Here is a 144,179-nt window from a genome sequence, read left to right as displayed (position 1 = left end):
GACATTGAACAGAGGTATAAAAACAAAAACATGAAAGAAAAGTTTTAAAATTACAGATAAAATGATATAGAAATAAATACAGAAAAAGGTCTAACACAGTAATGTCTCTGAAGAAGAAAAACCAAGCAATAGATTGAACTGATGCTTAACATTATTTAAAAAAAAAAAAAAAAAAATTCTGGGCCAGAATATTGAATTGTAAAGACTTAAATGTAAATGTTAAAAGACCCACAGTGAATGTGGAGAGAATCAACCCAAAACAATACATTCTGATACACATCCTAAAAACAACTACTAAACTTCAAAGACAGACAAAATTACCCTCTAAATCTTTGGGTAAAATGATGAGGTCACTTTTTGGTAAATTTAAAAATAATCTAAAAAATACACTTCAAAGAGTTTCAGAATCTCCTGCCATACCCTTCAACCCAAATTAAAGAAGTGAGACAAGCATTTGCAAGAACTGAATTTAGTGTTCAATCAAAAATTGAATCAACCCTGAAACCTGAAAAGAAAATCAATTTCAATGCTGATTTTATGTTGTAAGTAAGTCAGCATTGGTCTTGGAGTTTCTAGATCTTTGCTGGAATCCTATCTTACGCAAGTTACATAACCTCTCTGAAGCTGAACTTCAGTTTTCATATCTTTAAAATAGGAGTGATGATACTTCAAAAGATGAATGTGAAAATTAAATTAAATTATACATTGAAAATGTCTGGCACTTTGCAAATATTCACAAAAATGAATTTTTAAAAATTTTAATAAATTTTTATAGAGTTTCTTAGGGCTCTTATTTAGAAAATATATAGTTCTTTAAAAAACATAGTCATAACATGTTTTACCATAAAATGATTTGCTGTAGTTCTTTTAAAATTATTTGTAATAAAATGAAGATGGCATCTCCCATTGTTGTCCAGGCTGGTCTCAAACTCCTGGGCTCAAGCAATCCCCTTGCTTCAGCCTCCCAAAGTGCTGGGGTTACAGGTGTGAGCCACCATGCCGGCCTGCTGTAGCTCTTAATATTATAAAACAACAAGAAAATGGAAGCTTTTATCATGTTTCTTTTATTTATTTTGTTAATTATCATGAAGATTTCTGCAGTAAGAAATGTTGTCATGAAAGTGTTTATTTTTTATTTTAATATTTCCTTTTATCAGTAAGTCATTTCCTTGCTTTTAACAACTCCTACTGCAGCCTTGTTGCAAGTTAGAAATGTAAATTCACTTGACCATGGTTTTCTTCTTTTTCCTTGAGAACTTTAATGGATTCCCAATATATCACAATATCTAACATGAGCTCAATATCTTACAAATCAAATGTTCAGAATGATTAGATTTTATGGCCTAGCTTTATAATACCACTTGAAATTTATATTTGACAAGAATGTTGCTTTTGATGCTGTGGCTTTACCTGAAGATTTTCAATGGCTTTCTGCTAAAGTGGGGTCATCCATTTTGTCTCAGAAAAAAAAATATAGAATGAGTTTCCTTTCATTCGCTTAGTTTCTTTTCTCAATAGCATTTTGTATCTGTATCTTTTCATACATAATTTATAGTTTGAAAATTTTCTTTGAAACAGGCTTTTTGAAGCACCCAGAAAATGATCTTAACCTTTCTGACATTTATGCCTTCTGCAAATAGGAAAAGGGATATAAATTCAGGCATTTTTCTCTTGGCAAGTAAACATAGAATGACTATTTGTTTTGAAAAGATAAGTTAAACAGGCCCCAGGAGAACTAGCAGTGTAGTTTAGTTTCTTCCACCAAACATCTATGTGTTTATTTCCAGAAAAATAGAGAGAAGGAGCATATTTTGACTGTTAAGTAAAATACCCTGCAACCTGCAGTGGAGCATCACTGTAGAAATCTCAGTCCAGCTCCTCTATGGCCACTATGCTCATGACTATGGTCAGAGGTAAATGAGAAAATAAAAGGCATATAGTACTTTTATGTTCAACATGCATATTTCAGTCTGTGTCCTTGGGAAGGGGACTAGACAGGAGATTATTGTATAGGATGCTCATCAGAAGGTGCTCACAGGATGAACACAGGTGGAACGAAAAGGAAAGAAGCAGGATCAGGCAGAGGCAGGGCTCAAGTAGTGACACCGTCACCTCTGCAAGCCTGAGAGAAGCTTTGAAGATGGATGACCTTATGGAGCTTCCCCAAGGAGGGGTAAGGCCTTTATGGATCTTTGCCAGTGGGTGTAGCCTTGGGTGAGGAAGCTCTCAGCTGTTGAGCTAATCCCTGAAGGGGCTAACAGTTGAGGACTGACTTCTAGCAACTAGGGTGGGAAACCTTGTTTTCCTGAGGAAGATCTAGGTAGTACATCACAGTACTAGAAAAGAAGGGAATTTCATTTTGAGAAATACAGACTCATGAGAAATCATCAGAATGGTTTTCTATTTAATTCAACACAATTCAATTTTAATGACTGTGTTCTGTGCATTATGCTGGGACACCCTGATTATTCTGAAGTGACTATCTCTTCTCCCTGTCTTTAGATAACCAATGACTTGTTGGGGTTGAGTAAGGAATCAATAACTACACTGTAAAGCAGACTATGCTACATGGCATAAAGACGTAGACGTGATCTCAGAAGGTTACAGAGTAGGGGCCCTTAGGGAAGGCTTTAGGATGTGGGAGGCATTTGCAATGGACCTTAAGGAGTTAAATACAATAAAACAAAGAGATAAAGGACTTCCAGGCAGAGGGGACATAGCTGGGTTTCTGGTAGGATCTTAGTAACTGCTCATTGATGAGGACTTCAGAAATCCTTTAAAAAAGTAGACAATGAATGATTTTATTATAGAATCTATGGTCATAGCCATGGAGTTGGAGAGGAATTTTTCTGTTCTTAGAAATATATCATTAGCAAAGTTTGAAAGAAGCACCTGTCCCCACACCACAAATTATTTATCAAGAGTCCATCTCTTCATCTTTCAGAAAGGATGAAACACTATCCTAAATGTTCAAAACAGCAGGAGTTTCTGTACAGTATAGATTTACTACAATATGAGTAAATAAACATAGAGTGTATATGTAAACTTGTATCTCCATATGGAGGCAACTGCACCAATATGTATTAGAACCCAAAGAAGAAAAGAATCTATTTTCTCCTGTGGATCTGTTTCTCCCATTCCTAACAGAGCCGCAGGCATCAAGGTAGATATCTTTAATAACCCACTTGCTGTGCTCAGAGCAGCAAATTTACCGTTGCCTCCAGCTCTCCTCCCTCTGCCTACCCTTGCCTCTGTGGTGCAAGGAAATCACACCTATGACCACATTTATCTGCAGGACAATTGCTCTCAGACAGTAGCCTTCACATAGTTGGCTCTATATGACTATAAGTCACATAGTTGGCTCTATGGGACTATAAGTCCCTCCCTGGCAATTTCTTATTATGTTTACTGTGCTATTTATTCTCCAATTATTTCTTTTGCACAGTATTTCCTCCTGGCCAGATTATAAATTCCTTTATAGACAAAATATCGCTTTGAATCTCCCACAGCACCATCATAGTGCCGTGCCTCAACAGGTTTGGAAAAAATAGCTGATGATTCTGATTGACTGGGCACCTACTACCAAGCCAATGGAACATTGCTAGAAATTGCCATAAGTAAGCATACTACAATGGCAAATTTAAGCTGTCAGGATGCAATTCATATTAGGACTCATGTTGCTACACCCTACACCCTTGGTGGTCACTACCATATTTTAGATGACATGCTGTCCTCGGAGTTTAGGCCTACCCTGAAAATGATTGGGAAAGTCTAGAGCCATTTAGGTTGCTGATGTTTTCCTGGGGGTAAGGATGCTTGAGGTGGCAAGAGTGTGTTCTAAGAAGACTTTCTTAAGTTGTGTTTATGGAACTTTTCTCACTTTCCCCAGATAAATCTTTAGTACAATCTAAAGTAATGGTAAGTTAACTGTTGAGTTTGACTGACTTTGGGGGTGAGAAGTATTAAGTCCTTCAGTGTGGACACAGGAGAGAATCACTGACTAGGCCGGTGTGATATTTTTCAGAAGAGTTACTTTGTCTCTACACCTGGTAATAAACCATGAAGTTGTTTCTGTTCATATTCTTTAGTCTTATTCCCTGTGAAACCACAAAGATGTATCCTGTTCTACCTTGAGGGAGAGAACTAGACTTCAATGTACATACTCTGTACCAACCTCACACTTGGCTTCCTTTCATTTTATTGATCTTTATTTTCATATCTCCAGTTTCCTCAACTTATTTAAAAATGTCTTCTTATATCAGTTGGCTCAGAACCATTTCTAATGAAGTTAAATAGAAAAATTAGAGGAGAAGGAAAGGATGGCAGAATAAAAGATGGCTCTCGAAATAGAGTAAAAAAAGCTGTTAGGTTTACCCTGAAATTGACCAACGACTTTAGATTGTTACATGTTCCTCTTTCAAAATAAACATCACTTCCAAAAGTATCAAAGGTTTAAGTTTTAGAGAAATGGCAGAGCTTTTTCTTGCAGTCATTGCCTTTTTTCCATATTTAATCAGAAAATAAGCAACAAATTTGTTAAGTGCCTGTTTTATAGCTGCCTGTATAAAGAAGAAGGAAGAGGGGAAGAAAAGGGGAAAGGAAAGAAAGAAGAAAAGAAGAAAGGAAGGAAGAAAAGAGGAGAGTAGAGCAGAGGGAAAAAGAGAGAGAAAGGAAGAAAGAAAGAAAGAAAGAAAACGCAAGAATGACATCTGTGAGCCCAGTAGATTTCTCCTGATTTAATTTCCACAACTCCTCTGCACATTAAAGATTTAATCAGTGATTCATTAACAGGGAGGATATCAGCATTAGAAGGGTGTGTGTGTGTGTGTGTGTGTGTGTGTGTGTGCGTGCGCGTGTGTTTCAGATTCTTCATTACACCATCCATTCAAGAATGCGTTGTGACTTTATGATATTAAGATTTACCATCTTAGTAGAATTTGCTGAAAGAATCCTGTTGCTTCCCACAAGAGTATTGGGACTTAACAGTTGAGCACCTTTGGTGCCCATGAAGTCAAATCACTCAGTAATAACTTAGAGTAAATGATGTTATTTTTTATGTGTGAAAATCTTATATACTTTGGGTTGCAACTGTTGCTGGAATTGATTTCAGGGATGCCTGTCAGAAGTAAATGCAAAATGTCTTTTTCTAAGGAAATCCCTGAAATCTTACCAGTCGGTGAGAATTTGTGTTCTCAGTTGTAGGATTCTTGGACCATAAAGATAAAGTGAAACCCCAGTCAAAATAAAGATAAGCCCATAGATATAAATTATTGCCCAGATTTTCTCTGTTCCCAGGCATATTTGTTCCCAAGGCATATAAGCCTTAGTAGGGGTAAAGATGGGAACAGTTCTAACTCCCACCTCCTTCAGGCTGAGGCCTGGCTGTTCATCCTCTTGGTGCCATTAGACCTAAACCCCTTTGGTTCCCAGGACTGTAGCACCTCAGAAAGTCGGCTTCCATCACTCCCCTGATTTTCACTTTCCTTTTCTTTTCCTTTTGCTTTTCCATTTGACCTATGAGAATTCTTTTTACTTTTCTTAATGATGACTTAGGATTTTAAAGTCTTTTTTATCCCGCAGGATTTCTAAGTGCTGAAGGAGTAGAAGGATTTTTAAATAATCAAAAACATCGTATGTCTGGAAATCTTCCAGTGACACTGTTAAATTATTTCTTTCTGTATCAGGGGGTCAGCAAAATGTGACTGTAGAGCTGGGACTGCCTCTATGCACAGAGCATCTTGGAGCAGCTTTTGCTTCTTAATCAGAAATGACCCATTCCAGGGATTGTAACTCTGCCTTTCCTCCCGATGACTGGGTCTATATACTGACCTTGTAGTATTAAAGAAAGGTGTGTTGGCTTCTCTTCAATACTTCTAGAAAATACCGTGATGTAAGCATCAGTTATCATTTTACCAAGCCACTATAAATTAGACTGAACCTATCTTTTGCATGTATTATCCAAATGCATGCATTTGGAATTTTAAAAAAATTAAAAATATTTGCTTGACTTTTAACCATCCACTTACTAGTTATCTAAATTTAGTTTTAATATAGCAAAATGTATACTGCTAAAAAAATATGGAGATTATGTAACGAAATGTGAGATAAAGTTGCCTCTATTCGATGACAGGTAGAATGAGACTGAAATGTCTGGAGAATTCTAAATACCTGAGTGTTGATGGAAAAGCTAATCAGAGCCTCCTGAAAATAATAGACCAAGTCAACAGCTTTAGAAACCATTGCTTTATTTAAAAAAGAAATCAATAATTTTAAAAGTACACAAATAAAAATGGTATTTCTTTAAATTTGCACTAAATTTCCATTAGTCTTTCTTGCTTACTTTAGCTTGATCAAGAGCGAGAGCCAGCCAAACCTAATGAAAAACCATCTCTTCATTTAAAATGTTAAATATTTGAATATTAGCACCTAGAATAAAATGGCATGAGCAGCAATTTAAACCACTATATAAACTGAATTTCCAGGTGGTTAGAAGAGCTGTCTGCTCGTGTCTTGGCTGAAGAAATGGTAGCCTCTCAACAGTCTCACGCTGACTCAGGGACAGGTCTAATGAGAGCCAGGCTTATGAAATCCTTCACCACTTGTCTTGATTTTCTGTTTTTCTTTTTTATCAGCAAGTAATATTCTTTCTCCAACTTTCAATCATTACATTCTGTTATTAGAGGCTATTTAAATTTGTTGCCTTGATGTATGCATCCCAACAGAGTGATATTCTTGCATAATGGGCTGTTGTGATGAATACTGGGTAGTAGAACATAAAATGATGTCATTAAAACATAACATATTGATGCTTTGTCAGCAAGGTTTACCCGGTCGTACTTGAATGAACCATCTTCTGAATTATTTTTAAAGGTGTGAACACATAGCTTAAACTTTTTGATGACTTCACAGAACCATTCAACATATAGAAATCAATATAATTAGTATTTGCCCAGAACATTCATGACTACAGCCAATAACCTTTTCCTTAGACAGCCTGCACATTTTAGCATAACATCACAAACCATTAAAGCATTTAACGCTAAGCTGCCACTAAGTGTCTACTATGGATTAGGCATTACCTAAAATCCTTATAAAATCCTCAAGATTCTTATTATTACCCACAATTTACAGGTGAGAAAATGGAGGTCAGATCGTTCAAGCAATTCACTCAATAAAGTACAGCGATTAAGTGTCAGAGCCATGACTTTCTCCAGGGATGTTTGATTCCAAGAAGTTTTTCATGCTGTTATCCTGCTTGCACGTGACCCTGGGATGAACTAAGGCAGTAACTAAATGATACTCACACTTGGTTTATAGATAAGGAATTTCAGTTGTATCCCCAGTAATGCATCAAAACTAGTGTGATTGTAATTTCCTAATTAAAATTTAATTTTCTCTAATGGAGATCCTGAGGAAGGAGCATTGGAAGAAGCAGGAATTATTTGGCTTCATGCTCAGGGAACCTCTCCTGTTTCTCACAGTAGTGTGGGTTTGGCTTATCCTAGCTCCCCCTCTCCCCAGCAGAGAGACAGTTTAGCTCAACAAACATTGAGTGAGGCCGGGCGCGGTGGCTCACGCCTGTAATCCCAGCACTTTGGAAGGCCGAGGCGGGCGGATCACAAGGTCAGGAGATCGAGACCATGGTGAAACCCCGTCTCTACTAAAAATAGAAAAAATAAGCCGGGCACAGTGGCGGGCGCCTGTAGTCCCAGCTACTCGGGAGGCTGAGGCCGGAGAATGGCGTGAACCCGGGAGGCGGAGCTTGCAGTGAGCCGAGATTGCGCCACTGCACTCCAGCCTGGGCGACAGAGCGAGACTCCGTCTCAAAAAAAAAAAAAAAAAAAAAAAAAAAACATTGAGTGAATAGGAACTTCCCAAGTAACCTACACCAGTGTTAAGTCTGGAAACAAAGACAAATAAGGTTCATTTTCTGACCCTGAGGAATGGCCAATTTAATCTCTTCTACTTTTATTGTCTTTCCCACTCCAACCAGATGAAGTTGGGAGACACATTACTTACACACACTTCTACTGGAATCTGAGAATTGCAGGTTGCATGTTCCAGGCCCTCCCTGTCAAGAATGGGCTACTGGTCTGGTTCACAGTCTCTAGGTGAGATGGTCATAGGGTAAGTACTTCTCGCGCTGTGCAAATACTTTCCACCGTTGTTGTGTTGATCAGGAGAATCAGGGCTGTCCTTTGCTGCCAGAAGCAAAGGGCTTGTTCCTTGTCCTTGAATGTCTCCTTTGTCTAAGTTACTTTAGTTTCTACTACACTTAGATTTTTAATTTGTTGGTTATCCATTTTAATAAACTGCCTACTTATTACTGGCAATGACAATTTGGGGTTAAATTATTATTATTATTATTATTATTATTATTTTTATTATTTTAGACGGAATCTAACTCCGTCGCCCAGGCTGAAGTGCCGTGACGCGATCTCGGTTCACTGCAAGTTTCGCCTCCCGAGTTCACGCCATTCTCCTGCCTCAGCCTCCCGAGTAGCTGGGACTACAGGTGCCCGACACCATGCCCAGCTAATTTTTTGTATTTTTATTGGAGACGGGGTTTCACCGTGTTAGCCAGGATGGTCTGGATATCCTGACCTCGTGATCCGCCCGCCTCGGCCTCCCAAAGTGCTGGGATTACAGGCGTGAGCCACTGTGCCGGGCCCAAATAATTTTTTTTTAATATCCTTATTTCAGGCTATACGGGAGCAATAGCACTCTTATAGCACCTTTCCAAGGTTTTCTTTCTCTGTTGATGGTGATGTTCTCTTTGTTAAAAGAACAAAAATCATGATTTCCATCATTATTTGTTTTTATTATTCTTGTTTTGGAAATAACTGTTTACAAAAAGTGGAATCACAATGAGAAATTTTATCTGGTTTCCTAAGAAACATGGAAATTAAAACTGCGAAAACCAGTTGACACTGTAGAAACTCGAATTTACCGACTCTGATAGGAAACTCTGAGCAGCTCCATTTCTTTTGAATACCTACCCTAAATGGACGACATGTGGGTCCTGAACATTGGACATACATCACCTACGGTCGTCCTCACCTCATCATTGCTTGAATGAGAGGAAGGATAAGAGGTTAGCTGACACGTCCACTATCACACAGCTTTGTAGGTGATAGAGCTGGAATGTGAACCCAGGGCTCTGATATCAGGGTGCCCCCCTTGTAGCACTGTGATACATACACTCTTCCAACACCTGACATGAATAATTCTAACCACTGTCCAAACACTCTACGAAGCAACTGAAACCCAAAGAAAAGGATCGCATGCCTATATTCTAAGTCAGTGGTCTTCAAAATTGTGTATTCTATACTCCCTAAAATAAGTTTGAAAAATTATATCTTATTGCATATTTTTAGGTTGGCATATAAAATTCTTCATCTTAAATTTAAATATCTATGATTGTGCAGTTTCTTGAGTATTATAAATATTGATGATTTTAAATGAAATTTTCACATTACCACTTAAATGTATGCACCGGATTTAATTACCATGGTAATTGGATATCCATCATCATCCATTTAAAATATATGTGACTAAGTTCTTTAGTGTTTGGAAGTTTTACACTGTAACTTTTTCTCTTTGACTTTATATTACCATTCTATGTATCCCACAGAATTCTACCCTTATAAGATAGTAATCTGCTTGAAGGTCTTTTTCTTAAGTTTTTAATTCTTATGGGCACATAATAAAGGTATATATTTATGGGGCATATGAGGTATTTTGCTTCAGGCATACATAATTTAATAATAACATCAGGGTCAATGGGGTACCCATCACCTTCTTTGTGTTATAGGTATTCCAGTTACACCTTTTTAGTTATTTTTAAATGTACAATACATTTTTTTTTACTGTAGTCACCCCATTGTGCTCTCAAGTATAAATGAATGAGAACATGTGAAGATTGTCTTTTTGTGCCTGATTTATTTAACTTAATATACTTAACATAATGACCAGTTCCATTCATGTTCTTGCAAATGACAGAATCTCATTTTTTTTATGGCTACATAGAACTCCATTGTGTATCAATACCAAATTTTCTTTATCTGTTCATCTGTTGATGGACACTTAGGTTGCTTCCAAATCTTGGCTATTGTGAATAGTGCTGTAATAAACATGGGAGTGAAGAAATCTCTTCAATATACTGATTTCCTTTCTTTTGGGTATTTATCTAGCAGAGAATTCCTGGATCTCATAGTAGTTCTACTTTTAGCTTTTTTAGAAACCTCCAAACTCTTCTTTATAGCCATTGTACTAATTTACATTGCCACCTACAGTGTATGCCACCTACAGTGTATTCCTTTTCCGCCCACATCTTCAGCAATGTTTGTTATTGCCCGTCTTCTGGATAAAAGTCATTTTAACTGGAGTAATACAATATCTCCTTGTAGTTTCGATTTGCATTTCCCAAATAATCAGTGATGTTGAGCACCAAACATATGCCTGTTTGCCATTTTTATTTCTGCTTTTGAGAAGGGTCTATTCAGATCTTTTACCTATTTTCTAATCAGATTATTACATTTTTTCTTATTGAGTTGATTGAGCTCCTCATGTATTCTAGTTATTAATCTCTTCTCAGATGAATATTTTGAAAAAAAATTCTCCCATTTTGTAGGTTGTCCCTTCACTTTGTTGATTGCTTCCTTTACTGTGCAGAAGCTTTTTAACTTAATGTGATCGCATTTGTCCAGTTTTGCTTTGGTTGCCTGTGTCTGTAGGGTTATTATTCAAGAAATCTTTGCCCAGACCAATGTTCTGGAAAATTTTCCCAACGTTTTCTTTTATGTAATAGTAGTTTCATAGTTTGAAAACTTGGATTTCAGTCCTTAATCCATTTTTATTTAATTTTTCTATGGGGAGAGATAGAGGTCTAGTTTCACTCTTCTGCCTCAGGATATTCAGTTTATCTAGCATCATTTATTGAGGAGACTGTTCTTCCCTCAATGTATGTTATTTGTGCCTTTGTCAGAAATGAGTTTATCATAGATGTATGGATTTATTTCTGAGTTATCTATTCTGTTCCACTGGTCTATATGTCTGTTTTCATTCAAGTACCATGCTGTTTTGCTTACTATAGCTCTGTAGCATAATTTGAAGTCAGGTAATATGATTCTTACAGTTTTTTTCTCAGGATAGCTTCAGCTATTCAGGGTCTTTTGTGGTTCTATATACATTTTAAGATTTTTGTTTCTATTTCTGTGAAGGATATCATTGGTATTTTGATAGGGATTTCACTGACTCTGTAGATTGCACTGAGTAGTATGCACATTTTAACAATATTGATTCTTCCAATTTGTGAATATGGAATACCTTTCCATTTTTGTGTCCTCTTCCATTTCTTGCATCAATGTTTTATAGTTTTCATTGTAGAGACCTTTCACTTCTTTGGTTAATCTTATTCCTAGGTGTATTATTTTACTTGTAGCTATTGTGAATGTATTACTTTCTTGACTTCTTTTTCAGATTTTTTATTGTTGCCACATGGAAATGCTACTGATTTTTGTATATTGATTCTGTATCCTGGATCTTTACTAAATTTATCAGTTCTAATATTTTTTTGATGAAGTCTTTAAATTTTTCCAATTATAAGATCATATCATCTGCAAATAAGAATAATTTTACTTCTTTCTTTCCAATTTAGATACCCTTAATTTCTTTTTCTTAAATGACTGCTGTATCTAGAACTTCTAGTACTATACTGAATAACAACAATTAAAGTGGATATCCTTGTCTTGTTTCAGACGTTAGAGGAAAGGCTTTCAGTTTTCCCCATTCAGTATACTAGCTGTGTGTCTGTTGTATATGGCTTTTATTGTGTTGAGATATGTTCCTTCTATACCCAACTGATATATGTTTTTTCTATGCCCAGTTTTTTGAGGATTTCTGTCATAAAGGGATGTTGAGTTTCATCAAATGCATTTTAAGCATCAATTGAAGTGATTACATAGTTTTTGTCTTTCATTTTGTTGATTTGATGTATCAAATTGATTGATTTGCATATGTTGAGTCAACATTGCGTCCTGGGATAAATCCCACTTGGTCATAATGAATGATCTTTTTAATGTCTTCCTGAATTCAGTTTGCTAGTATTTTGCTGAGGATTTTTGCCTCAGGGATATTGGCCTGTAGTTTTATTTTTTTGATGTGTCTTTGTCTGGTTTTGGTATGAGGGTGATACCAGCCTCATAAAATAAGTTTAGAAGTATTCCTTCCTCCTCCATTTTTGGAATCGTTTGAGTAGAACAAATACTAGTTCTCTTTTAAATGTTTGGTAAAATTCAGCAAGGAAACCATCAGGTAGTGGGCTTTTCTTTGCTGGGAGATTTTTATTACGGTTTTGATCTCATTACTCTATATTGGTCTGTTCAGGTTTCAGGTTCCTTCGTGGTTCAATCTTGGTAGGTTGTATGTGTTTAAAATTTATCTATTTCTTTTAGATTTTCCAATTTATTGACATATACATGCTCACAGTAGCCACTAATAATCCTCTGAATTTCTGAGATATCAATTGTAATGTCTCTTTTTTGTCTCTGATTTTTTCGACTTGGGTCTTCTCTCTTTTTTTCTTAGTAAGGAATAAGGTTTGTTGATTTTATTTATCTTTAAAAAAACAACTTTTGTTTCATTGATATTTTGTATCATTTTCTTAATTTCAATTTCATTTATTTCTGCTCTGATCTTTATTATTTCTTCTACGAATTTTGGGTTTGGTTTGCTTTTGCTTTTCTGGTTCTTTAAGATGCATCATTAGGTTCTTTACCTGAGGTTTTTCTGCTTTTTTGATGTCGGTGCTTATTGCTATAAACTTTCCTTTGAATAATGTCTTCACTGTGTCCCACAGGTTTTAATATGTTGTGTTTTAATTTTCATTTGTTCCAAAAAATTTTTAAACTTTCTTCTTAATTTCTTCACTAACCCATTTGTCATTTAGGAGAATATTGTTTAATTTCATATGTTTGTATAGTTTTCAAAATTCCTCCTGTCATTGTTTTCTAGCTTATTCCATTATGGTCAGAGAAGATACTTAACATGATTTCATTTTCTTGAAATTTGTTTGTTTGTTTGTTTGTTTGAGAGGGAGTCTCGCTTTGTCGCCCAGGCTGGAGTGCAGGGGCGCCATCTCCGCTCACTGCAAGCTCCACCTCCCGGGTTCCCGCCTTTCTCCTACCTCAGCCTCCAGAGTAGCTGGAACTACCGGCGCCCGCCACCATGCCGGGATAGTTTTTTTTCGTATTTTTAGTAGAGATGGGTTTCACCGTGTTAGCCAGGATGGTCTCAATCTCCTAATCTTGTGATCCGCCCACCTCAGTCTCCCAAAGTGTTGGGATTACAGGCGTGAGCCACGGCACGCGGCCTCTTGAATTTTTTTAAGACTGTTTTTGTGGCCAAACATATGGTCTATCCTTGAGAATAATCTATGAGCTGAGGAGAGGAATGCACATTCTGCAGCCATCAGAAAAAAATGTCCTGTAAATATTTAGTAGGTTCATTTGTTCTATAGTGCAGATTAAATTCAAAGTTTCTTTGCTGATTTTCTGTCTTGATCATTTGTCCAATGCTGAAAGTGGGATGTTGAAGTCCCCAGCTTTTGTCATATTGAGTTCTATCTTTCTCTTGGGCTTTAATAATATTTGCCTTATATAATCTTAGTGCTTCAGTGTCAGGTACACATATATTTAAAATTGTTATATCCTCCTGCTAAATTGGCTCCTTCATCATTATACAGTGACCTTCTTTGTCTCTTTTTATAGTTTTTAACTTGAAATCTATTTTGTCTGATATATATTTATAGCCACTCCTGCTCTTTTTTTGGTTTACATTTGCATTGAATATCTGTTTCCATCCTTTTATTTTCAGTCTCTGTGTGTCTTTGTAAGTCAAGTGTGTTTCTTGTAGGGAAAAGAACACTGGGCCTTGTTTTTTTCTCCATTCGGCCACTCTATATCTTTTGATTGGACAGCTTACTCCATTTACAGTCAATGTTATTATTGATAAGTAAGGAGTTACTCCTACCATTTGTTATTTGTTTTCTGGTTGTTTTGTGTTCTTCTTTTCCTTCCTTCTTTCCTTCTTGTCTTCCTGTCTGTGAAGGTAATTTTCTCTGGTTGCATTTTAATTTCTTTCTTCTTATATTTTGTGTATCTGTTGTAGGTGTTTTGATTTGAAGTTACCATGAGACTTGCAAATAACATCTTAGAATTATTTTAAACTTGTAACAACTTAATACTGATTGCAAAAGCAAACAAGCAAAGAGAGAACTAATAACTTTTTAACTTTTTACCCCTAACTTTTTAACTTTTTATTGTTTCTCTTTATAGCTGATGATAGTATGTATCGACAAGTGTTGTAGCTATTATTTTTGATAGGTTCATCATTTTGTCTTTCTACTCAAGATATGAGTAGTTTACATACCACAAATACAGTATCATAATACTCTGTGACTTAAGTGTGTTTGTCTGTGTATTTACTATTACAAGTGAATTTTGTACCTTCAGATGATTTCTTACTGCTTGTTAATGTCCTTTTTTTCCAGAATGAAGAAATTCCTTTAGTATTTCTTCTTGTAGGATGGTTCTGGTACTGAGGAAATCCCTCAGCTTTTATTTGTCTGAGAAAGTCTTTATTTCTCCATCATGTTTTAAGGATATTTTTGCTGAATATGCTGTTCTAGGGTAAAAGTGGGTTCTTTTGTGTTTTTTATTTGTTTGTTTTTTGTTTCCCTTAGCTCTTTGAATATGTAAGATTTCTGGCCTGTAAGATTTCCACTGAAAATTCTGCTGCCAGATGTATTGGAGTTCTTTTGTATGTTATTTTGTTTCTTTTGTCTTGCTGCTTTTAGGATCCTTTCTTTATCCTGACCTTTGGGAGTTTGATTATTAAATGCCATAAGGCAGGTTAAATCTGCTTGGTGTTCTATAATCTTCTTATTCTTGAACATTGTTATCTTTCTCTAAGTCTGGGAAGTTCTCTGTTATTATCCCTTTGAATAAACTTTCTACCCTGAGCAGTGTCTCAACCTCCGTTTTAAGGCCAGTAACTCTTAGATTTGTCTTTTTGAAGCTATTTTCAAGATTTTGTACATGTGTTTCATTCTGTTTTATTCTTTTTTATTTTGTCTTCTCTGACGTGTATTTTCAAATAGCCTGTCTTCAAGCTCACAATTCATTCTTCTGCTTGATCTATTCTGTTGTTTAGAGGCTCTGATGCATTCTTCAGTATGTCAATTGAATTTTTCAGCTCCAGAATTTCTGATGAAATTTCAAAAATTATTTTAATAACTTTGTTAAATTTATCTGATAGGATTCGAATTCCTTCTCTGTATTGTCTTGTATTTTGCTTAACTTCCACAAAACAGCTATTTTGAATTCTCTTTCTTAAAGGTCACCTATCTCTGTCACTCTGGGATTGGTCACTGCTGCCTTATTTAATTTGTTTGATGAGGTCATGTTTTTCTGGGTAGTCTTGATTCTTATGGATGTAAGTGAATGTCTGGACATGGAATAATTAGGTATAGTGTAGTCTTTGCAGTCTGGGCTTTTTTGTAACTGCCCTTCTTGGTAAGGCTTTCCAAGTATCTGAAGAAAATTAAGTGCTGTGATCTAAAGCTTTGGCCAGTGCAGCTGTATCTGCATTAGCGAGCACCACAAGCCCAGTAACACTATGGCTCTTACAGACTCACAGAGGTACCAGCTTGGTGGTCTTGGATAAGATCTGGAAGAATTCTCTGGATTACCAGGCAGAGATTCTTGTTCTCTTCTCTTACTTCTTTCACCGCCCACCCCCGTACTCCTTCTCCCGCAAAACAAAACAAAAGTCTGTTTCTCCATACTGAACTACCTGGAGCAGGGGGATGGGTGACATAAGCACCCCTGTGTCCTCCACCACTGGGACTATCCTGGGCCAGACCCAAAGCCAGCACAGTACTGGGTCTTGCCCAAGGCCTGTGATGACTAATGCCTGGCTACCACCAATGTTCACTCAAGGCCCAAGGGCTCAGCAGGTGGTGAATTCAGCCAAGCTTGTGCTCTTCCCTTCATAGTAGCAAGCTCCCTACCTGGCCCAGGGTGGGCCCAGAGATGCTGTCCAGGAGCCACAGCCTGGGGACACAGAACTTGGGTATCTACTTAGTACTCTATTCTACTGTGGCTGATGTGGCACCCAAGACACAAGACAAAGTCTTTCCCACTCCTCTTTCTTCTTTCCTCAAACATAAGGAGTCTCTCCCAGTGGCCATCACCATGCCAGGCTGGTGAGTACTGCCTGGACACCACCAATGTTCATGCAAGGGCTATGGACTCTTCAGTCAGTTGGCAGTGAATGCTACCAGGCTAGGACTCTCCTTTCAGGGCAGTAGGCTCTCCTATGGCCCAGGGCAGGTATAATATTTTTATCCAAGAACCAAGGCCTGGAATCGGGGACCCCAGGAGCCTGCTTAGTGCTTTACTCCACTGTGGCTGAGCTAGTACCCAAGCTGCAACACAAAGTCCCCTTTGCTCTTCCCTGTCTTTTTCCTAGAGTATAGGGAGTCTGTCCCATGGCTATCACAGTTGGGAATGTGCTGGTTCACACTTGAAGCTGGCATGGCCCTGGGTCTCACTTAAGGCCCATAGTGAGTACTGCCTGGTACTGATTATATTTATTCAAGACCCAAGGGCACTTTAGTCAGCAGGTAATGAATCTTTACAGGACTGGGTCTTTCCCTTCAAAGTAGTGAGTTCCTCTGACCCAAGGTGTGTCTAGAAATGTAGCCCAGGAGATAGGACCTGGAATGAGGGCCTCAGGACTCTTCCTGGTGCCCTATCCTATGGCTCAGCTGCTTTCCAACCCTTTCAAGACAGAGTCCTCTTTACTCTCCCCTCTCCTCTCCCCAGAGCAGAAGGAAGGAGTCTTTCCCAAAGCTGTGTGCTGTGCTGGCTGGGGTTGGGAGCAGGGTGATATAAGCATTCCCTTGGCTGCCCCAGCTGGTGTCTCACTAGACTGTGTGTCCCCCATATCCACTGGCTCCACCCTGGCACAGTACCAAGAATTGCAGTCCTTGTGCCCTAGACTGCCTTTCAAGTCTATTCAGAACCCCAGTGCACTGTAGCCCATGGTGGTAGGGCTTGCTGGAACTTAGGTTATGACCACTGGGATAGTCAATTCTCCTCTAGCTAGAGCTGGTCTAAATGCTCCCTCCATGGGTGCTGGCTGAATTCTGTCCCATGTTGCTTTCTGGTCTCACAGGAAAGCATTAAGTTCCAATGCAGAGTCCCCCAGTCGCTGCACTCTGTCTCCCCCAAGCACACAGATTCCCTCTGTATGCCATGGGGTCACTGCCAGAGGATGGGAGAGAGGTATCACTGGCAATGCAAGACTGTCTTTCCTACCCTTTTCAGTGTTTCTTTCACTGATATGAAGCTAAAACCAGGTACTCTGATTATTCACCTAATTTTTGGTTCTCATAAAGGTGTTTTCTTGCATGGATAATTGTTCAATTTGGTGTTCTTACAGGGGAAATAATTGCTGAAGGGTTCTATTTGGCCATTTTGCTCTGCCTCCTCTGCAGTCTTTTTTGGTTACCCTGTCATTCTTATCTGTTTATATATATATAAAAACAGATATATATATATATATATATAATTTCATTTTCTTTTTCCGGTGACCATACATAATGAAAAATTAAATTTACTCCATATTAACATTGCCATTATTTTATTATTAATATTAGTGATAATAGTAGAGTGAGTTTAGTATATAATAGTAGCAATTGGTGCTTTTTAAAACTAGCTTATATATCTGTGGATAAAAATTATTTATTGGTGTACCAAGACATGCTTCAGAATCAATTCTGGAAACTGTTTGGGAAAAAAAAAAAAAAACTTCTACACTGGTCCCAAGCTATTTTTCTTGCATGAATACATATGTGGAGAAGTGCACAGAATGTTATTATTACAGTGTCACTCAGTTTGTGAGCTCCTGGGTTATATGCCAAATAAATCCTATGGTGATTACCAATTATTTTAAAATGGTTGTCTCATTTGATGAGTCAATTAGATTTTCCTTTTATTTTCTGAAGGGAAAGAAATGGAATTCATGTCACACAAAAAGGATTTGTTACTAGTCATTAGTAATTCACTCCCTGAGCCTTGCATCTATACCAAAAGGGTTATACCAAGTCCTGTCAAATCATCACTAATTATGCCTCTTTTTGACTTAGAGGCACCTGTTTAAACTGACTTTTTCCAAAAATAGCTGGAAAATAAACAATATTAACCCCTGTCTTAGTCTGCTCAAGCTGTTAGAAATTATCATAGACTGTGTGACTTAAAAAACGGACATTTATTTTTCACAGTACTAGAGGCTGGAAGCCCAGGATCAAGGGGCTGAAGATTTGGTTCTTGGCAAGGTCTCTCTTCCTTGCTTGCAGACAGCTCTTTTTATGTGTCCGCATATGGTGGAAAAAGAGAGAAAGCTCTCTCTCTTCCTCTTCTTATAAGCCACTGATCTTGGATCTCATCTAATCCTTATTATCTCCCTAGGACTCACCCGTCTCCAAACACCATCACATTGGTGGGCAGGGCTTCAATATATGAATTTGGAGAAGGCCACCAATCTCCAGTCCATAATTACCTCAATATATAATATATTTTTATTTACTTTAAAGATACAGAAACATTGTGGCTCCAGTTTATTCAGTTAAAAAAGGTCCACCTGTCCAGAAAATCTGATTTGTCAAACAAATCAAATGAATCCTACCTACTTTCTCTCGAAAAGCCTAACTCATTTTAATTTAAATTAATATGTTGATATGTATTCTTGTGACAATTAAATCACTTCAAAATTTGAATTCCAAGATAAACAGATGATCAGTGGATATAAAGATAGCTGGATCCCAGAGCTTTGCAAGGAGTTTGCCTCCTAGACATGAGAGCTGGTGGAACCTTCGGTACTGCCCTTCAGTACTGCTCATGCACAGTCTCTTTGCTTGCCCTCACAGCCTCCACATTACAGCCAAGTGGTCTCTATCAAAGAGGTAATGTTATTAAATAAGACTCTCATCTCTCATTCTTTAATATACACTTATCTGAAATGAAAACATTCCAAAAAGAGTTAAAATGATGCATTTTAAAAGTTAAGCTTTCCTTTCATCGGAAAGGTGTATCTTAGAAAAAGTCATCAGAGTTAAGGTACTTAACTAAAGTTTCTATGGAGCTAATATTCTGGGTTGTTCCCTGGTACCCAGAGGATTTTATGGCCCGGGGACAGTATACCATGTTAAGTCCAGGGTGACAAATGTGACTCTTTTGTAAGAAAGAAAGGGGGAACTGTGCAAGAGAAGGTGGAAAAGGTGAGTGGCCTCTTACGTTGACTCTAGGCAGATGCAATTTAGGAAAGAATACCTATTCAAATTGAAGATACGAAAATTGGTTCTTTGCCCACAAAATTTGTAAAAAGTGTATGTGTACCTCCAAGGGCAAATGTAAACCAGTTGATAATTGTTGTTCAAGGCAAATTCTTGCACAAGGTAAAAAAAAAAAAAAAAAAAAATTAAGTGCAATTTATCAGAGGAGAACATTTGTAGAATATTGAGATGAATTTTAAAACTTTTGAAATTGACAAAAGGTCTTGCAATTTCACGACATCCTGGAATGGCTTATATTAGATTGTGAAAGATTTCCCACAATAGGCCTACATGCATGAGTGCCTGCACTTACTAGAAACTAAGATGCAGACACCACAAGTTATAATGCTCTAAGATACGCCCTTCCTTAGACTTGTTTTAAATTCATTTGAACATCATGAAAACAACAGAAATTTGTTAAAATCAATCACATAACTGTGCAGCTTTCTTTTTGAGGATACTGTAGTGAGAAACAAATTGTTACTGATCTGTAAATAATTCAACCTATCCCTGTTTCTTTGTGCAAATTTATTTATCAAATTCCACTCTTATAAATATAGCTGGAGGTCTGGAAATCCTCATCAGCATAAAGTAATGAGAAAAAAAAAGTTGAGTTATTAAACTGTTCTCAATTCCCTAACATGTCTTGTCTAACCTATGAGGGTGGATTTAAAAATATGCTTTGTGGAGATTTATACGAATAAAGTCACATTTGCATAGTATTACTGGCCTCTTCTATCTCTCCATTATCATAAGGAATGCTTTAAAAATTCATTTCTTCCCAATTGACATATTCATACTAATAGGTGCCAAAGTGCTTTCTTTACTAAATTAACATTAAACTTGCTTGGGGAAAGAGTTACACACCAAAAAATAATTTTGTTCACTAGAGTCAAATTGCATTAAACTTATGCACAAACACTTCAAATAGAATGTGGAACACAGTATACTATTTCAAGGACACAGAATTTTGATAGCTCAATTCATTTAACAACTATTTATTGTGCATTTGTACTAAGACACTGCTTTGTACGTGCCACATGTGTTCGAATTCAGAAGGACTTTTGAGACAATAATCTTCTCCCAAAGACAAGATTCCTCCTAATATACCTAAGAGACAAATATATCATCTTCATTTAGATACTGTGGATGTGGAGCATGCTCTGCCTCACAAAGCAGTCTGCTCAGGTGTAGAATCTCTGAATGATTTCTAATCTATAATTTTCGCTTGCAACAATGTGTTTAGAATTGATGATTTCTTCCACATGTGATCCCACCAGTGAAAAATATGGTAACGTAATTAGTACGTAAGAAAATTTAAAATGACATTTATTTCCTCTCTCTCTGTATCTCCTATTTCTTTCCCAACCTATATAATTTATTTTGTGTTCCTATAACTTGGTTGAAATTGTAAGAAAGTCAACAGCGATTTCCTGACTACCACACATTTGATGTCATATTTCTGACAACTCTGTACCAGTACCTTTCCTTAAATTCCAACTTTCTTCATATGAGTCCACACACTACCTATTTTAATCCAATAAGCTATCATCACTATACAAATAAGGGCCAGAAGTTAAAAAAAATTTAAGTCTATAACTCCATCATAAAATGATAAATAACCCAATTTAAAAATGGGTAAACAATCTGAATAGAAATTTCTCAAAAAAAGGTATACAAATTGTCAATAAACACATGAAAAAATGTTTACCTCATTAGTTATCAGGGAAATGCAAATCAAAACTACAATATAATACCACTCCCTAGTTCCCACTAGGGTGGCATAACAAGGATTTTCAAGGATGTGGAGAAATTTATTTATTGTTGGTAGAAATATAAATAAGTAAATTAATTAAATAAATAAGCATTTATTTAATGTTGGGGGAATAAATGGATTCTTAATTTATCGTTGGTGGGAATGTAAAGTGGTTCAGTCACTTTGGAAACAGTTTAGCAATTTTTCAGAAGTTTAAACATTGAGTTAGCATATGACATAGCAATTTCACTCCTATGTACATACGTGAGAGAAATGAAGGCATTTGTCCACACTAAAACCTGCGCAGGCATTTTTATAGCTGCATTATTCATAATAGCCAAAAAGTGGCAACAACTCAAATAAAAGTCTATGGATTGTTGAATAGATAGATAAAATGCAATATGTGCACTCATTGGAATATTATTCTGCAATAAAAAGGAATGAAACCCATGAAACATTATGCTAATTGAAAGGAGCCAGTCACTAAAGATCACATTGTATGATTCTATTTATGTGAAAATTCTAGACTAGGCAAATTTATGCAAATAGAAAGTAGATTAGTATTTACCTAGGTCTAGGCTGAGAGTGGTCAGTGACTGCTAATGGCTATATATGGTTTTATTTTGGGATGCTAAAAAGTTTTAAAACTGCGTGGAGCAATTCAATTAATATACTAAAAGCCATTGAATTGTATACTTTACATGGGTGAATGATGTGGTATGTGAGTTATATTCCAGTAAAGCCCTAAAAGTTTCTGAATTGTAAAACACATTCAGAAAATACAATTCCATTCTTTCCTAGTACTTGTATTATCTCAAAAACAGTTGGAAAGAGTTGCTTTAAAATATATGAAATTCATTTATAATCAATATACTTATTGAATGTAAATTATTCTGTTGAAAATCTATAAATAATTTTTTCCTAAAACAAATAAAAAAACCTTTTGGTCAACCTCCTCCCCATCACTCCTGTACTTTCCACAGCCATACTTCTTAGACTTTCTTTTCATCTATATAAATTACTTCAAAAACTTATTTGCTTAGTCCAGATGTGGTGGGTCTGTAGTACCAGCTACTCAGAAGGCTGAGGTGGGAGGGTCCCCTGGGTCCAGAGGTTGAAGGTTACAGCAAGCTGTAATCATACCACTGCACTCCAACCTGGGCTGCTGTAAAATGAGACCCTGCCTCTAAAAAAAAAAGAAAAGAAAAGAAAGGAAACAAACAAAAAACCCTTAGTCGCTTGAAACAGTAAACATTAATTGCCTTATCATGTCTGTGTGTCAGGAATTAAAGAGCTGCTAAACTGGATAATTCTGGTTCAAGATCTCTCCCAAATGTGTAGTCAAGCCAGGGATGAAATAATCTGAAGACTTGACCGGGACTGGCAGATTCAAGTCCAAGATAACTCACCTACATTCCTGGCAAATTGGTGGTAGTTGTGTGTTGGCTTCACTATGGGGATGCTTGAGTGTCCTCGTGACACGGCAGTTGGCTTCCCTCAGGGCATGAGATTCATGAGAATGATATCTTTTGTGAGTTCAAGGCCTTTTTATGAGCTTCTTTACATCTTTATATCTTTTTTTTTTTCTTTTTTTTTTTTTGAGACATAGTCTTACTTGTTGCCCAGGTTGGAGTGCTGTGGCACGATCTTGGCTCACTACAACCTCCACCTCCCAAGTTCAAGCGATTCTCCTGCCTCAGCCTCCTGAGTAGCTAGGACTACAAATGTACACAGCCACACCTGGCTAATTTTTTTTGTAGTTTTAGTACAGATGGTGTTTCACCATGTTGGTCAGGCTGGTCTCTAACTCCTGACATCAAATGATCTGCCCACCTCGGCCTCCCAAAGTGCTGGGATTACAGGCGTGAGCCACCGCGCCCGGTCCCACATCTTTATATCTCCTTGTTGGTCATGGCCTCACACAATTTATAGTTTCAAAGATTGAAGCATTTTAATTTGAAACAAAGGAGAAATCTCCATACAACTTTTAACGCACCTAGCTTAACATAACTAAGGTGAAAATCCCGTGGGTACAACAGAACTTCCTGAACCTTCTTTTGGTCACATAAAGCCTTCGTACCTTGTCCTCTCCCTCTCCTCTCCCTTCACAGTAATATTTCTAAACTTGTTTCTAGATCATCCTGTTTTGTGCAGTTTGATTTTTGGAAATATGTTCAGTCTTACAAATAACTTGTTTAAATTTAGATTATTGGTTGGAGCTTAATCCTGCAATTTTTCAAAAATCATGTTGAATCCGGATTCTTGCCTGTAGTGAGGGAAATGTGTTGTCCATTATTGACCTTATGACCTTATATATGCAGAATAAACGTGTGCCTGCCTACATGGTATAACTTCAGAGAAGTCCAGTCTAAAGGATAATCCTAAAATCCTCATAAAGTGAAACTCCTTTAGAGGCCCTGTCCCTGCAATTCCCATCCTGCTTTTCGGCTCTGAACTTTCTCTGTTAATAGTTGAAGTTGCCTGAAAAGTTACACACAAAGCTTTTCATTTCACCTCTAGTTGATCCCCTGGGTTAGTTGTCACGAATCAACATGTGAAGCTTTTGTTCCACATTAAATGAATAGACAATCATGTTTTGATTAGAGCTTAGGACACTTAAAAAGGCATGGGATTTAAAATGATGCTGAGGCCAAGGTAAACCACTAAACATAAGGCATTAAGAGTCAGGGGATGAAAGAGCATTTTGTCAAGAAGAATGGAGGACCAAGGGAGGGCTGCTGGGGTGGAGAGGGTCCTGGGAACTGTAGGTCACTGACCTTACAAGCATACAAGCAGATGGCCTTCCATTATGGTTTGAGCCCTCCTGGCTCCCCTGATTTTACACTATTGGGGTGGCTTTGCATTGACATCACATCATCACCCACCTCCTTTCAACAACAAGGCTAGTGAACAGTCTGGCTTGTGACTCTGGCTACTGTAGAACAGACCAACTCCAACTAACTCGTGTAGCCTCAGAATCCATTCTTAGACCTTGTAATCAAGTAGCTACTCAGCCAACTGACCACATCAGAGCCCTTATATGGCTGGTAGAAGGCCAAAAAGCACTCAAGATGAGTTGAACGAGAAACCAGGATGTTGGCCCACACATAACTCTTAATGGTTTGCTTCTGTGCTCTTTTAGATTTTTATTAGATTGTTGTGGAACTGCAGTGATGGGAAATTCAGAATATATTTGTTCTAGGCAATTGCTTATCATTTTGTATACTGTAATTTAGAAACAGAAGGAGTTGCCATTTTTCAGGAAGAAAGAAATTAAGTGTCAAAAGTTGGTGGTTTTCTCCATATGCAGTAATGCTTTCTTTTCCCCATCTTTGTTCAGGAAATATAACCTATTATGATTTGAGCACACTATAATTCATATCGGTTTCCATTCTCACAACAGACTCCAAGAAAATACCTTCAATTATTTCTGGAAAACATTGAGCTTTGAAAAGAGGTGATGATAATCTATTGTTCCTGCAGCAGCTAGTAGCTCTTGAATGGCCTCCATCACCAACAGATATGGCAGGTTTAAATCAGCAGCATAAGCCTGTCTCAGTCGAAGTACTGTCGAATATAAAATCTATGGCAGAGGGGAACCATGGCAGTCCCGGAAGGATGTTTATTCCAGGGCCACAGGCTGATAATAAATAAACTGTCAAAAAGTCTATTCACATTATATCCACAGGCATTCTACCATTTTGAGCACCCTCAGATACACCCGGGAAGACTTCTTTTTAATACACATTCCAGGGTTCTATCTTAGCCGAATTTTATTATTTTTATTTTTAGTTGACATGTAATAATCATACATATTTCCGGGACACAGAGTGATATTTTGATATGTGTATATAATGTGTAATGACCAAATCAGGGTAATTAGCATATCTATCACCTCAAACATTTGTCATTTCTTTATGTTGTGAACATTCAAAATCCTCCCTTCTAGCTTTTTGAATATATACAACAAATTATAGTCAACCATATTGACCCTACATTGCTGCAGGCTGCAGAAAACCAAGACTCATTCTTCCTATCTATTAATAGCTATAATTCTGTGTCCATTAACCAATCACTCTTCATCCTTGCCCTGCTCCCAGGCTCTATCTACTAACTACAATTCTACTCTCTACTTCCATGAGCTCTAACATTTTTTAGCTCCTACATATGAATGAGAACATGCAGTATTTGTCTTTCTGTACCTGACCTATTTTACTTATTCATGTGGCCATAAATGACAGATTTTTTTTTTTACATAACTAAATAGCATTCCCTGGTATATATATATACACACACACATTTTCTTTATCCACTAGTGTGTTGATGGACATTTAGGTTGATTCCATATCTTAGAAATTTGTGAGAAATCATAGCAGAATTTCTAAAATAAAAAATAATAAATAAAAATTTCTCAGTGGCATAACTAGGTTTCCAAGTCGGTGGAGTCACTGGAGAGTAGTCTATGAAGGTGGTGGAATTTGAGCTAAATTTTAAGCAATGGGAAGGATTTTGATATGGAAATGAAAGATGAATATATTGTGGGTAGAAAGGATGACAAGACCCAAACCACAGAGATGGATAAATGTAGAACATGGGGAGATAGCAATATCGCTGCCTGCTAGATAGGAGGGTGGCCAGGTCAAAAATAAGGTTGATGTTGGAAATCTGCCTGAGGAAGAACTTGAGTGAGACTAAGGAGTTGGGGTTAGGCTACTGTAAAGTATTATGTGTTTTAGAGCAGTAAGAGACTTAGAGAATTTCATCTGTCGCCCTAAAATGATTGTATTGAAGTGAGAGCCCTTATGTAGGAGACTATTGTGATAAGCCTGGAGCAAGAGAGTCAGTTGGAAGACCATGACCAAGGTCATGGTTGCGGGGAGGGTGAGCAAGGCTTTACTACTAACAGATATATTCTAGTCTCTTTACTGCAAAGTTTAGGTCGTTAATTTATCTGTGGAAAAGTAATTGGACATAGCTGTATGGATGGCACAAGGAACTGGAGACTCCATCTGGGCCGGTGCTGCCCCAGGAAAGCCCATCCTCCTGACCTCCTTAGCTCAAAGTCACCTCCCCAGAGAAACACAGCCCCTTAATCCAAAGAACTAGGGATTTCCACCTCCCTCCAATTCACAAGCATGTGGTTTTATCTTAGCGCTAATCTCCATGCTGGTACTTTCATGTTGTAGGGTTTATTTGCTTAGTGCTATTTCTCTCTAACAGAACATAAGATCGAAAGTAATTGGACATCTTTATTGTCTTGTCCAAGATTTCATTTCAGTGCTTACATCAGAGCCTGGTGCATAATACATGTTCAATAAATGTTGGTTAAATAAATGGATAAAAGTTTTATAATCTATTTTTCCACAACTTTTAAGCATTTCTTATCTTTGTATACTTCTTGCCCATACAGTGCTAAGAGACTAAGTAATGAATACATGAGTGGAAGGTTAAGTTTTAGAGATTATCTTTCTCTCATGCTGAATACAATGGCCTGTGCTTTATAGACTGAACAGAGGGATTAAAATCCTGCCTCAGATTCCACAAAGAAATTAAAATTTCTACCCCCAATAATACTTGTCAAAAATTATCCTTCTCACTAACTATTCAAAAAACTGGTTGTACGATCTTGGATAAGCCATTTCTTCTCTTTAAGTTCTGGCTACTTTAATGACGGAAATGCAGTTTTTGTCCTGGATCTTGACTTTTCCTCCTGAGTTTAGTCTCTCTCACTCTATCACAAGCCCTTTGTCATTTCCTGTTGGACAGGATAAGCTCTCTGCAGGGCTGGAGAGGGCAGAGAGCCAAGGTGCGGTGAGAGGCAAGGTGGACACGTGAGTCCCAGCACAGCTGTTCCCAGTCACAGCCTCCTGGTGGACACCTAAGAAAACTTCCACTTTGCATGTTTTGAGGAGTGTAGTTTGGAGGCTTTGAATGAAACCTAGTCATTCCCCGAACAGAATTCTAGCCTATTTTGTTTGATCTCTTCTTTTTTTGTTTGTTTTTTACCTCCCTGCCGTTCATTTATATAGTACTGGATATTCGTGGGATTCTTTTTCCCACTTTAAAATTATAATAATATTGTGTCCCCTCCTGATAGACTCTAATTCTTACAAAGGAAAATACCAAAGGATGGTTCCTTTAAAATATGTTAAAGAATTGACCTGTGAGCTACGTTCTTCCAAAGTTTTTTGAAAGCAACAAATTTTGTTTCAGTTGGCAGAAAGAATTCTTAGAACATTCAAGGAATTTATAAAAACTAGCTATTCTATTCAAAAGACCTGTTAGCCACTTACACATGACCTGTTGTCTCTCTTATCAATGTGTTTTATAGTCAATACAGAGCTCAATAAAGGGAAAGATAAAGCAATCAGTCACCAGAACATATCATAAAGAAAGCAAAGTTGTGAAGACATCACAGTAAGATTCTAGAGCTTCTATTGAAAGTGTGACATAGTCACCTCCCACATAGTTTTTGAAAAAAAATTCTCTAATCTCTATATTATTTCCAATTTTAAGCTACTGGGGGTCAGGGGCTGTATATTTAAGGAAACAGAGAAGGGAAATGTGTCTAATGATGTTTATTTTCAATTATCATGGTATACTCTGTGACTAAATGAGCTTTGATTTATTTTTGCTTTGTGACAGTCGGGAGATGCTCATATAGCCTCTCTTTTCATAGGAAAAAAATGGTTTTCCAAGGTCATTATTTGCACAATGTACTAAGAGGATGTTTAAGAAAAATAATAGGGAGAAATGCTGGAACATTCCTCTAGATATTGCTACACTGAATTCCTAAGCAGAAATTTATATTCTCTTTTTGCGGACTATGAAACTCTCCAAAATCTATGGAAAGCAATCTCAGAACACAACAGGAGATCTAAATAAATTAGTTTTTTTATTATAGATAGTAGAAATTCTCTCTCCTCTCGTGTGCAGATGGTAACTAATGGGTTTGGTTTATTACGCTCTATCATAGTTTTTCAGTGGGATGTAAAGTCAGGGTTCATAAGATGTCTCCTCTGGCAAATCTCATTTCCAGACTTTCCTAATTTTCTCTTAAATTAAGAAAAAAGGAAGTTTGCTTCTGATATGTTTTCACAACTTTAAATAGCTTCTTTCAGGGCTGTTTACCAAGTAAGGACTACACAAGGTTAGACTGAAGCTTCAAAGTGCTTGACAAAAACTGTCTTTGTTCCCTTTCAGGAAACACCTCTAAGGAGGCAAAACTCACGACTGGGGTATTCTAATACCTGGGCATAAAAACTACCAAAGACCTAAAGTTACTCTAAAATGCTTATACTAACCAGATAATGGCAAACAACGGCAATTCCAACTGGAGCAAGTGTTTAGTAATTCTGCAGCTGCGAATGCATGACACATTCATGCATTTGCAGCTGTAGAAAAGGAGGTTTCTTTTAAAATTCCTGATGAAGCCCTCCAAAGCTGCATCTTACACTGAGAATGCACTAAGAAGCAACTTCACCTCAGTTTTAAATCCTACGTATCTCCCTATATTTAAAGGAATGATAATTTGTATATACCCCTAATGATCTCTTGCTGAGAAAGTAATTACCCTCATTTAAGAGTATGTATCAATGAATAATGATGAGATTGCTTTCAATTAAATGAATGCTGATACAGTAACGCTCCCATATGCGCATATATATTTGGTAAGATGATGTTTTTTGACAATCAATAGTTTCAAAGGCAATAATTTGTCTGCTCATGGTAACTCTCAATGTAGGCAGCTCAGTACTAATAGCCTTTTTGTCCTAATTGGTTTTTTAAATGTAATAGGATGACAGATATCTCACATGTAAAAGCATAGTAACCTTTTCCCTATGTTACTGGCAAGTACCCTTATGTCTGCTTTTTCCATAAGTGGCTTTTGCACTACCTCCCAGCCTACCACAGGATTAAAATGAGACTCAATTGCCCAGCAAGTCAGCAACTGCTAAATTGCCTTAGCATTGATGTTTCAGCAGGTAAAATTCTGTAGGTGTGCTGTTATTTTTTGGAAACCTGTATCTCTCAGGATGGGAAAGTTTCAATATAATTTTAGAGGCTTTGACTCAGAGAACAGGCAGAGAGAGACACAAAAGAAAATGTTTTCATGTAAAACAATTACCAAGCAATAACAAAAAAATGAAATCCTGTGCCACAGACAAACCTCTGTAAGAAACTGGTATCTGTTACACTTGACTTTACACCTAACTTGGAAAGGATTATAAGGAATTGTCAGAGGAGCATCAATGTGGGAATGGGGCAGAATGATTTGAGCCTAAAGGGTTGCAAAGCAGGTAATATTGAGAAAATTTGGAGCAGACTTCTGCAGACATGTGACTCTAATATAGAAAGAGTACTGTGCCAGGAAGGAAAAGGCCCCTCACCACGGTTTAGTTACTTTACATAAATAAGTAATGTACTGTTATGCAGCCTCTCCGAACCCCTGGTTTATCTTTATTAGTTGGATTGTGTGTGTGTGCATGTTTCTATGTCCACCACGCTCTGAGATGGAAGGAGTAAGGGAAGTGTATTGAATAGAGTAAGAAACACAGACTAAACTGAAAAGACAATGGTTTAATGGCCAGTGAGATGCCTCAGGATGTTTGCTGGGATGATTTTAGACTCTTGACTTTCTGGAAAAGGAAAAGGCTTTGGAAAAGGCTGAATGATGTTCATGAAGTGGGCCACGAGGCGTCAGCCAGGTAACCATCCAGGCCCTGACCCTTGGTGCTTGACTTGGGGAGGAATATGGACGTGGTCATATTGCGATGATGGTTCGGGGTGAAGTTATGAAGAAAAAGGTGAGAGGCTGCTTAGTGAAGCCACACTGACTCCAACCTCTACACACATTGCCCTGTCCTGTGTTCATGATTGCTATGGGATGGAAAATTAGGCACTACATTAAGATTCCCTTGGTGACAATTTGGGAGCTGTTTTGGAGTGACAATTAGCAGGATGGTGCCATGCCATGAAGTGGAGAGACAGGTGAGAGGCCTCACCGGGAGATCATCTGCGGGTAGGGATGTTACCAAATCTCATTTGGTAATTTAATGCAGCCAGTCAGAGAGAGGCAGATATCCAGGGTAAGTGGAAAGAGGGTGAAGACTTGAAAGCCTCAGAAGACCCCAAGCGAAAGGTATTGTGCTGAGTGCTATCCACTCAAGATAACGCGAGAGTTTGGAATCATGATAAACTCTCAGAGTAACAGTTGAAGACCACGGATTGCATGAAAATGCTGAGGCTAGCTCTCTTTTCTGTCATTTGTCTGAAAACTGCTCGAGATGACTCATGGTGTCGTATTGCTCTTTATGACCACTATCGTGTCCAGTGGCCTGGCAGAGTCAGTCTTCAGCACATACGTGAGGCTGAGAGAATGAGAGGGGAGCTGGTGGTGGGTTCCTGGGAATGATCACCACTGGCGAAGGCAGGCAGAGGAGCTGTGTAAAAGGAGCTCACAGGCTGTGGACTGGTGGCGGGATAGGCACAAAAGCAGAAAAGCGGGCACCTGGAAGGAAAAGAAGCTCCCAGGGGCACATGCTGAGAGGATGGGAAAAGATGCTAGTTATAAAGCAACTACGAGTTTGGTTATCTGGAGCCTCCCTGGTGAGAGCAATATAGGTAGGATGTGGAATCATCCTGAGAGTCATGTGGAAATGGAGGAGAAAACCAGGGAGCAAACCCAGTGGGAAGGCTGAGTTTCAGGGACTTGCCTGGGAGAATTTGTCCACATCAGTAAACTCCAGTGGAAAAGTCAAAGGAGAGAAGAGAGAAACTTGTGATCTCCAGGGATGGTAGCTGCAGTCAGCTCCTGTGAAAGGCCTCTCCTCACAGAGGAATCTATTTATTCATAGAGGTCACGAAATAAGAATAAACACAATATGTCACATCACAGAAATAGAGTAATGCTAATGTACATATAATACACTTAAATACTATTATTATATGACTATTTCACAAAAAAATGTTGTTTTGTACAAACTATGGTACATCCAGACAAAGGAATATTATTTAGCTACAAAAGAAAATGTGCTATCAAACCATGAAAATATATAGAGCACTTTTAAGTGCATTTTGCTAAGTGAAAAAAATCTGAAAAAGCAGCATGCTGTGTCACTTCAACTTTAAGATATTCTTTAAAATGTAAAGCTACAGCAACAGTAAAAAGGTCAGTGTTGCCAGTGGTTCATGGCACTGGTGGGCTCAGGGGAGGGATAAATAGGTAGAGCCCAGGGGATTTTTAGGGCAATGAAACTGTTCTGTATGGGACTTGTATGGGACTGTCATGGTGGGTACATGGCATTGCAACGTTTGTCAAAACCTACACAATGCGCAACACGGAGAGTGAACCACAACATGAACTATGGTATGGACTCCATTAATAATCATGTATTGATACTGGTTCATCAATTGCAACAAATGTACTACACTAGCGCAAGATGTTAATAATAGGGAAACCCTGTGTGTGGGTGGGGGAGAGTATATAGGAATTCTCTATACTTTCTGCATCATTGTTCTGTAAATCTAAAACTTCTCTAAAATATAAACTCTATTAAGATATTTTTTAAAACAGCTATTTTGTATAAATATAGATTTAAACAGCCATTTTGAAAATGATATAAAAATAAGAGTTGAATAGCACTTAGGATCTTTTAAAGCAATTTTTAATTGAGATTTTGTGTATGCTAATGTATTAATAAAGGGGAAATTAAAAATGGCATGCTTTTAAATTCGATTGCTTTTTAAATATTACATAATTTACTCCAGTAAAAACTTTACTCCAATAAAAATCTTTATTTTTTTTTAGTTTTGTAATGTATATTTGTTTATTTTTGTGTTATTAATATTTTAATCATTTCCTTCTGAAGAAGAGTAATAAAATCTTGCTTTGCCTATGAAAAAACATATTAGTTCACAGATTTAGGAGCTGACACTAGCTATTTCACCCTTGGCTCATGAGATGAGATTTCATTTTAATCCTCTTAAGTAAATGAGCTCTGATAAACAGATATGCTTTGTAAGATGTGTGCAGAACCCTTAAATTGAAGGATCACTTTACATGAAAATTCATAAAGTGCTACAAACTGGAACCAGTATTTCGTCTAATTCAATACCATCATCAAAGTGTCTGCCAATGAATAAACACTTATATAAAGGATGTGTTTGTATGGCCAACTTTTATCTCTGATAAGAGGGAGAGTTAAACTCAGCATCCACTCAGAAACCATGTTGTACATCTCTGTCATTCTTTCATGACAACTAGTAAAAGAAAGGAATGACCAGTCCAGGCAAATAACCCAAAATATGTGTTATATTCCAGTGGAGAGAAACTTATTCTAAAATTCAGGTATTCTCATGGTGCCGTACTTCGTAAATAGTGAGGAAAAAGACAGTACATCATGATTAATCCAATGCAGAACAGTAAGGAGTGTTTATGAATCAACACGCCAATCACTGCCCAGAAATTACATGATGGTGGGAGAAAACAGTGAAATTCAATCATGATATCACAGCAGTGTCAGTGCGTGGGACAGCCTCATCAGCTCCTTCTGGCGTTTCACCATCTTCAACTCAGGAAAAGCCACTGTCTCCCATGAGAGATCAGGCCAAGGGCCCCTTTCTGTCATCTGCTGTTCATTTGGCAGCTGCTGGGTGTGCCTTCTGAGGACCCATCACGCAGCCTCTGATTTTATGAGGTGTGCTTACATTTGGCTCTGAAGCTTGCTGCTGCACAAGCTGATTTAATTCCTTCAGTTTCTTTCTCTGGCACAGAAAGAATTAAAAAAGACATAATTATATTCATTTAAGAAACTCCTTTTCTTATTTTAAATGTGGGCACAACACTATACTTCTCAGAGAAGTGGAGAAATAGAAATAGAAATGACCTATTTGTGTTTGTTTGTAAATCGCCCAATTTTAATGAAAACATATGCAATAAAGTTGCTTGTGTCATCAGTGCGTGGTTTGTGGCTAGAAGTGGAAACCTCCTGGGCTCTGTCTTGGATACCTTCAGCATCTCACTCTAACTGGAGAAAACCTACCCACGTGGTTCCTATAAAGCATGCTCTGAATGGAACTTCCCTCTGGGGTGTCTTAAACTAGCTCAGCCCACGACTTGCCAGACTCTCCCCTTTAAATCTTCCAACTTGAGCTGCGGCTGATTTGGGGTGGAACTACAGACGAAAACAGATATATACTTGGGGTGACCTTTTGTCAAGATCTCAAGGCAAGCTGAGTTCAGAAACTCACACACCCTTTTCACATTAAGAAAATTAACTTGGCAGAGGTATATGAAGCATCTCACAAATCCAGGAAGACAGAATTGACGTTTTTAATGAATCACAGTCTGTGAATCAGCAGTCGACTGTGGCTACCTGTCAGCTCCAAATAACAGAATTCTAATTTTGTAGCAGCTGGAGACGCAATTTCAAAGTTTTCTTCCAATTACAGAATGCCCAGAGCTCTCAGGACGGAGTCACCTTTGGTGTCACACACTTACAATATTTGTAGTTCAAGTTAAAACAGGGCCAGTGGTCAACAGCCCTTCAGATCCCCCAAAGCAAAGCAAACAATGCCGTGCTGCATTTATGCCGCTATAGATGAAGACACGCATTGCATAAACCAGAAATCGCTAGACTGCAGTGTAAATGCACTAAAATGTATGTTGGTCCTGATCAAAGCCACTGTTGATTAATTGGATATACCAATGTTTCCCAGCCTACAAAACCAGTGGCAATCTTGCTTTGCCTGGTGGAGATGATGGGGAGAAGTGGACACTGTATCATAGCAGAAAGAGCACCTCCTTGACTTAACCATGGCACAGCTTTTGCCGTGTGCTCTATACTATGGCTCTCGGGGTAGTGTGATTGTTTTCTGTGCTTTACTTCTATCACACTTTGGGTACCTCAAGAGGGGTTACTGACCTAGTAACTGTTATAAATAGTATTTATTGAGTGCAAGTATTTAACAAATGTATCTCATTTGACCCTCAATGTGTTACCCTATTTTGCAACTGCAGCAATGGAGACTTAAAGAGGTTAAGTGACTTGCTCAAAGTAACATGGATCAGGTTATTAAACTTTAGCTTGCATCAGAGACCCCAGAAGGGCTTATTAAAATTCAGATTGCTGGGCCCCACCTCCAGAGTTTAATTCAGAGATCTGGGCTGGGGCCAGAGAATTTGCATTTTTAACAAGTTCCCCTGTAAGGCTGATTCTGGACCAGGATCACAGTTTGAGAACCCCTGGCCTAGATGATTAGGGGCAGACATGGTCCTCTATCCTGCATCTGGGTGACTCTGAGGCCCATGCTTGTTCCAGAGCCCCAGACTCACCCACGGTCTCCATCTCTCTTGCGCAGCCTGAGCGCCCATTACATGAGAGGCTTTCAAGAAATGTGAATTGACCTTCTGTCCCCACCTGTCTCCCCATCTGCAACATCCCCTGTTCTTTTTCGCATTTACTCCTTCAAGTGTCAAGTTTCAAATGTCACTTCCTCAGAAAGGCCTTTAATAAAATAATGTATAAGCGAGCATTCACTCAAGTTTATCTGTGAAATGTAAGTCTTCCTCCTCAAACCCCAATGCCCACGAGTCTCTCGTCTTCCCTGTTCTTCTCTGAACAGAATCATGTCCCCGCATGTAGCAGAGTACTTGGCACTTAGGAGGTACTCAGAAAATTAATCCATGAGTTGAATGACAGAAACTGAGAGATCTGGTCCTAGTTTTGATATCTGTGAGTTGTGTGGAATTGAGTCAATGCCTTGATGTTCCCAAATCCTAAATCTCTCACTTAAAACATAGATAACATTGTATGAGGACGATTTTTAACAAGCTCATGAAGTGAAAGTGATGCTTTAGAAATGATCTCAGCTCCCAAACTGATGAGAGCTTACAGTTGACACTCAGTAGTTGCTGGTTGAATTGAATTCGATTTGGCTCATTTAGATAGAGTGATTTTACTCTATCCAAGAAACTGAACTTTAACAGTTATTCATTTGGGGACATCAAACATCTCTGTTGTTGGTTATGTCTTAGGGGGCTTAGAAGTGGTTCCACCACTTTCTGATATCCTTTTCATCGCAAAGAGTAAAACAATGCCAGTCACCTTTAAATGTGTTAGAGCTACATGTCACGTGCCTTAAACAATGATGTGATAGGACTTTATTTGCCAACTGAATTCCTTCTCATAAAGCTCTGTTGTGGGTTGAAATGGGACATTAGAGTGTCTTTCTAAGGCTTCCCACACCTATTAGCAATATGTGTAAGCAAGTAGCCTATTTATAAAAATCATCTTCTGAAAAATCCACGCAAATAGAGCAGAAGCAGATAGAGAACAGAAAGATTAATTAAAATACAGTGGAGCTCTCTTTTTAACAGGAAATGAACCATTTCCTATTTTTAGTTTACAAACACCCACTCTAAATAGCTAGCATATGTCAAATTACACACGTGTCAATGTACACAATTACCAACAATTCATTTTAAGTTCCTCCATATTTATAACCTATGCCATTGCTCATGTTATATTTTACCTACACAGAATGACACAGTTGAAAGCAGAGAAATTTGTGATTCTCCCTTGGCAGAGTTTAAGCAACCCTCAATCTTAATGTTCTCCACTAAACAACTAGCTCAAATGGTGGAAACTCCATTTCTGTAAACATTTTTCCTAATGGGGTGATGGTGTTTACACAACTCAGGGCAGAATCTTTCAACTTTGTCTTTTCAGGACAAACCCATGCTTGGACAACAGCAGGTGGGCTCTGGATAGCACACACCTCAATGCTGCCAAAGGGGAAAGAAGGTTTGTGTTTCCTATCTGAGAATGTGGCCTTAGAGATGATGCTGGTGGAAAAGTCCTTTTTCTGGCTTTTCTTTTCTCTTAGAAGCCAAACCTCACAGGTGTGATCACAGGGCAAGGAAATAAGCAGGCTCAGGCTAATGTGAATCCAGGCACCTGTTCAATACTTTGGCCCTGGAGAAAAGAAATACTGAGAGATATATTCACAGACTACGCATGGTATGCTCTTCTCAAGTTTCTGATTTACAAAGTTAGCTGTCAGGAGATTGAGCAGAGAGTGACTGATTGCAAGCTGTGATGACTGCCATATCTCTATGTATTAGAACATGGGTAACTCCTCAACAATAAGTTGTTGTTGTTGGTTCTCAATCAAAGAAGAAATGTAGCTAATGTATTTGAAGAAAGATCATCTTGAAAGAGCAGTGTTCAAAAATCCATTTCAATCCATAAAGATAACAAAGTATTGAATTTCTGAATCACCCATGGCTGAGTAGCTTTAACTAACTTTGCAGATGTTGTGAACGAGCTCTCCAAGCATCTGGGAACTGAGCTGTACCTTCCGTTTTCTGGAGGAATAGGGAAACCAGGCAGGTTAATGCCTTTCCTGACGTCCCAGAGGAGGTCAGTGCCTGAGCCATGATTTACAGCTTGACTTCCTAATTTAGGGGAAATTCTTACAAAATCAGGCCATTCTTATGATATGGAAACCTTGGAGAACGTCAGGAACAGGTGTCCCGCAAGGCAACGAAGAGAACTTGAAGTTAATTCCAGGCTCATTAGTGATATTCTCAGTAAAGAAGGACGCTGAGCTTAGCTTTTCACTGTTGCTGATGCAGAAAAGGAGTGGAAATGCACACAGTGCCTGCCAACTGTTTCTTGCTGACTCAGGAAGTTCTTAGTTCAACCACTTTCAGTTGCCTTCCTTCAGATCCCCTGTGTTTTGAAACAAGACCTTCAGTGACACTGCTTACACCCAGGAGCAATTTGAGTGCTATCAAATATTCCATCTACTGACAATGAAGGATGGGGCATCCACACTAGCCCTTCAGTCCCTTTGTCAATATTAGTGCCTCCCACTGCAGGAGGCAGCAATTTCATAGAAGGGGGCCATGGACTCTATTGGCAAGCACCCATTGGCCAGAGAGTGCCAGTGCACGGGCCCCATTTGGAGCTGGTGTGGGGAGCAACATGCTGCCGTGGAAAGAGTCACAGACCAAGGAGGGGAGCCAGGCCTCAGGCTCCTGCCAGATGGCCATGCACAGAGAGGCCTGTCGTTGGTGTCTGAGTTCCTAGTTCAGTGTGCCCTCCTTTCTGTTGTCCTCGCTAACCTCTTCTCTCCTGTTTTCTCCTCCTCATACTCCTTCCTCTCTTCACATTCACTTTCTATGTCCCTTTCCACCCTGCCTTTAAGGCCACATTTCCCTGGTGCCCCTTTTCTAAGCTAACCTCATCCTGGCTCCCATATGAGCATGCCGCTGGGTGCTTCAGGGTATCCACATGTACTTTTCTCCGACATAGTGCTCTCAAACAGAAACTTGCCTGTAAGATCGAAAATAAATATGAACACACATGCTATGGAGAGAAAAAAGCTTTGAATATGTTTTTTAAGAAATCTTAGTCAAATACAATTTATCAGATTTTATTTGGCAAGGAACAATTCACAAATCAGACAGAACTCAGAACTGGGAGAAGTTCCTAGAGCTCTGCCCAGCAGCAGAAGCAGTGACCTTTTATAGGCTGCACACAGAAACAAAGCAAAGAAATCACCTGGTTGGCTATAGCTAGATATTTGCCTCTTTTGTGAATGGTGGGATGAATTTGCTGCCTGTGACTGGCTGAAATCTGGCTGCTTGTTCCAAAAAATATACCACTAAGTTAGGTTTCTGTTAGCTTATGTCCTAAGTTAGGTCATAGTTTGTTAAGTAGGAACTCAAAGTATGAAGATAGTCTCAGGCTAATGGCCTCCTGCTTGTTTTTCTTTAAAAAAAATATATAACATATATCTAGGTGTTATCAGTGTTCATCTCTGGATATTTATTCTCCTTTTTATATAATTTTCTTTAACATTCAATTAAAAATTTTAAAAAAGCAATGTACTCAGCCATTTCCTTGAAAAATCACAAGGTCAGGAAATCGAGACCACCCTGGCTAACATGGTGAAACCTCGTCTCTACTAAAAATACAAACAAATTAGCTGGGCGTGGTAGCAGGCACCTGTAGTCTCTGCTACTTGGGAGGCTGAGGCAGGAGAATGGTGTGAACCTGAGAGGTGGAACTTGCAGTAAGCTGAGATTGCACCACTGCACTCTAGCCTGGGCAACAGACTGAGACTCTGTCTCAAAAAACAACCAAACAAAAAATTACAGAAAGTAAACACCTAACTCTTTCTGAAATTATTTTTACCAAAGTTTTTTGTTTCTTCAGCAAAAAAAGTAACATTTTATTTGAAGGCATTTTCCATGTAAAGATTTTTGCTAAAATGCAGTCTCCATCATTCCAATTATTGCTTGGTAAACACTAAAAAGAAATATGTATATTGGGTAAATTTCAATTAAACCTAGTATTTAGTTTAGTAAATACTAAGTGTGCCTGAGACATACGTGTTTTATTAAAACAGAGACACTGCATACTGTATTATGTGGAGATTTGAGATAAATAGTCAGTGAGTTATTTTCCCCTGCCTTTTACTGTGCAAATTTGAAAATACAGAAAAAAAAAAAAAAGAAGTCTATGAAAATGACCGTATACCAGCTACCCAGAAAATTCTAACTTACATTTTTCTTTATGACATATCTGTAAATTTATATATACCTCTATTTATCCATCAGTCCATCCTTTTAAAAAAATAGTACTAATTTTGAGCTGTAACACCCTTTCAGAGAGAAGTGAAACCTTAAGAAGCTAGCAAAATGCTTTGGCCAATATGCATACCAAGCAGGATAAGTTGTCTAGAAAATACTACTTGAACCTTTATTTATTTTATTTTTTTTTTTTTTGAAATGGAGTCTCGCTCTGTCACCCAGGCTAGAGTGCAGTGGCATGATCTCAGCTCACTGCAACTTTTGCCTCCTGGGTTCAAGTGATTTTCCTGCCACAGCCTCCTGAGTAGCTGAGATTACAGGTGTCCACCACCACACTTGGCTAATTTTTGTGTTTTTAGTAGAGACAGGGTTTCACCATGTTAGCCAGGATGGTCTTGATCTCCTGACCTTGTGATCCGCCCACCTCGGCCTCCCAAAGTGCTGGGATTAGAGGCGTGAGCCCGGTCTACTTGAACATTTTAATTCTATCTTTCCACTGTTGAATTTGATTTTAACTGCCCAGTTTTTAATATCTCTTTTTCTCTTTGCTCTAATGTGTTTTGTTTGTCCTATTCATCTTGTAATAAACACTCTCCTTTCTTTGAACAAAAGGAAATGATTTATGAAAATATATAATTTGTATAAATTATATTTTCACTTTGCTTTCTCTGATTAAAAATAAGTGGTTTCTGACAAAATACAGTTTTAATTAATATTAGTAGATAATATTTTATATGTAATTTAAGAAAAAAAAATCTTTTTATTAAAACATAGTCATTGCTATCTCCTTAGTACACATCGAGCATTTGCAATCTTTTTATGTATACCAGAACCCTTTATGAAATTATATGCTTGAATTCTACGTAAGAACATGAGAATTTTAGGCCCAGCTTTTCCTCTTGTCTCTATCTAACCCATTCTCCATTCATTCATTCATTCTTCTTCTTCTTTTTATGAGATGGAGTTTCACCCTTGTTGCCCAGGCTGCAGTGCAGTGGTGTGATCTCAGCTCACTGCAAACTCCACCTACAGGGTTCAAGCGATTCTCCTGCCTCAGCCTCCCAAGTAGCGGGGATTACAGGCATGTGCCACCACACCTGGCTAATTTTTCTATTTTCAGTAGAGACAGGGTGTCGCCATGTTAGTCAGGCTGGTCTCGAACTCCTGACCTCAGGTGATCCACCCACCTTGGCCTCCCAAAGTGCTAGGATTACGGGCGTGAGCCACCAGCATTCTTCTTAAAAGTGGTTTGTATTATATCATTTTCAGCTTAAAACTCTCATCAGCATCCTCTCATAGCAATTAGAATAAAATCCTAATCCCTTATCATATCCACAGGTCCTCTGAGATCAGACTATGTTCTCTGCAGCCCGGCCTGGGTACTAGTCCTTTGCTCACTACACTTCACCTCACACTCTCCCTTGGTTTCAACAAACCAAATTTCAAAGACTCAAGTTTCAAAACTCAAATCTTGGTCCAGTCACAGGATTTTGCACACACTGTTTGCACTGTCTGAATAATTATGTGCTTGACTTCTTCACGTCATTTACTTAAATATTAACTCCTAGGTGAGAATTTTTCTCATCATCTCCCCCAAAGCACTTCTCTATGCCTTTTGTTGCCTTCATAATATAGCCTTTGTGATAACTTGCATCTATTTTAATTATCTCTTTACTTATTTTTGTATGTTTCCCCTGTGAAAAGGCAAAGCTTCTATTTGTTTTGTTTATTACAGTAATCCGCACATTTAGAAGGATGTTTGGCACATACTGGCACACAGGGAATATTTGTTGGATAAATAAGTTGCAATAGTCATTCGCTTTTGGATTTGAGTTGTGCAGCTACTTTAAAACACTTGGTGTATGTGTGTTGTTTTCCCAGATATCTCCAAATGCTAGTTTTCATCCAAGTGGTTTGTTTTACAAAGTTCACATAGATAATCCTTGAAAATGCAGATTCCTTGAAATTTTGAAATAGCAGTCTTAAGGAGAGATTCTTGAGTCTGAATTTTTAACAAACTTCCCAAGTAATTCTTATGTGCAGGCAGTTTGTTGACTACAACCTCTTACAAATTCTTACTATGCGATTTTGAAAAATAAATAATAAGTGATCAATTGCTAGCACCATTTCTGGAAGAAAAGTCAGCACTTTGGACGCATTGAGATCTAACTATGCCTACCAAGTAATTTTTGCCCTGAATGTAGAAAATGGAAGGAGCTACACAGAAAGTGTGCTTTCATGTTATCTACCTTGCCCATGATGACTCAACTCACTCCAAGTCCTCAGTGAAGTTAAGATGAGTTGGAATCTTTATATTTTAATCCCTTTCAATTCAGAAATAATACTGCTGGTGAAAAGAGAAAAACTCGCTCCTGCAAGAACTAGTGTTATGTAATAAGTGTAGTCGGTTGTATTATGTAAGAGCTAATTTTTTTTTATTTTCCACATAGTCAAAAGGATGTCATGATCCTCATTCTCCAAAAATTGTTCTCATGCATTAGAAATAATTTAAAGGTTAGAGTATTTGCATTCTGAATACAATTGCTTGATTTTGTATGCAGATGAGTGTAACATAATAATAGCACACAATAAAATATAGTATATATTTTATACACAATGCATATTAAATGTATATTGGGTTGTACTAAAATCTGTTTCTACCCACAGAATACTTCTGATACCAAATGAGTGGGAATTTTGGGGTTTGGAGTGCAGTGGCATAATCTTGGCTCACTAAAATCTCCGTCTCCCGGGTTCAAGCCATTCTTGTGCCTCAATCTTCTGAGTAGCTGGGATTACAGGCACCCACCACCATGCCCAGCTAGTTTTTCTACTTTTTTTAGAGGCAGGGTTTCACCATATTGGCCAGGCTGGTCTCGAACTCCTGGCCTCAAGTGATCCACCTGCTTTGGCCTTTCAAAGTGCTGGAATTACTGGTGTGAGCCACTGCACCCAGCACAGTGGGTTTCCCTCCTCACCCCACTCACACCAACAACCAATTCACAAACTGTCTGGACACCAACTGTTGTTCTATAATTTAATTCAATTCTGACACCACCTGGAGTTAGCACCAGAACCTAGAAAGCCAGAGCTGAGTCCTACAAGGCTGCCCCCACTTCAGATGCCTGTTGCAAGCCCCAGACCAAGATCAGATCAGCTGGACTGATCGACCAGCTGTAAACTCAGGCGGTTCCCACAATTCCCTCCTCAGTTTTAATAATTAGCCATGATAGCTCACAGAACTCAGGAAAACACTTTATATATATTGGCATATTGGAAAGGATGTTATGAAGGATACTGCTGAACAGTTGGATGAAGAGTTTCATACAGTGAGTTCTGGAGTGTCTGTCTTGTGGTTAAGGTGCATCACCCTCTCGGCATGGTGGCAGCATTAACTTGCCCAGTAGCTCTCTGTCATCATGAAGGGGCTTTTATGGAGATTTCATCACCTATGTATGGTTTATTATTAACTCAATCTCCATCCTCTCTCCCCTACCCAGAGTTTGGGGAGAGTGGGGCTGAAAGTTCTAGGTTTCTAACCAAGGTTTGGTCTTTCTAGTAACCAGCTTTCATTCTAAAGCTATCCGGAAGCCCACCAAGAGTCACCTCATTATAACAAAGGATGCTCCTATCACCCAGGAAATTCCAAGGGGTTTAGGAGCTCTGTGTACGATTCCCCTGTCACTCCCATTGCTTAGGAGATTACAGGGTCTCTTTGTCAGGAAATGGGGACAAAGATTAAATAAATATTTATTCTTATGCCACAGGTTGGCAGAAGACCACTCTAGATCCCAAAGGGAAGTAATTCTGGATTAAGAATTAACAATTAGGCCGGGGCAGTGGCTCACGCCTGTAATCTCAGCACTTTGGGAGGCCAAGGCGGGCGGATCACGAGGTGAGGAGTTTGAGACCAGTCTAGCCAACATAGTGAAACCCCGTCTCTACTAAAAATACAAAATAGCTGGGTATGATGTTGTGCTCCTGTAATCCCAGCTGCTCGGAAGGCTGAGAATCATGTGAACCCGGGAGGCGGAGGTTGCAGTGAGCCGAGATGGCGCCATTGCACCCCAGTTGGGGCAACAGTGTGAGACTCTGTGTCAAAAAATAAATAAATAAATAACAAAAAACCATTAACTCTAGACGAATCCTTAGGGCTAATTCTTGTCAGTCTAATTCTCTCATTTTACAGACGAGGAACTGAGACTAAGGATCATGTCGTGATTTTCCAAGGAAATGCCACAGAGAATTGGCCACATGCCTGTAAGGAGGGAAGCACAGGCTTCAATACCCAAGCCAGGTGCAGTCCATGCGCGCTGATACGGAGGCTTCAGGGTTTAAAGGGAGACTTCACATTTTAATTTGTCTAGCTGAGCTCCGGGCTGGCAAGTTGGCATTTCAGTTTAACCCAAGGCCTTCTTGTTTCTGAAGCCGTAATATTGCTAGACTTTTTTTCTGAATGCTGTATAAATTGTTTTCTTTGGCTCTATCTCAAACCCAGTAGTTGGAAAAAAATGTTTTCCCACTCATTTAATTAAAAAGGTCCAGAACATGTACCCAAAGAGATTGGATTTCATCTTAGGTTAAAATCTCACTGAATGCTGCTTGCCTTTTTGAACACGTGAGTAACTTAGCTCTTTATTAAACAGAAACAATTATATCAACTCCTTTCTTCTACTTCCCCATCCACTCCCTTTCACCTGACCTTAAAATAATTTTATGTATAATAGCCCAAAAAGATCTGCGTTTAAAGGAAAGCAACAAAACAAAACTTCACAAATTAAACAGTGTGATAGTGGTGAGAATGTAAAATAATTGCAGCAATATTATGGTTATTATCATTCTGACTTACTAAGTACCCAAGTGCTTACTTGGTGTGCTGGGAACATCCACCATGTCCCCCACACATGAGATCATCAATGACAGTTTGAGTCATAAAGTGTGGTTTTATTTTCCAGCCTGTTTGAGGATGTGAATATATAATTCCAGTGCAAACATTCTCAACCTCATACCTGTTTATTTTAGGAAATAGCATGACAGGCTACAACTCAGAGTTAATTGCAACAAACAAATGACAGATTGTTCAAAAGTAGGATACATGCCAGAAATACAGATGACTAGGTCTTATGTGTCTCTATGTTAGATTTTCTATAGCCTTTGATTTTGCCTTCACCCTTTAATGATTTCTTTCACAGATCACCAGATGCGGCTCTTACAGCTTTTAGTGAGAAGACAAAGTATATCTCAGCAGTGGAGGCTGTGAAGTTAGACACATCTGGGCTTCGATCGCAACTTCATCAAGCCTCGGTTTTCACCCCAAGCAAGTTATTTAATTTATCTAAATCTCAATTTCCTAATCTGTAAAACAATATTATGCAGCTTGTAAATTGCTATTAGGATTAACTAAAATAAAATATGGAAAGGACTTATCTTTGAACCTTGCAGGGAATAAGCCTCAATAAAATTATAATATTTCGAAAGTCTCTGAGGCAGTGACTTTTCTTGTTGTAACAACATCTGATGTCAAAGAACAAGTGGGTTTGTAATTATATCAGATTCTCCTGGTCAAAGCAGTCAGTCATCAAAGCATTTATATTTCCATTAGGTGAAATCCACTGAGAAATGACTTTACAAGTCAGATTATCACCAACTATAGAAATTTCTAAAATAATAAGCAAAATTTTCTTGTGACTTCAAAGAACTTATTTGACAAATAGCTAAGTTTTATCCTTTCATTGAAAACAGGCTTACCAAGCATTTTGGTGTTACAGGACATTTTACGGTTTCAAAATAGGCATTGTATTTGGGCATTTTGCTAGGTCATTGAGCAGTAAACATTATCCATAATTTTCTGAGACAATAGTCAAAATTTGGCTCACTCTGGGTGCTCTTTTCCAGACATCTTGGCAAACCTGAACTTTCTCTAGAGATCCTGGTTGGAGGGAAACATGAAAATGGCATTACTTCTATTGTAAAGGGCAATTGCTCTCCAGGCTTTTTTGTGTGTGTAATGGAGACACAGTCAATATGAATAAGGGAAAATTGGTAAGGCAAACTTGGTGGTTAATTGCCAGTGGTATTCTGTAATGACAGTCTTAGGTTTGAATTTGTTTGTGAAAGTAGAGGCAGAGCATGTTGTTGGAGAAAGAAGGTGGAAAATACTTGGTTCAGAAAGCAAAACCTTAGCCTTAGGGGGCTTTCAGGTGGCCTGGGCTAGAAATGTGTGTAAACAACTCAAAGAGGTTCCAGGATGCCTGCCACAGTAGTTCCAGGACGCCTGTCCCAGCGGCTGGCCCTGCTTCACTCCCACCTGCTCTTCTTCTCTCAGGTCAGATACCATCCCTTGGAGGCTTTTCCAGAATACCCGCCCCACTCCTCATAGCTGTGTGTTTGGTTACTCTCATAACTTGTTATTAACACTCCATTACTGTTGCACTTAATTGCATTTACTGTAGTAACTTGTTGACCTGTTGGCCTCTCTGCCCAGACTGTAAGGCAATGAAGAGTAAGAGCATGTACTTGGCATATTTTATGTTCATTAGAGGTAGAAGGGAGCGAGCTGAGGGCAACGACAGGAGACAGGGAAGGAATAGAGGAAAATAAGAAAACAGGGAGGTCTCAGGTAAGTGATGACTGATTTCCATGAAAGGCCAAACCTCCTGGTTTCCATTATGCAAGTCTCTGTATGAGTGAGACAGAGGCAGAGATGTGGAAAAAGAAGTGTCACACTTTCAGGTCACCTCTAATTGATCAGATGATTTCTTTCCCGCTAGTGTCAAAATAAGAAATGTTTTTCAGATCAAGATAATTTTTTCAAAGACAGCATGTATAATTTCACATTTTAAAAAAGTGTTACTATATCTATTCATTGCTAACACATAGAGGTCTGTCTGTATTTAATGAATCTTCTATTCTCCCCTGCCTCATTCAATGGGTAGCTGTCCTGGTTTGTTTTTTATTTGCTATGCTCATTTAAGGAGATTAAAATACTTCAGCATAAATACCCACTGGCTGTAAATATCTTGAAGCTTCTGTACTTGACTCAGGGAATGTCTGAAATTTATTTGTAAATGGGAGCTATGGAAGATCATATCAAGGGGCCTCCAAGCTACCAGAAAGGCTGCCTTCCCTCTGAAATGAGAACTGGAGGTCCAGTCACCAGGATAGAAGCCACCGCAAGGTCCTGGGTGTGGGGTGGCACTTCTAGAAAATTTGACAAGTTTCATCACATGGGGCCATTAGGATTTTCCCGTTTTATTGCCCTTGACATATGTCACTCACAGTTGTCCCCTCCCCCAACTGCAGGACAATTGACCTGGCTCCACCTGCCTCCCATCTTACTGGCCCATATCTCACTACAGATCTCCATGCAAATGGGATACTTTCTGCCTTTGCAGTAGTTGAAATTCTTGTCTGTTATTTAGAGAGACTGCACTTTTCACGTTGAACTTCTAATGCCTCCTGACATTCTGTTCTTCCTTCAAGGTACAGATCAAATGCCCTTTCATGGAGCCTTCTGACTCCCCAGTCTGGAATTTGGCCCCATTTTCTGCAGAATGGTTGTTACTCCCATTGGTTGTGTTGGCTCACAGGCCAGACGTCTCATGAGGGAGAGCAGGTGTACCCCAAGCTGGGTTTATCCAATCTCTGAACAGGTCTAGGTTGTTTGAAAAGTCCCACAACTTGCTTGTGCTTGCTCATCACACTTACCTGACTTAAATGAAAATAATGAATTTTCTCTTGTGCTCCAATAAAATATGTTTGTATCTTCAGGGAAAGCAGTAATTTTTTTTCCATTTATTGGTATTCATTGTAAAAGTACAATTGCCATGATAATATTACATAAAATTTAGAAAATAAGGAATAGAGAAATTACCCATAATACCTTCACCCAAACATAATACTTGCTGTCTTTTTTCTTGCAGTCATTCTCTAAATGTTCTTTTCCATGGTTATGTACATGGTGCACACACCATGCTGGGGTCTGCATTCCTTTCCTTTTTTGTTTTTCAACACAGTATAATATGCAGTAGTTAATCATTTTTGAAATAATGAAACATGTTTTTAAAATAAGGCTTTTTTATATGATATATTTTTACTGGTTCCTTAAAGTTGAGTGGAGTAGTATAACAATAAGATGTTTCTCCCATTGGATCCTGGCCAATGGAAATAAATCTGGCATGTCAGGCCATCGTAGGGTTTAGGAGGAGCAGGTGCAGCGGGCCAACTGCTGGCCAATGCTTGCCCGGCTGCCCTACTTCTGGTTCTGAAAGGGCCACTGCTGCTTTCTAGGTCCCTAATCGATCTCTCGCACGGAGTCTTCTCAATTTTTCTTTTTCAACACTAGCATCAGGAAGATCGTATTTGGATAGCTTTTTTTCCTCCTACATCTTACTCTGAAACTTTCAAAAACACATATCAATGTCAAAAGATTTTACAGTGAGTGCCATCACCTGATTCCTTCACTAACATCTCACTTCACCAGGTTTATCATACCTCTCTTCGTGCTTGCGAGCCTGTGATGGTATTTCTCATGAAGGTGAGTTTCCCCAGGATCTCAGACTTGGTTTTCTGCCTGGATCCTTCCAGGATCCATTCCAGCATGACTTGGGCCCTCAGGCTAGGCCATGAGGACAGTGTTGGAACGTAAAACACTTCTACTTCCTTTGATATATGTTGCCAAATTAGTTCTTCCAAAAAAGTATGCATCATTTGTAATGCCACCAACAACCTATGAGTGCTATATTAATTCCACTGAGTGGTATCTTTAAGTTTGGAGGAGGAATTTAAATTGACAACATTCTTAGAGCGCTTACTGCACTCTGACTTGTTATATAGCTCTTTGTGCACATATTTCATTTTTCTTTAAACCCTTGCATCCCTTGAGGCAGAAGCACATTAGCTGATAATCATTGTCTTCAACAGCCCCAAGCACAGAGCTTTGCACATACAAGGTGCTTCATAAATGTGTGCTGGAAAATAAAATAATAATCTGTATATATAACTTTTGATAGGTAAGTAAATTAGCAAGGAAACAACTACTTTCAAGCTATTTAGAAGAATTAAAGCAAGGGGAAGGACCTTATGTTGCATAGTTAGCTAAATTATATTGCCCGTGGTTTTGATTTCTTCTGCATTGAAAGGCCTACTGACTGTTCAGGTTTGCTTTATGTGCATGACAAGACTAAATAGGCACATTAACAATGAACTTCACAAGTAAGTCTGGGATTCTGTATATTCATGTTTGTCTTGGGGGTATCAAGAAGATGATTCTGTACCTATCACAATGACTAGAACCTCTTTACAGACACACTGTCACCTTGACAAAAGTGCTTTTAACAAAAATCTGGAATGAACATTTAAAAATACAGTTGTCTGGACTGGGCATGGTGGCTCACGCCTGTAATCCCAGCACTTTGAGAGGCTGAGGCGGATGGATCACTTGAGGTCAGGAGTTCAAGACCAGTCTGGCCAACATGGTGAAAACCCATCTCTACTGAAAATACAAAAACTAGCCGGGCATGGTGGCATGCACTTTTAATCCTAGCTACTTGGGAGGCTGAGGCAGGAGAATCGCTAGAACCTGGGAGGCAGAGGTTACAGTGTGCTGAGATTGAACCACTGCACTCCAGCTTGGGAGACAGAGTGAGACTCTATCTCAAAATAAAATAAAATAAAATAAAATAAAAATACAGCTGTCAGGACAAAATCTTCAGGCAACTTGATTCTGGTTAGCAAGAGCACCACACAAAAGGCTACTGTGGGGTAGCCTTTGCAGTGAGATATTTGACCATTTTTCTGGTAATAATAAGTTCAGTGTTTAGAAAACCTGTCCAAAGTCACTTCACATCTGCAGCTCAAGCGTGTTGCTTTCTCACGATGCCCTCTACTCATCCTTTGCCATGGTCACTGCCTGCATCTTCTTTCACCAAATTGCTCCATCTCTGTTATTTTACATTGTATATACCAGTCACTGAATATGATTATCTAGACTCTTCTAGATCCCTGGCTTCCTTTGTCCACAGTAGCAGATGCTAGGCTAGACTTTGGGGACACAGCGGCAGGGTTCTGCCCTCACTGCCTACCAGCCACCAAGAGGTTTGCCTGCCACACTGGGCTAATGGTGCCACCTTATGGCCGACATGGGCGAGGCCTTGTGCTTTTGCATTACTGCTCAATTTTGCCTTCCACCCTGGCTTCCTTTTACCTGCTTTTCTTCCCTTATCACCTCAATACATTATATCTTCCTGATTTCCTTTTCTCTTCTATCCAGCCTCTTCCCAAACACCAAGCTGCTTGCATTGTCAATATCCTTACTTCCTTGTCTGTCCACCACATCTTCCCTGAAATTCCCCAATCTTGGATTTACCTAATCGTTGATTTTCTCCCCCGTTACCACCCTGGGCTTCTGAATGCTGCTGGAGGAGCACACGATGGCCATGACTGTAGGAACTCAGCAGGGCTCCTGGCTGAGCTCCACATTCTTTGCACGAGCTTCCCTGTGTCTCCACCAGCCAAGTCTTCTGCAATTGCTACTGTCTCACTACTTTCAGAAGATGACCTTGTCCTTACTCACAGAGAAACATGAAGCCATTAGGCATGAATTCCTGTTTCTCAATCTCCTGTCCTTCACATGGACAAAATCAGCTATATTTGCATCTTTCCGTATCTTTTTCTTGATTCAGATTTGACTCATCTACTGTTCCTAACCTTGATGAAGTCCCTTCTAACATCTTTTATTTTCTGTATCCTCCCCATGTATCCTATAATGTGGTCTTTTCTTTCATCATAAAGAGAGTTCCTTGCCTCAACCTGGACATCTCTCTGGCTACCCCTCTTTCTCTTACCTGTCACTTTCTTTTTAAAATTAAATTCATTTTTAGTGCTTTAAAATTTTTTCATAAAACATTTCACACACGCTACAAGGTTTAAGAATGATGTAATAAGCAGCCATATACTCAGAACTAGCCTAGAGGAACAGAAGAACACAGTGCACCTGAAGCTGCATATTCTCCAGCCATGTCTTTCCCTGTCCCCATCTGAGAATCAACACCATCCTGAATTTTGTGCTTAAAATTTCCCTTTAGTATAAGAAGATCATGTTCATGGCCTAGGGTTTCATTTCAATCTCTCAGTCTCTGTTGTGTAGGCCAATGAGTTTTAGTCCATCTGGACACCCTAAAGACGATCATACTCATCCATTATATCTTTGACTTTATGCTTATTGGACTAGGGGAGTAGGTAGCAGCAAGGTTTATGGAGGTCTTAGCCAGAAACATGCAGGATATAAAGCCTACAATGACTTAGGGCTGGCTCCATTATAATATTTTGGACATTTAGTGGTTCATGTTTAAAAGAATACCTCTACCCAAGTAAAGAGAAATACTATGTCTCACACCTCCAGCTTCAAAGAAGGAAGCACAACTCCTAATAGGCTCCATTGGCATACATGCCATACCTAGGACTATTTCTCCAGACCATGCATCAAGTGCTATGAAAGGCTGCCAGATTTACATGGGACCCATTATAGGAGAGCTCTCTATAATGCACCTAGGCTATGCAAGAGGCTCTGCTGCTTGGGCTGTAGGACCTGGAAACCTGAGATGCTAGAGGTATAGGTGATAGGAAAAGATGGTTGTGGGGTTTATGGCAGACCCCAAAAGGAAAATAGAGACAAACCTCCTTGGACTTGGTAACATAGCCGTGTCATTTGCATCTGCAATTCAACAACTTTTGAAACACAACTACAGGCATGCCACTGGGCTCTGGTGATCATGGATTATCAAGTGACCATACAACCAGAAATGTCCATCATGAGCTTGATCTGACACTAGTCAGAAAGTCAGGTGAGCCAACTGCACTCTGTCATAAGGACAGAGTGCACAAGCCCCCAGTGTGGTGCCATCCCACAAAGAGATGAAAAGCTATTTGGTAGCAAATAGACTACAGTGAACCCCACTCACTCTTCTTGTTAAAGGTACTCAAATGTGTCATTTTTAATAAGTTTCTCCATACATACCTTTATTTGTTGCTGAAAATTAAAATAGCACATAATAATTTTCTTTTATTGCAATTCAAATTTTTGAAAACCATAAAATTTAGTTATCAAATTTTTATGCTTTAGTCAAACTACCCAATGTTTCCTTTATAATCTTTCCCCTACAAGTTAACTTGCCTCAAATTCTTTATATTGGGTATAAAGAGCTCAGCACTCCTTGCACAAGCTTCCCTGTGTCCCCACCAGCCATGTCCTCTACAATTACTACTGTCTCATTACTCTTTATGTTCCGTATATTTCATCTCAGTGACTTCAGGTTTCTAAAACACATGGAAATACTTAAGATCTATTGGTGCTTCTTTGGGTCAAATAAAAGAGTAGAACTAAAGTATATTAGAGTCATTCAAATACATTCACACTACACTGATTCCTTTAGCTTCCTTACTTACAAAGAAGGAAAGAAGAAGACAAGAAAAACAAAAGACAAAGCAGAACTCATCATGGGTTATCAAAATTATTGGTATACAGTTTACTCTAGCATGGAGTAGCTTTCTCAACCTGCTGCATAAAATCACCGGTAAAAGAGAAAAGTACAAGAATAAGGTTTATAGCTGAATCAGCTCTGTGTCATAATTCCCCATTCTAGCATTCCCAGAAGGATCCTGTCTACAATAAACGCAATAACTACAGCTACATTTGAATGGTTCATTTCTTGATTCATTCTGAACTCCTTTGAGCCCAGTGTCTCTTAATTCTCTTTCAAGCCAAAAAAAAAAAAAAAAAAAAAAAAAAAAAAAAAAAAAAAAAAACTGTTGAGTAAAAGGTATCTCAGTTTTACCATCCTTTAGTTCCTCACAAATAAAATGTCCTTACTCCTCCCCTCTTGTAAGGCAAGCCATCTCTGATCTCCTGAAGATCTTTGGTCTTCGGTCCTGTTGCTGGGGTAGACCTTCTGGTAATGGGGAAAAGAATTTGATACTAGGGTTGAGAATCAGTTTACTAAGATTCGTTATTAATGTTTCTGAGCAGATGGGATGAGAGGCCTCTGGATTTCCTGGGACTTTTCTTCAGTGGGCATCGGAGAAACCTCTGGGATCAAGGTTGAGTTAAGCTTTTACAATGGCTCCGTTGACGGTGTGGTCAAAGCTCTAAGTTCCTCCAGGATATTTGGGTCCTGAAAGAAAGATTTGCTGGACTCTCACATGGCAACAAGGTAGCCTGAAAACAACTCCATATCCCAGAACAAGCCTGAAAACCCAAACTCCAACAAATGGTGGTGAAAGAGCCAGCTCTACACCCATTCTTGAATGGGCAACAATTCGTTTTTGACAAGAATAGGTACCTATTTTGGGTATGTGTTTTCATTTCCTGTCCACAGGACCTCAGCCAGTCCCACTATCTGAGTGTCAAGTACTAAAGCAGATGCTGGGAATACTAAAACTAACAGATAGGATAGAGTTCTTTCTCCTGGATAGTTATGGCAGACACTGGCTTGCTGCTTAATTCTTCCGTTTCCTTTTCCTAGGCAGAAAGGAGGACCCCGTTTCCAGCTTTCCATGATGTCTGGCTAGCACCTGTTAAGAGATTTGGTCAACGAAATCTGGACAGAAGGATGTCAAGTCTTGTCCATAGGCACAGCTGTGAGGCCCTCATAGCCTCTCTTTCCTCTCTGTGGAAGTTAGGCAGCCCATGTATCTAAAATGGCAGCATCATGAAGCAGAGGGAAGCTGAGTTTTTAAGTCACCACTTGGACTCAAGCTGTTGTGGAGAACCACAGACCTTCATTGTGTCAAACCATTAAAATTTGGAAGTTACCTACTGCAGCCACCATCAATTATGTGAAGAGTATGATGTTCGGTCTCGTAAGGGAAAGCAGATATGCAGGGAACAGTGTACTGTCGTGTAGCAGGTGCTGTGACAGAAATATGCCCAGGGATATGGGAGCCAAAAGGTAGGACATGTGGGTTACTCTGCGAGTAGGAAGAGAAACAGGAATATCTTTGCTGAGGAGGCACTGTTGATTTGAGACTTAAAAGATGAGAAGGCGGGTGTTTTCCAGGTGGACAGCAGCAATGGGGATGACACGCTGGCTGAGGACAGGGTGCATGTGAAGTCTGCAGGCCTCACTGCTGGTGTGTAAATGAAACTGAGCAGTCTGGAAACTGGAGCTAAGTGGTAAGTGAGACTGGGTTTGGAGATGATGGAGACAAGGACCTGACCGTCAGATCATCTATGCCTAAAAATCTGGTAACAGTCAATGGCGAGACGGTGAAGAGTTTGAAGAGATGTATGATAACATTTGAACTTTAGAAAAATCACTCATTGTTGAAGTGTAAGGTAGAGTGAAATTACTTTGGATCTAGGGAGACCAATGTGAAAGAATGTGGAATCGTCCAGTCAGCAGATGTTCAGAGCTTGAATGAAGTCAGTGGCAGTGGGGCGGAGAGGAGAGGGGGGAGCAGAGTCTGCAGAACATGAGGACTGGGTAGATAGGAAAGAGTTTAGAATAATTCTTGGGCCCCAGGCTTGGGTGAGTAGGTATGTGGAGATTTAAATTAAAAATGTATAATGGAAAAAAAAAAAACCAATTCGTAATAGCCCCAAGGAATTAAAGTACACTTAGAAATAAATATACAGAACCCAAAAAAGAAAACAAATTACAAAGAGCCAAAAGAAGACTTGAACAAATAAACAGATCATACTGCTGAGTGGAAACCAACTTTATCGTAAAGATAGTACTCTCTCTAAATCAATTTACAAGATTATTGCAGATCTAATAGAAATACAGCAGGACAAGAAATTTTAAAACTATCTTAAGTTTAATTTGTAACACAAATTAGGAAAATGTCAAAAAATAAAAAAGAGGATTTACACTCCTATATATTAAAAGCCATCATAATATTATTTTAATTGAAATTCCATCGTGCTGGTAAAATAGTTGGCACCAAGATTAATGCAATAGGATAAAATATACCAAAATACACTCTAGCATTTAGAAGAATTGAGTGTGTAATTAAGATGGTGTTTCACACAAAATAGTTCTTAAACAATAGCTATTTGAAAACTAAATACATATAATTAATTCCTAATTTAATTTTAAATTTCAGGTGGAGTAAAAATTTTTTAAAAATTAACATAGCCTTGAAGACACAGTTAAGAAAGTTCTTTTGTTGAATAAGAAAAAATGCAAAATTGTAAAATGTTATTTACTGGAAACTTTAAAACCAGTTTTTTAAATTAAAATAAAAGCCCATCAATTATATGTAAAGGAAACAACAAACAAAAGGAGCATTTACCACACACGTCAAGGAAATTTTAGTCTCAATATGTATAAAATCTCCCATCAATCAATAGGAAAAAATAAACACTACAAATAAGAACAACTATAAAAAAAAAAAAAAGAGAGAAAATTCACCAAAGAAGAAATTAAATAGCCGATAAGCATGAAAAAAGTAGTATCATTGATGGAGAACACAAACTAAACAAAAAAATAAATGATGATGGATTCAGGAGGTGGTGAACATGTGGAGAAGTAGTCACTCTCATAGACTTGGGTAGAATGTAAGCTTTCTATGGGCCAATTCAGCAATTGTCCTTTCTATGGGCCAATTTCCTCCCTAGATGTGCCTGTCTTTCAGGCTCTGCCTTAGAGTGCGTTTCTCAGCCTGTGGGATTGCTGCCTTGCAGGCTGTAACCCTTTATAAGAAATAAAGTCTCCTTTCTAAATGTATAGATCTCATGATTTTCCAGTTGACACAGAAAGTCTGTCTGAAAGCCTGAAATATTTAGTATCTGGCCCTTTATAGAAAAAGTATGTCAATCCCTGCCCTATGCAGACAAAAATCCAGAAAGCCTACAAATAATATCTAAAATACAAGGAATTATCTCTGGTATAGAAAATTTAAAATGATTTTTGTTTTTCTTTATTATGGTTCTCATATTCTGCAAGAGAATATTTTCAAATTAATGAATTTTTAAATTAACAAATAAAAATCATACATATTTATTGTGTACAACTTCATGTTAAAAATATGTATATATATGTGGAATAGCTAAATTGAGCTAATTAACATGCATTACCTCATGTATTTATCCTTTTTTACACTATATCAGCATTAGCAATTTATTGTATGTTTGTAAAAAGGACAGACATACTTTAAAATATAAGTAATCATTTTCACTGGAGAGAGAAATTTATGGTTAGTCTGCATGTTTTTTTTTTTTTTTACCTTTTTTCTGTATAGTTTTTGTATCTTTAATATGATGACTATATGTTACTTACATAATCAGAAAATACTTTTACATGTATTTCAATCAGAGTCCCGAAATTTCTAATTTTTATCTTTTTGATTTCTTGGGTCATCTTTGTATTACATTTAACATCCTTTTACTTTTTCCAAATATAGGACAAAACTTGCTGAGAGACTTTGACAATCAGAGTTTTTAATGTTATCTACTTTGAAGGTTAAGTCAATTCACAAATTATAGCAGCCATCTGGTCTTAGTTATCTGTAGTTAAATCATGATATTTCAAAAGAAATAAATCCAGATATGCAAAATATACAAAAAGAAAGACCAGTGGTCACTTTCCTTGTTTGCTGTGTTTTGCTCTTTTGGATCTGGATAAATTTACTCAAGTACTTTCAAACTCTCTGGAAAATGCCTATTCCTGTATAACACACTCCTATTTCATAGATTATCAAATTTTAGAATTATTTGAAAAGCGTCCTGTGTGATCTCACAAAGCTTTCCAATCATGATTTCACAATTTAGCAAAAAGTAGCTCAAAACCAAAAATGCCAGCCCATCTTGAACATAGATGTGAAAGATAGCCTTCCATGAATGACTAGATAATTGATTTCATCAATACTTTAAAAGTTAGATAGTTTTGGAGACAGAGAACCAAACAAAACCCAAGGAACCACAGGAAGACGGAATGTCCACACCAAGGACATCTGTCCTCTCTCCAGTCACTGTCTCTGGTGCAGAGCTTGCTGTGTGGCTCTGTCTCTCAAAAGGGCTGCGAGCCACAGCCTGGGCCATCCCCCTCCCCTGGTTATACCCAGCTCAGCCATATGCACTGCCATGCCCACCACTGGAGACCTCTTTCTGAGGCCTTCCCTAGACTTCAGAATTTGCATGGGTGGGTTTCATGGATGAATGACTAGCTTACATTCCTGTTGTCTCTGGAACAGGCTTCTCCTATACTAAAGTTCAAATGTCCCTTCCAGCTCATGTTTTCCCAGACAGAAACCAGCATGAATGCTTGCTCAGGAGGCAGGCTCACCTGCACCACCAGAAGGCCATCATGACAGGCACATTTTTATCTACCTTTGCCTTGTTCCCTTGTAGTTCTTTGGTAGGGATATACCATAGGACCTTAATTTCTAAACTATATTGATTTAGACCCTACTCTTCAGGAAAAAAAAAAGTAAGAAACATATGCACAGCTAATGTTTATATCAACTGAAATGTATTTACTGGAGATCAAGGAGATCAGATGAATGTGATTTTGGTGTCAAATTTCCTCCAGTTTAAATCAGAGAGTGGTACCAGTAGATGCTGGGCATGGATTTCAGCCACCATCAAGCAGTTTCTTCAGCACATCTGGCCTGGCATTTCTAATGCCACTGACATTTCTATCTCATCACTGCTATTTTCTTCTATGACCTAGTAATAGGCCAAGGACCAAGGATTCTTGGGGTCTAATTGGTCTTTAAATTGCTAGTCATTCTCTCCGGGACAGCAGGAAGAGTGTGCCCAGTTGGCAGTCTTTAAGGAATCCTGGAGTGAGGAGGCCAGTTTTCATTCTCCAGGACTGGCATCCTGCCGTGCCAGGCCTCCTCCTGCTTCTTAGTCCCAGAGCGCTGCACTCCAAAGGCCTCCCTGCTGGTTCTTGAACAAACTCTGAGGGCCTCTCAGCCCACAGATGAGGCCAGAGGGAGCAGGCTGAAAAGAAAGAAACCCAGGCTCAGGCCATTCCCCCAACCCCACATCTGAAAGTGGAGAATACATCACGAGAACCCTCCCATTCCAAGCCTCTGGGCCAGTGAGAAAGTCCTGGCCTTGCTCAGTGCCCAGCTACTTTCTGCCTTCTTAAATCTTGGAGGGGAAGAGCTGTTCTCAACTCTCTGTGGCAATCTGGACCTCATCTGTTTGTCTGGAAGACAGGAGTGCTCTACATTGACAATTCTGAAGGAGACTATTTCAAAGGCAAAAGAAATGCAAAATACAAAGGGCTTAATTCCTTGCATACATACATTCCCTCACTTATAAATCATCTTATGAATGCATTGAAAGCATGAGTCATAAAGGGAGAGATGCATGATCAAAGAGTTCATCCCTGCATTTCAAAATGAGGTCACCTCGAATTCTGTGTGAAGGTGAACGGGGGTACTGGCAAGCTCAGTTAATAATTATTCAGATTCTAGTCATTAATCCTGTATGTCTTTGTCTTGCTGGATAGAGATAAACAAAAGAGTAAGAATTTCCAGATCAAAAGAGTGTTCTCAGCGGGACTATTAATACTTTTCATTATACAAGCCATTCATTTAATGAAACTATTTTCAATTTCTTAAACTGAAATACATACAATGCAATCTGAAGTATGACTTGTTTTTTACCTACTGATGTAGGATGAGTTTGCAAAGCAAAATGTAGCAATTTGTTTTATGAAATCAGAGATCAAACAGGCTTCTAAGGTTGCAGGATGATAGAGGAGTTTATCAACAATTCTATTTTTCTAACTCTTTCCTAGGTGTTTTGATATCCTTTTTGTCACCAGTCTGCTCTTATTTCTCAAACTTGCTTGAAATATTTGATTTTCACATGCCACTGCAGTAGCCTTCACTGGGAGAAAAAGAGAGAGAGGGAGAGAAGAGAAAAAGAGGATGAGAAGGAGGAGGAGGTGGGGAGGAAAGGATGGGAGGGATGCCTGAAATCTTTTTAAAGAGAATGACTATTCTTTTCAATGCTACCCCTACCCTGTTAAGTGCAGGGTAATGTCCAAAAATAATAGGAATAGAAAAGACATTCTACATTCGATCTATAAACAGATCTAACACAATCTCAGCTACCTCTAACTTACAGGTGATCTAAAAACAATATTTTAAATTGGTACCTTAGAAATACTGTGAAAAATAAAAATTTCTTTATCTTTGGGAGTGGATGAAATCTTGGCCTGCCTGCCTGCCTGCCCTCTCTTCCTCCCTCCCTCCCTCCCTCCCTCCCTTCCTCCTTTTTTTCCTTCCTTCCTCCATGTTCTCTACCCTTTGTTTTCTGATTATAGTGCAATGTATTAGAGAAAATCCTCACCTCTCTAAATATCCACTCTTCTATCAGTGAAATTGGACTGAATCCTGATTCCCCAGAACTGGGGTGGACCTGGGGTGTACTCAGACATTACTACAGGACCATGATGATTGCTTTTCCTTGTTATATCAAATATTTTTTCCATCACCTATAATCTTGCCCATATTCAATATTTTGGCCAGTCGTGGTGGCTCACATCTATAGTCCTAGCACTTTGGGAGGCCGAGGTAGGTAGATCACCTGAGATCAGGAGCTTGAGAACACCCTGGCAAACATGGTGAGACCTCGCCTCTACTAAAAATACAAAAATTAGCCAGACATGGTGGCACATGCCTGTAATCCCACCTACTCGGGAGACTGAGGTACAGGAATCGCTTGAACCCAGGAGGCGGAGGTTGCAGTGAGCCAAGATCGTGCCACTGAACTCCAGCCTGGGTCTCAGAGAGAGACTCTGTTTCAAAACATGAATCTATATGAATAAACATTTCATTGAACTGAATCCCTGCACAAATAAGTAAATTAGAAATTATTAGTTCCTAAAATTTGATTGTCAATATTCAAGGCACCTTCTTAAAAAAAATTCTCTATAGATCCAAATAAAAATTAAACAGTTATTTCTGGTCACTCTTTCTTTTTTTTTTTGTCATTATTGTTTATATGACCTTATAATGTTACAAAGAATCATTATTATTTGTAAATACGTCCTTTACTATAAGATCTAGTGGAAATAAGAAAAACTCTATATATTAAACTCCTACAATTTTCTCTGAAATCTGTGAAGAACATAAAAGAAATATGATTAATATCTAATGTCTCATAGTCTAAATATCTTAGAAGTCTAGAAATGCTCTATTATGAGACGGCAACTAAAAAATATTACCTCTGATGTCTCTTATCAAAGTAAAATCCTTTTCAGTATAGGTTTTTTGAGAATTGATGTGTTTTAACTATTTTGAAATGCTTATTTTGTTGTTTAAAGCATATTAGTTCTTTCAAAATAGAAATGAAATATAGGAAGTATTTACCAAACCTTTCAATTAAATACAAAGGAGCTCTCTTTTTGAAAACATTTCTTGTCAAGTTATATATTTTTATAACTAATGAATTCTTAGACTAAGATTTTCAAAAAAAAAAAATAGTTATGCGTCTTTTGATGAGTTTAATACCATCATGGAGAAAAGTCTTTCTTACTATTTGGAAAAAAAAAATTCTAAGATGGTAAAATAGCATGTTTTAATTTTTTTTCTTTAACAAAGGCCACAAACTTGTAGATTATTGTTAACATTTTATTTCTAAAAGATATAGTATGTACAGTCATATTACATATGTTTAGACTTTTAATTTAAAGAAGAGTTATTAAGGTGCTTCTTTTTTTTTTTTTAATAACAAATCCACTGTGAGTCCATACAACGTTTTCTTGCTGTTTTCATTTAATCACAGATGCAGTGCACATTAACATTTCCCAGTAAGTACTGACTTAGTAGATTTCCTCCCAGATACAGGTGTGTAGTCAATTTTGTGGAAGAAAGCCTCTGCTAACTCAAAGAGCCAAGTAAGAGCACCTTTCAACCAAGGCGAGGGGCTTTTAATGAATTCATTCCTAGAACTGCTGTCTCTGCTGCCCTCTACTGCCTGGGGGATCCCTGCCCTGTTGGAATCAATTGAATTGTCACACCTCAGAGGGGAACCTATATGGCCTAAAGGGCATCTTGGTCAGAGCTCCGCCTGTCAGCCTAAAATGAGACTTCTAGAGAAAACAGCTTTTAACCATTCAAAAGTATATATTTAGAACGACTTTAGGGCACAGAGATGTTAAACGTTTAGATGGGTCATGTGTACACTTTTGAAGCCCCTCCCCAACTGCACCACAGGCAGGATTAAAAATACCCTGAGCTCCTATTGTGTTTCTGGGTGCTGTGCTGGGAGACTGTGCTGCTCAAGGAAATTAAATTTTGAAAGTTTGACAGCTATAAGGCTAGCTGGAAAAATTTCAGACTGTGCTTTAATAAAACAACAATGGGAATCTCTGGGACCATAGAGAAAGTCATCTTGACTACAGGAAAACTGGGGATGTGCTGAGGGCCCTGGGCCTGGCCTGGGGCTGGTTCTGGAGGAGGGTGTGATGGATGAGCACCTCCAGGAACTGGCAGAGCCCCACAGACGGCACAGCATGGGGCCTGTTCAGACACTGGAGTGTTTACCCTGCAAGTCAGGGTAAGACAGAGATAAGAGAGAGAAGGATGGATTGGAGCCACATTGCATTTTGTCATTCTGAGCCTAACTTAGTGAAAAATGATAGGACACCTAGTTTGCTCTGCAGAAAAGACAGAATAAAATAAGATAGAATGGAGTAAATAAAACTAATACCTGAACCCCTTCGATGGGTCAGACACTATGCAAGGCATCTCACATAGAGCATTTATTTTATCCTCACAAAAATCCAGTGACATAGGAACATATTTTATTAACAAGAATTCTGAGGCTCAGATTCAATATCATATCTGGGGCAGAGACTGCTAACTACCTGTTCCCATATTTATCCTCAGCCTTTTCTCTCTGGTCACCTCTATGGCAGAGCCTTCAGAATCTAAAAATTCTCTGCCTCAGCCTCCCTTGCAGGGTAGAAGTGTCCCAGTGACATAATTCTAGCTGGTGAACTATCAGTCTGTTGGGAAGCTTTTTGTAAAGTTTAGAATGCTTATTAAAAGACAATGAAGCCCGGGTCCCCGGCACTGCCTGCACTCTGTGTTCCTACTGGCAGCGTGGAGGTAGCCATACCAGCTGGGAAAACCTTGGCATGCCACAGTAGTCCCTGACTGCACTGCCAGAAAGGTTGTCCCTGAGGTCATGGAGCAGAAGTAGCCACACACCAAACTAAGATGTTGAACCTCAGAGACTTGAGTCCATCTAAGGGAGGAGGAAGAAAGACTCACTGAGTCCTATGTTATGACACTTGCTCACCCAGCCCCCTCTTCACCACAGCAGGCTTCTTGCTGAACCAGTATGTCAAGTGCCAGAGCTGATGATGAGCCAAGGGTGTCCACAGGCAGACAGTGCCTGAAGCCAACACGTGCTGCTCTGTTGCAGTCATGCTGTGGTCCCCCTCACCACAACATCACTCCCTAGCCACCTGAAGAGCAGGCAGGCCTCCCATATGCATACCTTTGGCAGACAACATGTGGGGCCATAGGGGTGTCACCCGGGGAGGCTGATATAGAAGGGCATAGCTTTCAAATCACAGGTGACATCATCTGAACCTTGGGCATATTTAAGGTCTATGTGGCTTTTCTATCGCTATCTGTAGATAATAGTCTTCTTTATTCTGTCTCAACACATAAATATCCCCTTTGTCCTATATCTGATGTGTTTTTATGGGTTACTAATTTATAATCTATACATCTTACAATCTTCCTATGATTCACAAGCCATTTGCTTAAAATCTATACTTAATACAACTTATGAGTTACATCATCCATTTTCCTTTCTTGTTGTCTATCAAAAAATTGAATATACTCAAATAACACAGCACACATGCTTTATAGATACCACCAAAGAAGACACATTTCCATTAACCACGTAGCCAGAAGCCTAAAGAGCAAATAAAAACCTGTAAGGATGGGGTGGCAAGACAGAGACTGTATCTTCATGGAAGCACCGCAGTTGAGCCAGAGCCAGGAACTGCCCTCCCCATCACTTCTTGCAATGTGCAGAGCTGAAGCACCTATTGAGTAAACCATTATTCATGGAAATTTCTTTCATGTGCACCCACATGCCTCCTGACTAGATTCCTTGTCACCATTCATTCAACAATAATTTCTTGAGGACCAGTTGTATACCACACGCTTACTTTAGGAACTAGTGATATAAGAGTAAAAGTAATCTCTGTTGCTGTGAGATTTACTTTCTAGTGAAAAGAGAAAGAATATTTCTTAAAATATTAACTTTTGAATTTCTGCATGTAGCCATGATGAGGTAACTAGAAGCTTAAATTTGCCCTGCTCCTGTAGTCAACTAGAAAACTCAAGATTCTTGCTGAAGGCAGGCAAGGTGATAAGATATGGAGGGTGGGGAATGAAGAATTTGATTTTATATTGAGGTCGGGGAGTTTTCTAAACTGACTCAGCCGGATTCTTGCTAAAACCGGGCCAAGTAGGCCACGAACAGAGTCCAAGGTCAGAGTTTTGAGGACTTAAAGAAATTTCACTAAAGCTAGGTCAAGGAGAACATCTTTGTCAACTCCCAGGGAAAGAATAACTACAGGATGACATAAGTTGAAAAATCACCAGAGCCTGCACGGGGGCTGGAAGGTGCAGTTCCAGGTAACAAGAGAGGACTCCGTTGAACAGCCAGAGCATTCAACAGAGACCCCAGCAGGGTCTTAGCAGTAAGCATCAACTAGCGCTAGACGAATCTGTTCCAAACTCACCCAAACAAAGTTAAAATCAATTTTTAAAAATGTCAATCTATTTGGCATGTAAATAACTGCCTATGAGAACAAATTGCAACACTCATTAAAGGAAAACAATATAATCTTGACACTTAACAATTTAATATTTATAATATTCAGCAACCAAATATTAGTATATATGCAAAGATGTAGAAAAATGTGACTCATTATTATCATCTGAAAAAAATGTGAATAGACATTGTTTAGAAATGTCTAGAAATGACAGAAATGATGAAATTTGCAGATAGTTTAAAACAGTCATTATAAATTGTTCAAGCATTTAAATGAAACACAAGCACAATGAGAAGAGAAATAAAAAATATAAAAAGAATCAGATGGATCTTTTAAAGCTAAAAATTTTAATGTCTGAATGTAAAAATTTATTAAATGGGTTGAACAAGATATTTGATACAATGTTTGGTAAATTTATAGGCAATGATACATTTTTTTTCAGTGAAAACATTCTTTATTAGTAAGCAGACATTTCAAACTTTTTGATTACATACATCATGCAAAATGACTGACCTCACACATGGTTATCTAGCTGTTGATTGTGACATCTTTTTTGAGATGATTATAAATTTAAGAAGAATGACTGCAGCAGTAAAAATAATTCTTGAAAATGACTCTCGATGAAGCAAAACACTACATAGCACACATGAAATACTGTTCATCCCTCCTGGATGTTTAATTCTCTCCTAATGTAAATCTCTATTTTGGAAGACTATTATATACAAAAATGGCAGTTGTTTTTGTATGTGCATCTATAGGCAATCAACTGATAAAAACAAGAAAATTTCAAATAATTTTACAAGGTTTGGTTACTTTTCCTGTTTTGTTAATACAAAACAGGACAATACCCTTTGATTTAAAATGTTCGTTTCTTTTAAGAAATCATTTTCTTCAGAAGATGATTTTGACCGATGAAAAGGTTGTTTTATCCCTGGTAATCTTTTTGAAATGGGGCTGGCTGTTATACATTATCCAAGTTGTTTTCAGTGAATGAAAAGGAGTAGAGCTTATTTTGAGAAGAATTCCTCTCAATTATGGCTCTGAGAAAACTTCTCTGCAGTGGTGGGCTCACCACTTTCATCCTGTGGTAGTTCTGGTAGCACTCCCAGTATGAAAACCCTAGCACAGGTAAATTCACCTCTTTAAAATCAGTAATGACCCTGGAGAAAGATGAATTCCAAATCTAGTAGCATATTCAAGTCATCTGGCAGAGAAATAGGCATAAAAGACTTCTCTAGGTACTTGGGGTGCTGCTGTCACAAATACCTAAAAATGGAAAAGTGGCTCTGGAATTGGGCAGTAGGTAGAGGCTGGAAGAATTATGAGGAGCATGCCAGAAAGAAGCAAAATTTAGGCAATGAAACATTTTGATCTGAAGAACAAAGAGAAAAAATCTGAACAAAGTTATACGTATCTCAATGATACGTGGACAATATCAATACATAAAATGTGCATATAATAGACTTCCAGAAATGGAAGGGAGCAAAAAAAATATGTAAAGAAATGTTGGAGGATGATTTTCCATATTTGGCTTAAAAAGCAATCCACAAAAATAATAAACAATATTAAACAGAATAATTTAATAGAAAATAGAAAATTAAAGCACATCAAGGCACATCATAATTAATTTGTTTAAAATTAATGATAAAAAATCTTTAAAAAGTCAGAAAATAAGGACAATTTTGTATAGATATACAAAAATTAAAATTATTACTGACTTTTCAGCAAAAGCAGTCCAATTCAAAATGTGATTAAACAAGTTTGAAACACTGAAAGATGGAGGGGTGGCGGTCGGGGGACATCCCTGTTATCCCAGGATTCTACATGCAGAGAAAATATTCTTCAAAAAATATAGGTGAAGTAAATACATTTTTGACAAATACAAACTGAAATAATTTATTGCTAGCATACTTGCTCTACAAAAAATGTCAAAGGAAGCTCTTTCATTGAAGAAAAATGACACTAGATGGAAACTTAAATCTATACAAAGGAATGGACATACAAGTGGTAAATGTGTGAGTAATTTTTTTTCTCTTCCTAAAGTTTCTTCAAAAGACGGTTGACTATTTAAAGTCAAATAACAATATATTTTAAGGTCTGTAATATATGTATAAGTAGAATGTATGACAATTAAAATACAGAGGTTGCAAGGTTCTGTTTTACATGCAGTGGTAGAATACTAATTGATAGTATACCATGGTAAGTCAAAGATACAGAGTAACCATAAAAAGAAAGTAAAACCAAAAGATACAAGAAATGTTCAATTAATCCAAAAAGAAGGTGGTATACACAATAAAGCTAGGAATTAACTCTTAATCAGTAAATTATTCGTTGCAGTAAGATATTTATGTATTTATTTAGTATCACCAGAAATCCTGCTATAAATATTCTAAAAGAGCAGAAATACAGTGTAAGATACTTAAATTGATTCACCATGTTATCTTCCGTAGACAGGTATTTCCCAGATTAAATAGTTAAGTACTTTGTAATATAGGGGCATGGAAATACATTCACTCCAAGCATTGTTTCACACGCAGGGACAAGGAATTATACTGCTTTTATTTTTCCCTGATTCAGATCCAACTCTCTGACAATTATACATCCCAAACTTCCTACTACATCATGCTGTCATTTGATGGTGTCGTCATAGATTGAGTTTTTATTTTGGAATAAATTGCCTGAGAGAGAGTTTATTGACAGTAAGAAGTTTATATCTGCTATTTTCACTTTCAAATTACATGGATTTAGAGGCCAACCTTTATGCCCAGCTTAACTGTTTCTTTGGTGTTCTGGAGAAGTGTGAGATTCACAGGTGATTAAGGTGACCCACATGCTAAAATCACATTTATCACTTATTTCACTTCTGGGACCACACTATTGTGATCATGCAAAGGCAATGATGCGCACAGAATCTTAGACTGTCTTGAGGATTTCTGATATACAACTTATCTTTGTGTTCCCTGTTTATAATTATCAGAGAGGAAGAATTATATTTTATTCATCTCTGTATTCATTGCATTTAGCACATATTTTTCCCCTTTGGGAGAGCTCAATAACTTCCATTTTAAATTTAATGTATAAAGAGGGATTAATTGGAATTGAAATTAAGTGAACATTTCATCATCACTCAATGGCAACATTTTCCAGTGCAGCAAAATTTTCTAGTGCCAGAACTTTCCGTTAAGTGCTAATACAAAGTGGCTGTTCTGACACTTAGAACCGATAGAAGGCCTGTATTCATTAGGGATATTCACTTGACTACATACTCACTGAAACCGTCAGGAGGTGATAATCCACCTCATCATCATAAAAATGACCATATTATTTATATCATCCATACAAATTCATAACGTGCCATTTGCCTAGCAGTCTAGCTGTCTGGCTGTTCAATAACTTAAAAGTGTAATAATCGGGGAGAGGATGGGGCAGCAGGAAGACATATGGAGCAAAGGTACCTGATTCCTGTGCTAACTTTTGTGTTTTAACCTGTTTTCCCTTGTGTTAAACAGTATTTTTCACTGGTATCAAATCCAATTCAAAGGATACTTTCCAGCCCTCCAAATTATGATATTCACCTCTTTTCCCCTCAAGTGACTGCTAATTCCCAGAAAATTATTTGTCTCAAATTACGTCGGGCCATGTTTCCTCATTGCAGTATTTCGAGTCAGAAATTTGTTGGGTTCCAATTTACCATGCAAAAAGCATCTGAATATGCTTCACTGGTGCAAATTAGCTATTAGAACAGCTTTCTCTCTTCATTACCTGTTAACTGGATTAAAAAGAACAAAATGACATATACTGGCATAATTCCTTAAACCAACTTTGGTATTTTTGCTTCTGAATTAGAAGCCCCTAACTCAGCAGCAGACTTATACTCAAATGGCCATAAAAAGCAATGGAAACTTCTGAAAAAAATTATAATCATTAGTAAATAAACACGGTCTCCGAAAAATGATGTTCTATGGATTCCATTAATAATGATCTTCTAAGGGAAGACTTCTCTGTCAGAAAGATCTGTGAAATTGAAGATTGATATGATGTCTTTACCAATGCCCACACATGTAAAACAAAAATAGAAAACTATTTTCAGAATAAGGTTTAAGCTTAGGCATTTTGTTTTTAGCAAAGACACTTTCTTACCAGAAAAAAATAATTCTATTCAGATAAAAAGAAAAATAGACTTCAAGATGAAACTTGTCAGTTGTTAATTGAGAACAGTACAGTCTAGATGAATTATGCGTCCTCTGCACTTCGATACATAATGAGCGTTCTGTTGTTTATTCCAGAGCAAGTGTTTATACTACAAGATGTATATCTCTAGAGTTGATGTAAAAGGTTCAGTAATGTCTCTTTCATTCTTAGAATATGATTAGAGTGCTGATTATTAACAGGAAATACTGAATTTAATTTGAACATACTATTCTTTTTAAGAGTGTTTCCCTGCCTTAGGAGAAAACATGTTAGGAAAACAGGATCCTGTTTTCTATTTACTGTACCTTGTCTTCTTTCATTTGAAATAACCAGAAGGAGGAGAATGGAAAGACACAGAGACCACAGAGTGCAAATTTTTGAAAATAGCTCTGACATGGTGTGGCTTATTTCAGAGCCTTCATTTCACCTGGAAAGCCTTCTTAGTATACTATAAAAATATCAGTTCTGGAAAAATCTCTAAACCTCAGCTAAACATTTTTCCAAACTTCAGATTCACTCTGTTAATTCCCTTTTTCTTTGGCCTTTACCTATCCTTATAATTTCTTAAAAAGGTGAACCAATAGAAAGACAGAAGTACGATTTCAGCATGCAAGCAGGCAGAAAATCAACAGCTAGAGTAGCTGAGTGTCCAGGGATTGCTGTCTTTCAGAAAGACTTCTATTATGGCATTTCTAGTTGTAGGGGAAAAGAAAAAGGTAACTATGAAGGAAAGGAGTTTCAGCCTCCTAATTCTGGGACTGGGAAACTGTTTTTCTTTCACAGTTGAAATCCCCTAGTCAGCAAGAAAGTCCTGTGGGAGGAAAGTTTAATTCTTTAAGCCATTTGCTCCTACAGCTCTCAATTATAGCAGCAAAAACAATATAATGGAGTTTTAAAATCCAGTTAGGTAGATTTAAAATCAAAAATTAAGAAATGAATGATTTTTTTGCCTTTAATATAATCCTAAAATCACTAAAAGAAAAAAAAACTTTTTTTAAACTTTTCTTTATAAATTTTTCCAAAAATGCAGTTTAAAAGTCAATAAACTCAGCTACTCGGGAAGCTGAGGCAGGAGGATAACTTAAGTCCAGAAGTTCAAGCCCAACTTTGCAACACAATGATATCCAGTCTCTATTTAAAAAAATAAAATAAAAAACAATTTTTAAGTTCATGAATCCTTAAAATTAAATCCATCATTTTATAAAAAAAAGAGTTCCAGGTATTTTGGTGTGTAAATATATAATTATTTATATAAATAAAAATAACTTTTCAATTTGTGCTTTTTCAAACTGAAATTGAAAGAAAACTTTTACACAAGGTAGCTCAGAAACAATTAGGGAAAGATATTTTCATCTATGAGAGGAAATAGGAAGTGTTTTCTGTGACTTTGACACTTTAGCTATGTCCCTAAACCAAGATGGGTGAAAGGGATTTCTTCCAGTGCCCTGGCTTTACGATTCATGGCACTGAGTTCATTAAGTATTAGTTGAGTACAGACTAAATGTCCCATCATCGGGCTGGGTGCTGAATGGTTGCTGGCTTCAACTGTGGCTACACCATTTCCTAAATAGGTAACCTTAGGGAAGTCCATTAACTTTCTCAAGCTCTAATGTCCTCCTCTGTAAAAAATAGGTTTGTTAAAATGAGTGTCTCCTTGATAACGCTGTCACTATAATGATGTACTCACGTCATGAAATAATGCACATTCTCAGGGACATAAGAAGTGCTCACTAAATACTATCCACTAGTATGGATTCACAAGTGTATACATACAAGTGTACTTGTAGGTGTTGCTTGTTAATGAATTAATGGATAGAACAAAGAAATGGAAAAAGGAGGGAAAAAAATTAGCCAACTTTCTGTGAGCCTATGGAAGTTTTCTTCCCACGTTGACCACAGTTTATCTCAAGGCCTGGACAGAGAATAGAAGCTATCTGGTGTCAGATGCAGACAAAAGTAAGCACCTTTAAATGTTCACCACAATCATAGAAACTACGAACAGCCCTTCCTTTCCAACTTTTGCAAATCTCCTCCTCTTCTGTTAGTTTTTGCTTATGCCACAGAAAACATATAAAAGAACTCATAACTCATTAACTAGCAACACCTACAAGTACACTTGTGTGTATACACTTGTGAATCCATACATGTCCTCAAGATATGATTATCCGAGGTACTGACAGCCTCGTTCAGTTTTGAGGATGCAGCTCAGGGTCACAGCAATGCAGGTCACGTCCACACATTCTAAGGAGGCCCAGACCCTGCTCTGCACTGCTGCTGAAGAACCCACTGTTCTATTCAACCAAGTTCCTGTGAGCCATTTCACTGGTCTTCAAATATCTTATTATTCATTGAGGTAAGTTCCCTTACATATAAGCATCAAAGAAAAATGTCGCTGCCTAACCAAAAATGGAATAATCATTTGAGAAGTTTTGTCCAAATGTGTGCAGATTTTAAACTGACAACTACTAAGTACCCAGGATCTACCTGGAATTCTGGATTTGAACACAAAAGAAAACTTCCAAAATGCCATACTGCGCCACCCTATAAGGGTCCGAGCCTGTCCACAGTTGAATGATACCTGAGATCTTTAAAGAATCCATTATCAAGAAAACAATGGCATATTTCAACTCACTTTGATGACCTGCTGCTGTTTAGGTTCTATAATGTGTGTATCCAAGTGAGGGTGAGTCAGCAGCAGGAAGAAAGCTCATTAAACACTTTTCAGATTACATTATCGAAAATGAGGCTATCCGGTTGATTGTCACAGTGGGCATTACAGAGTGCTAAAGCTTCTCTGAAAACATAGGGCTGCCAGTGAGAAAAACATAGGATTAAAAATGCCACAGTTGACATCCAAACACCAGTTTTTCCATGTGACATCTGAGAAGAAAGTTTCTCACTTGACCTTAACATCATTTTAAAAAGAATAACCCATCGTTTTGAAAAATCTATGTCATGAAAAATCAAGGTCAAGTTTGAAAACAATGAGACATTTTCACATAATGTCTTTTTCACATAAGACATTGTTCGTTGAAAGAGACTTGAACAGAACCTTCAAAACAGCAGAACGTTCCTTTTCCATGTGGATCCTGAGGTTAAAAATATTCTATGAACTCAAATTTTCAAGTTTACCCATGTCTTAGTCAAGGTCTTTAGTTGTAAGCAATAGAAACTGACTGACTAATTAAGCAGAAAAAAATATCCAGGAGTTTATTAAAATATATTGAATAGTGTACAGAATGGTTGGAAAGGCTGGAGAACATCTCTGAGGCTAAGCTGGCAAGAATATGTTTAAATCCTTCAGTGCAGAACTGGCTTGTGAGGAAACTTTGCCTGCTGCAGTTGCCACAATCCCATGATGTCACTTTGCACCCCTGCCCTTGGAAAGCCAGTTCTCTGGCTGCAAAAGGATTCCTCAGGGCGTCACTTTCATCCCATTGTTTACTTTAAAACAGCAGTCTCTGGAAAGAACTGTGATTGACCAAACCCAGCTTGCCATCTGCACAGGAGATGGTAATTATACATTTTTGGATTATACCTGGGGGGTGTGGTAAGTCTCTTTCCTCTAGAATTTTTCTACAAATAGCCCAAAATATCTTGCTGACAGAAAATATAATCCTGTATTTTGAGCGATCGTCTAATTTATCCAGCAGATCAGAACACTTTTGAGAGTGAAAAACAATGTGCTATCAAATAATTACTTCAGGAAAAGAGGTATAAACTGCATCACTTCAAGTAGAAATTATCACCTGGTTATAGTGACAAAGTTTTCATGCCTGGGACACATTCTCAGTGCTGCTACAAGTTTTTTACTGTCTACCAGCTTGGCTGCACTGCTCCCAGGTACAGGGCTGCAGCTCTACAAGTATCTGCTAGAAGCTGGGCAAAAACAGCAGGTACAGGACCAGAAGGGGTCATACTGCCCTAGGGCCCTTCTGACATGATCCAGGCTCTCACTGGAGGAGAGTTGGTCCTGTGTTACTCACCACAATTATCGGCTGAGCTCTCCAAATTATGCACAGCAAAAGCGTACTAACTTCACACCAGTATATTTCAAGTGATCTTGCAAAGACATTGAAAACACTTTCACAGATGCCCAGATAAGGCTATTTTTTCTGTTTAAACTGGAAAGCTAATCCAATGGGGAACTCATGTGAAGGTGGAGGTAGAAATGGCTTTCTTTTAACCCTTCCCATTTCTATATTAATTGGTTAGTTTCTATCGACATAAGTAAAGTGGCTACAAATGGATCTGATTTGGGAATAACTGGTCAACAGCTGACGCATTGCTGAGACCATGAACAGCAGGATTGGATGGGTGAGCGAGCAAGGTCACCACAAGAAGGGGTCAGAAAAGGCTGCAAAGTTCTCGGGTTAATGTGGATGATTTAAATGCTTAGTATAAAACCTATCTTTAAAAATTGATTTCCTGAACTTTACATAAACTGATCTTATTTTCTTAGTTATTCTGCTTCAAGATTTACTATGAAGACTTCCATAGAATCATTATTTTTTCTGTCAAATTTTACTACAGTCACATGTTACTTAATGACAAGGTTACATTCTGAGAAATGCGTCATTAGGCAATTTCCTTATTGTGCCGACATCATAGAGTATGCTTACATACACCTAAATGATCACAACCTATATAACCTACTACATACCTAGGTTATGTGGCTCCTGGGCTGCAAACTTGTACAGCATGTTACTTTACTGAATACTGAGGCAACTGTAATACAATTGTAAGTATTTGTGTATCTAAACATAGAAAAGGCAATGCTTTGCATTACTACATTATGATGGCTAAAATGTTGCTAGGCAATAGGAACTTTTCAGCTCTATAATAATTTTATGGGAACATGGTCGCATATGCAGTCCATTGTTGACTGAAATGTCTTTAGTGGCGCATGACTATTCCATTTTTATATTAAGAAACATTTATTGGTTACCTGCTCTTTCCGACAGTCATGGAGGTTAAAGTAATGAATATTACAGTGTCCTTGCTCCTGAGATGTTCTCTGTCTAATGGGACAATGGATATGTCAACAAGTGTGCATCATGACGTTATAGGTGACTTGACTTTGAGCTGAGTATTATTCAACACACTCAAAACAACAGACTATTAGAGAAAAATCACATATACGTTGAACTATATAGACAAAGGATGGAAAATACTGATACATTCAATCCTAATACCTGCAAGTAAGAACTTAAAGAAATATAGAGAAATGATTATAATTTTGGGTTAGTTTTTAAAATAAAATAACTAAAAAACTCCCACTGCTTTTCTAAAACACAGATGTGGCCATTCCTGCAATAGATTTATGGTCCTTTTACGACCCATTAAAGTCACTGTATATGACTATTCACAGACCCAGAAACCCAGGCAATGAGGGCCAAGAATTAGTCCTCCCCAGGGTCCGTTATTCTGCTTAACTGAACTGCTGTGAAAACAAGTTGCATTATCAGGGTTTTTTCAGCTGATTCTAAAAATAGTTTGAAGGCAGAGAGAAAAAGAAAGATATTGAATGGTTAGATTTGAAGGCTTGACTGATAAAATGAAATTTTTTTTCTAAAAATCTTAAAATTAAGTATTACTATAGTTTCTCTTCAACTGTGAAGTAGCTGACACTGCCCTACGTGCTCACTTTTATGAAGGATAACTTTGTCCATTGACAGATGAGAAAACAAAGATCCAAAAGCGTTCAGGGCTTTACCTAAGGTCACAGAATTTAGTAAAACAACTGGGCAACAGAGTAGAGACAATCAATCCTCAGATAACCCAGAGTACCTTTGAACTAAACAAAAATCGATCTTAAAAATTTTAATAAGCACAATAAATGGCCAGTGGCCTCTAACTTGCCTTTATGGAATAGGAGTGCCCATCCTGATGTTTTTTTTTTGTTTTGTCTTGTTTTTGTTTTTATTTGAATATGGTGCTCTCAAATTTGGTTCTACACCTTGCCATACAATGATATTTAGACTTCAAAGAGGATCCTCTAAAGAATAGCGATTTGTCCTAGAATATTCAAATCTTAGACAAGGTCACACAGAATCAGGCATAGCCCAGCCATCCCACCTACTCATCCGTTCAATAATGTTTACTTAGAATTTGTGTGTCAGGTGCTGTGCCTGATAAAGGGAATGCATGACAATGTGAGTGATTTATAAAGTGTAGTTTTGTGACAATTCACAGATAGAAATTAACACTTAAGGAAATCATGAAACTAAACACTGATCCTCTTCTCTTAGGACCATAGAGATATTTAGCAAGGTGTAGCAATATGCCTGCTTCTTATTGTAGGTATTGATTCACATATTCATCTAACAAATATTTACTCAACACCTGAACCAGGCCATGCATTGGCCAAACCAAGCATGCTGAAAAGTTGAAGGGCCTAACAAATAAGATGTGCAGTTCAGCTCTCACTCTTTATTTAAAGAACAAACCTTACTCTTTCTGTTAAATGCAAAATTAACTTTAAAGTAACCATTCAAGGGTTACTTTGTGAGAATAAGAGGCAAAACAACTAGGGTGTCTACTTGCACGGTGGAGTGGTAGAGTCGGTTACTGAGGTGAGCTCAAGGAATGCATTGACTGTGAATATTGCAATTGTTGTTTTGCTTTGCTTGTGAAAGAAGAGGTTGAGAACTACCTTGAGATTACCTACTAATCTTTCATCAGAAATGGTCACCATGGTATTGGTATAGCAATAAAGTCAGCATGAACTACTTAATATATAAGAGCGCTGGGTCTCTTTTCAGGGTTCAAAAGGCTGAATAGCAGCTTATCTCTGCTGTTGAAGGTCAACACAAACATGACTATGAAAGCCCTTAAACTTTCCCAAAAAGTAGAAATATATTACATTTACCAAAGTGTTTAAAGCAAAGAAAAATGAGATCCTTTCCAGTCTGTTGCATACCTCTTCAAGAATAAAGGATTCTTGATGGCTTCCTTGCTATTGGACATGTGCCTCCCCTCTCGCAGCAGCGCCATCTTCAGGTCCATTTTGCTCATGCAAATGGGATGCGCAAATGTGGACTAGCACCTCCTCTTTGCTGTGTAGTTTCAAGTCAATCCTCTCAGGCAGACCCTCTCACAAAATTGAGATGTGCTGACATTTAAAATGCCAGGCTGTGTTTATTGAGCAAGAGGGTTCATAAAAGTTTATTTTGTCATCACCATTTAAGAGCCCAAACATCCCTTTGGAAGCATTGCTTGGATGTCTAAAGAGCCTCACATAGAGTGTGAACTGATGAAAATTCCTGACAAAATGTTTATGGAAGCAGCAAGGCTGGTAAGGAGGCAAGTGCTCTAATCAAAATGACCACCCTGCCTGTGAAACATTCTACATTCAAGTTCCTTTCATAGGGCCAGGGCATAAAACCTGATCATAAGGTGCATAGCTAATGAAAGAAACATGACTTTTAATAGGCACAGTTGACCCAGCAAACTGCATGGGGTTGGTTCATAATCTTTCACACCCATTACATCTTGCATTCATTTCCTCTCCGTGGCTCTCATCGCTGCATGTTCTATGCCTTCATGATCCTGCTCAAATTCCTCTGTGAGTGGGTTCTATCCCCCCATAGAACTCACCTCCCTGTGAGCTTTTGGAACAGAGTATTTGCCCTGTGGCATCATGGACTACTGTTTTTATTGTGGTGTTCTCTACCTTCAAGTAGCCTTCACACTTCCTAAAAGTAGAAATTGTGGCTTAGAAAACTGAATTATCTACTCTTATGTTCAGTTCATATTAATTTACTGAATACAAGCAAATCATTTCTATGGGAATTGTTAAAAAATCATTAACAAATAAAATCATGAGGTGCCACCAATCCACACCCCATGCTCATGGAACACAGCATGATCTGGGCAGGTAGGAATAAGGGTGGTGCAGGTCATGGTGACATGAAATGGGAAATAAATGCAAGAAAGCATGGGTGGAAAACCCCAGATCCTTGGAAAACTATGGCCATTCTTGTCATTGAAAGACTTGAACACAAATAATAAATACTTGAATGTAGCAGAGATGGGGCTGTTCACTTTGTGTGAGACAAGAGGACAGAGATCATTGGCTAAACAATGGCTCTGGAGTGACTGCATTAGAAAAAGACGGAGTGTGAAAAGCTGGCACCTCACCAACATAGGACCACTGGTGTCCTCAGTGACAAAGGATGCTGGTCAAGACATAGTTCTCCCCGATGAGCTCTAAAGCCAGTCTTGATCTGCTACCAAGAGACAGAATGGCCTTTTCTCTCCCATCATGGGCAAAGACAGACATTTTTCTGTACATTCTATGTGCAGACATCTCCTAGAATATGAGAGGCACAGAGACTGAATAAGTCCAGGTTTTTCAAGTGGACTTCTGCAGGTGGTTTTTGTTTTTTGTTTTTGTTTTTTTCAAATGCATTGTATATTTGCAGTGAATTTTCCCCAGAATTCAACCTGGCTGGGCTTTTCCTGGCCTTCTTTGGAACATGTTTGCCTCACAAACGCTGCAAGTAGAGAGAAAACAATGCAGAAATAAGTTAACTATGGTAACTTAAGGTGCATATTGAATACAATAAATGGATATGAACGTTTACTATTCAAACTGATGTTTTCTGTGAACCAGTCAGGGAATGACAACGTGTGTTTGCATAAAATTTTGCAATTTAATCAAGTGCCTTCTTTACTCAACCAATCATAAAACATTTATTGGTACTGCTTTGTCCCTGCTTTATTTTGTGACTTTCAAGCTCTATTTCTAAGCTGTCTTCTTCCCTCCATCTGCACTGCCTCCATCTTTCATTTGGTCACAGTTTTGTAATGGCCTATGTTTCTTCTTGGCCCCCACAATTCTGTTCTCCACACAGCACCCAGAGTACATTTTTTAAACACACATTAAATCATGTCACTCTTTGCTAAAATCATTTCATGAATTTCTGTTGCATTTTTAAAAAATTCAAAGTCCATAGGATGGTGTACCATGTCATGTTAGTAAAATAAAACAGTAAATATTATTATTTAAGAAATGTAGTTATTGTGGCAATTATGAGGATGGGTTGAGGAAGGAGGGGACCAGAGCAGGTTTTGAAATGAACTGATGAGCCCTGAGGAGGATGCGAACTGGAGCTAAATGTATGCTGGAAAAAAAAAAAAAATAGGTTGCATTAGGAGTCAGAATTGGTAGACCAAGTGGGCAATGAAAATAATAAAATGGGAAAATTAGAGAATGACTTTTAGGGTTTTTATTTTAAATAACTCATTGATTGCAAAATGCAAGAGAAGGAACACGTGGCACATAGCACAGAGGAAGAAAGAAGAGAAAAAGGAGAGTGAGAAGGGTTGCAGGGACGTGGAAGTTATTTATTAACAAACATTCAGGGAGCACTTACTGTGTGCCAGGCACTTCTCCAAGGATTAACAAATGTTAACTCATTAAAGCTCCTAACGGCCTTCCAAGGCAGTTGCTATTACTACTAGCCTATTTACAGATGAGCGAAATGAAGCATAGAGATGATACGTAATTTCTCCAAGATCCTACAGCTTGTAACTGCTGGAGCAGAGATTAAAACCCAGTTGGGCTGGCTCCAGAGTTTATGCTGGAATCATTCTGTGGCATGATCTCTCTGAGAGGTCCCCAGGTGGGAGAGGCTCAGGGTGTGTTCAAGGATAAGCAGAGCCAGGTCACTACAGAGGCCTGGATAGGTATGAGTCATGCCCAAGGTGAATGGTGAGAAAGTCCCGGAGTTCAGACTACGGTCCCCTTCCAGAGTCCTTTCTGATATACCATGCTGCTGCGTGGAATCAAAATAAAAATAAATAAATAAAAATAGATAATAGTTGTGAATGCCAGATATAATTTCAGAGTATTATAGATAATAGGGAACATTCACGTTGTTCAAGGAAAAAAATCGGCAATGAACTGGCAGAAAATCTTCACTGAGATCTAGTTCCCTTCCACAGAGCACTGCAGCGTGTCCATTTAGCGAGTAGATGGGCGTAGCAGCCACATGTCTCACATGATCACAGACAGGTTTTAGATTTCGGAATCAGGTACGTTCAAAGTTTGTAGCCAATGGGGATCAGGATATGTGATTTTTATTTATTTATTTTTAAGTGTGGCAAAATACATGAGATAAAATTTACCATCTTACCCATTTTTAAGTGCCTAGTTCACTATCAGTAACTACACTCACAATGTGTACAGCCGTCTCCACCCTCCAGCTCCAGAACTGGTCATCTTCCCAAACTGACTCTCTCTACCTCTTACCCCTACTCCTCCATTACCGCTTCATCCCAAGTTTCTGGCAACCACTATTCTACTTTTCATCTCTAAGGATTGGGTGATTTTTCTATTTAATCAGGTATCTTCTTTGTGAGGCTCCCAGAGTATAAGGTGCTGAACTTGAGGGTAGAACTGAATCCTTCCTAAGGAAAACAAAAATGGATTTCACCCCATAGCAAACCAAAACAAGACACAACAAAACAGAAAACCCTTTACGGCTTCTTTCTGATAGTCTATACCTCTCCGCCATCTACCCTTTGCCCACTCCAGTAATGGTCCTGGGGCAGAAACTATGGTTAATGAGAGACTGTTCCAATATTAAACTCCCATATACTAAGGAATTGGGAAATAAATAACGTTTTAATATGATTTCTCTATGAAAACCTTTCACTCATGTAATCCAAAGATGCCCTTATTAATACTGGCTCTGAACTTAGAAACCTTTGAACTTCCCTAGGTACCAGGAAACGAAAGATCTTTAATTTAATAGGAGAAACCACCCTTTCTCTGAAACATCTCAGTGAGAGCAAATCTATGCTAGTCACATCAAAGAAAAGATGTGTGTTGGAGATGTGAATGTTCAAAATTTGCATACTTGATGATGAAATATGCTTAAAGAAAACAGAGAACTTAGGCTTTGGAATGAGTCAGGTGTGAGTTCAAATCACGGGTCTGCCATTGAGCCATACGGTGGAGTTAGCAAGCAAGTTTATTCTTCAGAGCCTTAATTTTCTCATCTGAAAATGGGAATAATAGACTGTCCTCACAGGCCCAGGTAGAGAACAAATAGGGCAGTGTGTAGAAATGCCTTGAAACTCGGTGGGCATTCTCTAAGTGCCATTTTTCTCTAAGTGCCATTTTCCCCCAGGTTGTATTTCTAGTATGACACATTTTTGCTGCAGATTTTTATTTATTTTCTGAGGTTACATAGAAATGCTCCAAAATGAGATGATATCTTGTAATATAATTATTTTATAATGCTAACTGAACTAAGTCCAAAGAATTTTTTATTTTACTCTGAGATTTCATAAGAAAGAAACATATATATACACACATATATATGTATATGTTACCCCATATGAAGAACTTGCCACAAAGGAACAATGTTTGCCAAGCAACTTGTGGCAATGCACCTGCTCTAAAGACAGCATCTGTCATGTTGAAAGTAGTGACACCTCAATAGGCAAGAAGAGCTTCAAAGCCCTGCTGGACCTTCAACACAGGCAGGTCTGTGGGGCCAATGCCACATTTCAGATCCCCTATATGTTTTCCCTAATAAGCTGAAACTTCCTTTAGTATCAGAAAAGCATGTGAAAAACCCTTAACATTGTTTCAAGAAATAAATTAGAGTTTAAGGGATTATAGAGGAGACTCAAGTGTCTTCTAATTTCTGCTTGGTTTTAATTCCACATATTGAATTTATACCAACTTGAGTTAATTTAACGAAGGTGTAAGTTCTGAACAAATATTAACCAGGCTGAGGCTCTCGCATACCAAAAACATTGCTACAAACCACTCGCTTCCCATGGATTCTTATTTCATCTTATGAACTCACGTAGGAATGGCAGACTCCTATGGTTGTTCTGGCTTAATGAGAGCAAAGAAGCTCTTCTGTGGAAGAAATGCTGGCAATACAGTCAACAAGTTGCATTTTAGGAAAAATTCATATGGGGTTGAAAATGATTTAAAACGAAGAACAAGAAATAAATCACTAAAGTTATTTTAGTTTGACATAATAATAAGTCTAATGTTTGGATCTTTTGTAGTTTACATTTTCATGAACCAAGTCAGGCTCACAATGGCAAAAGGGCAATGAAACCAGCTCAGATGTCAGTGTTAACCAAAGCTTCCCATTCCCGGGTGTGTGCACCAACCCCTGCTGGTCTGGATTCCTTTCCTGCTTCTTCACTTTCCAAGTTTCCCTTCTTTTAGTCTTAGAGATCTGACTTACTTTGCTGTCAAGAAACCATTTTTATAAAAAATTTCGCAAAAGGGTTGCTAATGGTAGAATGATTTATCAATTTTCACAAATACTTTCTTCCCCAACTTGCCCCTACCATACATATATAAGATGTTAGCGAAAGGAATAAAAAACTTTTAAAATTATCAAGTCTTTCAAATATATATGTGTGTGAGAGTATGTGTGTGTGTTTCATATGTGCATATAGTACATGTGCATATAGTACATATGTATATACACACTTATATTTGTGTATACACATGTACTACATGTATATATGTGTATATGTATATACACATATACACACTTATATTTAATACACATTATTGTATTATTATGTGTATTATTATTATTAATAAGTGTATTATTATATATATACATATATAATACATAATATATATATATATATAAAATTCAATTTTGTATGTATACAATCCTGAATTTCCTGGACTTTATTCTTTTATGTTCTTCTGTTCATTAAGAAGTTAGTGTTCTCCCCATACCCCTTCTTCCTTTGTCCTTCCATGGTATCTGGGCTAAACTTACCCTACATTATCCACACACATCCCACACTTCCAGGTTTGAGGAGGAAGAAAGTTACCAAGCTTTGATGTTGTATTTAGTTATAATAACAGAATTTAGGCAGGCCAAAAATTGATCCAAAGAAAATTACCTTTTTTTTTCATCCTAGTTCTTCAGCAACCAGGTTGCTGTGTCTGATGGTGTCTTTCTGGCAATGGCACTGCTATAGTCAGTAGCTCTGCAGATATGAGCAGGGCAGGAGAGCAACCCACCTCCCTCGTTAAGAATGTCAGGATACCATCAGCTGATGGTCAAGTGGTTGTTAAGCTGTCTCTCTAAAATAATTGGTCACAGCTGCTGCCAGGGAAAGGCCGGCTCCTGCTAGATAGAAAACACCTGGAGCCAATGGTAATCAACAGCTTCCTGATAAGATCTCAGGAGTTGGACAAGTGGGCTCAGGCATGCTCACTAAAAGGCAAAATGGTGGAATTTAACTGCTCTATGACCTTTCTCTAGGAACATTCAATTGGCAAGGGAAAAACACCTCAAATGAGCATGTGCACAACTTGGTAAACATAATACACATGCGACCACTCCCAAGTGCTGGTAGACCACTGCTCATGTGGATGGCCCACCCCAAGGAAAAATCAAGGGAGGAGAGATACAAAACCCCAGAAGCATGCTAATGTCTAAAAGTCCCACTCAAAGGTCAAACAGGACACTTGAATCTCTCAAGTCACCCACTTGGCCCTCTTTCAAGTGTAATTTACTGCCTTTCGTTCCTGCTCTAAAACTTTTTAATAAACTTTCACTGCTGCTCTAAAACTTGTCCCAGTCTTTCATTCTGTCTTATGCCCCTTGAACAAATTCTTTTCTTGGAGGCAAGAATCAGGTTGCTGCAGATCTGCTCAGATTCACTGTTGCTAACAGCACCAGCTCATCTGAGTGACAACTGTGGAATATTTTGGCTCACACTAATAAGCAAGTGAGACCGGGCTCCTGATCCCACCATAACTTCTGAAAACAAGAATGAGAGCCATCCTCTGTATGCCAAAGATCAGGATTGCAGTAGTTTCCAGTGCAGAATTTTTTCAAGGTTGATGATTTTCTTTTATTAAAATCTTTTTTGGGAGTCACCAAATTCAACTCCATAAAGAATATCAGAGATGGCTGGCATGATTGGCTAAATGGAATATTCAGAAGGGTCTAGAGTAGACCCCTGGGGAGGGTATTAGCATCACAACTGTCTTTGTCAAGTCTTCACAAGAACTACAAGGAACTGGCCAAAACTCAAAGTGAATGCTCTGAGTAACATCCTATTGTCTACTCTGAGGTTAAAGAAGGAACTTCATACAGAATTTCTTTATAAAAGAATATTTATTTATTTTTTTGAACTGAATGATCATTTCAAGACACTAGCAACCAGCTATAAGGTAAATATGCATTTTAGGAAATTTTATTTTTTTAATCCATCTGCCACAGTCATTGGGGATATTGCATTTCTTTACTGAGTTTGGATTTTTGAGAATACACAAATTTTATTTTTTTTGTCAAAGAACTCATTTAATTTACATATTAAAAGCACAACTCATACTTAAGGCCTGCAATATTTTCTTTCTGAGTGACTTTTGAAAGCAGAGATAAGCATTACTCTACACATCAATAGCTTGTTATTTTCTTATCCAGTTTAAACTGAAAATCGTTAATCCACTCTTGAGAGAAACACACATTTCCTGCTGAGATCTTCCAAGTCTAATTTTTATTCCAAGGGAAATGCACAGAACTCCTCTGATTCCAAGCCAATGCCCAGCGGTCCTGTTCTCTCCCAGTGTAAGCATGGTTGCCCATGCTACTGTGCCTTCCCCACGTTAGGGTGCCTCTCCCACCAATGTTGCTGCATTGCCTGGCTTCACATCTTCTCAATAGCACACAGCATTCGTGAGTGTCCTGATCTACACGTAACTCCAATGTGTATGTCAGTCTATCAGTTAACAGCAGCTAAGTTAGTAATTTTTTTCTTATTCTCATATTCAAGATTCTGTGATCAGATCACAGGTGACTTCTTTATCTGGACTGAGAATCAGTATTTAATCCTGATTTTATTACTTATTAGCTCCGTAAACTTGCACATTCCTTACCGTCTCCAAGCCTCAGTTTTTGCATTTGTAAAATGAGTAAATTAGATTATATCTATTGTGCCACCCAGCTCTAAAATGTTATGTTTCTAATTATTTAATATCTGCAATGTGCATAGTAGCATTAACTATTATGTCATGTTCCCTCAGCATTAAGTCATCATCCTACAGTGTCACACTGGACTTTTCTTCCAATCATTTTCCTTTCTCTCTCAAAGGCAAATTTGACTGACTTTGGAAATCTGTCAATTCTCCTTAGTTTACTAACTTTATGGGATCCAAATTATACTGTTAAACGGTAAACTCAAACAAAAGAATAAACATACATAGCCAGAGAATTTTGAAAAACAAAAGTAATAAAGGGGATCAGCCCAAATAAATAATAGGGGGACAATTCAAGCTATACAATCAAAGAAATTCAGAACTGATGCAAAAATACAATGTATGGGGCCAAAACAAGGCTGGAAAGAAGACCAAGAACATATGCAAACTTATACTATAATATTGAAACTTCAAATCAGCAGGTAAATTATGGATCAACTGTCTACTCAATTAGAATAAATTAAAGTTGAAATACTTATACCTTATAGCAAGATAAATTCCAAATGGTACAAAGATGTAAATATTGTTAAAAATCATAACCATCTTAGAGGATGTAAATATATTTTAAAATATAATACTAAGTATAATTTCTAAGCATTCCATGAAACTTAGAAACCATAAAAAATTAGACAAATTTGACTACAAGAATTTTAAAACATTTATGAAAAAACAAATTGAAAATAAAGTTAAAAAAAGAAGGAAAAACAACTACATCACATATGACAAAGGCTAATTTTATTAACAAAGATCTCTTACAAATAAATGTGAGAAAACCTAACCCTCAGAAAAATGGGCAAAGATTGATCACAGGAAAAAATTATGTAGATGGCCAATAAACAGATGGGCACAGATAAGCCTGACTGATGCCTTCAGCCTCAATCAGCAACTCTATGTGTGGTGTGAGAGGGATGAACAGGAACCCTGGTGCCTAATAGCTTACGTTTTAACCTCCTGTCTTCAATTTTCAGCTGTATGGCTTTGGACAGCCGACTAACCAGTTCTGCGCCTTGGTTTGAAGGGAGTAGTAACAGTATGTACTTCTTATGATGGTTTGAGAATTAAATGAATCAATATTTGTTTGGGATTGAGTCAATATTTGTATGAGATTTATAGTATTCCAAATAACATAGAAGGTAATTTTTGTAGGACAATTTGTAAACGTCAATATTATAAATACCCCTACTCTGGCAATTTTTCCACTTTTAGAAACTCAGTCTACAGATTTACTCTGTAGAATCGTATATACAAGGATGTTGTATGTATGGTTTTAAAAATAAAAATTAAGGAACGTATCAAAATGCTCGTGAGAGACTGGCAAAAACTAAATTTTGGTTATATTAAGGAAGGCTACATAGTCATTGAAAAGAATGAGGCAGTTCTATATCTATTAAAACAATAAGATATCAGTTTATATTGTTTAGGGAAAAAGAAAGGTGCAGAATAAAAATGTGTTGTGTGTGTGTGAAAGAGAGTAGGCTATGGGGTTAATGTTTGTGTCTCCGCAAATTCATTTGTTGAAGCCCTAATCCCCAATGTGAGGATGTTTGGAGACGGAGCATTTGAGAGGTGATTAGATCAGGAGGACAAAGTCCCCATCATGGGATTAGTGCCCTTATAAGAAGAGATGACAGAGATGACCTCTTTGCCACATGAGGACACAGCTCTGCAAACCAGAAAGAGGGCCCTCCCTAGGAACCAAATTGGCTGGTACCTTTATCTTACTTTTCCCAGCCTTCAGAACTGTGAGGGAAAAGTTGCTGTTAAGCCACTCATAGTCCATGGTATCTTATTATAGCAGCCTGAGCTGACTAAGATGTGTTGTGGCATCAGAGAGGATCTTCACCAGCACTGAGGGCATTTACCTCTGAGGGTGAAACTGGCAGGGAGGAAGCAGAAATGAGGGGCTGGGGATGCAGAGAAGGTGCAGCAGGCATGGAAGACTGATAGAACTAGCAAGGAAACACACATGCCACACTGAATAGGCCCTTTCTCCTCCAGGAAGCTTTCATTGACTACTATTTATTAATACTCACAATAATTGCAAATCTTTCTATAGCAGCCACAATCTGCCTGGAATAAGTATTTCACATATATTAACTTACTTGTCAGTACATCCCTATAAAAGAGATTCTTTGATTACTCTTCTTTTACATATAAAGAAACCGAGGGAAAGAAAGATTGAAGAAGTTGCCCAAATAACAGAGCAAGGAGGAGAAGTGCTGAGATTTCACTTGGGTGAGCTGGCACCAGCATCGACAGGACAACCCCCACAAGATAAAGTGGCCGAAGACATGGGCCCAAATCTCACCTCAACTGAAGATTCATTTTGCAGCAGTCTGCATAACAATATACCAACCACAAGTGAAAAAAAATGATATAAGGCATGTGTTACTGGATTTCATTTCTTCATATTCAACACACATTAGTATTTTCCTACGAAATTATTCTGGGAATTAAAATTTTTGGTTTCTGCCAGGCACAGTGGCTCACACCTGTAATCCCAACACTTTGGTAGGCTGCGGCAGGCAGATCACCTGAGGTCAGGAGTTCGAGACCAGCCTGGCCCAACATGGCAAAACCCTCTCTCTACTAAAAATACAAAAATTAGCCTGCTGTCATGGCGGGCACCTGTAATCCCAGCTACTTGGGAGGCTGAGGCAGGAGAATCGCTTGGACCTGGGAGACGGAGGTTGCAGTGAGCTGAGATTGCACCCCTGCATTCTAGCTTGGGGGATAGAGCAAGAATCTGTCTCCAAAAGAGAAAAAAAAAAAAAAAAAAAAAAAGGTTTCATGCCCAATTTGATCCTTAGGAGAGTCTTTAATAAGCCAGAAGCCTCTTCTCCTTCCCTGGGATTGCTGTGGAGGGTCCACCAGGACTGGGTGTCTCTGTTGCTGCGGATCCTGGGAAAACAGTAACTTTCTATCAGACGTCTCTGCTCCAGGGCAGGCCCAGCCATCCCAGCAGGGCCATGGTGCTGGCTCCATAGGGTGGTGCTGCAAGAACCATACACGACAGAGTCCCCATTTTCCCTGAGCCTCCCTGGGACTGCTGCTTTCAGAGCACACACCCTGACCCGGGCTGCCTTTCCTAAAGCTCATGCAGCTTCAGCCAAAAGCACTCCAACTAGAACACATCCTGAACAGTTCAGCACCTACCAGATTCTATCCGTAGTCTGGAATTTATCATTTTTAAAAGTAGTAATATCATAAATCAAGCATTGACAATGACTGATAGTCCTCCTTGGTCCCAAGTTCCTACTCTTTATAGTAAATTAGAGGCTTATCAGGGCACCTTCATTTTTTTTTTTTTTTTCAGATTCCTAATTTAATGCTGAGGCTATCATTATTTCACCTCCCTAAAGCATCCATCACTCAGAAACAACTCAGATTCTGGGAAATCTTTATGTAGCTCAAACAAGTCACAAAACAATGTTTTTCTAAATTTTTAGTCTTCAGTAGAAATTTCTAAACATATATTGATGAAAAAAATAGGTGGTGGGAACTTTGAGGACTGATCCAAATGTCATACATTTCATATCAAGCCAGATCAGTAACAGTTGGTACCAAGCTGCCAGTTTGATTGAGGACATAAGTTATATTCAGCCCAGCATTTGGTTTCCAGAACTCCAGTCTCCAAGTTACTCTTATGCAGTTCAAAGAGAAACTTGTTCAGAAGAGCTGTTATGGTGCTTAAAGAGACTCACTGTAAGGAAAGCCAAGAGATAGCTGGCCAGAATTGTAAATGGAAAAAAAAATGGGTAAATGTGGCTTGGCAGGAAATGCCTGGAAAATGTGAAGTGAGGAGGGAGTGAGGAGGCAGTGTCAAAGCAAAGGCAGTATTTGTCAAAAGAAGTGAAAATTATGGCATTGCCAAGCGACTTCCAAACCAAATGGACAATGAGCAGAGAATAAAACTGGCTTCTGAGGGCTTTAAATAAATTTTCTGTTTTCACAACAGCCGCCTCTTCCAAACCATTGGCTATCTTTAGTTGTAGGATCACCTGCAGTCTTATTTGCACATCTGTATTATGATTTAGGTTTATGGTTTAGATTCACAGATTCACTGCAACCTTCTATGTTTGCTGTAAAAATGAACTGAAATGAGCCTGTATTTAACTATAAGAAAATGAAATTTGGAGGACATAAATAACAATAAAGAGCATATGACAGTGTCTGTATTTATAACCAAACACTTTATTTTGGATGGGGCAGGAGGAGGAGGAAAGGAAAATTTAGAAATATCAATAAAGCTTTTTCCTATGACATGTTTTTAAAATTGTAAAAAGCTATATTTATGTGCTTCTGGAGGTGTTATATAATTATATGGCTCTCCTAGCATTTTTGACCATAGAAAACCTAACTGTTGTCTGGGAGATCAGAAGGATAGAATCCACCCACCTCTGCAGTGTAAATTATCATCCAATATCACAGAGTTCTTCTTCCCCTGAAAGGTTTCCTCAGGTTCCCCACTGGCTACAAACCCAACCCTAGCAGCTCACAGACCTCACTCAGCCCTTCATTCACTCAGCCTAGCTCTGCAGTCTTGCCTCGGCCTCTGGTCCTTCCAGCACATCCTGCTTGATCAAGTCAAATCGTTTCCATCACCTGAGTGTGGCACATGCAGATACTGTTGTTCCCTGTGCCCACCTGGTAAATTGTCAAACAAAACATTTTCCTTCATTTTCCCATCGAGGAGTGAGCTCGCGCTTCTCCTTGCTCCCTGGGGCCTCTGTTCCTCGCTCTGTTACACTCTTCTAATGTTGTAATCATCCACATAATTTTCCATTATCCCTATTAGGCCCTGAGCATCTCAAGTGCAGGTGCTACGTCTTATTTTGAGGATAATTCAAAATACCAGAGGGGCCCGGATAAGCTTGATTTGCTTGATTCCTAGCCATGATCTAATGATGGTACTTTGCAGCATAGCAGAGTGTTATTATCTTCACCCAATGCAAACATTCTTGATTTGAGAACTTCGTCCAGTCCTCAGAGCAGGATTAGACTGAAGCCTGTTTTGAATTTGTAACACCAGAGTGATTTTTTAAAATTGTAAGCCCTGTGCCAGCTGCCTGTGTATAACAACCTTCCCTGCCTTGCTAAACCTTCCCAGGATCCCTGAGCCCTTCGCTATACCTGAGGAAACTGCACCTCAGGGCAGATCACCGAGCTGACTCAAGGCTCCTGGGTGGAACTCAGGGTGCCAAGGTGGGTGCTCAGTTGTGTTTGATGCCAAAACCAGAGCTCTCCCAAGTGTTCTTGGAGATCGAGTTAAACTCCTCTGCTGGGTTTATAAGGGACATTCATCACTGGCCCCGGCTTATTTCCCCAGCACAGTTTTGCATCCAGCCCTCTGAGCACCAGGTCTGCTTGGCCACCCTGAGCCAGTTCCCATTTCTGCTGCACATCAGGCTCCCCTCCTTCCCTGGGACTCGGCACAGTTTTCTCCTAGACCGGAACACCCCCTCCCTGCATGCCATCCTGAAAACCCAAAAAGTAGAGAAAACATATTGGATTTTCTCTGTCATATTGGATTTTTGTATGCATCGAGGTTGAAGATTTTCAATATTGGAAGTGTATAATTATCCAAAAACTCTTGAGTTTTTGGTGAATCTAGTTCATCAAACTGCATTATATATTAACAAGTGTTAGATAGATAAGTCTTCAACTTTGAAATAAGATTAAACAAGCTTTACGTGACAGAAAAACAGCATTACTTCATTTAATTCATGCAAAAAAAAAGTCATCATCTTGATATTTAACCAGTGACACAACAAATATCATAATTGTCTGAAATACTAAGTAAGGTCATTGGATTATTTGTCAGTTCCTTATTTTATTGAATAGATTGTTAAAAGTTTTCTCAGGCAAAAGAGCACAGGGACTTGCTAGTTAAGGGTGATTGTTATGGTAGTAGCATAGGTACTAAATGATGTTTTTGTATATATAAATCATATATCTGGCCGGGCGCCATGGCTCACGCCTGTAATCCCAGCACTTTGGGAGGCTGAGGCGGGCTGATCACCAGGTCAGGAGATCAAGACCATTCTGGCTAACACGGCGAAATCCCATCTCTACTGAAAAATACAAAAAAAAAGTTAGCCAGGCACGGTGGCGGACGCCTGTAGTACCAGCTACTCCGGAGGCTGAGGCAGGAGAATGGCGCACACCCGGAAGGTGGAGCTTGCAATGAGCTGAGATCGCGCCACTGCACTCCAGCCTGGATGACAGAGCAAGACTCCGTGTCCAAAAAATAATAATAATAATAAATGTATATCTATCTCTCTATGCATGTAATTTTATACAAGGTAGTGATTTAAATAGTGAAAAGAATCTGACTTGTTAGTAAATACACTGCGATACTTCCTATTGAAATTCAGATGATATCAAACTTTAGGTCATTTTGGTTTGGTGTCTTTAACTCCATAGCCAACTTCCCCCACTCAGTGTCACTATCTATGCAATGTAGAAACAAATATTATTTGTAGGTAGTATTGTAAGTACACATAGTATTTGCAGGTAGAAACAAATACTATTTAACTGGTTGGGCCAGTCATCCTTATTTCTGCTGGATAAGACATGAGACATCCTGTATCCCACTGGTAATTTAAATGATCTCTCGCTTTCCACTAGGGAGCCATGAAATTCTATCCAGAGTGAAATACTGTCCTATCACTGCACGTGATCGCAGAAGGCAGAATTGATAGCGTTCACGCTCGTAACCCAACATTTTCAAAGTTATATCTTCACCAAAACTTCAATTCTGGCCTTAACTTTTGACCTGATTATATAATCTCTTGATACAATTTGTAGCTTTCTTTCTAGTGGTTTGGCAAAGAGAAAGTAAATGTGTTCTTGGGTTCAAAATCCACTTTTTACAGGATACTTACAAGACGGATCTTAAAAATCTGTTATATTTGGAGATAGACCTAAACATTTTATATCACATCTCTAAAATGCCTTACAGGTTTTTTTCAGCATTTGCCACTTTTTTCTTCCCTTATGCAACCCTGTGAGGCAGGGCCAGTTGAATTAAGATAATTCAACAGATTTTACAGATAATTAAGTAAGCTTGGAGAGGCTGATGCACTAGCCCCGGCTAGTGAGTGGTAGAGCTAGGATGGGATTTAGATGTTTTGAGTCTTAGCCCTCAAACTCTGCCTGAACTGGGAGGCAGGTTATGAGCTGCTTTATGTAATGAATCTCTAAGCACACTAAGCTACTAGGCAGAGTCTCTAATTTATCCTGCTAAGGTTTTCATGAGTCACGAAAGTGTCAGATAACACAGTTCTCCAAAGCAAGCAATACTGGATCAGTTGCCTCAATCTGCTGTGCTCAAGAGATATTCTAAAAGGTCTCTGTCTCCTGGGACTGCTAGCTTTGGAAAAAAGGATGAGAAGCAAAGAGACGAAGAACAGAGGAGGAAAAGGCCTTGAAGACTGACTCCATCAGTCTTAGTTTTGCTGCAGCTGGCTCTAGGCGAACTAAATCATCACTGCTCACCTACCTCAAAGGAACTAGAACAACAAATATTTAAATATTTACAAGAATCTACAAATTGCATCCATATAGGAATGCACTGTGACTAGGTGGCTTTATTTTAAAAGATCGACAAAGCAGGATGAGGACAATTTTGCCAACAGGACTACATCTATTGCCAGTAAAAAGGTTATAAAAATTAACAAGAAAAGTCATATGTGTTTAATACAATATAAGCACATTCAGGCAGCGAATTGATCCAATTATCCTGAGGACTGAAACCAACCATCCTTCCCCACTACACCCCACACTCACTCAATGAGTACCGCCATCATTCTTACTTCGCCTCCAGACACACCAAAGAAAAAATAAAATTACTTTTAACATAATTATCTTCCTAAGTAAGACATAAAACATTTGAAGGTCTGAATTATTTGGCATGCCTAACTTTGATTCCTATACTCTGATTTTCTTAGTCTCTCTAACATTTGTCAGAATTTTAGAGTTGACTGTATTGAGTTATAATAAAAACATTATGTAAAAAGTAAACCCAACAGACACCCTTAGCAGCATTACCTCATTTAATTCATCTGCTTTCTTCCCTTATTGTTCTGACATGGTTGATGATGACAGACAGCTCCTTTTGGTGCATATCAGAGATGAATATGCAAAGAGGGCTGTAGCATTTACATATTTACCCATTTACGGCACATATTACCATACTTATGCTGCCAGTTAATGTCTGCAAGACAGGAATGAAAGAATTTTCAACTGTTTTACTGCCTGAAAATCACATTTGCCTCTGCAGGCTGCTACTTAAATCCTTTCAAGAGCTTCATCTTCTTATCCAGGCCCTTAAGCCCCAGGCCACGGGCTGCTGCCAACTCCCAATGCCTGAACACAAGGTCTGTGACCCACTTAAGCTGAATTTCTATTCCAATCCTTTGCTTCCTCCACTCTACGGTAGAGTTTGTTCAGATCCAGCAGTACCAGGCATTACCTCTCAAGACCCTGAGGGTCAATGACAGAGGGTGTCATTTATTTGTCTGGTGTTGGGGAAATAAAAGATGGAGAAGATGCTGAAAACTTAACAGTGTTGTAGTTTGAGGTATTTTAGCAAATGTCCTCTGGCAACATTAAGAAGAGGTGCGTGGTGTCTCACACCTGTAATCCCAGCATTTGAGGAGGCCCAGGTGGGTGGATCACCTGAGGTCAGGAGTTCGAGACCAGCCCATCCAACATGGTGAAACCCCATCTCTACTAAAAATACAAAAAATAAGCTAGGCATCGTGGCACATGCCTGTCATTCTAGCTACTCAGGAGGCTGAAGCAGGAGAATCATTTGAACTCGGGAGGCAGAGGTTGCAGCGAGCCAAGACTGCGCCATTGCACTCCAGCCTGGGCAACGAAGACAATAAGAAGGAAACTCCATCTCAGAAAAAAAGAAAGAAAGAAATTCCACCAGCTGGAAATCTGTATTACGATTTTGTTCCACTGTTGAGTGGGAAAGCTAGCACAGTAATGAGCACAGAGAAACTGCTCAAATATATATAATAAAAAAGCAAGATTCAAAGATTTATAGATTCTGATTCACATACTGGTCAACATCAATAACCAAATTGAGCAGAAAATGTCCAAGTCCTCCCCTCACTTATGGCCACATGGTCAAGTGAATAGTGACACATGAAAAGTCAAACCAAGTAACTGAATAATTCAGGCCATAAGATCTTCTACTATAAGATTTATGAACTTTGGTGCACAATTTGCAACATTATATTGCAGATATATATACAAAGATTTCTAAGTATTGCCAACCTTTTTATAAAATATACAACACACACATTATTATTTGAGTAGCAATTCGGATTATATTTTATGGGAACACATTTACTTAAAATAGCAAAATAGGATATTAATTACCCTTGCCTGATGTTTCTTATTAACTGCAGGTGAAGTTAATATCTGTTCGGCGTCAGCTTCTAGAGACGCAAAAGCCAAAGTAAACAAGGGCCAAGGACAATGATGTGTCTTTCTTTATTTCTGGAAATAGATCAGAGCAGGAGACCACAGCAGAATGCACAGTCTACTCTGCAGAGATCGTCTGGAAAAGCCTCAGGCTCTCTGGGGCAGGGAGAGGCATCGCCATCAAGCCAAACAGAGCAGCAGAGGTGTACATTTACATATGTACATTACTTGTTAAGGTTGATATGCTACTTTCTCCACATATGGCCAGAAAATTGAGTTACAATGTGGTGTCAGAGATGTTAATAATTCTCTCAATAACCAAGGAGAGAAGGTATATATCCCCATAGGCCATATATATGCCATATATGTGAGAGATTCTTGTTCTTGAATATGTGAACCCCGAAGATTTGAGACAGGTCTCAGTTAGTTTAGAAAGTTTATTTTGCCAAGGTTGAGGACACATGCCCATGACACAGCCTCAGGAGGTCTTGATTGACATGTGCCCAAGGTGGTCAGAGCGCAGCTTGGTTTTATACATTTTAGGGAAACATGAGACATCAATCAACACATGTAAAATGAACATTGGTTCAGTCCAAAAGGGTGGGACAACTCGAAGCAAAAGCCAGACAACTCAAAGGAGGGGAGGGGGCTTCTTCTAGGTCACAGGTAAGTGGGAGACAAACGATTGCATTCTTTTGAGTTTCTGATCAACCTTTCCAAAGGAGGCAATCAGATATGCATTTATTTCAGTGAGCAGAGGGATGACTTTGAATAGAATGGGAGGCACGTTTGACCTAAGCAGTTCCCAGCTTGAATTTTCCCTTTAGCTTAGTGATTTGGGGGTCCCCAAGATTTATTTTCCTTTCACACCTATTGTATTAGTCAGCTCAGGCTGCATAACAAAATACCACAAACTGGGTGGCTTCCACAACAGAATTTATTCCTCGAAGTTCTGAAGGAACCAAGATTAGGGTGTTGGCAGGTTAGTTTCCCTTGCCTCTCTCTTTGGCTTATAGATAGTCATCTTCTCCTTGTGCCACCACATGGCCTTTTGTCTGTGCTTGTGTCCCCTTGGTGTCTCTCTCTTATAAGCACATCAGTCCTGTTGGATTAGGTCCCACCCTTAGGACTCCATTTAACCTAAATTGTCTCCTTAGAGGTCGTGTTTCTAAATGCAATCAAATTGTGGTTTAAGGCTTCAGTGTGTGATTTTTTGGGGGGACACAAGTCAGTCCGTAACACCTATTGTAGGACAAAGCTGAACTGATCTAAATTAAACTCCTGCAGCTTCCTGTTTAGCATGTTTGGGTATGTTGAATTCACATTTGAATATCTCCCTATATGAGTTTGGAGGTTGTGACCAGCTGTGATATTATCAATACCTGGGATTTTGGAAATATTGTGTCACTTAAAAGGCACTTTTGCACATATAGGGTATATTCAGCAGCTATTATAACCTTCACATAATAAAGAAACAGGTGGGTGGATCATCTGAGGACAGGAGTTTAAGACCAGCCTGTCCAACATGGTGAAACCCCATCTCTACTAAAAATACAAAAAATTAGCTGGGTGTGGTGGCGCACACCTGTAATTCCAGCTACTTGTGAGGCAGAGGCAGGAGAATTGCTTGAACCTGGGAGGCAGAGGTTTCAGTGAGCCGAGATTGCGCCACTGCACTCCAGCCTGGGTGACAGAAACTATGTCTCAAAAAAAAATGAAAGAAAAAAAAGAAACAGATTCAGTGAAACTGAAATGCTTGGTTCGTATCTCCTAATTAGGGAGTGCCAGGCCTTGTGATAATTTAACTTAGTGCCACCATTACATATGAAAGGTGCCTGGTTAAAGTGATGACTTTTCATCATGTGACTCAGAACAATGCCAGGCTTTTATTTTTTTTCCATTATCTAATTCAACAGGTTGGAGACTGGTTCTCCATGCATCACTGGGCCCCTGAATTCAGGAGTGGGAACAGAGACAGGGGAGTACACTCAGGTGAGAAAGTGAAAGGCTGAGAAATGTTTCAATAATCATGCACCTACCATATGGTCATAGAGTCTGATACCCTCAGCAATGAGAGGTCCAGCAGCACCTTATTCTGAGCATCAGAAAGCACACACAGAGAACACGCAACGTTGAGCTAGCCAGCTCTCCTCTTGAGCCTCAGCCTTTGCGTCGGTGAAATAGATTCCTTCTTCTTCCCATTTGCCAGGGTCACAGTAAGGACCAGGCAATACATAAAATCTGATACATGGGAAATGGTGCGATCTTGGTTCACTGCAACCTCCGCCTCCCGGGTTCAAGCAATTCTGCTGCCTCAGCTTCCCAAGTCGCTGGGATTACAGGCACGGCACTTGCCGCCACGACTGGCTAACTTTTGTATTTTTAGTAGAGACGGGATTTCACTTTGCTGGCCAGGCTGGTCTCAAACTCCCTACCTCAGGTGATCCGCCCACCTGGGCCTCCCAAAATGCTGGGATTACAGGTGTGTGCCACCGCGCCCAGCCTCCACCAGCCATTCTTTCTCTTTTCCACTTCTTCAATAAGTATTCCCAACATGCTTCTGAAGAAAAACTACATTACATTAATTCTGTACCCTTCGACCAAAAATAGTAAAAAATTTTAAAAATGTAAAGTACAAGTTGCAATTGTGCAAAAAAAATGGGAAAATTCTCTGAAGGTAGCATGAAATATTTGTCTATTTTCCTTTGAGCTCAAAGAACTGCCTCTATTTTATCATTAGTGCATGGCTTGCTGGCTTGAATACACACAGAGAAATGTTCCCACTTTACTTATGAAGGGAGAGATGAGGAAATAGAAACATTAAGTAACTTCAAGGGGGATTGTAGACCTGTGCCAAGAGCATGGACCCTGGAATCAAACCATCTGGGTTCTACCCCTTGCTAGCTATGTCACCTTAGACTGTCTGTGTAGTCATTTCAATGTTCTCACCTTTAAAATAAAGATAATAATGAAAGCAAATAAAAAAGCTGTTACAAGGATCAAAGAAGACACATGTGCAGAGCCCAGAACGTATTATTGTCATTTATTTCAGAGAGCTAAGCGATAGCAGAACCGGCACTGGACCCTTTTCCCACTTTGCTGAGATGAACAATTATCACTGGTTGTATTATTGCTTGTCTATAGAGGATAAAGCCAAGAGGTTGCAAATAACTAGGGAATTTGGCCTGTAAGTATGATTGCCCAGGGAGAGTTCCTTAATTTGAATGATACAGCTGCTGCATTCTTTGCAGAGTGAAGGGATGGAGGTGGTCAGACTTCCCAGGAAAGTTATAGGCATGAATCAGCCTCATCCTGGGTTTCTGTCTAATCCACATGGTAAATCTCTGCTATGTCCATAGGTTTGCTGAAGGTCCCCTCCTCCAAAACTGCCTCTAATAAGTGCCATACTGCTCCCAAAATTCTATTATTAGAAATACAACCCTTTTAGATTCACGTATATTTTAAGCATTTTTCTGAGCCCCTTTTCCAAAGATAAATACACCCGTAAATGTTTAGCAAGACTTATTTAAAAGAGCCTCAAAAAGCAACATTGTACTTCACAACTATGACACTTGCAAAATTTATGTAATAACTTATCATCACTCACATTTTCCTTCTGAATTTTTTTCCTTAGCTTTTACCAATCTCTGGCTCTGTGTTTGAACATGACATGTCTTAATCCATATACTTGGTCCAAATCATTATTTACTCCAAGGCTCATTTCCTTTACACACACAAAAAAATTATCTCCAGGGCCAGGCAGGGTGGTTCACACCTATAATCCCAGCACTTTGTGAGGTCAAGGCAGGAGGATTGCTTGAGACCAAGAGTTTAAGACCAGTCTGAACAACATAGCGAGACTTTGTCTCTACAAATAATAATAATAATAATAATCTCTAGTTGGCCCTGTCTCAAACAGCCTTTCTGTGCCCTTGAATTCTTGTGCATTTGAATTATCCAACACTATTTTTACTTGAAATTTCTGTGCCTGTGTGTGTGTGTGTGTGTGAGATCAGTTTTCCTAGCTAGATGTATTTCTCAAGGGCAGAAACAGCTGCTTTTTAGTTCCACGTGTAATGCCTAATATATTACTCAAGCTCTAAAACCTGAATGGCAGTACAAACTCAGCAGTGAAATGAATATATCCTTTTAATATTTGATCTTTAAAAAAACTAACATACTCCAGGCAGATTGTACAAAAAGGGAAAGATGTTTATGCAATGCAGTTGATATGAATACATGTTTTAGTATTCAAATTTAGATTTGATCTGTATTATTTATAAAACTCTCCTCCCTGAACCTTGAAAAATGTTTTTGAAAAATAAATGTCTTTGTCAGTTAGCGGTCTACCTGAGGCGTTACAGATAGTAGTTCAGAATTTGCTTTCAAATATGCCAGCGAAAGAGAAAAAGAAAAATGGAGGGAGGATTACTGAAGCTGCACGCTGGGAACTTGGAGATACACTCTACTTTTCTATATGTTTGAAAATTTGCTATGTAAAAAGAGAAGAAAAAGAAAAAGAAAGAAAATCTGAGACAATAGTGCAACGCTCTTTTAATTCACTTAGTATCTAAGTGATGGTGGAGCAGGTGAACATGTTTCTACTTTTTCCAAAGCAGGAGCCAGAAGTTGACTGGCTTCATGGTACAATCGCAAAACTGGGACAAAACTGCATCCTGGGCTTTTAGCTCTGTTTATGGATTGTTTGACCAATTTCTCTCATGACTGGTTTTACTGGCACAGAAAAGGATATTATTATATATGGGGAAAAGTCATCAGTGCAAACGTTGGCAGAGTCAGACCTTGAGTTGGACAAAGCAATTTATATTGTGATATATATATATATATAGAGAGAGAGAGAGAGAGAGAGAGAGAGAGACTCACTCTAACCTAGGCTAGAGTGCAGTGTTATGATCTCGAATCACTGCAACCTCTGCCTCCTAGGTTCAAAGGATTCTCGTGCCTCAGCCTCCCAAGTAGCTGGGATTACAGGCGTGCACTACCACACCTAGCCAATTTTTGTATTTTTAGTAAAAATGGGGTTTCACCATGTTGACCAGGGTGGTCTCAAACTCCTGACCTCAAGTGATCCTCCCACCTTGGCCTCCCAAAGTTCTGGGATTACAGGCATGAGCCACCAGGCCCAGCCTATTTTGTTTATATTTCATTTCCATTTATGTACATGAACAATATATCTTTTTTATATAAAAACTAAGTCTAATTAACCTAAAATATCTTCTTCTATCAGTATAACATAAATTCTAAATGATTAAAAAGAATAGTAATAAATAAACAAAATAGTGAATACTCAAATACGTGTTGAGTGCTACTGTGCTACTGTGTGCCACACATTCTGTCGGGGCTGTGGACACATTGAGAAAAGATCTTGCCCTCTGGGACCCTGCATTCCAGTGGGTTGGAGGCAGACTTTTAAAAATAATGATTATATGGTATTTGAGAAGTATGTTTGAGCTATGGAAAAAGAATATGAAGGTAAGGGAATTACCGTGAAAGAGGCAGAGGAGGGTGCCTTCCATTTCAAATATGGAAGTCAGGGCAAAGGCTTACAGGAGGTGGGAGATGAGCCTGGGGTGTACTTGGTTTGCGGAGAGGCTAGACATGACCTATAGTGACAGCACCTTCTGTGTTTCAGGGGCAGTGTGGACACCTGAGTGGCTAGAGCTGAGTGAGAACAGAAGAGAGGCACAAGGCAGAATTTTCTTAATTTTGATGGATAGAGCCTTAAAGTCACAAAAAAATATGTATCAATTATATCAAGCATAGAATGCTTGTTCAACATAGATCTTTCAACACTGGAAAATGTTAATTCTAAAAATATGTATCAGCTGAGTGTGGTGGCTCCTGCCCATAATCCCAGCTACTAAGGAGGCTGAGACTGGAGGATCCTTGAGACCAGGAGTTCAAGATCAGCCTGGGCAATATAGCAAGACCCTATCTTTTAGGAAATGTAAATTTAAAACATTAATTAATTAATTTAAAAAACAGAATCCAAAATTCTGATTTAATTTAAAAAATATATATATATATATATATATAAACTGCAGCCATTGGGCCACTCTAGTGGGGGATTTTGATGATGGGGGAGGCTGGCATGTGCAGGGATGCCTGGGAGGAATTGCTCAACCTTCTGCTTAGTTTTGCTATGAACTTTAGTTTTGCTCTTAAAAAGTAAATTTATTAAAAATATATATAATCCTAGTTTTATATAATATATTCACATATATGTAGGGGTGTATATGCTTGTATGTATATATATCTGATATATATGTACATATATGTGTGTGTGTGTATATACATATATATATATATAAAAAAAAAAATCCAGGGAAAATTTCAAGACTTTGATAGTGCCAAAAATTCATGCAAGTGAAAAGATTTTGAAGAATTCATTTTTTTTTTTTTTTTTTTTTTTTTTGAGAGGGAGTCTCGCTCTGTCGCCCAGGCTGGAGTGCAGTGGCCGGATCTCAGCTCACTGCAAGCTCCGCCTCCCAGGTTCACGCCATTCTCCTGCCTCAGTCTCCCGAGTAGCTGGGACTACAGGCGCCCGCCACCTCGCCCGGCTAGTTTTTTGTATTTTTTAGTAGAGATGGGGTTTCACCGTGTTAGCCAGGATGGTCTCGATCTCCTGACCTCGTGATCCGCCCGTCTCGGCCTCCCAAAGTGCTGGGATTACAGGCTTGAGCCACCGCGCCCGGCCGAAGAATTCATTTTATGGAAAATACTACTTATATAATTACTTTCAATTAACTGTACTGTGTTTTAAGTAGCAGCTTTCTTTTTTTTAAGCTTGTTGTGTTACTTTGAGGAACTATTTCATCATCTTTCAATATCTATTATTTTATATGTTTACATTTATTATGTAAATAACATGCTACACATACTTCAAAATTAATTATTGACTGATCCTTAATAGTAAATGTTTACATTTCATGGCTTTATAAAAGTAACATATATAGAAAAATTTGAGATGCAATCTGTGTAGTTTTTTAAGACATAATTATTTCAACCTTTTAAAATTGTGAATATTATATACTTTTGTGGTAATGTTTTGGATTCTGTTTTAATTAAGTTTTTAGTCTTTTAATTGTAATAATCACATATGTGAACAGGGACTGTTTGTTTAATCTTTGTTCTCTTTCTTTTTAAAACCTATTGCTTCTTCATCTGCTAATTAGAATAACAATACCTGGCTGATATGTTTCATAGAATCTAGTGAGAATCTACAAACACTGTGCTGTTGAATGATTCTTTGAGAACTAGAAAACGCAAGACTAAGGTTGTGTTTTGTTAACAATAGTCACCTAATCCATTTGGTGCCATATGCAAATACTATTTAAAATGTAGCTGAATCTCCTTAGTAAATTACTGGCATGTTTGTACTCACAGACCTGTCTTCTCTGGGTCTGCCCTTAAAGACTGAAGATGTCATTGAATATGCACAGTCCACTTAGCATGTCCACTCACCCCAGGTCGAGGTTCAAGATGATGACTCGGCCACCTTACATTTCCTCACACATACCTCACGTGCTATAAACTGCTGGCCAGGGCCACTGTAGAATGTAATCTTTAGGCTGGACAGCTCTACTTGAGAGGACTGTTGGAGGGAAGATATGCCCTAAATTATTCAGCAACTCTAAGGTTTACCCCAAATCTATAAAACCCTAAGGGTTTTCATCAACACCTAAGGGATGCTTTCAGATCATTTGTTGGGTTCCCGAATTACACATAATTTTCAAATAACTGTTTTGACACACAAATTTTCCATTCACAAAATGATGTTAAAATGTGTCAACAATTGAAATGAGACTCAATGATAAGGCTATCTTTAGGATTTAAACATAGTCCAGTGCTCCAAATGACCAGACAAGGTCCATTTGCTTGAACCATGTAGCACTAATTATATCTTTAATCATCACATCCATGCCATGAGGCACATCTCCAAGTCACGACGTGGGCCAGAGTCACATAAGAATTGAGGTCATACAATAAAAGCTGGAGAAGATTGTCAAATCCTTGATTTGTTTCTGTTATTACATGTAGCCTGGAAACAGTGAAAACTCTGTAATCATACTGCCAGGCAAGAACTAGTCATAAGCAACGCATCTTTTCCTTCTTGGTAAAATGGAGGCAGAAATCTTCTGGGAGAAGTAGGAAATCAATCATATTTTCAATGCTCTTAAATAGAGGTTTCAGAAGGGATTCCTTTATTTCAGGAAAATGCCTTTAAAAGTGAACAACCCTGCACTCTGCGTAAAATCTACCTGGTGGGGCTGGTTGGAGACATGTTGGTTAAAGGATACAAAATTTCAGTTTAGAGGAGGAAGGAGTTCAAGAGATCTATTGTATAACATGGTGATGATAGTTTTGTTTTTGTTTTTGTTTTTTTTATATTTGAGACAGGGTATTGCTCTGTCTCCCAGGCTGGAGTGCAGTGGCATGATCTCCGCTCACTGCAACCTCCGCTTCCTGGGCTCAAGCGATTCTCTCACCTCAGCCTCCCAAGTAGGTGGGACTATAGGCACGTATTCTTGAAAACCACTAAAAGATTAGATGTTAAGTGTTCTCACCACCAAAAAATAAGTATGTGAAGTAATGCATATGTTAATTAGATTGATTTAGCCATTCCATATGTATGCATATTTTCAAACAGCATATTGCACACAATAAATACACATACTTTTTATTTGTCAATCAAAAACTTTAGGAGAGCTCCTTCCTCTCCCAAAATTTGACACTGTTAATAAGGACCAATCCACAGGGCAGTTATGCCAAAGCTTTCGTTCTACTAGAACAGGATGCCAGCTCATGTTTTCAGAACCCCCACATTAACCGTAGGAAGTCGCATGGAGCTTGTTACATGTTAAGTCATTCACAGTTGTTCACATTTTCTGGGCATTACTAGTCAGTCTCACTAATCTGCCTCAGGAAAAGCATGAGTAACTTTCTCTGACCTCCTGTGGCATTTTCTTTTCCTCTCTACCATGTACAATGTCTGGTCTCACTGTGACTCCTCTCCAAAGTGACAGTGAACCTCACATATGACCAAAACCCTTGCCTTCCAACACTTGACCAATCAATCATGCCTTACTGAAATGGAAAAAGTGTTTCAGGTATTTCATTCCAATAATCCACTGTTTGTATTTTTTAAACCGCTGAATAGATACGAGAGGAATAGATATTTCCTGAAATAAACCATACAGTTGACCCTTGAACAATATGAGTTTGAACTGTGCAGATGCACTTATACACAGATTTTCTTCAGCCTTTGTCACACCTAAGACATCAATGTCAACTCTCCTCTTCCTCTTCCTCCTCAGCCTATTCAACGTAAAGACCATGAGGCTGGAGATCTTTATGATGATCTGTTTCCACCAAATGCATAGTAAACATACAGTATTTTTCCTATGGTTTTCCTAATAACACTTTTTTTCCTCCAGCTTACTTTATTGTAAGAATACAGTACATAATACATACAATATACAAAATATCTGGTAAGTGGTAAGGCTTCTAGTCAACAGCAGGCTATTTAGTAGCTACGTTTTTGGAGAGTCAAAAGTTATACATGGATTTTTGACTGCCAGAGGTAGAAGGTCAGCACCCTTATAGCCCTTTCATTGTTCAAGGGTCAACTGTATATATAATACATACTTACATACATATATATACACACACACTCACACACACACACATATATAAACACAGATATATGCATACATACACACCTTAGTGTTATAGACTATTTCCTTGCTGTGGATAGATAAATAGATACATATTGCTATGGGAATATCTATACACGTATACATGTTATATATATAATATATAAAGTCCTTGTTGTAGAGATCATGTGTGTATTTTATATATAAATTTAATGAAACATAAATATATAATATATAAATATATATATTTCATATATATTAAATTATATATATAATCTTCATAACAAGGCAATACTCTTGAATACCAGTAATATCTAAATTTCAAAACCTTTCCTTTTGCCAAGCAATGCTTAAAATTCTAAATATAGTTTTATCAGGAGTTAGGATGTATGGTTTAACCATTAGAGCAGCTTTCTCACAACTAGGCAGGAACAATGGCACTATCTTGTTATGAACCATGGAAGGCACTCTTATGGGATGAATTGCAACCCCTCCAAATTCATATGTTGAAATTCTAACCTACCAGTACCTCAGAATGTGACCTTATTTGAGATAGGGTCTTTACAGAGGTAATATAATTAAAATGAGGTTGTTAGTGTGGGCCCTGACTCGATATAACTGGTGTCCTTACAAGAAGACAGCTGGAGGCACACACGCACACAAGGGGAACACAAAGACAGTGTCTACAAGTAAAAGAGCAAGGATTAGAACAGCACCTCCCCTAAATGTGAGTTTGTTCAAAAACAACAAGTCCTACCAATACTTTCATTTTGAATTCCAGGCTCCAGAACTGTGAGACAATACATCTCTGTTGCTTAAGCCACCCAGTTTATAGTACGTTGTTAAGGCAGCCCTGGCAAACCAATACAGACACTTAGATTCATTCAACAAACCTGAATTAAAGGGCCTATTATGCACAAAATCCAAGCTGGGCTCTGGGGTTAGAGATATAAATGTGTTTTCTACCCTCATAGAACTTACACTTAGTGGAGAAGACACCAAGCAAACAATCTTATAAATAATTGGGGTTATGATTTCTTTCTAGCTACAAAGAAGTATGAAAACCACAGTGATGGCATGAAGGGTTTTTTCCCCTTTTTTAAAACATCAGTGTTCTCAGGGAAAAATGTCATGCTTTGCCCACTTACATCTGCTGTACCTTTGACCTGCATGGCACTCAGTGCATCTGTGACCACGTAGGGCTCGTTAGGGCTCTGGGGCCAGGGAAAGCCCGTAAAGCTGAGACTTGAAGGATGAGAATAATATCTAGATAAAGAGTAAGGAGAGTATTCTGAAAAGGGGATTATTTGTTCATACTCCTGCAGCTCTCCAAAGTTTGCCCAGGAAATTCAGCCCAAGTGCATGTGGCTAAGAGTTTCAGAGCTGAGGTGCAAAGCCTCGTCTTGCTCCTAGGCCATTGGCTTAGCCCTTACTGTACACCATGTGCCAAGTTTATAGGATAGTGTCCTCAGGAGGAGATCTGAACGAGGGGAGCTGGCACATTGCACTTGTGTCTTCATGAAGCAGTCTGGTGAGTTCAGCATCAGGGACAGGCAACCGTAAAGCAGCCATTTATTGAGTGCAAATTACATGGATGACACTCTTGAAAGCCATCAGGAACATAAAGATGAATGAGATATTCTCTTCCCTCATTCAAAATCTGCTTGATTCTGACTAAGATGAGAACACTTCTTAGTCATTGACTTGGGGCTGATTCAACTCCCCACACTCCCAACGTGATCTTGCTTAGTGTAAGCATTACCTTGAGCCATGTGCATCATATATGATCACCCAGTGTCTATTTGAGTGCAGCTTTGGTAGTAAGATGCTCAGAAGAGAAATTTCAACATAGCTGGTGGGCCTCAAGCCTGGTCCAATCTCACTGAACCACATAAGCAACTGAAGTGGCTAGATGGGCCTCTGTATTTTTGGTAGAGTTAAGCATCCCTCATCATTCCAGGCTTGGAATTTGTCTAGATGATCAGCATCACAGATAATAAGATCTCATTTCATAACCAAAGACATGATTTCAGCATTTAATTAGATACTACTCTAGTGGGTATTCAGGTACTAGTAATAATGAATTGGAAATATATAAAATACTTTACAAAAAAATTTTGTCTCTCTAGGATACGTATGCTAATGGCGATATTACAAGTAATTCAAAAATAAACTATGCAGAGGAAATATTGCTCAAGCTTCATCTAAATTAACATTTGTTTATAGTCAGGAGAGCACTTTCTCCACTTCCGCAGCTCAAAGTGAGCACTAAGGACTTTTGATATATCCCCTAGTGATTTAATTAAAAGATAAATGGAAGCTAGGAAATAGAAAGAAAAACACTTCGCTGGAAAGAAAATGCAGAAATGAGAAGGGAGGACAGGCAAGAAGCAGGGGACAGAAATACAGAGCAACAGCTTCAGTAGAGAGGAATTAACTAATAGAAAGTAGCATAAATACATGACTGGAGAAACATCACTTAAGACCTACCCAGATGGATGACCAATGCCTCTTGAAACAAAGATTAGGAAAACTTATTGCTTTTAAAACATCAAAATTATGTCAATCTTTTTCATCTTTAACGATGTGGTATGCTTATTCAGCTTCTGTTATTTTGCTTTCTGTTTCCTTACCTGCTTTGCAGATAAAGGGTAGCCAATGCGTAAACTCTAAGTGATTCTGTGACCTTGCATGCACACATCCATGGGCTGAGCTGGGTGTGAGGCCTCAGCATGCACTTGCTTTGAGGTGGAGACATGAGGTAGAGATGTGAGGCAGAGCAAGGCCCAGGATGGCAGCCCCTTCAGGGCTGGGCTCCCTCCTTTTTAGGCCATTTGCTAAGTTAAATGCCCCTCACACCCTGGGGCCACTTTGATTTCTGTAATTCCCTCACTCTCCAGCAGAGATCACAGGGCTGCCCTTGAGAGCGAGGGACAATCTAAGCTGAAGCCACAGTGGGCCTTCTCGGAGTGTCACAGGCCACCTTCCAGTCACGTACAAAGCTAAGGAAAATAATCAACCATACATTTCTCCAGGTGCCAAATTAAATCCACTTTACATGTGAATGAATGAAAACATGGATGACTGTACATATTTCTCAGTTTTGTTCAGTTTATTGTAAGTGACCTTTGAGGTAACTTATGAACACTTTGAGGACATAATTATACCCTGGAATTGTGCTTAAGTCACAAAGGGCAACATTTAGATGATATTTATATCTAAGTAGCTCACATTAAAATTGTACCAAGACCCTGTCATAAACTTTAAATTATAGGGAGGTTTGTCTATTCATTGAAATGAACTCTATGCAACTTATTAATTTTTCTGACATTATTTAACATCCCATTACTGGTACATTTGTGATTATAATAATTATCAAAGCAGCATTGTTCTAATTCTATAATATTTCAACTAGATTTCACAAACTAGTCAACTCTGCTGGGAATATTCAATATTGTAATATTGGACATAAATAATTGTAGAGTTGGGATATGCATTAAATGAAATATGTAAAGGAAAACATCATTCAGGATTACAAATAAGTATACAAATTCATAGAAAACAAACAAAATGCCTCTCTAATGTCTCACAATACAAAGTATTGCCACACTCTCAATCCATAACTCCTAAAGAAGAATTCATGCTAGAAAATAGCAGAGTAAACAAAAAATTTCCAGAATCATCTACATGATTGCTTTTAAACAAGATTAGCCTGGGAATTCCAGTATTCTTGAACCTCCTGACTGTCAGCTCCATCCCCCGAACTCTGTCGCATCTGTCTGGGTTCCTCCTTCCTGAGCAGTGACCTGGGAAACTTCCTAAGGCAGTAAGCCAAGGCAACTGTAGGGCTCACCTCATTTGCTTCCCATCTCTCAGGAATCAGTGTCGTTATTACCTGATGCAGAGTACCTTAAAAATGCATTGTTTCACATACACTTTGCCTGGTTATTTTGTGGTTTCAGGAGGAAGGGTAAATCCAGCCTCTGTTACCCCAGCTTGGCCAGAGGTGAAAGTCAGAGAAGAGATGAAAACATGTATGGAGAAAATATTTACAAGAGTATAAACTGTTTGGGTGAGGGAAACGGGACAAGATGGAGGAAGGTGAACAAGATGGAGCAGTTCCTGTTGTTTCCGGGTTCTTCATCACAGATTTTCCCATGCCCGGGAAAAATTCCCATACCCAGGAAAAGAACCAAATCAACTGAGCCTGCGCAGAATGACGTCAAGCTGGGGACACCGAAATTCAAGCAGCCACTCCTACACACACGCCCCAAACTCCTCCCCCTCCAGCTCCCAGGCATAAAAGTCCGCCACCAGCAGGAGCCGGCGTGACTTCTTCGGCCCCCCACATTTGTGGACCGGAGAACCTCACCCGAGAGCACCGGCGCGACTTCCCTGTGCCCCCCCTCCACCTGAGGACCAGAGAACCTCGTCCGAGAGTGTATGCATATTTGCAAATAAAAGGCTGCCACTTTCTTCGCTCATTTTGGCCTTTATTGATTTAGAAACAAAACATAAACATATGTAATTTCCTTTTGAAAACTGTTAATCTTTTACAGATAAAACAGGTTTTAAGGCTTTTAATCATTGTCATACTTCTAAGACCAGAGGCATCTTTTTCATTTTTTTTCAATGCGTTTTCAGAGATGGGTCTTGCTTAGTCACCTAGGTTAGAGTGCTGTTGGCTTGAACATACTTTGCTGCAGCCTAGAACCCTGGACTCAAGCAATCCTCCCACCTTAGCCTCCTGAGTAGCTGGGATCACAGGCACATACCACTATGCCTTGCTAATTTTTGTGTTTTTGTGGAGATAAGGTGTTGCTATGTTGCTCAAACTGGTCTTGGATTACTGCCATCAAGTGATCCTCCCACCTTGGCCTCCCAAAGCTCTGGGATTACAGGCATGAGCCACCATGCTCAGCCAGTTTTTTTCTTTCTTTGTGGAATGGAATGAAAGAGGAAATCAGATGCCTTGTAGAAAATCAGGACATTTGGCCTGAGAGACCAAATAGTTGCTCACTATGACTGTCTACATGTAAGCCTTAGTAATGAGACAGAAGCATTTGAAAAATGTCAGTAATGAAATTGATACTTGAAAGATGCTGATCAACAAAAAATTTTATTCAATATATACTGTCAGGCCTCTGAGCCCAAACCAAGCCATCGCATCCCCTGTAACTTGCACATATACACCCAGATGGCCTGAAGTAACTGAAGAATCACAAAAGAAGTGAAAAAGGCCCTGCCTCGCCTTAACTGATGACATTCCACCACAAAAGAAGTGAAAATGGCCGGTCTTTGCCTTAAGCGATGACATTACCTTGTGAAATTCCTTTTCCTGGCTCAGAAAGCTCCCCCACTGAGCACCTTGTAACCCCCACTCCTGCCCGCCAGAGAACAACCCCCTTTTGACTGTAATTTTCCTTTACCTACCCAAATCCTATAAAACGGCCCCACCCTTATCTCCCTTCGCTGACTCTCTTTTCGAACTCAGCCCGCCTGCACCCAGGTGATTAAAAAGCTTTATTGCTCACACAAAGCCTGTTTGGTGGTCTCTTCACACGGACGCGCATGACATATACATTTTGCATTTTGCTTTAAATGAAGAATACATTTAGAAAACCATTTAAGAAGTCCAATGCAACTCTCCTGGGAGCTCTGAGATCTGCCCACAATTAAGAAGGATGTGGACAAAATATGCCATGAACACTGTAAAGCTAAGTTTGACTGGTTAATTTTATGACAACTTGACAGGGTCACAGGATACCCAGATATGTGGTTAAACATTATCTCTGGGTGTGTCTGTAAGGTTGCCTCTGGATGGGATTAGCGTGTGAATTGGTGAACTGAGGGAAGCAGATGGCTCTCCCTGGTGTGGGTAGGCATTCTCCAATCAATTAAGGGTCCGAATAGAACACAAAAACAGACTAGGGTCGGATTTGTCCTCTGTCTGATAGCTTGAGCTAGGGCATTGGTCTTCTCTTCCCATGAAACTCCTGGTTCTCAGGCCTGAAGACTCAGGAATTTACACAATTATAGGAATTTACTACTTTAATTTACAATCAGCCCTTCAGCTCTCAGGCCTTTGCAACACACCACCAGCTTCCCTGTGTTTGCAGCTTGCGGACAGCAGATTGTGAGACTTCTCTGCCTCTACAGTTGTGGGAATCAGTACCTCATAAATCTCTCTCTCTTTCCATATATGTATACGTATATGTATATGTGTATGTGTGTGTGTGTGTATGTGTGTGTATGTGTATTTCTATAGGTTTCATTTCTCTGGAGAAGCCTAAGTTAAAAATAAATACTAAAATGTCGATCCAAATAGTAGTCTCAAACAGGGTGAGGTCATTAAAAAAGATAAGGAGAAAAAATATTCTCAACACTTCTGCCCCTGTGTTTCTATTTGGAACAAAATGTATCAGGAAAATCTAGGCCCATCAACTTGGAAAGAGATGGAATAAAACCATAGTAGAAAAGCCTCATTCCCTCCAGAATACCAAGGGCCGCTCACAGGGGAGTCTGTTTCCAGTATTGCACCCCACGAAGTTATACAGGGCCACTTGGCATTTTTAACATTCTGTCTGCTCTGAAGCTGATGTGCAGGAGTGAATGGTTTTGTTAGTGAGCACATTTAGCCTTTCACTCATTCAGTAAATATTTATAGAGGGACGACTCAGTGCAACCGTGGGGTTCTCTACTCCTTATATCGAACACAGTTACTTGATGACATTTTTTAAAAAAACCGATTTCTTTGTGAAAAACAAAATTGGTCAAGAAAAGAAGGCCTTATTGGTGCTCATGAACTAATGAGAAGAAAAAGAAGTTAAAACGGCTAAAAATGTGTTATGACAAGCCAGAAATTTATATTTTTAGATAAACTGAAGGAAGAATTCTAAATGGAGTATTCCTCACATCTGTGGCATTAATCATCTACTTTTTATATAGATTTTTGTATCTGTTTCACTAGATACTTCTACCAGTACAAAATGTCTCCTCTGCTGAGACATCTGTAGCAAAGGAGAAATGAGTGAGGACATTTTATTCCCCAGGCTCCCTCTGAGGAAAAGATTCGTGTGTCGACCTAGAAGAAAGTCTTGGTGTGTCTCTGGTGTAGGATGGGAGAGGTAGGCCCATTCAGTTCAAAGGCCAAGACTTCAGAGGAGGGGAGAATTTCTCTTCATGAGACAAAGAAAGGCATTTTGTGGTTTTTCTCCTGAGTATGAAGATGGAGAGAAGACAAAGGGGTAAGATAAGAGACAAAGAGGTGGCTGAGATGAATTGAGTGGCCAGTGAGGCATATTATGTTTTTATATGAATACTCACAATGTTAGTGAGCTTCATTTCTATTATTTGGCATAAGGCATTGCTTAATTCCCACATGAAATCTTCAGGGCAGTCTACACTGCTCACCAATGGCTTATGTAAATGAATTCTTTCAGTCAAAGTTTGAGTTTCATATTTAGATCCAAGTAGTGCAGCCCGAAGACAGCGTACACAGAACAAACAGCTCAGGAGGCCAGGAAGGCCATAAAAAGTTAACTTTTATTATTTGGAGAAATATAAAGGAAAGATTTTGTATTCCCATATGCTATGAGATTGACAGGTTTCTGAGGAAACTAATCTAGTTTTCTGAATAATCAGAAAATTGCTCAGAAAATTCCAACTAGTATCAGAATTGCTTGTAAATAAATGTGATTCTAAAGAAAACTAGAAATTTGTAAAATATTTCTTTCATATTTAACTGGATGTTCGAAAAGTGTTTATTTCCAGTGAATGCCAATAATGCCTTATACTTAAATTGTATTTTGGTTTCATTTTCTCAGTAATAAAATTGGAAACAGACATGATTAAGAAATTCAAAATAGAAAAGGGTATAATAAAAAGTCACTACCTTTATCGAATCACCAAGACCTAAGCAAACACATCTAACAAATTTAAAACATAAACAAATGACTTTGTGGAAAAGTAATTTGTAGTTTTTGAAAGATTATGGGAAAGAATCTCACAAAACATTGAATCTGGAAAACATGAGACCACAGCTTGAAGTCCACCCTCCTCCAGAAAACTGTTAGAAAGCGTTATCAGACCAATGATTTGAGAAGACATGAAGAAAAAAATAATTACTAGGAATCTCTAAAAATGAACACTTTGGAAGAGGAAAGAGGATTAGCATTCTGGGACTCTTTTCTGACATTAATGTTTAAACAGAAAAATGAAAATCAGCCAAAAAAGATATATTTATTCACTTTATGTAATCACAATCTACCCTTAGACTGCAAAGGACTCAACTTTCTTTATTATTATTATTATTATTATTATTATACTTCAAGTTCTAGGCTACATGTGCATAACGTGCAGGTTTGTTACATATGTATACTTGTGCCATGTTGGTGTGCTGCACCCATCAACTCGTCATTTACATCAGGTATAACTCCCAATGCAATCCCTCCCCGCTCCCCCCAGGACTCAACTTTCTAAAGGGAGATGAGGTCAGAGAACAAAGCTGAAATGTATACACGTGGATCTCCTCCCACCTTTCTCCTTTCATGCAACTGCTCCTCAGTGTCCTGTCTGTCATTCTCACACCTGAAGACCCGGATCTTCTGAAGCTCCTGCTGCTCTGAATGGATGACTATAATTCTTGGAAAAGTCTCTCGTGGGTTTGGAAATGTTAGCTTTGCAGAGAGGCCATGTATGGCTTCAGCCACCGCCTCTGTCAGAAGGGTCCTGCTGGTGACTGAGAAATCTTTTGATGACCTTCAAGATTCTTTGTCTGCCCCAAAACAGTCCACTTGGTCCTCACCTCCTGTCTCGCTTGCTACCCAGTGTGAGAGCACTTCGCCTGCCCTGAGGTCTGTCTGCCACGACTCCAGGCCTAGCCTCCCATGAATGGCCAGTCTGTTATATCCTGAAGCCCCCAGGTTGATTCCTCCTCATTCATGACCACCTCTTGTACTCTGGATGATTAGCTTAGGTGCTTCCCGGCATTGATCCAGGCCAGGAGTCCTGTGCTATGCCTCTTTTCACACAAACATATTGCTAGATCCATTTTGCCTAAGTCAAACACTCCCAATATCCTGGCCCTTGCCAGGAAACTGGGATACTTAAATCCATCTACCTCTAGTCCTAATAGGGAAGTATTTTATTTCCAACAAAAATAGAAAATGTAAATCATGTAATATAATCACATGTGGCAGTGAAAAATGGCTGTGACTTCAAGTCCCCTCTACTTTCCTGCATGGAACAAACTATATGGCAAATAATTTTCTAGAAATGCATCCCATACTCTTGAGGTTGCAAACTATTAGGCAAAATTTCAATATATGATTTGTGTTCTGTTAGAAAAAAAGGCATATTTTAAGCTTCATGTTTTGGGATGCTGCAGCTTAATGTAAATGCCCAAAGATCCTTTAGGATAAACACACATTCCTACTTAGAAGTCAACTGTATTTCACATTTATTTTTTTAGAAAGTGAGAAAGGAAGGAAAAACAAAGCACTCTAAATATTCATTCAGTTGACTATCTCAAATACCACCTCTACACCATTGTGTTTGAGTCAGTACATTGTTCAGCATAGTAAGTTTAAATGCAGCATTCCCAAAATGGAATAAAATAAGGATGCTATTTTCATGGACTAATGTTAGGACAAAGAACTATTTAACTTATCTTTTAAAAAATAATAGTATATAGGGCTGGGTGCAGTGGCTCACGCCTGTAATCCTAGTACTTTGGGAGGCTGAGATGGGTGGATTGCCTGAGCTCAGGATTTCAAGACCAACCTGGGCAACACGATGGAACCCCATCTCTACTAAAATACAAAAAAATTAGCTGGGCATGGTGGCGTGTGCCTGTAATCCCAGCTACTTGGGAGGCTGAGGCAGGAGAATCGCTTGAACCTGGGAGGCAGAATTTGCAATGAGCCAAGATCACGCCATTGCACTTCAGCCTGGGCGTCACAGCAAGACTCTGTCTCAATAATAATAATAATAATAAATAAATAATAGTATATAACACTGGAAACAAGTAAACCAGGTTTACTGTAGCTATGAATAAACACAAAACACCTATGAAATAAAATTAGAATAGGTTGTTACAGACATAGATGCCTTTTGTTCAAAACAAAAGCTGAGCTTTAATTTCAAACACATGTGTACACATAAAACACATGCATGTGCATGTATGTTCACACATATACGTATTTAATGCCCCAATTTACTCGACTTGTAAGCTTGATTAGTAACATAGCATGAGGATTCTCCCAGGTTGGCATGCTTCGCTCATGAGAAGGGAGACATCATAATTGGCAGATAGAGTGAAAAGAAAGAGCCCTGATGACAGAACTGAAGAGCAAAATGTTCTCCCATCTCCAGGTATCCAATCTCAGCACTTGGCTCTATTCAAATGAATATAAAAAGGTAACGAAATTGTGTTTTTGTTTGCTTGTTTTTGAGACGGAGTCCTGCTTTTGTTGCTCAGGCTGGAGTGCAGTGGCACGATCTCAGCTCACTGCAACCTCCGCCTTCCAGATTCAAGCTATTCTCCTGCCTCAGCCTCCTGAGTAGCTGGGATTACAGATGCCTGCCAACATGCCTGCCTATTTTTTGTACTTTTGGTAGAGATGGGGTTTAGCCACTTAGCCCAGGCAAATTGTTTTAAAACTATGTGGGATTAGGCATCATCACCTCTAGCAAGGTTCTAACCTCTGGCTTCACTTTAGAATCAACTAGGATGCTCCGAAAAAATACCTGACTCAGTATGATCAGTTAATTCAGACATGTTTTTAAGGTCAGCCTAGGGATCAGTATTTTTAAGTTTCCAAATGATTCTATGTAGTGATGGCTGAAAGCTACACTAAATTTATCAGGTGCATTTAATTTGCAAAGCAACAGCCAGGCTGTGCCTTCCTCATATCCTCCCACTCAATTAAGAATGTCAGAAAAATGCTTGTTTCATAAGCAATAACAAAACAAACAAAAGACCTATCCACAAAAGAGTACAGCCATGGCCGGGCGCGGTGGCTCACGCCTGTAATCCCAGCACTTTGGGAGGCCAAGACTGGCGGATCACGAGGTCAGGAGATCAAGACCATCCTGGCTAACACGGTGAAACCCCGTCTCTACTAAAATAAAAAAAAAAAATTAGCCAGGCGTGGTGGCGGGCGCCTGTAGTCCCAGCTACTCGGGAGGCTGAGGCAGGAGAATGGCGTGAACCCGGGAGGCGGAGCTTGCAGTGAGCCGAGATCGCCCCCCTGCACTCCAGCCTGGGCGACAGAGCGAGACTCCACCTCAAAAAAAAAAAAAAAAAAAAAAAAAAAAAAATATATATATATATATATATATATATATATATAGTACAGCCATGAATATACATGTAATAAAATTATCTAGAGTTAAATGTGGAGGGAGATTTAGAAACTATGTGCCCACTCCTATAAGGTACAGATGAGAAAACTGAAGTTCTAAGCTGGAATGCCTTGGATCAGGTCCCACAACAAATGAGTGACAGAACCAGTGCCAAAAAAGAATTCCTAAGCCCCAGTGCAAAGTCCCTAACATCTTGTGACCTTTATCTTTTCAACAGATATTTACTATCTACCTATATCATATGTCAGACTCTACCCTAGGCACCAGGGTTAGAAAAGTGAACCAACTACAGCACTTATCCAAAAGGATTTATTGGTAGTGGGGAAAACAGTTTGAAAAGAGATTTTTTTAAAATTATCAGTGAAATAGTAGAGGAGATACCAAACATGAAACTGCTAATTTTAATTCATAGCTTTCTATGTTCCAAGCACTGTTCTAAGCAGCTTAGATGGATTCTCTCATTTAATCCTCACAATGATCTTTAGACCAGTGTTTCTTAAGTTTTCACATGCATGAAAATTTCCTTGGGACTTGACTAAAATGCAGGTTCCGATTCAGTAGTTCTGGCGTGGAGCCTGAGAGTCGACTTTTCTAAAACGTTCCCAGGTGATGGTGATGCTGCTTCTTGACTGCTCCTTGGGTAGTTGGTTCAGGCACTGGTTCTCAAGTTTAGCTGCATGTTACATTTCCCTGCGGATGGGGAGAGTGAAACCCACTGGTTTCTGGACTGCATCCCAAAATAAGAAAGTCCCAACCTTCGGAAGGAGAGCCCAGGCATTTGTATTCTTTAAAGTGATGATTTGCAAGGAAAGCCAGGAGTGGGAACCACTTCCTCTCAAGTAGGAACTTCCCCATTTTACAGGTGAGAAAACTGAAGCTTCTTAAGGGTCAGTACATTGCCTGAGGTCACACAGGACTCGGAGGCTTGGGATTCAAATCTAGACAATTGATTAGCTAGGCCCCTGCTCTTAGCTACTGTACTAATGCTTTCCTTTTTATATTCTATGGTACTAGAGCATTGGGTTTTGAATAAGAAAATGCAGCATCATCACTTTTGACTAGTGTTGATTTGCTGTATTTTTGTATTTGAGTAACAAAACTAGTGATTTTATTAGAAATGGGATTATAATAATGTATCATCTTCCTCAACCCCTGAAAAAAAAAGAAAATGTTCCCATAACATGCATGTGGGTTTTCAGCCTCTCTGTGTGAGATGAGGCTGAGAGACACCTGAGGATGATGATGATTTGAGGAATAAAGGGAGGACTCGAGAAAGACCTTTTGGCCAATGTCCCCTTTTGCCTTAATCATTTTACAGAAAACCACCAATTACTTTACTGGTCAATCACATTTTAAAACCAATTTTCTTATAAATTTACTGATTTATAGACTAATTGTCACAAAACACCACTAATGACAATTAAGTTGACCCAACTGTGAATAGCCATTACACACAGCATGTGAGACCTTCAACTTCAATAGCCTTTAAGCTTTTGCATTACAGTGTCACAAAAAAACAAACTTCAAATCGCATGTTTTTGTCCTAAGAAAAGCTAATATGTGTTGCTTACAGTAGTCTATTTTATCTCATGATGTGCTAAAACAGACCTATCTCTATCACAGAAGCCTAAAGAATTCTCTCTTCCAGATAAAATTTGATGTTCTTCAAGACTTTTAAAATCTGAAAGCCAAACAATGTAAGGTTCTAATTTCAAAATGAGATAGGTCACTCCTAAAGTAAAAAAGGAAATCATTATCAATATTATGAAAATAATGTTTCTATTTTGTTAGCACCAGGGTCTTATCTATCAGCTTCCAATGAGTAGAGAATGAAATTTCAAATGTCCCTCCCAGCCAGAATTCTTTTGAGACCTGATTTCCATGAAACTCTAAAGCAGCCAACATTCCCAGTTGGCATGAAGAGAAACTTCTGGAATCCACTGAGGCATACCCTAAATTTAACTTGGCTCTGTGATTATCATCTGAATGATGAAATTCTGTTTAACTGTCAAGATAGCATTTTGAACTTAAATAAAATTATACCTATATTTTTACCATCTTTCATTTATTCAGGCATGGAATGTCCAAAAATATTATTTTCTCAGATATACAATTTTCTATCTTCCCCCATGATTATTAGTTTGATGAAAACATTGTTGAAGAGCAATGGATTAAAAAATAGTGTCTTAGTTGCTCCTCCAAAAATATTTTCTGTTCCACTTTTTAGCTAGTTCAGATAAAATAAGTTGAAGACATTGATGTTTTGAATTTTAGACAAAAATTCTTTCAGCAACAGAAATGACTAAAGAAAGGAGTGATAATCAAAGAGAATCACTGTGAAGTGCCAGCAAATAAGCCAGTTAGAGAAATGGAAGATACCCTCAAAAAAGATACACATGCTTGCTGGAAATTCCTCTCCATGTGTCATCACCTTCCTACAACCTTAGTGCATTTTTTTTTACCATCCAAAGACTATGGAAACTTCCCATTCTGCCAGGATGCAGTAGCCCTCTTCCTCCCCTGTGCTCCCTCATACAACGAGAAAACCTAGATAACATAACAACAAGGCTTTTGAAGATAGAAAAAAAGAAAGCAGGCTGCTTAGGGTCATTGGGACACAAATAATAACCTGGTATTGAATCTCCTGTCCTCCTTATCACCTCCCATATATCTCCAAGAGGGTGTTACAGAATTGCCAATCCAGAACTACTAGCAGTACACACAGAAAAGCACAATAAAAAGCAAAAAGCTCCAAGAAAACCTAACAACCAACAATCTTTGGCCATATGCATTGGGAAGGCCCAGCCCAGGCAACTCTGGGTGACAGCAGCCTGCCTGTTGAAACCAAGGTGGTGATTTCACCCTTTGAAACCAAGACAGAAGTGCCTTGCTCCCCAGGCCTGGGTACTCTGGGCCTATGGTGGGAGTGGCATTTCCTGTGATTTCTGAATTGCCTTCATGGCCTTTCTTCCTTTTCTTTGAAAAACAGTGCTTATTCATGGCCAAATAGCTGTCTTCGTCCCATTCTGTAAAATCCAAGGTATTTGGTAGGTTTCTCATTTATCCCCTTTAGTTCCCGTTAGCCTCCCATGCCCATCGTCTTTAGTTCAAACTGGCAATGTTTCTGCTTGTCTAATTTCATAATCTCTTTATCAGGTAATAGTCTAACCACACCCTTGGTGTAATCTCTTCAGAACACTTTCTCATTTTTACAATATGGGCAGACTGAGAATTTTACAGATCTTTAAATTATGGTTCCTTTTTGCTTAACAAAGCCTTTTTCAATTCACTTCTCTCTTTTGGCATTTCACTATGAGCAGTCAAAAGGACCCAAACCACACCTTCAATACTTTGTTTAGAGATTTCCTCTGCTAAATATTCAGTGTCATTACTTGCAAATTTTACCTTCTACAAAACACTATAACACAATTCTGCCAAGTCCTTTGCCATTTTACAATAAGAATTCCATTTCCTTCAGTTTCCTATAACCTGTTTCTCATTTCCATCTGAAGCATCTCCAGAATTGCTCTAACGTACATGTTTCTACCAACAGTGTGTTCATTATTATTTACATATTATCTAAGATAGACGCTGTCTCTTTAGCTTTCTTCTTTTCTTTCTAAGCCCTTGCCAGAGTTTACTTCAATTTCCATATTTCCACCAACTACCCTTCATGGCAATCTAGGCTTTTTTAAGCATATACCTCAAAACTCTTCCAGCCTTTATCCATTACCCAGTTCCAAAGATGCTTCCACATTTTTAGGTATTTGGTACAGCAGCACCCAACTTCACAGAACCAAAATCTATACTACTATGCTCAGGCTACTATAAGAAAATGCTACAGACTGCATAGCTTAAACAACAGAAATTAATTATCTCACTGTTCTGGAAGCTGGACAGCCAAAAATCAATGTTCAAATAGAATTTGGTTTCTGGTGAGTACTCTCTTCTTTGTTTGCAGACAGACACCTTTTTGTTGTTGTACATGGCCTCTCTCTCTGTATGTGCACAGAAGACAGTTCATGTGAAGATACAGTGAAAAGGTAGTCGTTTACACCATACCCTGCCTGAACATTGGTCTTGAACTCTCCAGCACCCAGAACAGTGAGAAAATTAATTTCTGCTGTTGAGTTCATGAGATCTGTGGTATTTTATTGTGGCAGCCCAAGCAGACTAATATACTCACCCTACTCCAGCCAAACACCAATGGAAACACACCCTTCTTCTTAGGAGTGCCTAGTAGGAAGCTGATCTTCCACACACATCTTCAGTTCCATGGAAGGGGTGGTACATTCCAGTTCCCTCACTTGATGGTATCCATTAGGCTTACGTGGGAGCTGATCTTCCATTCCCACGTGGTGATAATAGATGACAGCAATCTGATTTCCCAACTGGGGAAGTATCTCTGTAGGAGACCAGCAGCTCTTTTATCCCTCCCCTGGCAAAAGCCAATCATGTTCTGATTTTCCCACCAAGTTAGTGTCAGTGGGGTCCACCAGCAAGCTGAGAGTCAAGAAGACTAAAACAGGTGGCTTAAGTGAGAGCTGGTCAGCACTACCTTTCCAAACTGTCCAACTTGTGTCCAGCAGGGCCTGTGGGGAGCTGGGCCTCACCCCAACCTGGCATTGCAGTAGAAGGAGGTTGTGGGGGGCAAGGCTAGCTGGCACTCTGACGCTTTCTCCACTCCTTTCCACTGGTGTCAGTGGGGCAAGGGGGGGAAAACTAGACTCTTACTCCACTTGTTGCAATTAGGCAATGTGTGAGCCCCACTTTTGCTAGTGTGGTGTCAGCAGGGCCCCGCAGGAAACTGAACATGTACTCCTACTTTGCCTTTGGGATTTAATTCAACTGCTTGCTGAAAAAGATTAAGTAGAATCCAGATTATCATAAAATAATACCCAGAATGCCTAGGATACAATGGGAAATTACATCATACCAACAACCAGGAAAATCACAGCCTGAATGAGAAAAGGCAATCAGCAGACACTAAAGCTGAGATGAATCAGATGTTGGAATTAGGTGGCAAGGTGTTTAAAGCAGTTGTCATAAAAATGCTTCGAAAAACAGTTACACACTCTTTTGAAACGAATAAAAATAGCAAACCTCTGCTAAAATATTGGAATCACAAAGAAGAACCAAATGGAAATTATAGAACTGAAAAAATTTAATAACCAAACGTTTTCAACAAACTTTCTAGATGAACTCATTAGTAGAATGAATATAACAGAGAATAGAATTAGTAAATTTGAATACTGATCAATAGACTTTACCCAATCTACACAACAGAGAACACAGGCAACAAAAATAAATAGTCTCGGGGACCAGTGGTACAATAATAAAAGAGTTAACATTGGTATTTTCAGAGTCCCACAGAAAGAGGAGAAAGAGATCAAGACTGAAAAAAAATGTTTACTGAAGAATCGATACAAACTTCCCAAATTGGGTGAAAGATATTAAGTGTACACATTCAAGAAACAGAAAATTCCAAATAGGATAAATCCAAAGAAATCCACACCAAGAAACATCATAATTAAACTTCTGTAAGCTAATGACAAATTAAAAATTTTGAAATCCACCAGGGAGAAACAACACATTATTCATAGGACACCAATTCAAATGGCAGTGAATTTCTCATCAGAAACCACAGAGGCCAAAAGGAAGTGGCACAGCAGTTTTCAAATACTGAAGAAAAGAACTGTCAGCTGCAAGTACTATATCTGGTGAAAATATCCCTCAGAAATAACAGAGAAATAAAAACATTCTCAGATGTAGAAAATCTAAGAGAATTCAATTCATTGCTAGCAAATAACTGTAGATGAAGTTTTCCCCCTGCCTTTCTCTGCTTTTTTAAGATTAACTTTATGCTTGCTATTGCCTTCTCTTCCGAATTGTCTCTTTACTAAGAAGTCAGAGAGCTGCAAGGGAGTTATGCAGGTCTTTCTATATTTGTACAATAAACATCTATTTAGCTTCCAGAATTATCGTGGGACAAAAATGATGCCTAAGCAAAGTATTTGCTTGACTGCCTTTTGGCTTTTTATGCCTTCTCTTTGGAAGCACATTTGTAGCTATTGAAGTCAAATCTTTGGTAGGTAGATTAGAAACTTTGTAATCTAAAAGTTAATCTATAAAGAATGTTTAAGATTATGAAACATACCACCTGTCTTTTGATTTTTGTTTTAACACCACTCTAGCCATTATTTAAAAATAAAGACTTGGGTTTAGCAAGGAAAAGGTGCACAGTAACAACTGAGAGAGAGGGTGAGGTTCCCACACCTGTGGTTAGTGGTAACAATAGACAAATACTCAGATAAAAGTAACCTAAATCAGAAAAAGACATGTATAGGCAAACTTAATCATGGATGAAAGAGAAGGCTGAGAAGAAAGAGGAAGGCTTAGAAGAAAGTTGTAGCCAAAGGCTGCTAGGGTCTGGCTTGGCCAGTAAGGTTGGCATCACCTTGCCATCCTCACACATGGGAAAGCACACACTGCACTTCCTGCCTGCCCCCAACCCCACACACGGAAACCACAGGCACACAGAACCACACACAGAAACCACATGCACACAGAACCACACACGGAAACCACATGCACACAGAACCACACACAGAAACCACATGCACACAGAACCACACACAGAAACCACATGCACACAGAACCACACACGGAAACCACATGCACACAGAACCACACACAGAGACACACAAGGTTTACCTGCATGACATTTGCCACCTTTCCTTTAGGGGATATATCCAAAGAGGAATGTTCATTTTATATCTTTCTATGTCCTCTGTGAAAAAAAAAAAAAAATGTTATTTGGACCAAAAAGTATATTCCTCATATTCCCTTCAGCCCCATCCTGAAAACAAAAGTAAGTGCCTGATGCTGCCTGCAACCTAAGCTTCTCTAGATTCTGGTTTAAGAACTTATGAGGCCGTCCACGTCCTTTGGGACTGTTGCTGCCCTTCTTTTATTCTGTCTTCACCAAAGTATGACAATCGATTCACCTTTGTCCTTAAAATATTCATTTTTTCTGATATGTTGTTGGGTTTAGATGAGAGCTGGCCCTTTCCTTGGGGTTATCTTTACTCTCTGGGGCATCATGACTTCAGGTACCAGGCTGGGATCTACCCTATGAAAAGCATCACAATCTCTATTTATGGAAGCTTTTGAAGGATTTGGGATAGAGAGCAGCATAAGCCAAACAAAATCCTAAGCCCCTCAACCAACTGAACAGACCCCTTCTGGGCCAAGGGAATCCGGAAACACTGAGTTCCAACCATGATGGGAAGGGAAGTTTGACATGCCTCTTTATACCCTCTCCCTGTTGGGGTTTAGGCTCAACTAACCATCATTAACATTAAAATAGAGATCATAAGACTGACAAAACACAAGATTCTTTGTGGCAATAAGATACCAAATTTCAACCTGACTCTGGTATAGCATCACTTGCTCTCTGAAAGCTACTACATATGAGACTTCATCTATGTAATGAAGGCCTTGGCTTATGCAACCCCGTTATCGTAGCTGAAGCTAGTGACTTCTTAAGTCTTTAGATAAAGCTTAACCCTTTCAACCAATTGCCAGTCAGAAAATCTTTGAATCTGCCTATGAACTGTAAGTGCCCCCTCAAGATATCCCAGCTCTTTAAACTGAACCAGTGTACACATTCCAAGTATTGATTTGTGTCTTTGGTTGTAACTCCTGCCTCCCTAAAATGTATAAAACCAAACTGTAACCTGAGCACTTTGGGCACACTTTCTCAAGACCTCTTGAGACTATACCCTGATAATAGTCACTCATATTGGCTCAGAATAAACTTCTTTAAATATTTTACAGATTTTAGCTTTTTCATCAACAGCAACATGACCAGAGAGGAATCATATGCTTCCTAGGCATGCAGCCACCTGAGCCATGTGAATTGTAACAGCAGACACCACAATAAGGCTCTGAAACCCAGTGGTTCTCAATGTGTGTTTCCTGCTCCAGGATCTCTAGTGTCTCCTGGGAACTTACTAGAAATGCAAATTCTCATACCACTTTCCAAATGCCTCAATAAGAAACCAGGCATGAGACCCAGTTTAATAAGCCCTCCAACTGTTTCTGCTTTTTTTGTTGTTGTTTTTTGTTTGTTTGTTTTTGTTTCTTGTTTGTTTGTTTTTTGAGACGAAGTCTCGCTCTGTTGCTCAGGCTGGAGTTCAGTGGCATGATCTCGGCTCACTGCAACCTCTGCCTCCCAAGTTCAAAAGATTCTCTTGCTTCAGCCTCCTGAATAGCTGGAATTACAGGCACATGTCACCACGCCTGACTAATTTTTGTATTTTCAGTACAGACGGGGTTTCACCACATTGACCAGGCTGGTCTCAAACTCCTGACCTCAAGGGATCTTCCTGCCTTGGCCTCCCAAAGTGCTCAGATCACAGGGGTGAGCCACCACACCTGGCCCTGACTGTTTCTGATCACCTCCAGTGGTTTCCCTGAGAACCGCTGCCTAATGCATGTTTCCCCTGTGCTTGCGGTGGGTCTTTATCATACAGACTGTCAGACTCCTTGGCAGAATATCTTGATTTAGTAGTCCTGGGTAGGGTATAAGAATGTGCATTTTTCACATGTGTCTTGGGTGATCTTTACCATTAGGCACAATTTGAGGACATTGCCCTTTCCCCTTCTTGAGAGCTGTGTGCATCTACATCACCCACTCAGTCATAGTCAACAAATATTTATCGGTTATTTTTATGTAAAATAAATGTTTTAAATCAAAGTGCTAAAGGTTGCTTTATTTTGTTACTAAATAATATTGGTCATCATTACTATGCTCTCATTTTCTTCTTCTTTGGTTGTGGAGAAGGAAAGATTCATAGTATCCACTTTCTCCAAGTTCTTATGGGTGAGAAGGAGGTCTACAGACAGCTCAAGCATGTGTCTCTTTGGAACATCAGTCTGATAGGACTTACAGCAAAAAGAAAAGCTGATTTTGTAAACATCCAGTTTTAAAGTTACATATATTTTTAAACCTAGACCATTTTCACACAATGAAAAGATGATAGGATATACAATTACAGAAAGCTTACCTACCATTCTTGCATCAATTTGAGCCAAAATTATTTTCTAGCCAAAACAACAGTTCAGTGTCTATTATCTAAACTCCTTCTGTTTCAGTATCAATGAAAATTCAGTAAATATCTCAACTACAGAAAAGCTCACATCTCTTTGCTATACCATCTAAAGGTCCATATTCTAACTGCATCTCTATTGCTACCAGATAGGTACAAATTCAGAGAAAAAGCAATTTTCAGTATTGTATGCTAATGAATCCGTGCCAGAAATCTAATTATCCTCTAGTGAACTAGCTTAAATACTTTTCTAGAAGGATACAATCAAACTTAAATAAACATTTGTTGACCACATCTGTCAACTTTGTTTATCTGTCTTAACATCAGCAATTACTTATAATCCCTGAACCACATTATCATAATACTGACCTGGCTCTGCAAAGGGATGATTTATTTCATATATTCTAATATATGAGCCTGAAGCATGGAGGCACCTGACTAAAGTTTGTAGTGATGTTTGCTGCATTTTTGAGTTAGAAGACTTTCCCTAAGAGTAATCATTCCTGTGCAAGCAGGATTAATCCCTGGGAGTCCTATGTAGGGGTTCTGTCAGACAAGAAAGCAGCAAGCAGAAAGCAGGCAACAAAGGATATTGTGAGTTAATGTAAAAAAATATCAGAGACTCTTCTGCATCTATAATGGCCTATAGAGAATGCCATGACTTGGGAGAAGGAAGATGGGCTGTCCCTCTCTCCAGTCCACTGACACTTCTACAGCAATAAGCTATCATCCACAACGTCTTTTTTCTATTAATGCTAACTGACATTGTTTTTGATTTTAGACATGTTTCACCCAAGAGAAAATGCTTAGTAAGGATTCACAAGCGGGACCAGCTACACAATTTGCAGGACCCACGGCAAAATAAAACTGTGTGAGCCTTGTTCAAACATTAAGAATTTCAAGATGGCAGCAGTTGAGCATTGAAACAAGTACAAGGTCATTCTGAGGGTAGGGCCCTGGTGCCAGCCCAGGTCACAGGCCCAGGAAGCCAGCTTGAGTCAGTGCGTGTTACTAGAACACAACACTTCCAATGGATGACTGTATTGTAACAATAAGTCCCTGTCTTTTTGGATGCCTTTGAGCATAACCACATAAAATTAATTTATTAAGACTTAGATTGTTATGTATTTTGTCACTTTCTACTACCAACAACAGGAAAAGGATTGGAAAGACAGCACAGACTATAACTGACAGTTGGTATGACAGCTGATGAACTGATACTGAAGGCTTGGAGGAGCATATGTTTTCAGAGATGGCTATGGCGTTTCTTGGAGAAAAACGGTGCAAAAGTCAAGTCTGGAACATGGTGTTTGTATCACACAATAATTGACCATTCAGGAAATCACGTTATTCTCCTCTATTCTTTGTTTCTATGTGTTTGTTTTTACTAGATAACTGTGGAAAAGTGACTTACTTTCAACTTTTTTAATACCCAATTTTTTGTTTTTATTTTGTAAATCTTAAAACATAGCAGGAAATAGCAGTTACATAAAAAGCAAAAAAGGCTTACAAACTAAAAATAGGAGAGATACTCATTACCCCATTTCTCCTAATTATTGTGTCTTGCCATTGGTATCATTAATTTCATATTTTTATTATGAATATTTGTATTAAAGTTTTTTCTTTTGTGCTTCCAAAATATCATTTGCAAAAGGAGGAAATATTTATCCACAATGTTTTCTAAGTTGTATATTTCATGTCAGTTTTCAAAGAATGATTTCAAGATTAACTTAATAGAACTATACAGTTGGATAAATAATTCAAACTTTTAATCTTACTGAGAATCAGTTATTTTTAAAGACACCTTACATCTCTCTGTAAGTGTTGGGGCACTTGGACTTTCTGTGCCAAATGTTTCCCCCCTTATCGTCTCCTGACCCAGAAGCTGTCCAACCCTTTTGTTAGCAGGTGGTTGCTTATAACATCCAGCTGTTGGGATAGATCCCTGATGGTATGAGAGCCCTTGCTAAATTTCTGGTTACTGAAAATGGTGTACAGAGTGATCCTCAAATGTCATGAAGGTTGGTGTCACCACCTGGATTGTGTTTCCAGGTGCTCCACTTGTCAGATGACCAAGGAAGAAGCATGAGAAAGGGAAGAACACCCTGGCAGCTGCAGGAAACCTCTTTGGCTCTGTGATCTTCCTCTTTCCTGGAATAAATACATTTGATCAAGCCCTTTCTGAACATTGCTTCAAAGCAAAAATTTTCAAACATAATATTCTTTTATTCATTTATTCGTCAAACATTGAACATGCAAGTGTGCTCAAATCACTCTGCATTCTGGGTAGAGAAATAAAAAAGCAAATACTCTACCCTGAAATAAATTCTTATGTACCACGAGATTAACCAATAAAAAGATACACATAGGTTAAGAGCTATGATCAACAAAACTCACTTTAAGTGAGAGCAGAAAGTGTTGGGGAAATGTCCTAGCTGAGTCTGGAAGAACAAGAGGGAATTAGGCAGGTGAAGGGGGCAGTTCCCGGTGGAGGAACTGAGCAGGACTGGGGAGTGGTGTGAGATGAAGCTTAGTAGGTAAAAAGAGCCCAGACCATGGGAGTTCTTAATGTCCTGGTGACGTATTTTTATTTTATCCTGAAATAATGAGGCACAACTGAGGAATTTCAAGAAGGAGTAGTGAGCATATATCACAGACATGATTACTTTTTGACAAGGTACAAGCCTAGCATATTCGGTGTCATCTAATCTGGAGTTAATTAAGAGGAAAGGAAGCACTCTAAGGCAGTGGTTTCACAAATGTGTCTTCACATTGAAATCTGGGAGAATTTCAAACTGATGTCTACATCCCGTTCCCAGAGGCTGAGCTGCACTGTATCCTGGGCTTTAGAATTGTAAGATACTCAAGTGATTTTACCGTGCAAGCAGCTTTGGCAACCATTGTCTTAAAAGGTATGTAGAATTAGAAGAGAAAATGGGCAAGGAGAGAACTATAGTAAAAGTGTTGGCTGAACAGGAGAAGCCTACCAAGGAGAATAAGAGGAAATATTATGGTGGAAGAGAACTGGGGAAGTGTAGTTTCCCGGAAAGTGGAGAAGGGAGATGCTGGATGAAAGGGTAATCAAAACAAGAAGATGGACAAGTGACCACTGGATTTGGCATACAGAAGGAGTTGGATGGCTTCACAAGGGCAGTTCCAAGCAAAGAATGCAGATTGCAATGGGTTTTGGAGTGAATGAAAAATGAGAAGATTTTCAACAACTTGCCTACAAAGAAAAAATTTCCAGCGGTAGAGGAAAGATGGATCTTCTCTCCCTCAATATTACTAATATCCTTCAGGATTAGCCATAACGTATCTTCTCTATACTTAACCCTCTACCCAAATGACCCCCATCAACCCCTCTCTAAAAACTGTTAAATAAAATTTTCCTCGTGATAGCACCAATGTATGCTGACACATTTAAAAGTGGCCTCTACTATTAGAACTTCATTCTTAGCCTTGCCTTCCTGATGGGAAATATAACTATTATGGCTGGAGAAGGTGGTTAGATTTTGGCATGTAGAAATAGAGATCAACTTGTGTGAGCTTTCATTTTTATATGAGTTTTCTATTGCCTTGGAAACCATGGTCTTTGTGGAAAAAGCAATGTATTTTGTGGGTAGATGATCAAGAATTCAGGTATGCTCTGTATAAACATTGTGCATCTGTGCGAAGAAGCATTGGCCACGCTTTGTTGGCAAGAGGGCCAGAATTTGGTTTTGGTATATGTCACATGTCTCCTAAAGTATATTTGCAAAATGTTTCTTGGGCAGAACAAATATTATAAGGAACATAACTTCATGAGTTTTTCTTTGAACATGTGCCTCACAGAAAGTAGAGCCAAAAGTGGAAAAGTGACCCAAAACTTAAGCCATATACACCGTCTTTCATTCATTATCTCTGAGTATTCTAAGATGTGTGAATATTGTATTTGTTCCGTCTTCATTACTATTAAACTTGTAGGTTCATGTCATAGAGACACAGCTACCAGCCAATAGGAACCTGATGATTTTATGCCTAAGGGAAACAGACCATTTAGGCACTTTGAGGAAAGATGGAAAAATCATAAACCACAGTGGCCATTATGCACTTCAGAAGTCAAAAGGCTTTTCCTGTAAATTACTTTGAGGAATTTTGGAAAATAATGATTAAAAAACAGCATTCTTAAAGGCCCCAACCAGCAATAGAGTCAAGTTAGTCATAGACTTTAATTTACAACTTTCCCTTTTGAAGAAACGAATATTCTTCATAAATAAATTTAAGATACTTTTTGGGACACTTCTCCAGCATTTGCACAACAAAGATTTGTTAAGTGATCATTTTGTTCTTGGTCTAAAAATACAGGAATCATAAGACATCATTCTTTCCCTTGATAGGCTTACAGTCTAGCAAGGGAAAGATAATTGTAAGTTAGTAAATCTAGTTAAGTATAGATAGGCTACATAGTGATCCATAGGCAACAGTGGTCAGTTCAACATGGGGAAATATAAAATAATAATTTTGATAGCAACAGCAATAAACTTAAAACAAGAGATGTTCCTTAAAGTGAATTTTTGAACTTGTAAAGTCTTCACCTGTGGGCAATGGACAAATGGACCAAGAACTTCTGCCTCAAACTGTGCTACCAGCTGTCCATCTCTCAGGCATTGAGCATTCTAAGATCTCTGTACCTAATACCACTCAGACTATGATAGAAACATTTCATCATTAGGTCAGTCTTTTATTAACAGGCTCCCTGGTAGCCTGAAGTACTTAAAGTATTATACCTCTTTAAATGCCAGTGATCAAGGGCAGTTTCTTGGAACTGCCCTTGTGAGGCCATCCAAATCCTTCTGTATGCCAAATTCAGTGGTCACCTGCTCATCTTCTTTTTTTGATTACCCTTTCATTCTGCATCCCTCTTCTCCTCCTTCCAGGAAACTATAATTCCCCAGATCTCTTCCACCATAAAGTTTCCTCATATTCTTCTTGGCAGGCTCCTCTTGTTCAGCCAACAGTTTTACTATGGTTCTCTCCTCACCCGTTTTCTCCTCTAATTCTACATACCTTTTTAGACAATGGTTGCCAAAGCTGTGTGCACGGTAAAATCACTTGAGAATCTTACAATAATTCCAAAGCCCAGGATACACTGCAGCTCAATCTCTGGGGATGGGGATGCAGAAGAGAAGTTTATTCAACTGATGGCATCTAACCAGGTAAAAACTTCTGGTGGTAATTTGTATTATACATCCATCTCAGCTGTGTAAACTCCCTATCATATGTTTTTCCAAAAGAAGTGCATTTCCTATTTTTTGTTTGCTCTATTATATTTGTTTTATACTCTTCTAAAGAATGATTATGCATATAAATTTTCTCAAGATTTGTCAAATAAGGAAGTATTTCCACTGGGAAAAATAACATACATAGGAAGAAGTCAGGTTACTACAAATAAGTAGAAAGATGTTTTTTTCTAAAAATCACTTTCACTTTATTGTCCTAACGTCTTTCTCTTTTGGATAACTGCACATAAGGTCCTCTGTATGCAGATACATTTGTGTTATTTTGTTTATTGTTTAATTTGTTTTGGTTTGTTTCTGCTATCAAGGAGCTTAAAATAAATCAAATTATAAATAGATAACTCCAGAAAGAAAGATAAGTAGCATATAGAATATGGAAGCGTTGAGAAGATATGAGCCATTCAAGAAAGCTCCTAGCTCCTTGGAGGAAAAGTATGTTGATTAGAATTTCAATAAAATAGAAGAAAAAGACTTCTGGTTTTAAAGTAACACAAAAGCACAGATTTTGCACCCTCCTGTCTTAAAATTATCTCAATGCAGTAAGTACACAGAACAGGATATCCACCTTCAATAAAACTGGAGATATTTGTTACTTCAAACTATAATGTGTAAAGCAAGTAAAGAAGTAGAAACTGACTTAGCAGTGTGCAAAAAATAAAATAAAATAAAATAAAAGGAAATATAAGTCTTGCAGAGAGGAAGACTTATAAAACAAATAATTAAACTCTTGAAATATGTTTAGTCTTAGGAACTGGAACCACATATACCATGGAAGGTGGAGTGAAGCAAGGGCTGGAAACAGGGCAGTTGGTTGAAATTCTGCGTGAGGGTTGATTTTGTTCCCACCCCAGTCTGCACAGTCAGCAAGGAGAACCAAATGATACATGGCCAACAGAAGGAAAGAAAATCAATAAAAATTTAAACAATATTCAATCCAAAGGTATTATAGCAGAATAAAGAGAATACAGAACATTGGATAAAAAATTTCCAATGGAATAATTAGAGAAAATTACCAACACTGAAAGGCACAAGGTATGACTGACTCATGAAATTTTAGAACACTGGGGATAAAGAAAACTCAGAGCGTTTATAAAGAAAACTCAGAGTGTTAATAGACAGAATAAATAAATACTACAAAATGAGCTTTGGAAATAAGAAAGACATTCAACTTCTTAGTAGAATATTGGATGCTAGTAGATGATTGAGTCATATCATTAAATTCTTAGTGAAAATAATTTGCAAACTAAAATTGCTACTCACCTGTGAATGAAGCTGAGATATCAGACCAGCAATGTGTAAAACATTGAACCTCTCATCTTCCTGTTCCTTTTCTCAGGAAGCTACCAGGGCATATGCTCTCCCACTGACCTGATCAAATAAAAACAAGGTAAAATGAGAACAGCCTGGTGTGCAGGAGCTGGGGAATAAACATGGAGTGGAAAGCGAGGGGGCCCACCAGGCACTGGAAAGACAAACTCTAGCATCACAGTGCGGTGGCCCAGAGCACTGACACTCAGGCTTTCTGTGGAGAAGAACCCATTTTTGTTTTGTTTTATTTTCCATCCCACCAGAGGCAGATACTTTTGTAACACAATAAAAATAAATTTTAAGAAAATGATCTTGGCCGGGCGCGGTGGCTCAAGCCTGTAATCCCAGCACTTTGGGAGGCCAAGACAGGCGGATCACGAGGTCAGGAGATCGAGACCATCCTGGCTAACACGGTGAAACCCCATCTCTACTAAAAAAAATACAAAAAACTAGCCGGGCGTGGTGGCGGGCGCCTGTAGTCCCAGCTACTCGGAGGCTGAGGCGGGAGAATGGCGTGAACCCGGGAGGCGGAGCTTGCAGTGAGCTGAGATCCGGCCACTGCACTCCAGCCTGGGCGACAGAGGGAGACTCCGTCTCAAAAAAAAAAAAAAAAAAGAAAAGAAAAGAAAATGATCTTGATTTAGGATAATGCGACAATGTCAATTGCTCTGAAAATTTCCAAAACTTAATTTCTGTACTGATTTTATTATGGTTAGGGGCAAACAGTCCTCTCACTGGAACTGGCATAAACGTATTACTGAAAATATGAAAGTCAGTGCCAGGAAACCCACAGGTAAAGCGTTGCCACTGGGGATAGGATGGAGAGTAAGAAAGGGCAGGCAGGGGTGAGCAGGGGCCACATGTATTTTTCATATATGACGTTTGTCCCATTAAATGTCAACTATGAATGTCCCATTGAATGTCAACTATGAATGTATTTTGCCAAAATTAAAATTAAAAAAGAAAAAGATGACAAATAGGAGGGAATTATGCTGGGGTAATGGGAAATAGGTCAAGCTGCTTGAATGGCAAGGCAAGCTGTAGAAACTGGTGAAAGTCAGAGAGAGCTACAACTTGGAGGAAGGCCTATGGGTGGCGGGTTGTGTGTGACTAGGGTTGAAAATCCAGGGAGATAAGAGAAAAAATTTAATCACTCATTTTTTCAACAACGATTTAGGGAATGTCTACTACAGACTAGGCACTAGGAAACAGAATGGGAGAAAATATTCTTGCTCTTTGGGATTTGTCTCTTTTGGAGATACTTCCATTTATGTCCATTGCTTTTTTGCTCATTTTTTCCATCAGGTTACGATTTCATCAGGTTGTAATTCTGGAGATTACAACCTAGTTGTGGGAGTCTGACTATAAACAGGTAAGTAAGTAAATGATGTCTATGTTAAGTGCTACTAAAAGAAGATGGGGTAGAACCATGATTCTGTACGCAAGTGATGCTATAGTTTTGCACCCACAGCCAGAGAATTTTACCTCTCTTTCTATGAAGCCTAAGAAGGAAAGAGGCTCTGGGACAGTGTAGGAAACGTGTTTTATGAAATGGGCATGCTTGGTGTAGTACTTCAGCTGCAGTACCTCAGCTGCAACTGATATCATAAATTGAAGTCAAGGGAATCTTAAAAGTTTAGCCTCTTATAATCCAGCAGGACAGAGTTCCTGTATCACACACACAAAATCAATATTTTCAGTGTAAAATCAATATTTTCAGTGTAAAATCTGATGAGAAGATCATCACTGAGCATAGATGAGAAAGGAACTGAAGATGACCCTAGATGGCAGGCTTGCCCAGAAAACCAAGAAAAAAAAGGTAGCCATGACATCTGGAGGGACCCGTGGGAGCCAGATCACTGCTTTATCCCCCTTTCTCTTCCAGCAGTTTTGGAAAGGAAGAGATGGAGATTGTGCAGAAGAGAGGGGAAGAGATTATTTTTTGATCACCCAATTTGTGACAGCCACTGTCGGGCACTCTGCATAGATTTTCTCATTTAATCTCGCAGCCCTTTAGACTGGTATTATTTCCTCAGTTCAGAAGGAAACTAACAATAAAATAGTAAGTGACTAGATAAGGAAAAATATCCAATATCTGAAAACAAGAACTCAAACCCAGGCCTGTATGTATCTGACTTGGGAACAGAGGAGGTGAGACTTCCTTGATCAGGAAGCAGGCAGAGGCTCTGGGATGAGGAGAAAGGTAAAGAACTTGAAGGGAGAAAGGTCATGAATCTCTGAAAGGTGCACTGAGATCTGAACTCACTCATTATTTTTTCTCCATAAAGTCTTGTAACATGAGTTCTAGCAGCTTATATGACCGTGTTGGTGGATGAAGACAGTAGAAGGGCAGGGATATTCATTTGCTGGGGCTGCCATAGCAAAGTGCCACAGACTAAGTGGCTTAAACTAGAGATTTATTTTATCATAGTTCTGGAGGTTAAACATCCAAGATGAAAGCGTTGGCAGGGGTGGTTCTTTCTGAGGCCTTTCTCCTTGGCTTCTAGATGTCCATTTTCTCCCTTGCATCTTCACATCGTCTTCCCTCTGAAGGTCTATGTCTGTTCCCTGATCTCCCCTTGTTATAAGGGCACTAATTATATTGGATTAGGCCCCAACCTAATTACCTTATTATAACTTAATTATCTCTTTAAGGACCTCATCTCCAAATACAGTCACATTCTGATATGCTGGGGTTTAGGACTTCAACATATAAATTTTGAGGGAACACAATTCGGCCCATAATAAAGAAGCTTTCAAGGTGTCAACTGGAAAAATCACCAAATCTATCCACTTGGAAAGGAGACTTTATTCCTTATAAAGGCTGCCCATTCCGCAGGCTGAGAAGTGCAGCCTCCAGCAGAGACTTTTAGCCAGCACTTTAAAGGAGGAAGGAATTATTATTTTTGTAATAATAATCATCGTAACAGGTGTGGGCCATTTGTCCTTTTTGAAAATACTTCTCTTTATGTCCATTGCTTTATTGCTCATTTTCCCATCAGATTATTTCTTTTTCTTCTTCTTTTATTCTATTTAATTGAGAGTTCCTTATATGTTTTGGATACTAACCCCTTTACTAAATATGTGGTTTGTAAATTTTTTCTCTCATTTCATAAGTTGCACTTTCAGAAGGATTTTAGTTGCATGCAGTCCTATTTGGCTTTTTTTTTTTTTTTTTTTTTTTTTTTTTTTGCTTTTTGATGCCTGCGCTTTTGATGTCATATCCAAGAAATTATTGCCAAGATCAGTTTCATAAGATTTTCCTCACGTTTTCTTCTAGGAGTTTCATAGTTTCAGGTTGTGTATTTAAGCCTAGATTTCATTTTTGGTTGATTATTGTGTATGGTGTAAGATAAGGGTTCAATTTCCCAACACGATTTGTTTAGGAGACTATCCTTTCCTCTTTCCTTACTGTGTTTTCTTGGTGTTCTCCCTTTTTTAATGCAGAAGATACAATTCTGTATTTATTTGAAAATAATGAACTTGGAAAAGCCAAATTAATAGCAAAATAGATCAGTTGCCTAAATACACAAAATAGGTATCATTTTCTATACATCAACAATAACCAATTTAAGAAGTCAACAGCAAAAAAATAAAAAAAATAAAAAAATAAAAAAAAATAAAACCATTTTGGTTCAGAAGTATGTAATAACAAAATTTTATAAAGTTTTTAGAAGAAAACTAACAAGTGTTCAAATTGTATCTGAAGAAACCATATTATTTAACTGAAAGAAAGGGAGACCTAAGTAAATGGAAAGCACACCATATTTCTGCAAAGGGAGATTCAATATTGTCAAAGTTCCCAAATGAATTCATAACTTTGTTCATTCTCAATTAAAATCAAAGTAAGAGTTTTCATAGAATTTGATATCTATATTCTAAACTTTAAGTGTAGAAAACATTCTTGGCATTTTTCTTAAATGTCACTTGATAGCATATGTGTGGATTTATTTCTGGGCTTTCTATTCTGTTCCATTTGTCTTTATGTCTGTCTTTTTGCCAGTCTCATACTGTTTTAATCACTTAGCTTTGTTATGTATTTTTAAATGAAGACATGTCATGTTCCAACTTTCTTCTTCCATCTTGAGATTGTTTTGGCTCTTTGGAGTTCTTTGTGGTTCCACATGAATTTTAGGATTTTTTTTCTATTTCTGTGAAAAATGTCAATGGCATTTTGATAGAGATTGGATTGAATCTGTACATTGCTTTGGATGGTGTAAAAATTTTAACAATATTAATTCTTCCAATCGATATATATGGGGCGTCTTTTCATTTACTTGTGTTTTCTCTTGTCAATGTTTTGTAGTTTTCAGTATAGAAGTCTTTCACTTCCTTGGTTAAGTTTATTCCCAAATCTTTTATTCTTTTTGACATTTGCAAGCAGAGATAATTGTAGTTTTTCCTTTCTGATTTGGATGTCTTTTATTTATTTATTTATTGCCTAGATGTTCTGACTAATATTACTAGTACTATGTTAATTTGAAGTGTCAAGAATGACTTTGTTTCAGACCTTAGAAAAAAAGCTTTCAATTTTTCACCATTAATTGTGATGACAGCTGTGGGCTTTTCGTATGTGGCATTTATTATGTTGAGGTCTATTTCTTCTATTCCTAGTTTGTTAAAAGTTCTTATCATGAAAGGGTGTTGAACTTTGTCAAATGCTTTTTCTACATCTATTGAGATGATTGTGGTTTTCTTTAATCTTTCATTCTGTTAATGTGACATATCACATTAATTGATTTTACTTTGTTGAACCATATTTGCATTACATGGATATATTTCACTTGGTCATGGGGTATGATACTTTTAATGTGCTGTTGAATTTGGTTTGCAAGTATTTTATTAATTTAACCTTAAGTTCAGGAGTACATGTACAGGTTTGTTATATAGGTAAACTTGTGTCATGGGGATTTGTTGTACAGATTATTTTATCACTCAGGTATTAAGCCTAGTACTCATTAGTTATTTTTCCTCATCTTTTCCCTCCTCCCACCCTCCACCCTCCTGTAGGCCCCAATGACTGTTGTTCCCCTCTATGCATCCATGTGTTCTAATCACTTAGCTCCCACTTATAAGCGAGAACATGAGGTATTTGGTTTTCTGTTCCTGCGTTTGTCTGCTAAGGATAGTGGCCTTTAGATCCATCCATGTCCCACAAAAAACATGATCTTATTCCTTTTTTGATTGCATAGTATTGCATGGTATATATGTCCCACTTTTTTATTACTCATTGTTTTTTATTATACTTTAAGTTCTGGGATACATGTGCAGAATGTGCAGGTTTATTATATAGGTATACATGTGCCTTGGTGGTTTGTTGCACCCATCAGCCAGTCATCTACATTAGGTATTCATCCTAATGGTATCCCTCCGCTTTCTCCCCACCCTCTGACAGGCCCTAGTGTGAGATGTTTCCCTCCCTGTGCCCATGTGTTCTCATTGTTCAACTCCCACTTATGAGTGAGAAGATGCAGTGTTTGGTTTTCTCTTCCTGTGTTAGTTTGTTGAGAATGATGATTTCCAGCTTCATCCATGTCCGTGCAAAGGACATGAACTCATTCTTTTATATGGCTGCATAGTATTCCAGGGTGTATATGCGCCACATTTTCTTCATCCAGTCTAATATTGATGGGCACTTGGATGGGTTCCAAGTCTTTGCTATTGTGAATAGTGCTGTAATAAACATATGTGTGCATGTGTCCTTAGACTACAATTATTTATAATCCTTTGGGTATATACCCAGTAATATGATTGCTGGGTCAAATGGTTTTTCTAGTTCAAGATCCTTGAGGAACTGCCACATGACTTCCACAATGGTTAAACTAATTTACACTCCCACCAACAGTATAAAAGTATTCCTATTTCTCCATATCCTCTCCAGCATCTGTTGTTTCCTGACTTTTTAATGATTGTCATTCTAACTGGCATGAGATGGTATCTCACTGTGGTTTTGATTTGCATTTCTCTAATGACGAGTGATGATGAGCTTTTTTTCATATGTTTGTTGGCCACATAATTGTCTTCTTTTGAGAAGTGTCTGTTCATATCCTTTGTCCATTTTGATGGGGTTATTCTTTTTCTTGTAAAGTTGTTTAAGTTGTCAGATGGATAGATGGCAAAAATTTTCTCCCATTCTGTAGGTTGCCTGTTCACTCTTACGATAGTTTCTTTTGCCGTGCAGAAGCTCTTTAGTTTAATTAGATCCCATTTGTCAGTTTTAACTTGTGTTGCCATTGCCTTTGATATTTTAGTCATGAAGCCTTTGCCCATGCCTATGTCCTGAATAGTATTGCCTAGGTTTTCTTTTGGGTTTTTATCATCTTAGGTCTTACATTTACATCTTTAATCCATCTTGAGTTAATTTTTGTATAAGGTGTAAGAAAAGGGTCCAATTTCAGTTTTGTGCATATGGCTAGCCAGTTTTCCTAACACCATTTATTAAATAGGGGATCTTTTCCCCACTGCTTGTTTTTGTCAGGTTTGTCGAAGATCAGATGGTTGTAGATGTGTGGTGTTATTTCTGAGGCCTCTGTTCTGTTCCATTGGTCTATATATCTGTTTTGGTATCACTACCATTCTGTTTTGGTTACTGTAGCCTTGTAATATAGTTTAAAGTCAGGTAGCATGATGCTTCCAGCTTTATTCTTTTTGCATAGGATTGTCTTGGCTATATGGGCTCTTTTTTAGTTCCATATGAAATTTAAAGTAGTTTTTCCAATTCTGTGAAGAAAGTCAATGGTGGCTTGATGGGAAGAGCATTGAATCTATAAATTACTTTGGGCAATATGGTCATTTTCATGATATTGATTTTTCCTATCCATGAGCATGGAATGTTTTTCCATTTGTGTCCTCTCATATTTCCTTGAGCAGTGGTTTGTAGTTCTCCTTGAAGAGATCCTTCACATCCCTTGTAGGTTTTATTCCTAGGTATTTTATCCTCTTAGTAGCAATTGTAAATGTGAATTTGCTCATGATTCGGCTCTCTATTATTGGTGTATAAGAATGCTTGTGATTATTGCATGTTGATTTTGTATCCTGGGACTTTGCTAAAGTTGTTTATTAGCTTAAGGAGTTTTTGAACTGAGATGATGGGGTTTTCTAAATATACAGCCATGTCATCTGAAAACAGAGATATTTTGACTTCCTCTCTTCCAATTTGAATACCTTTATTTCTTCCTTTTGCCTGATTGCCCTGGCCAGAACTTTTAATACTGTGTTGAATATGAGTGGTAGAGAGGGCATCCTTATCTTGTGCCAGTTTTCAAAGGGAATGTTTACAGTTTTTGCCCATTCAGTATGTTATTGGCTATGGAGTTGTCGTAAATAGCTCTTATTATTTTGATATACATTCTATCAATACCTAGTTTATTGAGTGTTTTTAGTATGAAGGGGTGTTGAATTTTATCAAAGGTCTTTTCTGCACCTATTGAGATAGGTCATGTGGTTTTTGTCATTGGTTCTGTTTCTGTGATGGATTATGTTCATTGATTTGTGTATGTAGAACCAGCCTTGCATCCCAGGGATGAAGCCGACTTGATCATGGTGGATAAGCCTTTTAATGTGCTGCTGGATTCAATTTGCCAGGATTTTATTGAGGATTTTTGCATTGATGATCGTTAGGGATATTGGCCTGAAATTTTCTTTTTTTGTTGTGTCTCTGCCAGGTTTTCATATCAGGATGATGCTGGCCTCATAAAATGAGTTAGGGAGGAGTCCCTCTTTTTCTACTGCTGGAAGAGTTTTAGGAGGAATGGTACTAGCTCGTCTTTGTACCTATGGTAGAAGTTGACTGTGAATCCATCTGGTCCTGGACTTTTTTTGGTTGGTAGGCTATTAATTACTGCCTCAATTTTAGAACTTTTTATTGGTCTATCTAGGGATTCAGCTTCTTCCTGGCTTAGTCTTGTGAGGATGTCTGTGTCCAGGAATTTATCCGTTTCTTCTAGATTTTCTAGTTTATTCGCATAGAGGTGTTATAGGTGCTTATAATATTCTCTGACGGTGGTTTGTATTTCTGTAGGATAAGTGGTGATCTCACCTTTATCATTTTTTTATTGTGTCTACTTGATTATTCTCTTTTTCTTCTTTATTATTCTGGATATTAGTCTATCAATTTTGTTAATCTTTTCAAAATACCAGCTCCTGGATTCATCCTGGACTTGATGTTGTCATCATGGTATTAGCTGGTTATTTTGCAGACTCCTTTATGTGGTTGCTTTATAGTGTCACTGTTCTCTGTACTTCAGTGTGTTTTTGTAGTGGCTAATGGACTTCCCTTTTCATATTTAGTGCTTCCTTCAGGAGCTCTTATAAGGCACATCTGGTGGTATTTGCTTGTCTGAAAATAATCTTATTTCTCCTTCACTTATGAAACTTATTTAGCCAGATATAAAATTCTGGGTGGAATTTCTCTTTTTTTTTTAAGAATGTTGAATATTGGCCCCCAATCTCCTCTGGCTTGTAGGGTTTCTGCTGAGAGGTCCACTGTTAGTCTGATGGGCTACCCTTTGTAGGTGACCTGACCTTTCTCTCTAGCTGCCTTTAACATTTTTTAAATTATTATTTTGACCTTAGAGAATCTGATGATTATGTGTCTTAGGGATGGTCTTCTTGTGAAGTATCTTACTTGAGTTCTCTGCGTTTCCCGAATTTGAATGTTGGCCCCTCTAGCTAAGGTGGGGAAGTTCTCCTGGATGATAGCCTGAAATATGTTCTCCAAGTTAGACCCATTCTCCCCATCTCTTTCAGGGACACCAGTGAGTCATAGATTTGGTCTCTCTACATAATCTCATAATTGTTTTGTTTGTTTTTTATTCTTTTTTCTCTATTCTTGTCTGACTGTCTTATTTCAGAAAGCCAGTCTTCAAGCTCTGAAATTCTTTCCTCTGCTTGTTCTATTCTGCTATTCACACTTGTGATTGCATTATGAAATTCTTGTAGTGTGTTTTTTAGCTCTATCAAGTTAGTTGTATTCTTTTTCATATAGGCTCTGTTGTCTGTCAGCTGCTGCATTGTTTTCTCATGATTCTTAACTTCCTTAGATTGGGTTTCAATGTACTCCTGTAGTTAAATCATCTTCATTCCTATCTATATTCTGAATTCTATTTGTCATTCCAGCCATCTCAGCTTGGTTCAGAACCCTTCCTGGAGAGCTGATGTGGTTGTTTGGAGGAAAGAAGGCACTCTTTTTTTTTTTTTTTTTTAAGTTTTCAGGGTTCTTATGCTGATTCCTCCTTATCTTTGTGGGCTTAATGTAACTTTAATCTTTGAGGTTGCTGGCCTTTCAATGGGTTTATTTTTCTTGTATCCTATTTGGTGATCTTAAGGGTTTAATTGTGGTATTAGGTGGATTCAGCCAACTGATTTCATTTCTGGAAGATTTTAGGGGACCAATGCTCAGCTTCCCACCCCGGAACTGCGTGTTCTAACTCTGGGGCTTGTACTGGGCCCCAACTTTCTTCTCTGGTTCCTCAAGTTTAGAAATCCACTGTTCTGCAGGGGGCAGCATGCTCCCAGATTGCTGGTCACTAAACTCTGATAGATGGTCTCAGCCAAAGCATTTCATAGTGCAGTGACAGTGGGATCCATCTTGTTCTGTTTAGGTCAGAACAGCCCCATTTGATGGGCAAGACTTCTCTGCAGAGTCCAGGACTTATAGCTCCCCTAGGGCTAAAGTCTCCTATGGATGCAAGTCAAAAATAGGGGAATGGCCATTCCTGCCTCTGGTCTGCTACAGATGCTCCTGCACCAAACTCTCTGGGCTTCACATTATTTGGCTTGCTGCCCCTACCACTTCTTTAAGCAGCTCTCCCTGTCAACTCAAGTGTCTGTGGTAGTTGAGGGGTCTACCTGTTGGGATTCCAGAGGCCAATGATGTGAGAGTGGGTTGCTCCTTTCCAATTCTGCTTATCTGCCCTGGAGCCACTGGGGGCAAGGAATGAGTCCAGGTGCACAGTAGCCGCATGTGGGGTTCCCAGATTCCTCCACCTTTGGGCCAGCTTCTGTGTCTTCCCTCTATATACTTTCTGTGCCTTTCCTCTGAAGATCTCTTAGGGAGTGCACGAGTCAACTTGTTCCCTTGGTAGCATCTGTTTCACCTGGCTGTGTCTAGTTGGCCATCTTCAAACTTTCACCAAGTCTTATTTTTTGAGGATTCCTATATCTATGTTAATCAGGCATATTGGCCTGTAGTTTTCTTTTCTTGCATTGTATCTGTCTGGCTTTGGTATTAGGGTGATGATAGACTCACAAAATGAATTTGAAAGTGTTCCATCCTCTTCCATTTTTCGGTAGAGTTTGAGGATTAACATTAATTCTTATTTAAGTGTTTAGTAGAATATACCAGAGATGCCATCTCGTCCTGAGCTTTTTTTGTTGGGAAGGTTTTTATTACTGATTCAATCTCCTTACTAGTTATAGGTCTGTTCAGATTTTCTATTTATTCATAATTCAGTCTTGGTATAGTGTATGTTTCTAGGGATTAATACTTTCTTCTCGATTATCTAATGTGTTTATGTGACTGTCTCAAAGCTGAAACTCTCATGTGGTTATGTGTAATACTGTGGTTATTCAGTGGACTTCATTGGGGTGGGGGTGCATCTGAAAATGTGCATGTGTATGTGGGGGGATTTACTAATTGTCCTGATCACGAGGGGATTTTATTGGCATTTGATAGGTAGAGGCCATGTATTGAAAGGGAAGATGAGGCCGAGTGCAGTGGTTCATGCCTGTAATCCCAGCACTTTGGGAGGCCAAGGAGGGTGAATCACGAGGTCAAGAAACTGAGACCATCCTGTCCAACATGGTGAAACCCTGTCTCTACTAAAAATACAAAAATTATCTGGGCATGGTGGCACACACCCGTAGTCCTAGCTACTCAGGAGGCTGAGACAGGAGAATCACTTGAACCCAGGAGGCGGAGTTTGCAGTGAGCCAAGATTGCACCACTGCAGCCTGGCAACAGAGTGGGACTCCATTTCAAAAACAAAAAAAGTGAAGATGAGTTCCTTCCCCAAAATACCCGAGCATAATCTTTAATACTTACGTGTTATAATCCTCATGCACAGAACACCCCAAGGTTGTAGACAAGCCAGATTTAATGAGAGTAATGAGTACAGACAACAAGATACAACATAAAGAGCACAGGCAGATCCCTGATTTTGTCACTAACTAGGTGTGTGTATCTTAGACCAAATATCTTACAGTAATCTCCATTTAATTGAATATAATGTGGATAGAAATACACAGCGAATAGAATCAAACTGAAGAGTTAATAAGAGAGTGAATATAAGTAAAACATATGGTAAGCAATTGAAATTGTACACGCTAATCTCACCTTTTTTTCTGACACAATTAGTCTTGAGTCATTTCTCCATAAACCTCTGTTCTTGTCCACTTCTCTAAGAATAGGGAAATGGCTGTCTTAAAAATCATTTAGTATATGCTTGAGCACAAAATGTATTTAGTCTACTTGTTTCTTTCCACTCTGCTGGAAAACTAATAGTCACTTATTACTAATAAAAGTAGAAAGCTTTTGGATCAGGTTCACAAGTACTGTAGCAAAAAATGAAAATCATAGTTATGATTTAGATAGGAAAATAAGTTCTCCAGCAGGAAGAGAGCTACACACTTGAGCTCCCAGAATGTAACACCATCAGATAAATGAGGCTCATAATGTTATTTCTGAATTATCAAAAATAATATCAAGTTATATCTTGTATTCAATGTTCAACAGAAGCAAACAAAAAAAGTTAATGCTATCAATATTTTTAGTGAATTTTTACTAGCAAAAGCTTTAAGCATTAGCTATCCTAGAGATTCCCCTATGTGAATTACCTCATCTCTCAACATGAGTACATTAAAGCAGCTTTGTCTGTCTAGGTATATATGCAGGTTTGAATATATTGCAGGTTTAGATGCAGACTATTGCAATAAAAGAAATATTGCAATAAAGCAAGCCCCAGAAAGTTTTTGGATTTTCAGTACGTTTAAAGTTGTTTACTCTATATTGTAGTCTATTAATTGTGCAATAGCATGTCTTTAAAAGAGTGTACACATCTTCATTAAAAACACTTTATTGTTAAAAAATGCTAATGATTATGTGAACCTGCAGCAAGTCATAATCTTTTTGCTGATGAAGGGTCTTACCTTTATGTGGATGTCTCCTGACTGATCAGAGTAGTGGTTGCTAAAGTTTGGGGTGGGAGTCGCAGTTTCTTAAAATAAGACAATACAGTTTGCCACATGAATGAATTCTTCCTTTCATGAGAGATTTCTCTGTGGCATGCAGTGATTTTTGATAGCATTTTACTCAAAAAGCTTTAAAGTCAATTCTCTCAAACCCTGCTGTTGCTTTATCTACTAAGTTTATCTAATATTTGAAAGGCTTTGTTGTCATTTCAACAAAACTTACAACATCTTCACCAGGAATAGATTTCTTCTCAAAAAAAAAAAAAAAAAAAAACTTCTCATTTTTTTACTTATCCACAAGAAGCAACTCCTCATCCATTAAATTTTTATCATGAAATTGTAGCAATTCAGTCACATCTTCAGGGCCCACTTTTAATTCCAGTTGTTTTGGTATGCTTACCACATATGCAGTTATTTCCTCCACTGAAGTCTTAAATTTCTCAGTTATCCGTGAGAGTTGGAATAAATTTCTTCAAACTCCTGTTATGTTGGTATTTTGACCTCCTCCCATGAATCACAAATACTTTTATTAATATCTAAAGTGGTGAATCTTTCTCAAAGATTTGCAATTTACTTTTCTGAGATCTATCAGAGGAATCATTATCTATGCTAAATACAGCCTTAAAAACATATTTCTTAAATAATGACTTGAAAATTTCTTTTCAAGAATTACTTTTTAATCCATGGGCTGCTGGATGTTGTTAGCAGGCATGAAAAGAAATTAATCTCTTCATACACCTCCACTGGTGATTTTGGGTGACTAGATATACTAACAATGAGCATTAATATTTTGAAAAAAATCTTTTTTCTGAGCAGTAGGTCTCAACAGTGGGCTTAAAATATTTGCTAAGCCAGCCAGGTGGGGTGGCTCACACCTGTAATCCCAGCACTTTGGGAGGCCGAGGTGGGCAGATCATGAGATCAGGAGATTGAGATCATCCTGGCTGACACGGTGAAACCCCATCTCTACTAAAAATGCAAAAAAATTAGCCAGGATTGGTGGCGGGCGCCTGTAGTCCCAGCTACTTGGGAGGCTGAGGCAAGAGAATGGCATGAACCCAGGAGGCAGAGCTTGCAGTGAGCCAAGATCGTGCCACTGCACTCCAGCCTGGGCAACAGAGCAAGAGCCCGTCTCAAAAAAAAAAAAAAAAATGTGCTAAGCCATGCTATAAAGAGATGTGCTATAATCCAGGCCTTGTTCCATCTATAGAGCACAGGCAAAGTAGATGTAGCACAATTCTTAAGGGTTCTAGGATTTTCGAAATTATAAATAAGCATTTGTTTTAGCATAGAGTCACAAGCTGCATTAGGCCTTGACAAGAGAGTCAGATCGTCCTTTGAAGGTTTGAAGCCAGGCATTGATTTCTCAGCTGTGAAAGTCCTAGATGGCATCTTCTTTCAATAGAAAGCTGTTTTGCAGGCAACCTACAGAATAGGAGAAAATATTTGCAAACTATGCATCTGACAAAGGTCTAATATTAAGCCTCTATAAGGAACTTAATCAAATTTACAAGTAAAAAACAAACGGCCCCATTAAAAAGTGGGCAAAGGACATAAACAGACACTTCAAAAGAATACATACATGTGGCCAACAAGCATATGAAGAAAAGCTCAATATCACTGATGATTCAAGAAATGCAAGTCAAAACCACAATGAGATACCATCTCACACTGGTCAGAATGGCTACTATTAAAAAGTCAAAAAATAACAGATGCTTGCAAGGTTGTGGAGAAAAGGGAACACCTATACACTGCTGTTGGTGAGAATATAAACTAGTTCTCTCATTGTGAAAAGCAGTGTGGTGATTCCTCAAAGAGCTAAAAACAGAACTGTCATTTGACCCAGCAATCCCATTACTGGGTATATACCTGAAGGACTATAAATTGTTCTACCATAAAGACACATGCACACAAATGTTCATTCCATGACTATTCGCAATAGCAAAGACTTGGAATCAACCTAAGTGTCCATCAATGACAGACTGGACAAATAAAATGTGGCACATATATGCCATATAATACTATGCAGCCATAAAAAACAGAGATCATACTATTTGTAGGAACTTGGATGGAGCTGTGGCCATTATTAAACTATTACAAGAACAGAAAACCAAACACCACATGTTCTCACTTACAAGTGGGAGCTGAATGATGAGAACTCATGGACACAAAGAAGGAAATGATAGACACTGAGGCCTACTTGAGGATGGAGGGTGGGGGGAAGCACAAGATCAGAGAAAATAACTATTGAGTACTAGGCTTAGTACCTGGGTGATGAAATAATTTATACAACAACCCCCTGTGATGTTAGTTTACCTATATAACAAATCTGCATATGTATCCCTGAACCTAAAATAAAAGTTTTAAAAAGCTGTTTTGTCTGCATTAAAGACTTGTTGTTTACTGTAGTCACTGTCAATAGTGATCTTAGTTAAATATTCTGGATAGCTTGCTACAGTTTCTACATCAGCACTTGCTGCCTTACCTAGGCCTTTTTATGTTTGAAGATGGCTTTTTTTTCTTAAATTGCATGAAGCAAGCTTCGCTAACTTCAAACTGTTTTTCTGCACCTTCCTCACCTCTCTCAGTCTTCATATAATTAAAGAGAATTAGGGTCTTTCTCTGGATTAAAATTTAGCTTAAAGGAATGTTATGGCTGGTTTGATCTCTCCAGACCAGTAAAACTTTCTCCATGTCAGCTGTAAAGCTATTTCACTTTCTTATCATTTGTGTGCTCACTGGAGTAGCACTTCATTTCCTTTAAGAACTTACCCTTTGCATTCACAACTTAGTTAACTGTTTGATACAAGAGGCCTTGATTTTGGCCTATCTCAGTTTTAGGCATGCCTTCCTCACTAAGCCTAATCATTTCTAGCTTTTGATTTAAAGTGAGAGACATGCAATTTTTCCCTTCACTTGAACACTTAGAGGTCATTGTACAGTTATTAATTGACCTGATTTCAATGCTTTTGTGTTTCAGAGAACAGGGGGACCAGGAGAGAGTGAGAAATAGAGATATGAAGGAATGGCTGGGTCATTAGAGCACTAACATATATGACATTTGTTAAGTTCACAGTCTTACATGTACATGTACATCTACACATATACAGGTTACATTGTATACCTGGGCATACAACTGCAATGGTAACATCAAAGATCTCTGGTCATAGATCACCAAAACAGACATAATAATAATGAAAAAGTTTTAAATATTGCAATAATTACTAAAATAGACACAAAGACACAAAGTCAGCACAAGCTGTTGAAAAATTAGTGTTGATAGACTTGCACAATGAGTTGCCACAATTCTTCAATTTGTAAAAAGCATAGTATCTGATAAGTGCAATAGAGTAAATCACAATAAAATGAGTTATATTTGTACAATTCTCTTTCCATTCAAATTGAAAAGAGCTAACAGTGTCAGAGAACTGTACACTATGGTTAGTAGTTCTATATGATGCATATACATGGTGAATTTTAATAATACTGAGTAGAAAAAGTCCAAGGCATTATAGATTTAAGTCCAATTAAACCAAGTACACAATTAACAAAGATGACTGCTAATCCTGAAGGAATAAATTACAAACGTGAATAAAGAATCCAAACCTTGACCCCCTCCCTCCCTTAGAAGCAAAGATGAAATATTAAAAAAAAAAAAGATTGGAGCTGATGGTTTAAAAGGATTAGATATCCCTCAAAGTTTAATGCAGAAAAATATGAAGGATTCCTTTTTTAGATATCAAGAATATATTGAGTATTTTAAACAACTTTCTGACAAAATTAATTTGTACTTAAACAAATTTTAGTACAGAACCAGATAACCTCACTGGTAAAATTCACCACTTAAAGAAGAATTGACACCAACCCTTCTCAAACTGTTCCAAAATGTGGAAAAGGGAAAACTTTCTAACTAATTTTACGAGGTCAACATTAGCCTGATACTAAATCTACAAAACAAATCACAAGAAACCACAAAACTACAGACTACTCTTCCTTATGAATCTTGACATAAAAATCCACAACAAATTATAAAACTAAATCTAACAATACATTAAACACTATGACCAAGTGAGGTGTACCCAGAAATGCAAAAGAAAGAA

This window comes from Macaca fascicularis, chromosome 8, assembly GCF_037993035.2.
Source record: "Macaca fascicularis isolate 582-1 chromosome 8, T2T-MFA8v1.1".
Taxonomy (NCBI): Eukaryota; Metazoa; Chordata; class Mammalia; order Primates; family Cercopithecidae; genus Macaca; species Macaca fascicularis.
The sequence above is the reverse complement of the archived record's forward strand: the minus strand, read 5'-3'. Positions refer to the sequence as shown.